At 47.2% G+C, this 120,128-nt stretch overlaps 3 protein-coding genes across 13 annotated transcripts in view; 1 reads left to right on the top strand and 2 right to left on the bottom strand.

Moving 5' to 3' along the window:
• Window positions 1-10,025: 10,025 nt before the first annotated feature.
• PKNOX1 (PBX/knotted 1 homeobox 1) lies at window positions 10,026-70,665 on the bottom strand. Of its 7 annotated transcripts, none has more exons than XM_044750800.2 (12): window positions 70,516-70,665; window positions 42,501-42,567; window positions 41,295-41,399; window positions 38,338-38,465; window positions 35,061-35,232; window positions 32,792-32,962; window positions 28,702-28,801; window positions 27,392-27,489; window positions 21,621-21,749; window positions 18,168-18,244; window positions 15,765-15,937; window positions 10,026-13,356 (listed from the first exon to the last, which is right to left on the bottom strand). In XM_044750800.2, the coding sequence occupies exons 3-12, from the start codon at window positions 41,343-41,345 to the stop codon at window positions 13,145-13,147; spliced, it is 1,311 nt and encodes a 436-aa protein (XP_044606735.1). In that variant the 5' UTR covers window positions 41,346-41,399; window positions 42,501-42,567; window positions 70,516-70,665; the 3' UTR covers window positions 10,026-13,144. The 7 variants fall into 7 exon arrangements, with proteins under 7 accessions (XP_044606735.1, XP_044606737.1, XP_070345044.1 ...); XM_044750802.2 differs by having other exon boundaries at window positions 28,702-28,798; XM_070488943.1 differs by having other exon boundaries at window positions 42,501-42,564; window positions 70,516-70,604.
• A 23,925-nt stretch (window positions 70,666-94,590) lies between these two features.
• Window positions 94,591-105,344, bottom strand: NDUFV3 (NADH:ubiquinone oxidoreductase subunit V3). 2 transcript variants are annotated; one of them, XM_014839238.3, is made up of 4 exons: window positions 105,166-105,324; window positions 103,737-103,857; window positions 97,150-98,235; window positions 94,591-94,830 (listed from the first exon to the last, which is right to left on the bottom strand). In XM_014839238.3, the coding sequence occupies exons 1-4, from the start codon at window positions 105,211-105,213 to the stop codon at window positions 94,667-94,669; spliced, it is 1,419 nt and encodes a 472-aa protein (XP_014694724.3). In that variant the 5' UTR covers window positions 105,214-105,324; the 3' UTR covers window positions 94,591-94,666. The 2 variants fall into 2 exon arrangements, with proteins under 2 accessions (XP_014694724.3, XP_014694727.3); XM_014839241.3 differs by lacking the exon at window positions 97,150-98,235 and having other exon boundaries at window positions 105,166-105,344.
• A 12,951-nt stretch (window positions 105,345-118,295) lies between these two features.
• The window catches only part of WDR4 (WD repeat domain 4), a 22,603-nt gene continuing 20,770 nt past the window's right edge, over window positions 118,296-120,128 (top strand). The window contains exon 1 of one of the 4 annotated variants that reach the window (XM_044750850.2): window positions 118,296-118,471. In XM_044750850.2, the coding sequence (XP_044606785.1) occupies window positions 118,383-118,471 (89 nt within the window). In that variant the 5' untranslated portion in view covers window positions 118,296-118,382. The remainder of the gene's footprint in view (window positions 118,472-120,128) is intronic. The other 3 variants (XM_070488942.1, XM_044750851.2, XM_044750853.2) reach the window with 3 other exon arrangements.

The raw sequence follows: 120,128 nt of genomic DNA, 5'->3' as shown, positions 1-120,128 counted from the left end.
CAGCCAATCACAGCCCCTCTGAAGGCCACGAAGCCCTGTGGGCAGGCCTACGATGGTCTGGAGGCTCACCCTCGGGGCAGTCATGTCATACTCCTTCAGGAGCTTTCTGGCTGGGCAGGGTTGGGCCGTGGGGCTCAGAAGCTGCCTCTGACATGTCCCTGGCCATCTCCCTCCATGTCCTTTAGAGGCTGCTGTTGACACGGCTTCCTCCTCTCTGCCTCCTTCCGGCATTCACGGCATCCCTGTGCCTTCTGGGAATGGCGGGCTCCTTGGTCATGAGCTCCTTAGAAGAGTGAGGCTCCTACCAGCGTCCTATGCCCGGGCAGGTGGGGGCCTTGCCCTTCTGGGTGGTGACACGGAGCCCCTCACAGCCCCATCTCCCGGGTCCCTTGTGAAAGAGCGGGCTTCACCCCAGAGATAACACTCCAAGCAGAGGCCTTCCAAACCAGGGTCCGAGGAGGGATCAGGACCGTGCAAAGCCAACGTAAGATGTGCTGTGTCCTCCTGGGGGATGACCGATTTGGTGATTTGACTGAGGATGGCAAATTTTTTTTTTTAATATTTTTTTAATGAACTGTGGTAGGTAGAATACTGGCCCCCAAAGATATCACATCCTAGCCCCTGGAGCTGTGAATGTTCCCTCATTTGGAAAAAGTCTTTGCAGCTGTGACTAAGTTAAGGCTGACGAGGTGGGGAGGTTACCTGGATTATCAGATGGGCCTAATGCCCTCAGGTGCGTAGGAAAAGGGCCTTTATCAGGGAGGTGCGAGAGGGAGACCTGAGACACACGCAAGAGGAGGAGGAGTGGGACCAGGGAGGCAGGGACCGGAGCGATGCAGCCACAAGCCAAGGGTGCCTGGAGCCACCAGAAGCTGGGAGAGGCAGGATCGATCTCCCCCCGAGATTTCAGAGGGAGCACGGCCCTGCCGACACCTTGAGCTCGGACTTGTGGCCTCCAGAGCTCGGAGGGAGGACATTTCTGTGGCTTAGGCCACCCAGTTTGTGGTCCGCCGTTTCCGCAGCCCCAGGAAACGAGCACAAGTGCACATACAGGGAGTTGTCAGTGTTACACGCTTGTGTTGCCTCCCTCGCTCAGCGTAACACACTGCTGATTTGAAGGGCTGGTTCAGACGCACGGAAAGGTGTAGAGAACGATGACCACCGTATTTAAGAAATAAAACCTTACAAAGGCAGCTGGCGCCCCGTGTGTGACTTGCATCCTGAAAAGCTGCTCGCCGGGATCTGGTGCCAACGCTCCCGCGCCTGTATTATTCTCGCTGCCCGTGACGTGTCCCTAAGCGATATGTGGCATTCTTGAACTAGTGCTGGTCTGTGTCATTTACAACTGTCTTTTCCTGCTTTGAGACTTTCCATGTGCGTAGACAGCTCGCCAGCCCACTCGTCTCTGCTGCTGGGTCCTGTCCCATTAGGCGACCTCACCCCAGCTCTTCGCCCAGCCTCCCATGACCGACAGTTAGGTAGTTTCCAGAGTTTTGCTGACAAACGATGCTGCCATGCATCTTTTTAAACACAGTGGCTGATGCCTACAGATGATTACTATGAGCCAGCCAGCGCCCTAAGCATTTCAGTTATATTTGCTCAGTTTGAATTTCACGAGCGCCCCATGAGGGAGGTCCTGTCATGACACAAACCTCTGGACTTCTATGAGAAAGAAACTCAGTTCCCTGTCATGCCACCGTTCTTTCGGGGCTCTGTTGCTTACGGCTGAGCCCAGCATAACGGGAACGTAACGGGAACGGCTTAGACACAGGAGGGGAGGAGTCACTGGAAGCGGGACTCCAGCTTTCCACGAGGCGGCCACGTGGCTCACACTCATGTCACTCTGCTAGCGCAGCTGCAACAAAGTGCCCCAATGTGGGGCTTAAACAACAGGAATGTGTGCTCTGCTGTGTGGAGGAAAGAGTCCAAGATCAAAGTGTGGGCCGGGCTGGTTCCTTCCAAGGGCTGTGAGGGAGCATCTGTTGCATCCTCTCCCCCAGCTTCTGGCAGCTGCTGGCAGTCTTGGGGTTCCTTGGCTTGTAGACACATCCCCCCATCTCTGCCTCCACCTTCACACGGCCTTCTCCCTCTGCATGTGTCTCTGTATCCAAATCACCCCTCTTTATAAGGCCCCCACGCACTAGGCTGGGCCCACCCTAATGACCTCATCCTAACTAAGTACATTGCTAATAACCCTGTTTCCAAAGAAGACCACATTCTGACGCACGGGATTAAGACTCCAACATATGAATTTTGAGGGGACACAGTTCAGCCCATAACTGCCTCCCCACCCCCTACCCAGCGTGAGAGAGTTTCTATTCCCAGATGAGTGGAGTCCTGGAACCAGTCCCATCAGGATTTGAATCCAGCTTCCGCCACTTATCAGTCTGGGGTTCTCGGGCAAGTTGCCCCAATGTTCACGTCTCTGAAATGGAGTTAACAAGATCCACATCACAGGCATTTAGAATCAAGTCAGACTCGATCGGGACCCGCGCCATGGTACGTCCTGGCACTCGGTAAGATTACCACAATCCTCCCCGTGTTTCTCCTCCTTGCAGGCCCCCTTCATAGAATGCACTCCTGGGCCAGGCACTCACCCCCAGGACCCGAACGCTGTTGGGACTTCCATCAGCCGTCACTGTGCACCGCCCTAGATCCAGACTCTGCAGGGAGCAGCTCCACAGCTGGACTTCCATCAACCCGTCACTGTGCACCACCCTAGATCCAGACTCTGCAGGGAGCAGCTCCACAGCTGGACTTCCATCAACCCGTCACTGTGCACCGCCCTAGATCCAGACTCTGCAGGGAGCAGCTCCACAGCTTGCTATTGGAGGACTTTCAAACCATGATTGAGCCCCAAATCTCACAGTGTCTGTTCCTGAGATGGTTGGCCCTGTTTCCCTCCCCATCCATCACTGAGAAATGGGGTCCCAGGGACGTCTGAAACCCGTCACCTGGATGAAGTTCTGTAGAAAGCATGCTTCGATGCATGATAGTTACCAAAGTCGGAGTTTCCATTTGCGCCAAGTTGTGGCCCGAAGCACTGTTCCTCTGCTGAGGACTGCTGAGGGGTATAGAGCAGCATGGCGGGAAGAGTTCTGCAGCTGACTAGGTCTGGCAGCACTGGGTGAAACTGGGTTGTTTCTGTTTGCAGGACTTCTCAGAGCCTTCAGTATGCTAATGAGCATCCTGACTCTCCCTATCTGTTACAATTTGATTCTGCTGCAAGTGATCAGAAATCCCAGATAAGGATGGCTCCATTCAAGTTAGAGGGTTTATTTCTCTCACTGAATCACGGTTCAGAGGCCAGCAAGCCAAGGCTGATAGGGCAGTTCCATCAGCACAGAAACCCAAGACCTTTCTACCTTGCTGCTCCTCCATCCTCAACACACGGCTTCTACCTCATGATCCCAGATGGCTGCTTGAGTGCCAGCCATTATGTCTATATTCCAGTAAGCAGGGAGAAGGAAGGGATAAAGAGTATACCTCTGCCCTTTGTCGGCACTTCTGAAGTCACACACGCTTGGAACACACTGGCTGATCTGGCTGCCAACACACATGGTACCCTTGGGTGAATTTGAAAAGGCAACCCCTCTGAAGGCCAGCAGTGGCAGGCAAGGTGGTCAGGCACGGTGTTTGCAGGCTCATTTGCAATTTGCACTTGCAAAGCTCAGAATTTTTGAAGTCCTCTAAATTTTTTTAAATTTAAAATTAATTTAGCATTTCTGTATTGTGTAACATACATCAGCTGTTTTAAACTTAATTTAGTGGATAAAACCAAAGATTGCATAATTTTTTTTGCTGAGGAAGATTGTCCCTGAGCTAACATCTGTGCCAATCTTCCTCTATATTTTGTATGTGGGTCACCGCCACAACCTGGCTTGATGAGTGGTGTGCACATCTGCACCTGGGATACAAGCCCATGAACCCTGGGCTGCTGAAGCATGGAGCACGTGAACTTAAATCACTACGCCACCAGGCCAGCCCGAAGGTTGCATTTTTGAACAGGTGTTTACTTACTTAGAGATTCACAACTTTAAGGAGAGGGAGAGATGGAGGAACCACGTGAATGAACACTGAGAAACTATCAGAGGCACGTTCTGAGACTTGAGAGAAGGGACAGACGCTGAGGCTGAAATTAAGCACTGTGGCTAGAAGGCAGAACGGCTGATGGGAAGGACAATCGGAAATGAGAAGAGGAAAACGCTGCAGGGCCATCAAACCCCAGCACTCGTCCTGCAAAGGACCAGCAGGCGTGGGCGTGCCAGTGCCTGCAGTCATCCTTGTGTGCGTGAGTGATGCCACGCTGGACTCCACGCAGAGGCCCGGGCACACGGCTTCTCCTCGTGTCCCTGTTGGGATCACGCCCAGCCGCCGAGGCAGGAAGAGGAAACCCAGGGTGGTGGGTACTGTCGATCTGTGTAACACCCATCCCTTCCTCCTCCCCATCAGCCCAGCCACCCTGCTGGCGCCCAAAAGCGTGACATTTGGGGTGGGGCAGGCGGTGACTCTGTGCTGCCTGGGCAAGGGCCTCAGTTGACCGAAGCCAGTCATCGCATGTGTCCCGACAGGGCACGTGACCTCGGGACTCAGCCAGGAAGCAGCAGCACCCACAGGGGGACTGAACGAGCAGCCTGCAGCCCCAGTTGCTATGGCAGCCGCCCATGGCCACACGGGAGCCCCCCTGGGGAGGAAGCCAGCACTCTGGGCTCAGTGGAGAGTGGTGCTGTTCACATTTGTGCTCAATGTTTAAAGAAGAAAAAAAACGGGTCTGCTGGGCAAATGTCTAGTGAGAACCCCCGTGACCCACTTCAAACAACCAATTGCTTCCAAGACTTAGCTGCGCAAGTAATCCTAAGGACACAGATGCTGCTATTTACAAATAGGCCCATTATTTAGATCAGGCCCCTAAAGACTTCAGTGTAGACACATTGGTTTGCAACTGATTTGTTTCCCAAGCATTTTAGTAACAGAACTAGACCATCACTGTGTGTCATGCTCCGGGCTGCTCATTAACTCAGTCTGGCCTCTGTGAATTAGTCACAACAATCAGGCTCTTCCTTCCCGGTGCCGGGCTGGCCTGCACGCGGGATCTTCCCTTCTGCCTCCTCCGTCAGATCAGGAGCATCTCAGCAAGGAGTGCGGGGCTCTTCCGCATCTTCAGCCCGGCACCTGGCCCGTGGTGGGCTCTCAGTAAGCGGGTTGAATCAGAAATGCATTCCGTCAGGAATTAAGTGAACTGGCACGCAGAGCAGCCTCGCTGCCTATTCAGCTGAGATGGCACCACACGGTCAAATGTAAGCTTCGCACGGGGGACGAAGCAGGTGTCTGGCTGGTGCCGTGAGGTCCCTGCAACGCAGGCCTATGTGCAGCCCACTCCTTTCCAAGTGCCTTTAAATGGCTCTTCTTGGGCCCAACAGCACTGTCGGGGGATGGTTAGTGACTAGATCAGAATGAGCATCAGGATCGACCAGGCCGGCTGGGTGTCTTCTCATGGGTCTGAGCAGGAGCTTCAGAGAGGCGAGCACACGACTGGAACGGCCCACCAAGTGCTCGACGCGGTGCAGTGGAGGAAAGCAGGCCCATGTGGAGGCAGGCCATGGCCTCGCAGAGCCCAGGCAACAGAGAGGCCTGCTCCACTTACCAGGGCTGCTTAATAATGGCATAGCACGTTATGAGCAGCTGTCCCTGCGGCAGCTCGAAGCATCTGCAAGCTCACTCAGTCTTGCAGGTCTGGCAGTTAGTGTTGGCTGTGGCTGGAACCCCATCCATGACCCCCGAGTGCAGCCTGAGCTTCCTTACAAGATGGCGGCTGGGACCCGAGGGCAAGTGTCCCAGGAGAGAAAGGGCTAGGTGGAAGCTATCCACCTTTGGTCTTAACCTCAGTCTCCCAGCGTCACAGCCACTGCATCCCGTTCTGACATCGAGCAGCAATAAAACCTCACCCAGTTTCAGGAGAAGGGGACTCATTCGATGGACACAGTCCTAGAAGGGCCTGTGGGACTGCGAATATGGCTGTGGAAAAACACACCTTGTCACAAGACCCCGACCCCTGCAGAAAATAAACACTGTTGTCCACAGAATCAGGATCCAGATGGCTTCAGAGTGCTCAACAGTAAGGTGGGAGACAACGAAACCACCCTTTAAATTCTGAACAACAGTGACCTCAAGCCTCCTTCTCTGCTTCCTGGCTCCCCTCTGCTGAGCTCTCGGATCCCCCATGCAGAGCGCTCCTGATGCTGTCCACCGGCCTGGACGAGGCCGCACCTCCCTCACTGCACACTGGCTCGGCCTCGGGACCCACTCCTAATGCTGCCCTCCCTCCCTTTTTTCTACATATTTGTACACGTCCTTCAAAAACAGCGTGCCGTGCATGTCTCATTTACCTAAATGTGATGTTGTTACAGATCTCGTTCTGCTTTTTTCTCCATTCTAACTGATCTTAAAATCTTGTTTTTAATAATCATTTTGCAGCTCTGCTTCCATTCCCAATGTAGAAGGCCACAAGAACACTCCTTGCACCCTAACAATGAGAAAAAGTGGATAATCTACAAAATCCTAATTCTTCTGGGGCTCAGAGAGCTGTGGCTGCAAGGCTACCAGGCGACAAGCCCCTGCAGGCTGGGAGGTGACACAGAGCTCAGGGGCCAGCCATGGGGGGTCAGCGCTCACTCACACGGGTGCTGGTGAGGAGGATAGGGAGCAGGGCAGGGACTGGAGAGACCCTCCTTGGGGTGCGCAGGCACAATACCCCACCCACCATCCAGACCCTTCCCTCACGTGAAGCAAAAGCCTTAATCCACCAGGGAAGGAAGCCCCCCCCACCCAATTAAAGACCAGCACTTCCAGGGGAGGCACAGAAGCCCTTTCAGAGCCACCATCCTGCTAAGGCACACTCCCAACCAAGACCCCACCCAGACACAAGGCAGAGTCTGAGGGCAGAGGCAGCACTGGGCGCGACCGCTGGAGAGGCTGACCCCTGAGCTCTAGGACACAGTACCCACCTACGGCAGGGGCTAAACCAGAACAGCCTGCCCCCACCTCGACCCACACTGCATCTTCCCCTGGGGGAGGGGCACGGGCAGAGAGACTCCCTCGGTGGCTCAGGCGTGCAGGGCCTGCTGAAAGCTGGAGGCGAGGTGGGAGCACAGAGGGAAACCCTCTGGCTGGAGAGGCTGAAGGTAACACAAACAATGACAAACCTAAAGCCAGCACATGCGCTCAACAGATGCACTCAACCCCTCAGCGAGGGCCTGTCAGAAAGGCGGCCCATTGGGCGTGAGTGCATCTACTGTTTGGTCCCTACAAAACAATATTCAGCACTCACTCACAAACCATGAGACACACAACAAAGAAAACAGCAACCCACGGTCAAGAGATGAAGCAGCCCTCAGAATCAGCCCCAAGAAGACCCGTCTGCCACAGGTCAGCTGGTTCCTGGCATCCGGCTGCCCCACAGCCCCTACAGCCATGCGCCTACCACATCTGCCAGCCACTCCCCTCGGTCTGGACACCCAGGTGCCTCCATAAGCCGCTGCCACCGCAGACAACGCTGCCGAGACCATCTTGGTGGAGGTCCTTACACCAACCGCTCCAGGGGAGATGGTGGCACCCAGGGCAGAGCGGACAATGTCCCACAGGCCTGGCAGAAGGACCACACAGGCTGTCCCAGTGATGCTCCTGGCAGCAGTTACCGTTCCCACTTCCTCACACCCTTGATGCCACCTTTCCAAGTCCGCCTGGCAGACAGAGGGGAGCCCTCTGTGGTTGAGTTACGCCTCTCTGACAAGGTTGGGGCTCAGCACTTCTTCCTACGCTCACGGGCCGTTTGGGGTTTCCTTTCAGTGAACCACCTGTTGACATCCTCTGTCATTTTTCTCTTGGTTTCCAGGAATTCCCCTTAATCCTAAATATGAACTCCGTGTCTGCTTTAGATGTTAAAAAAGAGAGGAAAAAACTCTTCTCTCAGATTGCTGACTGTTAACAGTCCTTGGTGTCCTTCACAGAACAGAAATCCCGCCTTTGGATTTGGCTAAATCCACCAATGTTTTGTCTTATGACTTATGTATCTGGGGACTTAACAGGTCTTCCTCACCCCAAGGTGACAAGATGAATTCCTGCCTTGTCTTCTCCTGGCTCTGCTGCTTCTCTGACGCTGCTCTGTCACAGCTCCAGCTGCCCCCGGGGCGGGGATGACGGGCAGCCCTCTTCCTCGCTTCCCCGGCGCGATTCCGTGGTGGGTTTCCTGCAGCTCCGCGGGCTCTCCTAACGGGGTTTGAAAACTCAGGTCTACACTAACACACAGAGTGCAGAAACCACTGAGGGCTTCGCAGCTTTTTCTGATGGTGTTAATATCAGAAAAAAAATGAGTTAACATGAAGCAAAATATTTTGAAATATACCTGATGTTTTCTACTGGCCATTTTCTAAAGATGTGCAAGCAACTAAAGCCACCAACGTCAAGACGCTCCTCTCCAAACGCACCGGACGCAAGCCTCCTGATTTCTGTGAAAGCCACGATTGGCGTCTGTGGGCTGAAGGCTTGGGTCTACTTAAATAATGACATAAAGAAACAGGAACATCTGTGCAAGATAAGGCCTTCTAAATACTATTTGTATGTAAAATACTTATCAAATTATTCAGTTAGGCGACACTAACCGGTCCTATGTGGACTAAGCAGGGCAGAGCTGGAAGAGACCTAGTTGAGAGGGGATAGTCCGTCCCCTCCCCTCTGCAGAGGCGGGTCCTGGGTCAGTGTGAGGAGGAGCGGGCTCACGGAGACCCACCGCAGGCCCACGGCCTGCCTCCGGGACAGCAGGAGCTTCACTAAGTCTCATGCGCCGAGATGCTGCAGCGCCGGAGCCCACGGCCTGCCTCCGGGACAGCAGGAGCTTCACTAAGTCTCGTGCGCCGAGATGCTGCAGCGCCGGAGCCCACGGCCTGCCTCCGGGACAGCAGGAGCTTCACTAAGTCTCGTGTGCCGAGATGCTACAGCGCTGTAGGGTCGCAAATTTTGTTTTAAAAATGGAGTGGAGATCTTAGGTCTCAGTGAAGATAAGAGGATCTGATTGCAAAAGGGCAAGGATAATTTGTGCTAAGAATTTCTTCTTGGAGCGTGTATAGCCCAGCATGTGGACTAAACATAGCATCCACGATTTAGGACAGCGGCCTCACATCCCAGTGCAAAACACTCAACAGTTAATCCAAATAGACTGCTTGCTTTCAGCATGTGTAGATTATTACCTGTTCACTCGTCCCTCTCTACACAGATAGAATTTTATTAGTCATAAACATTATTTTTGAGCTGGAATAAACCCTATAAACCAGCTCGTTCCTTTGACAAACGAAGCACTTAAGCCCAGAGGGCTCGAGGGCCGGGCCAAGGTCTCACCTGGTTCAATTTCACACCCACCCTCTGGCCTCCGGCCTAAGGGAGTTGGGGAGACAAGACAGCGACTTCCATTTTCTGTCCCATCAACCAGCATCTCCTGAAACCACGTACTCCATCGCTGGCACTCATCTGCACCAGGATTCACAATTTTAGATGCACTTTTTAAAAGCAGTGAAGCCTGCTGACTTGCTTCAGCCTCTGAGCATAAGCAGTCTGGGGAGTTAAAACACGCGGGACTACAAAGAAAAAAACCCTGTGGAACCGTCTCAATGCGCCTGCTCTGGCTGTTCAGGGCCGGCCCTGGCAGGTGCTTACAACATCAACTGTGAAAGGGAACACCTCCAGACAAACCATTTTCTTCTCATTACTATCAAAGTGACTAGATTTATGATAAACTACAACAAAAAACAAACAAACAAAAACTTTCCCATTTTTTCCTGGAAAACCAATGACTACCTGAAGTAACTGAAGAAAAGACTCTTGAAAAAGTAAATAATCTGAATGTCCCAGCGCGGTGCAATCCTAATCTTTAAAATGTGCTGGGGGCACTACGAACCCCACGTGTCACCAGAAAAACATGTCAACAATCTGCACGTCTTACTGAGGATAGAAAAGCAGCCTGTGGTGACACAAAGTTTAGGAAATGAAACGTCCATGAAGCGTGTTTCTATTTTTAATTTTTTTGCTTTGATAAATCAATTGCTTCACAAAAATCCCTTTGAAAGACAACAATCCAAGAAAACATATGGTTACAGTATTCACACTTTAAAGATTGTCAGTCCATGGACAAACATGACTCAACAGGAAGATCGCTGGGTGATTTCTGTCACCACCTGCCAGAGACGGACCGTCCGCACCCTCTGGGGAGGTTTGAGGGTGTCTAAAGAGAACAGCGCCCCCACGCCCTCTCACACAGGGAAGGATCGGGTCAGCTGACAGGTGACACAGAGATGACCCCTGGGACCCTTTGGGGCACGGTTTTAGCGACATTGCTCTGTGCTCTGTGAGCTGGCTGCTGCCTCTGCTCACTTCACTCTGCACACTGGGCAAATACTTACATTCATTTTACCCTCTGGAACCAAACACTGAAAGCTGAGCTAGTCCGTCAGCTGGAGCTTGTCTGGGCTCCAGCAGAGCCCGTCCGGACCTCTGTACGACAGCTGAGCAGCCGGGATAACAACATGCTTCATCTGGGTCTCAAAGCACATTCAAAAGTATCCTTCATAAGGAAGGATTTCACAGGAGCAAAGTCAGGATCGAATCTGTTCACTGAAAATGAAAGCTCAGCGGGGTTGTCCGAGGGCTGGAAAATGGGGTCTACAGGGGCAAAGTGAGCACAAATATGCTGGGCAGTGGTTTTGTAAATGGAAACGGCTCTCCGTGTCGATGCTGTTCAGAAGCACCTTAGCCAGTCACGGGAAGACGTGAAAGGAGCCTCAGGCTACGTCCACACATGGGCCCTCTCTCTAAGTGACCTTTACCCTGTTCCTCTGGATGTGGTGAGTAAGAACTGAGGGCTCGAGAAAACTGACCTCAGCTGGAGAGAGTGACGCTGTGTCACTGGGCATGGAAGGTGGAACCCAGGCTGGCGTGGCTGGTCGAACCCGACACAGCCCAGTCTCCAAACCGACATGGTTTGCACAGCACTCAGCCAACCACCTCCGCCCCAGCGAAGGTGACTGCTGGTGGGGGCACGAAGCAAGGACCCGAGCACGAGTCCACTCCGAGTGCTTTCACTGAGCCAAGCGCAAGGGCCCCACGGCTGAGATGGGCAGAGGAAGCGGGTGCGGGCGGCAGGGGAGAAGGAGGTGGCCGGCTGGCTTCCACAGGGCCTCGTTTTAACAAGTCCAACAACATCAGAATTTAAGCAAAGTTAAAATGAGTTTGGAAACTTGTGCAGACTTGACTTAAAATATTAAAAACTCTTTATAAATAAGGAAAGCAATACCTGCTTAAAAATGTTATTCTCTCCCCAGAAAGAGTTGACAAGTTTTTCTTTTAAAGCTCACGAAATTTTTTAAAAGAAATTTCTATGTATTTCTTGCTGCCTTCTAAGTTATCTAGGAAGTACTCTCCTATGATTTACTTAAATTAATAAATTTTAGAGAAAAAGTCAGTTCCAGAAAAAAATCTGCCCTAGCTCAAAGTATCCCTCAGTGTAACCCTGGTCCATAAACAATCGCTAGTGCTGGACCTCAAGAGCTGACGATCTTCCCAACCGCAAAACCATCCCTCGGAAACGCCTGAGTTTTGGGCATCCCACTGAAGACTGTGTAAAGACTTTCTCTGTGAAACCAGGGGCCTGTGTTCTGAGAAAAAGCCCACTTGCAAGTAAAACAAACACAAAACAAACCAAGGCAAACAAAACCCAGTCTACTCTTCTGGTTCATCCTGTCCCCAGAAACGGAAGTCCTGAAATTATTCCAACTCTCCTATGACCAAGCCAGAGGGTAGGGCTCTGGAAATTCCAAAGCAACAACGTACAAGGAGAAAACATCGACACCAGGGCCAATAGCAAGCATGCGAGAGCCGATGGCAGGGAAGTCTGCCATCGCGCCGTCATCAGGCCCAGTCCATCTTTGTCACTGCATGGACATCTGTGAATCATGTAACAAAGCTGAGTGTGTGTTATTCACCCGAGCTCTGAGCCAATGGGATGGAGGACATTTTATATTAGTTTATAATAAACATTCTATGCGTAACATATGGCTAACTAAAAATTCTAGAGCAATACACAGCTAACATGGTATAGTAACCATTTAACTGTAGTCAAATTTAAATTAGACTGAAATGTGTATGGTAACAGCTTTCAACTGATTCCTGGCGACCATGTCACTTAACGTCCCTAAGTCCTATGTAGCAAATACCTTTAGATATATGTTCAGATCAAGTGTAAACTACAATCTGAGCATTTACATATAAATTAAAATTTGAAGATAATTTCATTACATAGCTTTTTCTTTTACAGTAGTAAATGTCAATTACAAGCCTAGGATAGCAGAGAACCATGGACTGCTAGCTAACTTTGGGCAGGTTCATTAAATTTGGTCAATTCAGCACACTCCAAATGGAAATGGTAAGCATGTATTGTTTCTTCTCTAGAAATCTCATCCTCAATATAGTCATAATCCAATTCATAACGAATTTATAAAAATAGCTTTTTATCCAATAATTCCAGCAAGGTAAAAATAGGAGATTCTTTTTATATATAGCAAACGAAACAGGCTCACGGAATATGAGAGAACTTAAGCATATTGGAATCCCGTACATTCACCACGAGGTCACACTCAGTTTATTGTCATGTGTTGCCATCCACCTCACACTGGCAGCGTTAAGGTGCAGATGCTTCTTTCAAAGCCATGAGCCACACAGTAAAGCAGCCCACTGAGACCTGCTGTGACCACCGAACTAAATGAAAACCGCATGATTTCTTAGAAAATGGCAGCACTAGTCCTTAATCTAATCAGGGGTTCACAGGGGTGTTTGTCGTTCATCACATTTTTAGCGTTAAACCTTTAAAGAACTTCCTTAAAAACCCACACATACAACGCACACACACACACACACATACATACACACACACTTGAAAGAAGTCGCTGCACCAGCAAAGACGCTCTTGAAGCCGACTATGAAATACAAAAGTGCACTCTTCTATATCTACATATAAAACATATTAGAAATAAAACTGTGTAAAATGTTTGCTGTGCAAACTATAAACAGTCAGGCCGTCCGCCCAGGTCCTGGCGCCCAGCCCCTACTGCAGGGAGTCGCTGTTCTCCAGGACCAGCCCGCCGATGTGGGTGGGTGCCAGCGCAGCCCCGCCATCCCCCGTGCTGTCCACAGACTCATCCTCGCTCTGCTCCGCCATCATGACCTGCTGTACTGCCAGGGTGGCCCCATCCGAGGACAGAGACTGGAGGCTGTCCACATTCATGCTCACAGGTGTGGTGATCGTCACAACAGCTCCTGCGGGGGGCAGGACACGGGTGGTCACTCTTCAGCTTAGCGCTGGCAGGGGAACACATTTATTACTCAGCTGGGTGCTGTCTGCTTGTGTGACCTCATGCCCAGACCCCCGTGTGTTTCTGGGATGCTCAACAGGAAACTGCCTCTAGAATCGGCCTCAGACCTTGCTTGGCTGATAAACTCAGGCTACAGCAGGCCTCTGGGGGTCAGGACTATAAAGAACCCAGACGCCCAGGGCGGACAGTGAGTGCTACAAGGAGAACAAGAGGTCCAAGAGCACAGGAAAAAGGCTGACAAGACGAATCTAAATGGGCAAACAGGAAAAGGAAAATAAGTCAGAGCAAGGACAAGTATGAAAAGGAAAAAGAAAGCAAACCTGTGAGGGCTGATGCCTGCCTGTCTCCCAGTCCAAGAGCAGAGGAGCGGAGACAACCCAGGGGCCTACGGGTGGCAGGGAGGAGGGATGCTGAGCCATGGAGTGCTCTGCTGCTATTAAACACAACCCAGCAGATCTCAGGTGCTCGCCTGCAAGATCTCCAGGTGTACCAACAAGTGATGAAAGCAAGAGGAGACAGTACGATACGCTATATTGGTCCTGGGGGAAAACTTCTAAAGAGATGCGTTCATTCTTGTCTACGCAGAGCATCTGATCCCACATGCACTGGAAGCACACACAGGAAACTGGGAATAAGGACTGTCTCTGGACAACAGTAGACGCCAGAGGGAGGACAGGTTCACTGTTCACTGGCTGGTCCTGTTTGAACTTCTTCCTCGATAGACAAGTATTGCTTTTCCAAGCAGGGAGGGAGGGAGAGAAATAATACCTTTCTAACTAATTCTTGGATTAAAAGAGAAAACAAACCCTGAAAAATAGAAATTAGTTAAATACGAATGTGAGACCACTACATATCAAAACCCAAATGATGGAGCCGCAGCTTTAAATGCACATAACACAACTTAAGAGAGGTGAGATGGAAACAAAAGAAGCGCGACTCACAGCCCACTGTGAGGACCCACCCGACCCCAGACTAGCGCGGCTGCGGCCGCCTTGAGCCCTGTGCAGAGGACAGACAGTGCGGGTGGGCAGGAGACGACGGAGGCCAGGAAGAACCACCGGAAAGATCAGAGCTCACCCTGCCAGACAGGGAACAGCTCGAATGCACGGGGCACCGGGTGGAGCCCCAGCCTAGGGCAGAGCACTGAGGGACCGTGGAACAAGGACAGTCTCAGAAGGAAGGCACACAGGAATGAGACTGTCCCAGGTAACCGAACTGCTGGACAGAGCTCCAACACAAAAGCACCCCCAACAAGGCAAAACCCACAACGTCTGGCCCCCAGGCAGAGCTGACAAGGCCTGCCAACAGCCAGGAAAACAACCCACAGTGAGGAGAAGACACTGGCAACGGAAACCGACCCAGAACTGATGGGGCTTGGAGTCAGCAGAGGAGGACATCAAAACACTCACTGCAACTGTTTTCTATGTTCAAAACCTAAGTAGACCCATGAAAGATGAACGACCACGTGGAACGGCTAGAGATGAAAACTGCACTGTCTAATAGGAAAAATCCACTGGATGGGATTAGTGGGAGGTCCAACATTGCAGAAGAAAAGCTCAGTGAAGCTGAAGGACGGAAATAGAAACTAGCCAAATGAAATAAAGGAAAAGAATCCAGAAAGAAAGATGACAAGGCATCCGTGACCATGTGAGTTTAATGACCCAAGAGGGACAGCTGGAGTCCCTGCAGGGGCGGGTGGGGGTGGGAAATATGTTTGAAGAAATAACGGCCCCAAAGTTTCCCAACCTCATTACAGTACACTGCTGAGTGAAAAAAAGGAAGAAGGAGATGATAATGCCATTTATATACACTTAAAAATACACGTGCACAGAACCCTGCAAGATTTGGAGAACTCACAGAAACAGAAAGATGCTTATTACACACATCAGAAGGATGCTGACAAGGCGAGAGGGGCAGGGCCAACGGGAACCAGCAAAGTGAGGCGAGGGCCGCAGGGTCCACACAGGCTGAGACGGGCACAAGGCCCAGGGGTGAGAACATGACTCAGTGCTGTGCACCAAAGCCCGAGGGAGAAGGAAGACAAAAAGGGAACAAGGCACAGCATACACCGTCCAGTTGCGTCTTGAGACGGAGGTGACATTTCACCCATGTTGTGTGTCTTCTCGGTCCCCAGTGCCACACCGTCAACAGCTCTGCACCCTCCCTTAACGAGCATCCAGAGGGGGCTTCTGCAGACAGGGCCTTCCTCACGTTTCAGTGCATACACTTCGGTTCCCCAGACCCAGAGCTCACGGGGAGCCAGGGTCATCCAGCCCCTTCGCTCTCATGTTCGCCACCACCTGCCCTGTGCCCCTGACCTCGTGGCCCTGGCCCCACGGCCGCTGTCCGTACCTTCCGACATGGTGAGTTCATTCGGTGGCGGCTGTGCAGCACCGGACGCAATGGAGTCGGGCCAAAACCTCTGAACCGGTCTGTTCTGAGCAGTTTTTTTCTTCGTTTTCGGAGTTTCTGAACAACTAGAATCCAACATTGGCTGAAGAATTCGTCTTCTGGCATTGATGAACCTGAGCATTGACGTGGACAAAGGAAAAACTTACACCAAAATGGCCTTTTTAAAGACCTCCTGCAGGGGCGACAAGTCCTTCCAGTAAACAGGCTGCTTCACAAACCACCCCCAAGCAATCAGGATAACTCATATTCTCTATTACAAATATTTAAGAGTAATGACAAGCATATTGTGTGAATATCCAGAAAAACAGGGTAGGCTGCCTTTAAAATGACTCGTCTAAGACCAGCTCGGCTGTGGCCCTTTTCTTCACTTTAACTCATTTACTCCCGGTCTGTGAACGATATGCGGGCCGACACTGATGAGACTGTTGAGGGTGCGAGTTTGACGTCATTTTCTCTAAGGAGGAGAAGGTTAAAGCAGCAGAGCTGTCGGGCCTGCAGGCTCGTCACACCCGAGGCCTTGCAGCCCTGTCTCCATCTCAAAGCCCCGCTCGGCCAGGCCGCAGTGTGGATAGACGGCCCGAGTGTGGGCAGATGCCCCCAGCATGGACAGATGGCCCGAGCATGGACAGACACCCAGGCCTTGAAGCACATGGCTGTGGACTGCTGTCTCGGGCCACCACAAATTAGGGCTCTGAGGTCAGAGTTTCAACTCTTTAAAAGACTATTCCCAACGACGAGCTATGTCTTAGACAGCTGAAGTCACTGGTCATTAAACTGTCCTAGACACGTGGCTAGCACAAGGACAAAATCCCCAGCAGACTTCAGCTGCATTTAGAGACCAGGCACTGACTCGGTGCCCTGGCCCCACGTAGAGAGCACAAAGTACACGGCCACGAGGCGTGCAGGATGCAGCCTCCCATCAATAAAGACAGTAGTAATCTGAAAAGATGTAGAGAGAAAAGCCTGCTTTCCTCAATCTCCACCCTCCCAGAACCCGAGTTTGGCCTGCACATGTGGGACAGCAGGGGAGGGAGAGCCCAGGAGGCAGCCCGGGTCCCGTCTTTTTCCCCTGCAGTCTCTGGAGCACCCAGAAGATGCCTAATGCACATGCTCCCTGTTCCTGTCCATCTACACCCCTCGGCCACACGGCCACCACACACCTGTGATAGAAGTGAAATGACAGCCATTCTGGAAAGCACCCACCACAGCAGAGGCTGTGCAGATGCACACAATGTCCCTGACCAATCCAGAAACAGCTAGACCACCCAGCCCAAGGCGCTTTCTCTGTCTTCTTTTCCCCGGGGTATGAGCGACAAGGTAGTTAATCTCTTGAGAGAATATACTTGAAAGCTTTAAATTTTTGTTAACACTATCTAAAAAGATTTAACAGGAAATAATTCAAATAGTGTGGTGTATTATTCCTACTTAAAAATAATGGCCCAAATGCAAGATAGCAGAAGTATTTAATGCAACACCACGCGTGCCTCCCGCGCGCAGTTGCATAAGCTGGGAGACTTCATCATTTATGCTGGAACTCACCTGACTTTCAAGTTAACACGTTAACAGTTAAACAGACAGACAACAAAGTTTACAAGTGGTAGAACTTGTGCCGTCTTTTCTTTTACGCACGCCAACTTTATCAAGCTGAAATAGTTTCCAACACCTGAACAGTAAGTCAACCAAAATGAGACAAATGACTAACAGACAAGATCTAAGTGTCCCCTAGACCCTAACGCCATGGAGTAAGGTGAACAGCTCTCATTTAAGGGGACGCACAGGGGCCCACCGTAACCTGTGACACCAGAGCGAGAACAGGATGGTTCCTCTATAAAGTAACTGTCACCCCGGGCGTCTCCCTCTTAGGACCCCAAGTCCTGCTGCAGCACAAGACCATATAGAGACGGAAGGCCGAAGGACTGCCTCCCTCAGTTACAGCTGAACAAAGCGACACAGGGGTTCACAAGGTGGCAGAGCTGCAGGGGGCCACCAGAGATCAGGACACCTCAACTGGCCATCCACCAATCAAAGCTCATCCGCGAAAATGTCACATTTTTGAATGAATGTGGGGGTTTGGGGGTAGTAATGCAACAGAGAAAGGCATTTCTAATCGGGAAGCAGGAAGTAGGCAAAATGTCCATAGTGGAAGTATAGATCATTAAAAATACTGAAAGCGTGTGCTGATTTATTTGTAAGTATCCTGCCACCAATTCCAGCGCTATGGTAACAGAGGATTCCTAGTTAAAAGAACTCATATTTTCAAACAAATTGTACTATGTATTCATGTCAGCATTGCCAGGTGCTCCCTTGTGCTGACAGCACAGTCTCAGAAAGGGGCACTCTTACCAGTTGTTGACCTGGAGTAGTGTCAAATTTGTCTGAGCAGCTATCTGCTTTTTCTCATCTTCTGTCGGGTACGGATGCTAAAAATACAAAGAAGGGTTACCATGAACTTCAGTCTTTAAAAAGGAACTCAAGACTACCTAGGGAAAGTAGAAGCACGCAAATCATCATTAGTAAAAAACTGTTAGGTGTCAATAGTGATTTTAGCTAAAACCTAACGTTAGTCTTATAACTTTTTTTAGAAATGCCCCAAACAGAATGAAGCATTTCTCCCAGCCGCCCTGGTCAAAGCACGGGCAGAGGAGTGGCGAGACAGAGACTGAGCGTTCAAGGGTGAGGACCATGGTGACACCGCCACTGAGGCAGCTGCCCACCCAGGGGCTCACTCTATGCTGGGCCAGGTGCTGTTCTAAGCACCTGATGCCATCGACAGTTTCTGTATCAACTTCACTGAGGTATAATTTATGAACCATAAACTGCATCCATTTAAAGTGGATAAATGCTTGAGTTTTCACCCATGAAACCTTTGCCAGCAAGACAGACCACGTGTATCATCCCTGTACATTCTATAGTCATTCACCGATTCCTCACAACCACCTTCTGAGACAGACAGGGTCATCACCTTAGTTTACAGCAGAGGAAACAGGTGGGAGACTTCAGACACACCCCCCATCCCACAGCTGGATCAACAGAGGCGGCAGGAAGGGGCTAGGCAGGCAGCTCCAGGCCCAGCACATTCAGGGGACAGACTTCTACCTTGGTCACTGCGAGGATACACGCACACTGGGATGCACTGAGGTCATCTACGGCTCTCCAAGAACAAACCTCTGCTAGGTTAACATGTGCTGCCAGTAAAGAACTGGACCAAGGGCTGGGGATGGGAGTGTCTGTTATATGACTCTTTCTTCTACATGTGATTAGAACATTTCACTTTAAAAAAAATGGAATTAAACCAGAAGTAAATATCAAAATTCACAGAAGTACCAAAGGAAAATGATTTCTATCTACAGTAATAAACAATTTCTCCAAGACTGATTACCATCCACGTTTGAAACCAATAAGACATTTACTCTAAAATCTATATGCACAGAAGCCCCTTACTTTGGACCGACTGGGACCCCACAGAGTGAATGGCACCAACAGGGTAAGGAAGTGGGAGTTTACTTTGGCTTTTACTTTACGTGAACTCTCAGTATCTGCTGGAAGAGTCACTGTACATCTGGTGATGATGGAACAGCATCGGACTGATCTGAGCAGCAGACTATTAGTTTCCTGAAACTGATACCAATTCAATTTGATTCTACGGACGAGCATACGGCCCTGAGTTGGACGTTATGGAAACATAAATGTTGTTCTTGCCCTTTAAAACCTCATGAAATAAAAAGGGGGCAGGAAACCTAAGTACATAAATGAGAGGAAAAAAGGTAGTAAGTGCTGTCATAGTGTTAGGAAAACCACAAGGAGAGGACAGTGTTTCAAAGAAATAAGGGCAGAGAGATAGAAAGTGGTTCATATGACAAAAAATGGCATTTTAGTTGAACCTATGAGCAGGGGTTATTGTTTTAGAAATTATTAAAACATTCAGAGAAACTTACAAGGAAAATACCCAATCCCACCACTTATTTGTTTGTATTCTAATCATTATATTACAGATAGAGTTATTGGTTGTAATAATCAGTATACACAGAAATACGTATGCTCCACTTTTCACTTACTACCATTTACTGGAAGCTTCCTGGTGCTTACAGCTCTCATTTATCAGGGTAACCAGTTGTATAATATTCCATCAAATTGATATGTCCTAATTCACACACCGACTCATTTCCAATTAGTATGATGACCACCACTGTACCATCTTATCCACAAAACTTTTCATTTTCTAGTGAATCTTTTTAGGATACATGTCTACACATGGTCATACCGCCCAAAGATAGCACCGTTTTTTCTCCCTACATGTCCTGCCGTGTCCTGTGGTGGGAATGGCTCAGCAGAGACCAGAGCCCCAGAGCAACAGAGAAGAGAGGAGCTGAGGGTCCTAGTGCTCAGGGAGGGGGAGCCGGGGCTCCTCGGGGCTTCCCTCTGGGAAAGGGAGAGGGTCCCCCCTCCCTAGAACTGCTCAGCAACATCACGTGCCAGTTCAAAGCCAGGAGCCAGTCGCTCCCTCAGACCCCCGTCCCTCAGCAAAGGAGCCTGACTCCAGTTAGAAGAAAAGGGGGCTGCCCAACAGTGACAAGGGCTAACCTCCCAGTGGGACATGAGACGACCAAGACCAGGTGCTGGTCTCAGGGTTCCCAGTCAGGGCAAGGATGGAGACAGGTGACAAATGCAGGTCTTGGGCCCAGGTGGCAGGCGCCTCCAGAAGGGTGACAGACACCTCTGCTGAGCCACACCGGCACTGGGATGGAGATGGTGAGGAAATGGGTGCAGCCGAAGACACTAGGGTGATGACGGCATGAAGCACAGGGGCAGGTCCAGGCTGACCCCCACAGCTCTTAGGAGCAGCCTGGTGGCCTGGGCCACGCACACTCCAGAGAACCCTGAGCGCAGGATGGAAGTGCCTGGCTGAAAGGCTGGGTCATGAGCCACCAGGCAGCTTTCTGCCAGACCTCCTGAACTCCTGCACTCCCGACTACACGAGTGGCCTCTGCCTCTGCGCCCGAACACCCTGGTGGGCTCTCCTCCCCTGCACGGACACGGCTGTAAGGGCAGGGACGTCCACTTTCCCACCCCGTCCCACCACGAGCTCCTGGTCATTCTGACCCTGGCTGCCAAACCGGGGTGTCGCTCCTGAAAGCTGCTCTGGGTCACTCGTCTCTCCCAAGCTCAGCAGTGTGAGGACAGGGGCCTCAACCAGCTAACGAGTGAGTCCTGCCACGACATCCATTGGCAAGCATGTGCTTCCTACGATAGGACGTCTTCACAGAGAAGACGCGGCCACGAGCCAAGGAGGACAGGTGGTGCACGGACACAATGCGGAGGAGTCGGCACTGCCTGCTGGCCAGCTCTGCTGACCTTGCTGTCGACAGGCTCAACTGTACATCTCCACCTTTGACCTCATCACATCTCCCTGTCAAATCCAATACATAAAACTGCCATTTTCCAGGGTTTTGCCCAAATGCCTCTTTTCTCTGCCCACTTCTCTAACTAACCTCACCTCACCGGTCATCGTGCGTGGGTACCTTCTCTCAGGCGCACATATACAGTCAATAGGAGCTGAACTTATTCCCTTTCCACCAGGGGGACCTCTCGTTTATTTTAAGTTTCTTGAAGCGATGTCCTCCGCTTTTTGGTAACTCTCTCTTCTGTCCCATGCTCAACCCATTATGGACAGTCAACGAAACACTGATACTTAAAACCAGGCCTATTAGCCCATACAAGTAAATGTTTTCTAGGAAATAAGCCAGAAGGAAAGGCTCTCTGAGGGTCTTGCTGACGGCGAGGCCACCCCATTCTTACCCCTATGTGCTGGAAGAGCCACGACCTCATCACATTGGTAGCGTGCTTCGGCAGAACTCCCCTCTTATTCTTAGATGAGCCATCATCTTGATGCAAGATGCTTAGATCTTGGTTTAACTGTAACTGGAGCTTTTAAACAATTGAAAAACAATGTTAGAAAGCATAGAAATTATGACATATCCAAGCAGCTTATGAATGCAGATGGAGAAAATAACCAAGGATGCTATGGATAAAGGACTTATTTCAGTAAAGGCATATGCTCAGTATGGGCTAATTTTTTGAGGATATGGCTCCCTCCACATTATCACTGTCTACACTATGTCTCAACTACACAGAGGCCCCTGGTCTGGTGAGGCAGACAGGATGGCTGCTGAGAAGGCCTTCGAGTCGTTTACTCTGCACACAGGCGAATCCCACTTTCCTCTCGTCCACCACCTGCTCTCATCTGGCACCCTCTACTAATGGACATGATTACACCTGATTTCCTAGCCTAAAAGAGATTTCAAACAACCAGTGAGAACGGACAGGGAAGCTGAAAGTGCCACAGACGAGGAGGTCATGCCCATTGAAGAGAGGGGAAAGAAACAAACACACAATGTGCAGACTAAGGCACCACAAAGCAACAGGGTGACGGCCTCAGCAGCCACTTAAGACAGTGCCTCCCTCACCCCTGAGAAAGCATGAAACACATCCTGTCCATCCATTTCAAGAGGTCAGGACGTGCGGAGCGCTTCTTGGACAAGTGTCTTTCACATGAAGGTGAGAAAAGCGCTGATGTGAACGAGGCCGTGCTTCAGGCCAGGCACGCGTCCCAGGTGCAGCGTCTCGCCCCAGTGGGCCTGCAGAGATGGGGTCACCAGTGTCCACCACTCAGACCAGGGGAGGACACAAGCACAGGCACATGAGGGACATCTCTGCTGTTCTCACGCTTTAACTCAGGGTTCACATATGACTCTATAAATAAATGAACGTCAACTTCTGTAGGTCAATCTCGGTATGGCCTACTCATAGACATAGTTAAAGGATTTTCTGCACTTCCTCTAGATTTACATCATTTTGGATAGATTCTTTTTTCTTTTTTTTTTAAAGATTTTATTTTTTTTTCCTTTTTCTCTCCAAAGCCCCCCCCAGTACATAGTTGTATATTCTTCGTTGTGGGTCCTTCCAGCTGTGGCATGTGGGATGTCGCCTCAGTGTGGTTTGACGAGCAGTGCCATGTCTGCGCCCAGGATTTGAACCAACGAAACACTGCAGCGGAGTGCACGAACTTAACCACTCAGCCACGGGGCCAGTCCCTCTTTTTTCTTTTTTTAAAGACCGGCACCTGAACCAACATCTGCTGCCAATCTTCCTTTTTTTCTTCTCCTTCTTCTCCCCAAAGCCACCCAGTATATAGTTGTATATTCTAGTTGTAGGTCCTTCTGGCTCTGCTATGTGGGATGCCACATCAGCGTGGCTTGATGAGTGGTGTTAGGTCTGTGCCCAGGATCTGAGTAAAACCCTGGGCCACTGAAGTGGAGCATGTGAACTTAACCACTGAGCCATGGGGCTGGCCCCGGACAGATTCTTAAAAGGCCTGAACACCCACCTCTAAACAGACAGGATTTAGGACTTAAAGGAGACAGTAAGACCACTAACTGTATCCATAATTTCTTAAAACTCAAGATTATTACTAAGGGCATAATTGTTTTTTGGAATGTATTTGTTTATTTGTTAAAGGACTGAAAGCAAAAGGTATTAAGCACTGCCTCAGGTTTGTGTGTACAGGAAAAAGAATGGAAAATGAACTTTTAAAACTAGTTTTAAAGCACCAGGCCCAAAATTTAGCTTGCCTGCCTTATCTGTCTCAATTCAATATATGATCTTCCCCATGAAATCTGACATGTGCTTCAGTGTTGCTTTTTTTGTGCAGGGTTAAAGCAGATGTGGGCTCAGAAATAGACAAAGTGACAGCTGGCTGCGTGGCTCGCCTTCACGGATGCCGCCAAGGGGACCTGGGACATGCCAACTAAGCCGCGAGAGGAAAGCAAGCCGAGGGCCGAGAGATGACCCACTGGCACCGGCTGGACTCGAGCCCAGCCTGGCCTGGACAAGGCAGGGGGATTCAGAAGCCTAGGAAACTGGCTGGAAGTCCGTTTAAGAAGCACTGAGCTCTCCAGACAACACCCCTCCCCCATCATTCTCTGCAGATGACCCACCTGCCTCCACCTCTGCAGGAGACTCTGGGTTTCTTTCTCGAAGAAACAGACTAGAGGCTGCAGACTCAGGGCAGACTGAGCACAGCTGGAGGGTGGGAGTGAGGGGCAGGGCCAGAAAGAGGGGTGAAGAGAGCCAGCCCAGCCCACACCTGCTCCTGCCACTGTGCTTATGCCATAGGCAAGAAATCAGAGTCCTTCTCTGGAGAAACTGAAGACAAGACGAAGGGATGGCAGAATATGGAGGTCAGCCAACAGAAAAGGCAGCCTGCCAAGCCCAGCACTGGACAAGCACCAAAGAGCTTTCCAAGTGGCTCATGTTTACATTTAAAAGGACAGCTGAATGGCCCAAAACACTTGAAAGCCCCCATCACAAAAAACAGACACCAAAGTGAACAAACTTTGAGATGCAGAGGAAACAGAGAGAAGGCAAATCCAAAAAAACTGCCACCATCCATGAACCAAAAATAAGATGCTACTTCAAAACAAAGAGAAAAGCACAGAGAGGGAAGAAGGGCTCTTAGAAATTAAAACTACACCGAAAATCTAAAACTCAATAGACGAGTTGGAAGATAAAAGAAAATCTCTCAGAAAGCAGACAAAAAGTAGATAATGGAAATTTAAATACAAAAACCAAGAGACTTGGTTCAGAAGGCACCATGTTCACTTACTACAGCTCCAGAAAGAGAAGGTGCATGTGGGGGAGACTGTCACAGAGCGAGTGCAGGAAAATGTCCTAGACCCAAGGACACAAGCTCCTTCTGCTCAGTACCAAAGACTCAGAGAAAAGAGGAACATCTAAAAGCAGGGAAAACACAAAAGATTGGAAAACAGAGCCACATAGACCTTCTCAAAGCGACCCTGCTGCCAGAACACACCCACAGCAGGCCTCCGGACTCTGGGCAATCCATTTTCCACCCGGAATTGTCCTTGTGAGCAGACTGCATATCAGTATGAGACCAAAATAAAGTCATTTTTAGGTTTGCAAAGTCTCAACAAAATGTACCTCTCATGCACATTTTCTCCAGAAGTTTTCAAAAGGGGAATAAAACCAAGAAAGTAGAAAACATGGGCTCCAGGAGACGGAGTCCTCAAGGGGATGTCCAAGGAAAGTCCAAGAATGCACCCCGTGCCCTGCGCCCGGCCCAGGAGTCTGGGAGGCTGGAGGGCTCCTGGACACACGGCCCCAACGTGCTCCCTCACAGGCCAGGCGCAGGGGAACCAGAGAGGGTGTTGGAGAACATGGGAGGATCTAGCCATCGACACCGTGAACACTTAGCAAAGGGAAAAAACAACAGCTATTAACTCGGGCAGAAACAAACATTTGAACCAGAAAAGCACTGTAATCAGAAACTCGGGTGTCCTTGGTCATGACGATGCTAACACTGAAACAGCTCTGACTGCACTGTGATCTAAAGGAGTTGGGGAGACACGTGACAAGTCATGGCAAGGCATGGGATGGAGAGAACAGGCCCCTTACCAAGCATAACAAAAAGCCAGAATGAGACGTTTAAGGGGTGAGTCAGGAGAGGGGATTTTTATTTAGAAATATGGGGCAAAATGCAAAAGAATGGCTAAAAGATCTGAAATGGTTGCCTGAGGGGAGTGGAGGGTGGCAGGAACTGCGGGAACCTGTCCCGGACCTGTCTGCACCCAGACACGCTGAGCTATGGCACAGCAACCGCATAAAGCAACTAAAAATCATTGTACAGAGAAAAACAGGCAAAAAACCTTATCAGAGGCCAAACCACAGCGAAAACCTAAAATATATAAATAACTTGTACAAATCAGACTCTCCTGGGAACAGGGAAGGGGCGGAGGGAGAGGAAGTCAACAAAATCTCAGCCCCCCAGCTCCTTGTCACTTTCTCCAAACTGTCTTTAAGTGGGTTTGCACTAGAAATGTAACTAAAGACTTTCAGCCGAGATGCCCGAGGAAGAGAGTCACACTCTGGCTGCTTCTGATGGGCTCTGGGCCCCCATGGCGGCCGATCCTCTTCTGGGGCAGGGAGGCTGCGCTAAAATGGCCCCCGTGTGTGCCCACGACCCCCAGCGCCCAGCCAGACACCCTGAGCAGGGATCCACCAGGGGGGATGGGGATGGCACGAGAGCGAGTGCTGCGAGGGCGTGTCCGCGACGGCCACCACTGCTGAGATTCAGTCAGGAATAATGGTGACTGCCATAGCGACAACACAAGTCCTGATAGACAATCACCAATTTTCTTGACAAAACCAACCCTGACAGTTTCTGACACAAAAACAGAAACTGTCACTGGTAAGTTACTCGCCCTGATTATCTGAAGCACAGCAAGAACTCAAATTTTAGCTCAAAGAGAAGGAAGAAAAGAGCCCAAAACAGCCCAAATAGCCAAGCTAGAATTGGACGTCGAATGCATGTTTCCTTCAAAGAACACCCCACCAGGGCTCGGGATTGAAACTCTTCACTCTCCTGTTACAGCCCTGAGCAGCTTCCGAGCCCTCCACCCTGGAAGCCACACACAGCCGGGGACATGATGGGGAGGCGACAAGCTCACGGGGCCTCCCAGGGCCACTGGGACCAGAGCAGAGGCAGCCCACAGGTGGCCAGGACGGGAGCTACGGTCGCAGGTCCCTGAGGGAGCAGGGGGTCAGGTGGCAGGAGAGGGTGACCCCCTGAACTCTCCCAACCGCTGTCTGCACTGGTGGCCCGTCTGCAGGAACACTCAGTCACGTAGAAAACTTCCTTCCGAAACAGCAGGCGGAGGAAGCCCTCCTGGGTAAGCGAGGCCTGACTTTAAGACGCGCTCCTCTGAAAACAGTGCACTTCGACACCGGGAAACGCTCTGCGACCGCCACTGCTTCGTGCTCACAGAGACTGTAATGGATGGAAGATGACGGGGAGAGGGGGTGGGTGGGGTCGAGGGACAGCATGGCAGGCATCCAGCTCTGTCGCTTCTGCCCGGAAGCTGCCTCCTATGCTCTGGGAGCTGGTGTTACTAGGAGGCAGCGGGCTGAGCAGGGTGGAGAGGGGAAGGAGGAGCCCTCCCACAGGTTCCTCAGCAGGGTGTGGGAGGGCGACAACCAAGTGCCCAGACAACCAGAGGAACAGGCCGAAGCCGGGCTCTGTCCAGCTGGTGCACAGCAGAAAGGCCCTGGAGAGCTCTTCAGAGCCCACAGGCCCTGCTGGCAGCTCCCACTGGAAGTGCGAGTGGGCCTTGGCATGGGCTGGAAGACCTGACTGGTGGCTCTGCTGTGACCCACCAGGGGCCGGGAAGAATGTGTCCACACAGCCTCGAATCCCCTGAGGTGAAGACAACCACACACACCAACATCAAACTGGACAACAGTGGTTGCTGGGGGGGATCATGGTGACTTTTCCTGCTTCCTTAGACTTTTCTGAGCTTTGCAACTTTTTCACAACGAGGGAGATGAGGAGTAAGAAAGAAACAAAAGATTGACATTCAGCTTACTGGAGACTGCTACATGAGGCTGAGACAAGGGTCTTCACACACAGGGACCAGCTCAAGCCTGGTTCAACCAGCACCCCGCCCCATACAGCATGCTCCCCCAAAGCTCTTCCATAGGCATGGCACACGCACCTGGGAGTTCTGGATCCTGATCGTCCCGGGCGACAACGCCTGTGTCACTACCTGGCCTTGGGGAGTCACGACTGTGACAGGCTGATAAACTGTGCCACCTGAAAAAGGAAGAAAAAAGTAAACCACTTTTAAGTCTCAACAATTTAAAACCATTCTTCTCAATATTCTTATGGAAGAAATAAAACCTCTAGTTTGACAAGCTTTTTAAATCATTTCAATGATCAGCAATACTTTGCTAGCTGACTTGTTGCTACGAATTATTAAAAGGAATTCACTGGACAAGCCATGCTTGAGTGCCCACGGCAGGCAGGCACAGGGCCACCCAGGCACCCCACGCCCTTTACGACACGCACAAGGCACGGTTGGCTTAGGGGTCTGCAATTCCTCCTTTTGCTAGCCTCTGCTTTCTACTTTTCCCCACAACTGGCACATATGACAGGTCTTGGCCAAAGGTGTTAGATAACAAATATTTTTATTATAGTTATTTTTAATCAATTGTGCTTTCATGCTCCTGTGGGGGTTTCCCTCTGTGCTATTACAGGGGATTTTTAGTATAAATCTCACCCCTCCTTACATGCCCCATTCCACTTTCAAGACGGTTTGGTATTTGCCATGTTCTAGATGTACCAGAGAACTTAGAATCTGTCCCCTTCTTTTTTTTTTTAAAGATTGGCACCTGAGCTAACAACTGTGGCCAATCTTTTTTTTTTTTTTCTGCTTTATCTCCCCAAATCCCCCCTGGTACATAGTTGTATATCTTAGTTGCAGGTCCTTCTAGTTGTGGCATATGGGACGCCGCCTCAACATGGCCTGACAAGCGGTGCCATGTCTGTGCCCAGGGTCCGAACCCTGGGCTGCCACAGCAGAACACGCGAACTTAACCACTCAGCCACGGGGCTGGCCCCTGTCCCCTTCTTGTAATAGTTTTTATTATACAAGTAATACTAAGACTGCATTTCTATTTGCCTGTCATCAATTAATGACACAACTTAGGATTTTCTAGGTGCTGCTAAGAGCACAATTAAAAACTATGCTATTTGAAAATTACAATTGGTTTTCGCTATATATTTTCAACCCCTATATGAAACCTTTTCTCCCGATATTTTTTGGTAGGGAAAGACAATTTGCAGAAAATATTGTTACTGAGAATTAACAAGAAAAAAGCACTCAAAGACCTCTAGATTTTGGCACTCCTACCTCAGGAATTGGCATTAATTAAAAATTATATTTATGCACTTCTTTGTTCTAATATAAAGGACTTTTTTCTGCAAAAGCTCATAGAAAAATCATCCTTTTTCCCGCCGTCATACCTGCCACTGTTGCCATGGTTACGTTCCCCTGTTGCAGTGCGGATGCTGGCACCACGATCCCCTGGGGCCCGAGAGTGCCTGTGATGGCACTTTGAATCTGCTGCCGATCAGAAACACAGAGAGACGGGATTATGAGAAAACAGAAAACAAAATCCATGTTTAAAACTTCAAAACAAGTGGCAAAAAGGTATCGTCAGTAAAGGAAAGCTGCTTGAGAGAAGGAGCATAATCAGATGACAAGCCCTCCATAGAGCATGACTTACATATCTGGAGACCAAGAGGTGTGAAATCGAACATTAAATATGATGATCAGGATTGAGATATCAGTTTCAATTTGGCTTCCAAAAAGCTTATCTTTCAACTCATCACCATATTAAACACACCTTAAACCTGGGAGGTGTGTCTAGGAAGACCAAAACCGCCTCATCTCACCACACACCTTTTCCATTCCATTTGGCTCAGACTCATGATTTTCTAAGAACCAAAGCCCCTGGACAGGATGAGCATATTGAAAAGATGATGCCACAGCAATGGGGCGTTCTGAGCAGTGCTGGGGGTCACCCCTGGTGCTGACACAGTTCTGGACCTGCCCTTCCCACAGCAGAAAGCACATCTGTGCCCCTGGGGTTCATGTCTGTGGAGTGCTGGGCTGGGCCTGGCCTGCAGCAAGCTCCATGAAAATGTCTGTCAACACCACGTTGGAGACCCTCTTCATGTGAAGTTAGATGCAAACGGGCTACTGTGGTGGCTGGATTGGCAGTTGGCGAGGGAGGCCTCTCCTGCACCTGGCATCCAGCACGGGGCCTGAGCAGCACAGGCACCAGGTCTCTGAGCAGGTAAATAGCCTAAGTGGACGTGTCCAAAGATGATCACTCTGTGGGCTACCACATGCATTTGAATGCACCAGCTTTGGAAGGTACACACAACATCTGCCACATTAGTTTGGTCAGAGTAAAAATTAAGCCATCCAAATCAATAATCCAAGCTCCCACATCAAGAACCTACAAAAACAGGAACAAAATGAAACCAAAGCAAGTGGACAGAAGAAAATAATAAAGATCAAAGCAGACATCAATGAAATTGAAAACAGAAAAAGAACAGAGGAAAATCAATGAAAAAAGAGCTGGTTCTTTGAAAAGATCAATACATTGACAAAGTTCCAGTGAGACTGACGGAAAAAGAGGGAAGACAAATTACCGATACCAGGAATGAACAGCAGAGATCACTACAGACCCTGCAGACATCAAGAGATGAAAACGGCAAACTGAACAACTTGACACACCGGACAACTTCAACAAAATCCAGTATGAAATAGATCACTGGAATAGCCCTATAACTAGTAAGGAAACTGAACTCGTAATTTAAAAACTTCCAAAAAAGGAATCTCTGGGTCCAGGTAGTGTCACTGGAGAAATCTATTAAACAGTCAAAGAAGAATTAACACCAATTCTACATAACCTCTTCCAGAAAATAGAAGAGGGGGAATACTCCCCAATTCATTCTATGAAGCTTGTATTATCCTGGCTACAGACCAATATCCCTCGACATAGGCACAAAAGGGTTAACAAAATATTAGCAATCAGAATTCAGGAATCTATATAAAAAGAATTATGTGCCATGACCAAATGGAGTTTATTCCAAGAAGGCAAGGCTTGTTCAATATTCAAAAAATCAAGTAATGTAATCTACCACATTAACATGTGAAAGAAGAAAAATCACATAGACATATCACTCCATGAGGGAAAGCATGTGACAAAATTCAACATAATAAAAACTCTCAGAAAAATAGGAAGAGAGGGGAACTTCCTCAATTTGATAGGGTATCTAGAAAAAACCTACCATTAAAATTATAATTAGTAGTGAAAGGCTTATGAATACTGTCCCCTAAGATTGGGAACAAGGCAAAGATGTCCACTCTCACTGATCCTATTCAAGATAGTACTGGATGTATTGGCCAATGCAATAAGGAAAGAAAAGGAAATAAAAGGCATACAGATCAAAAAGGAGGAATTGGAATTGTCTCTATTTGCAGAAGACACAACTGAATAGGTAGAAAATCCTAAGGAATCTACAAAAAGGACCTGTTAGAACTAGTAAGTGAATTCAGCAAGGTCACAGGATACAAAATAAACATATAAAAATAAACTGTATTTCCACGTACTAGCATGGACACTGAAGTTAAAAATATAATAACATTTACAATTGCTCAAAAACAGGAAATACTTAGGTAGAATTCTAAAAACACATGTGCAGGACTTCTATGGCAAAAACTACAAAGCACTGATGAAAAATGACAGACGAGTACATAAACGGAGAGACATACCATGTTTGCAGACTGGAAGAGTCAACATAGTAAAGATGTCAATTCTCCCCAAAATGGTATACAGATTTAATGCAATTCCTATCAAAATCTCAGTAACATTTTTTGTAGATATAGACAAGATTATTCTAAAATTTATACAGAAAGTCAAGGGAACTAGAATAGCTAAAATAATTTTGAAAAAGAAGAATAAAGCAGAAGGAATCGGTCTACCTAATTTTGAGACATATTATATAGCTACAGTAATCAAGCTATAAGGTATAAACACACAGATCAATGGAAGAGAAACACAGAAATAGCTGCTACAAATAAGCCGAACTGATTGTCAAGAAAGGTGCAAAAGCAATTCAATGGAGGAAAGACAGCCTTTTCAACAGATGGTGCTGGAGCAAACGGACATCCATAGGCAAAAAAATGAACCTCAACCTAAACCTTCACATTTTATACAAGTTAACTCAAAATGGGTCATGGATTTAAATGTAAAATATAAAACTTTTTTTTTGGTGAGGAAGATTGTTGCTAAGCTAATATTGCCAATCTTTCCTCTATTTTGTATGTGGGATGCCCCCACAGCATGTTTTGATGAGCGACGTGTAGGTCTGTGCCCGGGATTGGAACCCAAGAACCTCGGGCTGCTGAAGCGGACCGTGTGAACTTAACCACCATGCCACCGGGCTGGCCCCAAAATATAAAACTTTTGGGAAAAAAATAGGAGAAAATCTTTGGGATCTAGGGTTAGGCAAAGAGTTCTTAGACTTGATACCAAAAGCACGACTCCTAAGAGGAAAAGTTGATAAATGGGACTTTATGAAAATTAAAAATGTTCGCTCTGCAGAAGACCCTGTTAAGAGGATGAAGAGCTAAGCTACAGACTTGGAGAAAATATTTGCAAATCATACACCCAACAAAGGACTAACATGTAGAATACTCTAAAACTTCAACAGATTTTTTAAAAAATCCCCTTAGAAAATGGGCAAAAGACATGAGCAGACATTCTACCAAAGGGGATGTACAGATGGCAAATAAGCACATGAAAAGATAGTCAACATCAGGAGCCATCACAGAAGTGCCAATTACAACCACGAGGAAATGTCACTACACACGATCAGAATGACCAAGACATAACACAGTGCTTTGACACGGAGGGACCCCGAGGACACTGTGCTGAGTGAGACAAGCCAGACATGAAAGGACAAATACTGTGCGACTCCCCTTATACGAGGTCCCTAGAGGAGTCAAATTCATAGAGACAGAAAGTATTACAGTGGGGGCTGGGGGAGGGGAGAATGAGGAGCTGTTTAGTGGGAACACTGTTTCAGTTTGCAGAAGATGGAAAGTTCTGGAGATGGATGGTGGTGATGGTTGCACAACAGTGTGAATGTGCTTAATGCCACTAAACTGTACACTTAAAAATGGTTCAAACGGTAAATTTTATGATACGTGTACTTTATCATAATTTTAAAAAATAATAAAAAACATATTTAAAAAAAGAAAGGAAAGAATGATACTCCATCCTCCAGAACATGGGATCTGGGTCCAGTACCCAGATGGAGGCCTCACTTCCTTCATGCACGAAGCCTGATGGACAGTCTCCCAGCTTGGAGTTCACGTCCAGCCCAGGCGGGTTCAGAGACCTAGAAGCTCCTTTGAGTAGCACAGCCATTACAACAGGCCCACTATTCTGAAAGCATTGATTCTCACGAATCAATGCATTTCACCCTCGCAGAGGGTACAGGAGCTGAGCAGCAGAGCAGGACCCAGACAAAATACCTGGGACTGGACAGGGGAGTACGGGCTTCCGGGCTCTCCACTCAGCAGAGTTTCACTGTTCATCTTCGTTTTTAGACAAGCGATATATCGACTGCAGAAGTCTTTGCAGAGTTCATTAACCTTTTCCAGCTCAAGAAGATGAATGCGCAAAACCTGGATTGCTTTTACCATCTACAAGCAGAGAAAATGAAGACTTTCAGACAAGACAAAGAGAGCATGATGGTAACTTACACTCATCAGCACACGAGTACTCTCAGTTAGTAGTGGGAACACTGCATAGCCAGGGCATCTGTACTGGCAATAACAGAGGGGGAATAACATGAGAAATAAGGCAAAGCAGCAAATCATTCCAGCCTCGTTGACCTGTGGTTTGGGATCTGGGCTCCATGTGGTGTGCGGGGAAAACAGACAATCCCACGACTGGCCTCAGTGAGCCACAGGACCAGGAGACAGCCGGGCCTCAACCAGCTCCATCTCAGACTCATTCCATGACGGGCAAGTTACTCACCCTCACTCTGCTCCTGTTCATCTATAAATGGGGGTGAATCCATACCTACCTCATTGGTGGTTCTTAATTTCGATAAAGTTCAACTTATCAACTCTGCCAGTCTTCATGGATTGTGCTGTTGGTGTCAAGTCTAAAAACTCTTTGCCGAGCCCTAGATCCCAAAGATTTTCTCTTACCGTTTTTCCAAAAGTTTCACAGTTTTATAGAAAGTCACTAAGTTTTGGGGTAATTTGTCCCACAGCAGTAAATAACTGACACAAATAATGAAACCATTAGCATAAGCACCACTTGCCCGTGAAGCCACAACCCAAAGCTCAGCTCCTTCCCCGTGACCTTGGTGGTGGTAATTCACAGGAATTTGGGGAACGAACCGATCAGTCGCTCGGTCAGTAATGAGAATTATCAGTCACTAAGCACTGCGGGGCCTATGCTGTGACACCCTCAGGAGAGACTCGGTTCCTGTGGCCTGGGAGACTCTGCTACAAGTGCCCCAGTCAAGGATGGCCGTAGGACAGAGATTCAGAGGCAGAGAGAGCTTCTGGGCCTCACCCCAAAACGGCAGGCACTGTAGCCCCATCTCAGAGAGGAGGAGACAAAGTCAGACTCTCGCCTACAAAATCTATTAGGCTCTAAGAATATGTAATGAGAAATTTAAAACAAAAAGCAAAAAACTAAGATGCAGGCAATTTATTCTGGAAAAAGATTTCCACCTGCTGCTAAGGGCCTGACTAAGGTTTGGTGAAGAGCTGGCAGGTTCCACAGGAAGTGCAAACTCTTGGTTACGCTGTGGCCGCACGCCAGAAACAGGGGACAGGGCTCCCCCAGCGCGGAAGGCACCACTCCCTCAGGTGCAACAATGTTAACCCCAAGAATTCCCCTTTCCTTCGGAACGCACAGAGAAGCCTGCATGCTGGAGCACTGGCCCTGGGAGCAGGGGGCTCATATGAGACAGACCGGCTTCAGAGGAAAGGCCCCAGGAGGCAGTGAGGGCCTCGGAGCCTTTATTACGCCTGCCCCTGCTCTGTGCTTGTCATGGGACAGACCAGCTTCAGAGGAAAGGCCCCAGGAGGCAGTGAGGGCCTCGGAGCCTTTATTACGCCTGCCCCTGCTCTGTGCTTGTCATGGGACAGACCAGCTTCAGAGGAAAGGCCCGGGGAGGCAGTGAGGGCCTCGGAGCCTTTATTAGGCCTGCCCCTGCTCTGTGCTCATCATGGGACAGACTGACTTCAGAGGAAAGGCCCGGGGAGGCAGTGAGGGCCTCGGAGCCTTTGTTAAGCCAGCCCCTGCTCTGTGCTCATCTTGGGTCTCCGGGAGTCTTCACACAGCTTTGTCACCCACCCAAATTAGCGTCAGCCTCAAGACAGCTGTCCTGGAGAATAAAGTCCTGCATCCATGATCAGGGGACAGCCAAGGACAGAAGCTGGGCAGACGTGCTCCCCGAGAAGCAGGGCAGGTGAGCAGGCCCCCACTCCCCCGCAGGACCTCCTCAGAGACTCAGGAGAGAACTGGGTTCCCCAGTCCCGTCGGGATGCAGGCTCAACCGTCTCACCTGCCCCCTGAAGGAGAGTGAAACCAGAGAAGGCTGGACACTGGAGACGTTCCAGCCACACGCACATCAAACAGGCTATGCCATGAATGGACAAGATCCTCCCCTTTAGCAGAACTACAAACAGTCTGAAGTTCTAATTAGAAGTTTAAAATTCATTCAACAGATTTTACATTTGGAAGAAATAGAAAATACAAATAAAACATTTTACTTACTAAATTGTCAGTTTCTGGATCTTCACAAAAAAAGGGTTTTCCTTCCTTCTCTTGCTTCCTTACAAAATTCTCAATATCCACATCGAAACTGGCAGAAGTCGTGCCCTCTGAGCCTTGTGTAGATTGTTCACATTTTTCAAACAACAAAGCTAACAATGGAAACAGTGGATGCCTGGGGGAAAAAAGAAAAAAATTTTTAAAGTATGTTCTACCTTTTCACAACAATGTTTTAGTAGGTATATATGTGTTATTTTGTGTAAAAGCTTTGAGATATAATTCACATACAATTCATCCATTTGAAGTTTACAATTCAACGGTCTTTAGTATATTCACAGAGTGGTGCAACCATCACTACAGCCAGTTCTAGAACATTTTCATCATCCCCAGAGAAGCCCTGTAGCCATCAGCCGTCACTCTCCACTTCCCCCCAAACTCCAGCCCCAGGCCACCATCATCTCCTTTCCGTCTCTATCGATGTGGTAATTCTGGACGTTGCAGATAAATGGAGTCACGCAATGTGTGACCTTCTGCGTCTGGCTTCTTTCACTGAGCATAACGTTTTCAAGGCTCATCCACGTAGCAACATGTGTCAGTGCTTCACTCCTAGTTATGGACACATAGTATTCCCTTGTAGGGATGCGCCAGTTTCACAGTTTTAAAATTTACAATTAGATCTACACTCCATTATGAGTAAATTTTTGTATAAGATTTGAGATCAGATCAAGGACCTTTTTCTGCATATGGATGTCCAATTGTTCCAACACCAGTTGTTGGAAAGTCAAACTTTTCTCCACTCAATTGCTTCTTCACCTTTGACAAAGAGCAAATGACTCACATTTGCGTACATCTATTTCTGGATTTTCTGGGACACTGGTCTATGTATTTATCCCTTCACCAATATCACAAGATCTTAATTACTATAACATGACAGTAGATCCTAAATCAGGTAGACTGACTCTTTCAACTTTTTTTAAAAATTATTTTATCGAGGGGCGCTGGCTCCATGGCCGAGTGGTTAAGTTTGCGCGCTCCGCTGCAGGCGGCCCAGTGTTTTGCTGGTTCGAATCCTGGAAGCGGACATGGCACTACTCATCAGACCACGCTGAGGCAGCGTCCCACATGCCACAACTAGAAGGATCCACAACGAAGAATATACAACTATGTAGTGGGGGGCTTTGGGGAGAAAAAGGAAAAAATAAAAAAAATCTTTAAAAAAAAAAAATTATTTTACGAGGTCGTATAGGTTTATAACATGGTGTAATTTCAGGTGTACATTATTATATATCAGTTTCCGTATAGACTGAATCGTGTTTGGTACCAATACTCTAGTTTTTATCCATCACCATACATATGTGCCCCTTTTACCCTTTCAGCTCCCCAACTCCTTTCCTCATTGGTAATCACCAACCTATTCTCCTTGTCTATGTGTGTGTTTATCTTCCACATGAGTGAAATCATACTGTTTTTCTATCTCTGTCTGAGATATTTTGCTTAGCATAATATCCTCAGGGTCCATCCATGTTGTCGAGAACAGCACGATTTTGTCTCTTTTGTGGCTGGGTAGTAGTCCATGGTGTATAGACACCACCTCTTCATTTCCATTCATCCGTTGATGGGCACTTGGCTTGCTTCCAAGTCTCAGCTATTGTTCATTCCTCCAACTTTATTCTTTTCCAAAATTGTTTTACCTGGTCTAGTTCTTTTTGACTTCCATATAGAATTTAGAATTATTTTCTCTATATGTACAAAAGTACGTGCTAACACTTTACTCGGAATGGTGTTAAATCTACAGATCCATCTCAGGAGAACCCACATCCTTACTGTGTTGAGTCTCCTACTCCATGAACATGGTATGTCCCACCATTTATTTATGTTTTCCCTTTTTTGCATCAGCATTTTATAGTTTTCAGCATAAAGGATCTGTACGAGTTTGGTTAGATTTATATCTAAATGTTTTGGGAGCTGTTGTGAATGGTATTGTCTTTTTAATTTGTTTCCAACTGTACATGACTGGTGTGGAGAAAGGATTGGTTTCTATGTGTGGCCCTCGCATCCTGTGACCTGATTAAACCCACTCACTTAGTTCTGGAAGTCCTCTGGCAGACTCTCTGGGATTGTCTATGTAGACACTCGTGTTGTTTATGCCTAGAGCCACTGTCACTTCTTCCTTTCCAACCTGGCATGTCTTCTCTTTCTTTTCCTTGCCTAACTGCACTGGATAGGGTTTTCACCACAGGGCTGGACAAGAGGCAGAGTGGACATCCCTGCCTTATTCCCCATCTTAGGGGAAAACATTCAGTCTCTCACCACTAAGCATGAAGTGAGCTGTAGGGTTTTGTATTGGCCCTTCATCAGGTTAAGAAAGTTCCCCTCTATTATCACTTTGCTGACAGGTTTTTTTTTTTTGAGGAAGAGTAGCCCTGAGTTAACTACTGCCAGTCCTCCTCTTTTTGCTGAGGAAGACTGGCCCTGAGCTAACATCTGTGCCCATCTTCCTCTACTTTATGTGTGGGACGCCTACCACAGCATGACCTGCCAAGTGGTGCCATGTCTGCACCTGGGATCCCTACCGACAAACCCTGGGCCGCTGAAAAGCAGAAGGTGTGCCCTTAACTGCTGAACCACCAGGCTGGCCCCTGACAGTTTTTAATGATAATTGGCTGATGACTTTTGTCACATGCTTTTCTGCCTCACTTGTTACGATCACATTGCAAATCACACTGATTGACCTTCGAATACTGAAACAGTCTTGCATTCTTGAGATAAACTCCACTTGGTCAGCAGAGATTATTCTATATTATTCCAATATTACTCTGCTATTATATATGTCTGGATTCAATTTGTTAATATTTCACTGATGATATTCATGTCTGAATTCATGAGGAACATTTGTCTGTACTTGTCTTTTTTCATGTTGTCTTTGGTGTCAGAGTGATGCTCATTCACAGAATGAGTTGGAAGCGTTCCCTCTTCTATTTTCTGGAAGAGATTGTATAGATTGGCTGCTTTGGAATTCTTTATATTTTTGGTAGAATTCTCCACTAACATCATCTGGGCCTGAAGATTTCTTTTTGCAAGGTTGATTAAATGTAGATTTATTCTCTCAAACCCTTTTTATTAAGATATTAGGAGTAGCATCTTAATGTGAGAAACCTTCGGCCCAGCTGTCGTCCCATCCTGCCTTACTGCTCTGCCTGGCTGATGGCTCTGGGCTTCCACTTGGGTTTTCCACTCTCCTTCCTCCTCCTACGACCCACACGCTTCACATCCCTCCTACCTATAAATGGCCTGCTTGTCTGCGTCCATCGGCGTCTGGGCCCCCACGGCAGGAGGGCTCACTCCTTCCACATCAGGTTCAGAGCAGTTGGGGTCTTGCTCCGTTTTTAACTCTGTTACTACTTGCATCTGCAAAATCAGGAGGAGAATTCTTGTTACTAAACACAAAATAAACTGCTACCTAGTACTGTACTCTCAAACAGGAAAGCACCGGGATGGAAAATTGCCAGACAATTACACACCTGGCAATAATGCCAAAGGACACCACCTAGAGAACTCGTCTGACTCTGACAGGCATTTAAAATGGGCAAACCATTTAAAAACGGAGAGAACCAGTATTTGTGAAATGCTTCTGATTTTCAACAGCACAGCAGCCGTGCCCCACTGAAGGGAACGGGTGTGTGCAGTTTAGCTCGGGATCCCCACCCGCTGTGCGTCCAGACCGAAGCACATCACAACGAGAGGAGGAGAAACAAGTGGCCCAAGCTCTTCTTCTCTCGTCACAAAAACAACTCAAACCCGACATGCTAACATTTGCGACAGGCCTACATTCTCCCCTATCTACCTTTAAACTTCAGGAATACACACGCTATAAAAATTTTAAGAAAAGTCACTGTATTCAGAAAGGAAAGACCAGATGTGTTTAAAGAAATAATATGAAACACAAGAGGAACCCTTAAGGATATTATCATTTAAATTACTTTACACTTGCTGTTTAAATGTGTTGTTTGTAACTTAGTTAAAAAGTATTTAAATCCTTAACATAAAGAATTCAGTTTACAGACACCCACAATCGCTGCAGTGGACTTGCAAGTGTCCACGAGCAGAAGACCACCCCTCAGCTTCCTCAGGACCAGAGGGGCGGGATGCACCTGCCCCCCGCTGCTGCCACACCTCTGGCCCTCGAGGAAGCAGCCCCTGGAGCGGCCTCGACCCTGACGTCCAGGGCTGTGGGCTGAGGGGCGGCCTTGCAGCTCCAGGCTCTGGGCCTCATCTCGTCCCTCCTGCCGTCTAGAGTGAGCAAGGACCCTTCCATTCTGCTGCCTTCAGACGGAACGGTGCACTGGGGAGACTGTTTTTCTCTCTCTCATGAAAATACAAAACACTAAAACAGCTAACTAAAGACCAATCCAACAGAAGCTTTCTGGCAGGAAATCAGGCAGTATTATAAAACACCCTAAGAAGATTTATTTAAGGGTTTTTTTTAATGATTGTATTAAAAAGAGAAACCTAAATGTTCAACCTCAGAGGAATGGCTGAGTAAATCTGCATATTTACACTGTTGAATATTCAATGCTTATTTAAAATAATAGTTGCAAAGAGTTGTCCACTTCATGGGGAAGTGCCCAGCTACTAAAGGCGAGGTGCTGTCCCTCGCTGCGCCCAGCATGGCACTGGACACTCGGCAGCCTCGGGGTGCAGACTGGCCAGAGGAAGACGGACACGGGTAGGCAGAGAACACCATCCCGTGAGAGAACGTGTCAGAAGGTGACCAGTGCTACAGAAGAACAGAGCTCCGAGGAAGGGGCTGGAGGCAGGAGAAAATGGGAGGGAGCGGGCTGCAATGGGACCAGGGCAGGCAGGGGTGGGGGGTGGGGGACGGATGATGGAAGCAAAGACCAGCAGGTCAGGAGGGAGTTGGCCAAGCTGCTGCCTGAGGGCAGAGGAGCGAAGGAGAAAGAAGGTGCCAGGTCACAAGGCAGTGAGGCCCAGGAGCAGGGCGGCAGAGGTGAGCGACCTGAGGGGCTGCAGGGTGGCCTGAGGGTCCCAGGGCCAGGCAAGGCAGGGCCTCAGGATCGGCCTCAGCAGGGAGAGAGGAGGGGACATCAGAGATTTGCATTTTAGACACAAAATCACTTGGAAATATCAAAGGACTCCCAGGTGAGAGAGCTGGCTAAAACGGAATTCCCCACCTCAATTCTTTTAAGAAGCGAAAAACACTTAAAAACTTTTTAAAAAGTCAAGAAAAACAAACAAAATATGTGCGACAAAAACCAAACCAGGAACAGTCCCAAACTGGCCACCGAGGATAGACACAAGAGTTGGGAGAGGAGGGGCGCAGCCCCAGGCCATGACTGCCCACGTGGAACCTCACCGCTGTGGGGCTGTGACCACACATGGTGAGCACACCGGGCTTGATCTGTTGATCCAGCTCACCAACGTCCTCAGGCGGGAGAGGACAGAGCCGCTGGGCATTCTGCTACCACCTCCGGACCCTGTGGTCAGCAGAGCAAAGGCAGGGGGGACTGTCTTCAGTGGAATGGAGCTCCAGGGCTCCAGAGTAAGAGGGGGAATGAGCCAAGCCCCTTTGCCCCCAAGAGAGGCTGCGTGTGCCTCCGCTGAGCTGCTCCCACCTCCCTCTGCTCCCCAAGTCCTTCAGGTCACAGAAGACAAAACTCCTGTACAGGCTTTAACTGTCCCTTTGAGGGAAAGCAAGTCTCATGGACGGTGGGAAGGCAGTCAGGAAGCCACCCAGGCAGCCAAGAAAGCTGTGTGGGCACAGCCGTCTGAGCACGAGCAGGTCAGAGATACAGACAGCTCTGCACTGTGCCACCTCTATTCTCGGGGCGGGCCCTGCGCTCTCACCTGGGGAAACGAAACCACGATTCCCGCTCAGACCAGCAACTGGCGGACACGGGAACCTGTGACCGTCAACAACACCCAGTTTTTCTTTAAAAGCAACAATACTGACTGACACTGACATTAAAAAGGTAAATTCCCAAGAAACTGTGGTTCGGAGGAGCCAGAATGACCAGCAGTCTTGGTGTCACTCAGGGAATGATCTGAACAATTCTACAGCTCATCTTTCTGAGCACCAACATTTAGTAAACGCACGACACATTAAATTGAACCCGCGAGCTCACGGAAACCGAATTACAAGTCTACGAAGCACTGTGCGTGTTTGAGAACCAGGTCGACGGACTGTACTTAGAAGGCAGAAGAAGCTCAAGCTCTCACCTGTTGCCCATCTTGATAGCTGTCTATGCTCAGTGTCTGTGTAGCCATCATGGTTAGGAGTTTTACTATAACATCAAATCATCTTGAGTCAAAAGCAAATGGTTTCTGGGAAAACAAAGCAGAAAAGCATCAGTTAATATTTGCACAGCATTTTGTGTCTCCCTTATTCCACAGCACCCATACAATTTTTTAAAATCCATATTTTTACATGAAGAGGAAACACCATCCTTAGCACTGGGTCATCAGGCAAACGCTCCTCAGCATCACCCCATTTACTCAGCGACCACGCATCTGTATGGGCCCCAGGCCCCGACCTGTTATCACATTCCTCAGCCATTAGGATTTGTTCAGTCACTCACCCAACAAATATCTGGTAAATGTCCCCACATGCGGGACACGGCTTTGGGCCCTGGGGCGCAGCTGTGAACAACAGGCGACAAGGCCAGGAGGAGCAGGACCCTGGCAGCACGTGTGCCTGGAGACTTGGCAGGGGCCGCCCAGGGTGAGACAGAGGGTGAGTGAGTGGCTCCCAGGCTGTCTGACGGGCAGGCCTCTCTGAGCAGGTGCCTAACACTGAGAGCTCAGCCCCTGCTGAGGTCAGGGAGCCAGGTCTCAGACAGGACGGATGAAGTGCGCCCAGGGAAGCTGTGCCAGACACTCTTTTCACATCTGCATGTCACACGGCAACAGAAACAAGGGCTCGGGGACCCGTCACACGCACACAGGTCAATGGTGTCAGGAGGTGATGAGCAGAGGGATGTAGGATATCTGGGGGAGGGCCGGTGCTGGCCCCTGGGGGAGACACCAGGCAGGGAAGGAGTGAGCTGCCTGTGACACCTGGAGGCAGGGAGACCAGCAGGGCCAGCCTGTCTGAGGGACAGGTAGTGGGCAGAGCAGAGTGGTCAAGGCAGAGGGGAAGGTAAGGGAGCAGGCGACACGGGGCCAGGTCAGCCAGACTCGGAGGCTGTAGTGAACACTGTGGGCGCTCCTGGGGAGACCAGACACCAGGGGAGGTCTGAGCAGAAGGGTGCCATGGGTTACAGCTCAGGAGGGTCCCTCTGACTGTGTGAAGGACAGACTGCATGACTTGGGGACACAAAGAGGACGGGGGTGCCACCATGGTTGGGCAGGCAGCTGTATGGACAAGAGGAGCAGATGGCCTGGGGTGAGGTGGAGTGGGGTCTGGGAGGGGTCCAGGGTTCCCACCTGAGCAGCTGGCAGAGCAGAGCCACATGTCCCGAAATGGAGCAGACGGTGAGGAGCAGCTTCTCTGCTGGAGGAGAAAGCAAGAGTGGGGACACGTTAGGAGTGAGGTGCTGCTCAGAAGACATTCTGAGCAAATGAGTCTGGGCCAGAAATACAAGCCTGGTCATCCTCAGGGTGGGGTGAGTATGTGCAGAGGGTCGAATGGTGTCCTCCAAGCCCCGCCCAGTCTTAGCCCCCATCCCAGCACGTGGGACCTTAGTGAGCAACAGGCTCCTTACAGACGTTGACTATGTCCGGGATCTTGAGGGGAGATCCTGCTGGATGGAAGTGAGGCCCCGTGTCCCATGACTGGTGTACTGACAGGAGGGGAGAGGAAGCTCTGAGACACACTGAGGGGACGGCTGTGTGACTCCAAGGCAGGAGCTGGAGTGATGCTACTCCAAGCCAAGCACACAAGGAGCCCCCAGGAGCTAGAGGAGCAGGGAGGACCCTCCCCTCGGCCTTCAGAGGGAGTGAGGCCCAGCCGACACTTTGACTGGGGGCTTCTGGCCGCCACAACCGCTGGAGAACACATTTCTGTTGTTTACCTCCACCCAGCATGTGGGACTCATGGCAGCCAGCACACTAAGGCAGGAGGTACAGCCACAGGGCTGGGTGAGACCGCCTGGGTAGAGAGAGGAGGGGAGCCATGCCATGTGAGAAGGCGGGAACATCAGAGGACCTGGCACAGAAGGAGGCAGCAGCCAGTGCAAGAATGGAACCAAGTGATGCCACCGACATGGTGGGGGAGGTGGACCGAGGAGGGGGTGTCAGTCACATCTCTGCAGCTGAGTGTGGCCGCAGGGACCCGCAGCGGTGTCTGAGCGGTGGGGACAGGAAATCCTGCACAGAGTGGGGAGAGAGAGGGGCCCGGGACTCAGCCATCCCCCTGCTGGGACGTGAACTCAGGAGGAGTCAGCACCCAAGCTGCCCCCTCTGACCCCTGGCCCCAGTCTTGAGACAGAGGCGCCATTTGCAAACCTGTCACTCAACCTCTCCTACGGGTCTTTGCCTTGACCCAAACCTGGCCCTCCTCGAGTGTCCTGAGCCCCTGCGCCCCAGGGCACTGACTCCAAGCCAGCACCAGGGAGCACACCTTGATCACAGCTGGTGCCCCACGATCCCCAAGTCTTACCCTCCTCCCCTCCATTCTCCACCCTTCGAAATCACACATCTAGTCAAAACCGCCCCTGCAGATCAAGCCTGGGGTGGCCCTGCCCGACCCTGCCCTCCAGCAGAGCACCCTTGTCCAGCCCACCCCACTCCACTCTACTCCACGTTGTGTCAGTAAAGGGATGGCTATCTTCAGTTCCACAGGCAGGCCGCATTCTCCCCCAGCCTGGCAGCTCTGCCCAGCACTCTGGCCTTCTCCGTGATGGCCAGTCCATGAACACATGTCGTCACCCTCACCCTCTCTCCAGAGTCTTCCCAGCGGCTCAGCCCCACCTGGAGTGTACACCTTCCCCACACCCCCACCTACACCCTGCACTCAGCCCCACGGGATCTCAAAGGCACATTTCCACTGCACGCTCCTTAAAGGCCCAGGGCCCTGTTCTGCTGTGTCCCCAGCAACCAGCAGTCTCTGATGCACAGCAGGCACCACATAGAGACGTGTGTTTACAGACAAATGGCCGGCAGAAAATGTGGGATCCTGAGTTGGGTCCTAGACCCCAAAATGTTATTTCCTTTTTGCTATAAAGCTTTTTAGTGAGACACGGTGGCAAAATTTAAACAAAGTCAGAGTAGACAAGAGTATTGTAAAATGTGACTTTCTGGAGTTCAATCATTGTGCTATGGTTAATTAATTCAGTATCTTTGTTTTGAAATGCATTCTGAAGAATTTAGCCACAGAGGGGCATCATGTCTCCAAGCTACTCTCTCAAATGTGTTGGGGGGGGTGTGTGTATGTATTTACGTGTACACAGACACAGATACACACACACACACGGCAGGGTGAGGAGTTGAAAGAGAGAGATGGAGAGAGTGTGCATGATAAAGAAAGTCTGGCAGAATGTTAACATTTGGGACAAGTTTATGGGAAGTCTCTGTACAATTTTTACAACTTCTCTCTAAGTCTGAAATTCAACGCAAAAAGTTTTTTAAAGTTTAAAACTTTCAGAATTATAAAAAAGGTGAGAGAACTATTTTGGGTTAAAAGAGACTAAATAAACAAAAAACAAATGCAGTACATGGTCCTGGTTTAAAACACAAAATCTGTAAGAGACAACAGGGCACTCTGGGGAGCTGTGACTATGAAGCAACTATGGGCTGACATTGCAGACTGTGTTATAGGCAGTAACGATGCTGCACATTTATGGGAAGCATCTTGTTTTAAGGAACACAGGCTGCAATGTTTAGGGGTGTGGTCACAATATCCACAACTTACTTTAAATGGTCAAGAGCACACACAACTAACCAAACCGTGGCCAGGGTACAACAACTGTTGTAGGGGGTCACCTTTTACTCTTCCAACATTTTTGTGTTTCAAAATGCCCATAATAAACATTGGAGAAAAGTCAGAATTTAATTTAAAAATGTATAGCTTTGGGAAGTAAAAGGATGCCAGCATCATGGTGGAATGAACTTGCCCAGGATTCTCCCCTCCAACATACAATGAAAAGGGACATTCTTACTCCAACAGAGGACACAAAAAAGACAACACAAAAAACGTCGGAGAGACATGCAGTCATATGACAGAGGGTGGAGAGGCTGGAGCCCCCTTCAGGGGAGCTGGAATGGGGTAAGAGAGAACTTCACTCCCTTCCCTACAGACTGTGATCCGCAACCGAGGGGACGTTTGTCCATGGGAACATTAAGGACCCCTAAGGGCCCATGCAACCTAGAGGGAAGACCTCTACCAGGGCGAGAGCTTTCATGGGGAGTGACTTTATCGAGCCAACACCCCAGGAGACCAGACAGTGAGATCAGAGCAAGAAAGCCTGGAGTGCACGCAGGAGAAAGTGCCCCTCTGCCCACCTGCCCTGCACCCACACCACTGTCTGGGATCTCGGCTGAAAGCACAGGGCTCAGAAATGCAGCTCTGGACCCCAACACAGTGGCGACAGGCAGTACTGCAACCAAATAATATCAGGATGCATAAAAACAGAGCCACCCCCTCTGGCAATATCAAACTTTATATCAAATCTCCACACCAGAGAGAAAACGACAAGTACCCAGAATTCAGTACTGAGGACACAGAAATATGTAATCTAAATGACAATGAATTAAAAATAGCTATCATCAAAAAACTCAACAAGGTGAAAGAGAATGTAGAGAAACAATTCAACAAGCTCAGGTGCTACTTCACAAAAGAGATTGAAACTATAAAGAAGAATCAATCACAAATATTACAGATGAAAGATACAATGGAAGAGATAAAACAAAATACAGATTCCGTGAATGCTTGAGTAGACATCACAAAGGAGCATGTCAGCATAATCGAAGATAGACACATTGAAATGCTCCAGACAGAGGAAGAGAAAGAACTAAGACTAAATAGAAATGAAGAAAGTCTCCAAGAAATATCCGACTCAATGAGAAAATGGAACATAAGAATTACAGGTATTCCATAAGAAGAGAATGAGAATGGAGCAGAAAGTGCGTTCAAAGAAATAAAAGCAGAGACCTTCCCAAACCTAGGGAAAGAGACAGAAATCTGTGTGGAAGGGGCTTCCAGATCTCCTGGATTTGTCAATGTAAAAAGACCTACTGCGAGGCATATAGTAGTAAAACTGGTAAAAATTCATGACAAAGAACAAATACTAAGGGCTGCAAGGCAGAAGAAAATAACCTACAGAGGAACCACTATCAGGCTTTCAGCAGATTTCTCTGCAGAAACCTTACAAGATAGGAGAGAATGGAATGACATATTCAAGTCTTTGAAAGACAAAAATTTTCAGCCAAGAATACTCTATCCAGCAAAAAATCCTTTAGATATGATAGAGACATAAAAACTTTCTCAGAAAACAAAAGCTAAGGGATTTCATAGCCACAAGACCACTCCCTACAAGAAATCCTCAAGAAGGCTCTCATACCTAAAAAAAAAAAAAAAAAAAAAGGGAGAAAAGGGTTACAAACCATGGAGTAAGGAGATAAATATGTAGACAGAATCAGAACAGGATAGCAAATACTCAAGTACAGCATTAAAGATAAAGGGACAGGGGCCGGCCCAGTGGCACAGTGGTTAAGTGCACATGTTCCACTTTGGTGGCCCAGGATTCACTGGTTCAGATCCTGGGTGCAGACATGGCACCACTTGGCAAGCCATGCTGTGGCAGGCATCCCACATATAAAGTGGAGGAAGATGGGCACAGATGTTAGCTCCGGGCCAGTCTTCCTCAGCAAAAAGAGGAGGACTGGCAGCAGATGTTAGCTCAGGGCTAATCTTCCTCAAAAAGAAAAAAAGATAAACAGATGGAAAATACAAAAAACAATGATAATCTTGTCATTTTAACCACAGACTCACAACACAAGATGGAATAAGATGTGAGAAAAACAACTTAGGAGGGGAGGAGCAAAGAGACTGAATCAGTTTAGACTAAGGAAGTTAAGAGGCCCTCAGAAAATGAACTACCTTATACGCGAGATTCTGAATACAAATCTCATGGTAACCACTAAACAAAAAAGCAGAACAGAGACACAAATATAAAATAAGGAGAAAACAAAGCAACACATCATAAAAAACTACATAATTCAATGGGTAGATCAAAACACACAGGACGAGAAACAAAGGAAATGCAGGAGAATCGGACAACGAGTGATAAAATCACAGTATTAAGCCTGCAAATATCGATAATCACCCTAAATGTAAGTGGATTGAATTCTCCAATAAAAAGACACAGAGTGGTGAGATGGATTAAAGAACAAGACCCAATAATATGCTGCCTCCAGGAAACACATCTCAGCTCCAATGACAAACACAGGCTCAGAGTGAAAGGATGGAAGACAATACTCCAAGCCAATGGCAAACAAAACAAAGCAGGTGTTGCAATACTTATATCAGACACAGTAGACTTCAAGATAAGACAGGTAAAGAGACAAGAAGGGCTGTATATAATGATCAAAGGGACTCTCCACCAAGAAGAAATAACACTTATAAATATCTATGCACCCAACACAGCAAGAGCACCAAAGTTCATAAAGCAACTATTAACAAACCTAAAAGAAGATATCAAACATAACACAATAATTGTAGGGGACCTGAACACCCCACTCACATCAATAGATAGATCATCCAGACAGAAAATCAACATGGAAATGGTGGAATTAAATGAAAAGCTAAACCAGTTGGACTTAATAGACATATATTGAACACTCCATCCAAAAACAGCAGAATACACATTCCTCTCAAGTGCGCACAGAACATTCTCAAGGATATACCATATGTTAGGAAACAAGGCAAGCCTCAACAAATTTAAGAAAATTAAAACAATAACAAGCATCTTTTCCAATCACAATGCCATAAAGCTAGAAAGTAATTACAAGAAAAAAGCTGAGAAACGGACAAAGATGTGGAGACTAAACAACATGCCACTGAACAAGGATCAGTGAAACAAAGAGCTGGTTCTTTGAGAAGATAAATAAAATTGACAAACTCCTAGCCAGACTTACAAAGAAAAAAAAGAGAGAAAGCTCAGATAAACAAAATTAGAAATGAAAGAGGAGAAATAACAACAGACATCAAAGAAATACAAGGGATTATAAGAGAATACTATGAAAAACTATATGCCAATAAAATGGATAATCTAGAGGAAATGGATAAATTCTTAGACTCTTACAACCTCCCAAAGCTGAATCAAGAAGAAACAGATAATGTGAATAAACCAATCACAAGGAGAGAGATTGAAACAGTAATCAAAAGCATCCCAAAGAATAAAAGCCCAGGCCCAGATGGCTTCCCTGGGGAATTCTACCAAACTTTCAGAGAGGATTTAATACCTATCCTTCTCAAGATATTCCAAAAAATTGGGGAAGATGGAACACTTCCTAACACATTCTATGAGGCCAACATCACTCTGATACCAAAGACTGACAAGGACAACACAAAAAAGGAAAACTACAGGCCAATATCACTGATGAACATAAATGCAAAAATCCTCAACAAAATTTTGGCAACCCGAATTCAGCAATACATCAAAAGGATCATATATCATGATCAAATGGGATTCATACCAGGGACACAGGGATGGTTCAACATCTGCAAATCAATCAACATGATACACCACATCAACAAATTGAGGAATAAAAACCACATGATCATCTCAATAGATGCAGAGAAAGCATCTGACAGATCCAACAGCCATTTATGAGAAAAATTCTTAACAAAACGGGGATAGAAGGAAATTACCTCAACATAATAAAGGCCATATAGGACAAACCCACAGCCAACATCATACTCAATGGTAAAAAACTGAAAGCCATCCCTCTGAGAACAGGAACAAGACAAGGGTGCCCACTCTCACCACTGTTATTCAACATAGTACTGGAGGTTTTGGCCAGAGCAATTAGGCAAGAGAAAGGAATAAAAGGAATCCAAATAGGGAGTGAAGAAGTGAAACTCTTGCTGTTTGCAGATGGTATGATCTTATACATAGAAAACCCCAAAGAATCCATGGGAAAACTATTAGAAATAATTAACAACTACAGTAAAGTTGCAGGGTACAAAATCAACTTACAAAAATCAGTTGCTTCTCTGTACTCTACTAACAAACTTACAGAAAGAGAACTCAAGAATACAATTCCATTTACGATCACAACTAAAAGAATACAGTACCTAGGAATGAATTTAACCAAGGAGGTGAAGGACTTATACAATGAAAACTATAAGACATTAGTGAAAGAAATTGATAATGACATAAAGAGATGGAAAGAGATTCCATGCACATGAACTGGAAGAATAAACACAGTTAAAATGGCCGTACTACCCAAAGCAATCTACAGATTGAATGCAATCCCAATCAGAATCCCAATGACACTCTTCACAGAAATAGAGCAAAGAATCCTAAAATTCATATGGGGCAACCAAAGACCCTGAATTGCTAAAGCAATCCTGAGAAAGAGGAACAAAGCTGGAGGCATCACAACCCCTGACTTCAAAATGTACTACAAAGCCAGAGTGACCAAAACGGCATGGTACTGGTACAAAAACAGGCACACAGATCAATGGAACAGAACTGAAAGCCCAGAAATAAAACCGCACATCTATGGACAGCTAATCTTCGACAAAGGAGCTGAGAACATACAATGGAGAAAAGACAGTCTCTTCAATAAACGGTGTTGGGAAAACTGGACAGCCACATGCAAAAGAATGAAACTAGGCCATTATCTCAGGCCATACACAAAAATAAACTCAAAATGGATCAAAGACTTGAAGATAAGTCCTGAAACCATAAAACTCCTAGAAGACAATAAAGGTGTAATACTCTTTGACATCGAACTTAAAAGGATCTTTTCGAATACCATGTCTTCTCAGTCAAGGGAAACAAAAGAAAAAATAAACAAGTGGGACCTCATCAGACTAAAGAGTTTCTGCAAGGCAAAAGAAACTAGAATCGAAACAAAGAGACAACCCATCAATTGGGAGAAAATATTTGCAAATCATATATCTGACAAGCAGTTAATCTCCATAATATATAAGGAACTCACACAACTGAACTACAAAAAAAACAAACAGTCTGATCAAAAAATGAGCAGAGGATATGAACAGACATTTTCCAAAGAAGATACACAGATGGCCAATAAACACATGAAAAGATGTTCAACATCACTAATTCTCAGGGAAATGCAAATCAAAACTACATTAAGATACTACCTTACGCCTGTCAAAATGGCTGTAATCACTAAGACTAAAAATAACAAATGTTGGAGAGGGTGTGGGGAAAAGGGAACCCTCATACACTGCTGGTGGGAATGCAACTAGGGAAAACAGTATGGAGATTCCTCAAAAAACTAAAAATAGGACTATCATATGACCCAGCTATCCCACTACTGGGTATCTACCCAAATAACTTGAAATCAACAAACCAAAGTAACATATGCACCCCTATGTTCACTGCAGCACCATTCACAATAGCCAAGATGTGGAAGGAACCCAAGTGCCCATCGACCAATGACTGGATAAAGAAGATGTGGTATATGTATATACAATGGAATACTACTCAGCCACAAAAAAAGACAAAATCATCCCATTTGCAACAACATGGATGGACTTGCAGGGAATTATGCTAAGCGAAAAAGCCAGACTGAGAAAGACAAACACTAGGTGATTTCACTCATATGTGGAATATGAACAAACACGTGGACAAAGAAAACAGTTCAGTGGTTACTGGGGGAAGGGGGGTGGGGGTGGGCACAGGGGGTGAAGGGGAGCACTTATGTGTGACAATCAAGAAATAATGTACAACTGAAATATCATTGATGTAAACTATTATGAATTCAATTAAAAAAAAAGAAACAAAAATTTCAGACCACACAGAAAAATCATACCAAAAAGGAAAAAAAGCATAAGTTGTTTATGAAATCCTCCCAAAGGCTAGTGTTCAAATAACACACAAAATTTAAAAACCTTATTACTTGGCCACGAATTTTTTGGATACCTTTTACAACAAAACAAAACCACAGGAAAGAACTTAAAATCCACTTTCCTATATATTTCTTGTATTTATATTAAAAATCTAACCACCCACCCGACAAGAAACATTCTCTTTTGTAAAGCAAGTCCTTTCTTAAAAACATCAGTCTGTCCGATCTGGAGTCATTTTTGGCAATTTATCTGGAAGACAAGCTAAAGTCAAACTAAAAAGTTTATATGATCAGATGACCAAAACGATATTGAGATTTCCAGCAAAATTATCCATTTTCTGCTTAATAGGAAACAAAATATATTCACAATATGAAAGGATACTAGTTTAAAAGAAATGTTTTATCTAAACATATGGCTAAGGAGAACAGATCAGTGGGTACCAGAGGCTAAGGGGGTGGGGGGAAGGATGGAAGGGGTAAAGGGGCACGTACGTAGGTGACAGATAAAACCCAGACTACTGGTGGTGAGTGCGATATAGTCTATACAGAAACTGACATATAATAATGTGCACCTGAAACTACACGATGTTATAAGCCAATATGACCTCAATAAAAGAAAGAAAACCATATGGCTTTGCAGTGCTTCTCTCTCCCAAAACTGGTTAATACTTCAATATCTGATACAACTTGGTCCAACTGTTCTAAAGGAAAAATTTGAAATTTGTGTCAAAAACGTTGAAAATATGTGATCTCTCTGCAGCGGCACACCATGCAAGAAACTGAAAAAAAGAGGGCAACTTGATATGACTAAGACGTACTGTGGTGTAAAAACAGGGGGCAGAGTGCAAGGGGACCAGCATCCCCACGGGACCCCCAGGAGCCGGAGAGAAGCTGCCAGCAGATGGCGCCGTCTGCCCGGAGGCTCACAGGGAGGCAGAGACAGGCAGGGACACCAGCACCCTGGAGGGGCTATCTGCAAACTGGTTACTCATAATCCGAGAGTCCAGATTCCACCCTCCAGCGAAACGATCCAGTATGTTTGGGTCATAACACCGACCGGTACCCGCGAGCAAGCAGGCAAATAGCTCCCAGCAGCATTCACAGGGCTCATCCCAGCATGACTCCTGGGGCTCAGGAGGTGTTCCCTGCCCGTCAAGGCCTCTGTCCATCTGCTCAGGTGCAGGCCCAAGATAATCTGAGTGCCTAAGGGAAATTGAGCAGTAACTGAAAGCATCCGACCCAAGAATGAATGGTCAGCAGGCCCCCCTTGGTTTATCAAAAACTGTTTTATTAGGCACTGTGTAAAAACCAAAGGCTAACGAGATTTAGAAACAATCAGTCCCTATTTTTCCCCTATTACACAGAAAAATGTTTCTATTATGTTCAAACTCAAACAACAGTGTCTTAACTTCTTAGCATCACGTGGGGCTCTAAACCCCAAGTCGAAGAAGTGCTAACCCAATGGACTTAGAATCCTAGGGTATTTAAGGGTTAGGCACAGCTTTTGTCCATTTTATTTCTACAAGTTTCATGCAGTAAAAAAAAGGACACATCATTTACTGAAGTTATCACCTTGGTACCCTTTCAAGAGTTCCAGCCAGGCTAATACAAATGAAGAAAACACAACTTTCCAACCTTCCTGTACAGAAACGTTAAAACTCACTAGTGGCCAGCCCCAGTGGCCTAGTGGTTAAGTTCAGCACGCTCCACTTTGGCAGCCCTGGTTCGGTTCCCAGGTGCAGACCAACACCGCTCTGTCAGAGGCCATGCTGTGCTGGCAGCCCACATGCTAAAAAGTAGAGGAAGATGGGCATGGATGTTAGCTCAGGGAGAATCTTCCTCAGCAAAAACAAAACAAAAACTCACTAGTAATTAAAGAAATACAAATTTTTAAATAATATATTCTTTTTCATCTAGCAATAATCAAACTTAAGACAACAGTACTACACTTTGCTAGCAAAGATGAAGTAAAACCTGGAACTCTGAAGGAATCCTAGAATTCATAAACCATGTAACTGGTTTGGAAAGCAATCTGACCTTATGTACAGTGAGCATAAAAAAACATTATGTTAAAAATCAACCTAAGAATATAGCATTAGTGTTGTGACCTTAAAGTCAGACAAAATAAAAAATATGGGCCAAATCTAATAGGCTGGCATTTTAATATTTTAAAGCATCCTAGTCCAGACTGACTGAAGAATAAGGAAGTTTTCCAGAAAAGAGCCAGCTATAAACTGCCCAGTTGGATCCAGGTGGTGAATCCTTCCTGCTCAGACCAGGTGGATGAAGCTGGGGAGGTCCCCGCTGGCTGGGAAGTCCATAGAAACTGGGAAGAAAGGCACAGCGTGTGGTGGGAGGGCAGAGGAAGGCCCCACGGCAGTGGCCCTCCGCTCCTCTCAGCCCAGCCACAACTCTCCAGCCAATGTGGCCCGAGGGGAACCCCTACGTGTCGAGACGACTTAATTATTGCTTTAGTGGCATCTCTAAGCCCCGGGAAAGATGCAAATTTTAATATTTTTGTATTTAGCTTCAGAATAACCTATGTGTTTGACATTTAAGGTGTTTGTGGTATTTAAGAAAACTTGGCCTTCATCGCAATTTAAAATGTATAATTGAGTTACTGATTTCAGATTTGATTGTTTTAGTGAAAACGTGTAAGAGATTTTGATGAAGACTGTAAACATTTCTTCATTTAGTCGTTGATTGATTGCCAGGCACTATTGTAGGTACCTGGATTACAGCAGTAAACAAAACCGAGATCCTGATCCCATGGAGCTCGCTTCCTGAGACAGGTTTGGAAAGTCTGAGAATTTGAGACTCACTGTACAGTGGTCCCCCCTTACCCGTGGCTTTGCGTTCTGTGGTTTCAGTTACACATGGTCAACTGCAGTCTGAAAACAGTAAATGGAAAATTCCAGAAATAAACAATTCCTAAGTTTTAAACTGCATGCCTTCTGAGCAGCGTGATGAAATCTCACGCCTTCTCGCCCTGTCCCGTGAATCATCCCTTTGTCTAGCAGACCCACACCATACATGCTACCTGCTACTTGCCCGTTAGTCACTGAGTAGCTGTCTAGGTTATCAGGTCAACTGTCATGGTATCACAGCGCTTGTGTTCAAGTCACCCTTATTTTACTTAACAACGGCCCCAAAGTGCAAGAGCAGTCATGCTGGAAATTCGGATATGCCAAAGAGAAGTTGTAAACTGCTTCCTTTAAGAGAAAAGGTGAAATTCTGAACTTAATAAGGAAAGAAAAAAATCATATGCTGAGGTTGCTAAGGTCTGTGGTAGCTTTTATTACAGTATATTGTTATAATTGTTCTATTTTATTATTAGCTATTGTTGTTAATCTCTTACTGTGCCTGATTTATAAAGTAAACTTTATCATAGGTATGTACATGTAGGAAAACACAGTACACATAGAGTTCTGCACTATCCACGGTTTCAGGCATACACTGCGGGTCTTGGAACATATTCCCCATGGAGAAGGGGAGACTGCTGTATGTATAATTTTAAATTATTAGATCTCCTTGAGAAGGTTTTTCTTGTTTGGTCAAATATTTAAGGTGCTTAAAAAGAAAATTAAATCTACCAAACGTAAAACTGTGGCTCAAAATGTGTAAGAGAATTTAGATTGTATACAGGACTGATCATCAAAAATGGTATATTCAGTCTGATCGTCTTGAGTTGATCAAAGGCTGTCTTAAAGATGAAGGTTAAAATTTACTAAATTTAAAGAGAATAATAAAATTTGTAAATTCCACAGAAAACTGTAGAGGAAAAAAACAGGCCTGTAATGTTGTAGCTTTAATGAATGTTGATTTAAAAACAATCTCAAGTAGGGGCCAGCCCAGTGGCACAGTGTGAAGTAGTGGTCGGGTTTGTGTGCTGCACTTCAGTGGCCCAGGGTTCACGGGTTCAGATCCTGGGCGCAGACCCACACACTGCTCATCAGCCATGCTGTGGTGGCGTCCCACATACAAAACAGAGGAAGATTGACACAGATGTCAGCTCAGGGCCAATCTTCTTCATCAAAAAAATAATAATCTCAATCTCTTCTGTGCTCAAAAGCCTCACTTCAAAGGGCATTAAAAATTCATGGCAAGAAAAGCTAGACGCAAACAATGTTTTTATCCACATTAATAAAAAATGGAAACAGACCTACATGTCATCCATAGGGGGACGTGTAATCAATGACAGTCACCCAGCATCAACCATTAATGTGATGGGAAAACCCAGGAGCAGCTCACGTGGCCTGCCGAGTGGACAGGCAGGGCGCACAATCCGCCGGGCATCTGGCTGCACCATTTGTCCAGTCCACAAACATTTACTGCAGGTCTTCTCTGTGCCAGGCTGCTCTAAATGCTAGAGCTGATGCAGAAAAGGAGACAAGGTCCCTGCGTGGAGGAACAACTTTATAACAACGCTGAAAAAGTATTTACGGATGAATTTTTGGAGAAGGGACAACTCTACAGGCCCCAGGCACCCTATCCAAGAGCCTGGGCTCCTCTCCTACATCCTTTATTAAGAGCGATTGTCTTCTCTACAAAGGTCTCCGTATTCACGGTTAGATTAACTCATAAACATTTTCTGGTTTTTCTTGCTGCTGTCAAAAGCATCTCATTGTCATTACACTTGCTGATGGACTGCTGGATGTGTCCCCAGTGTGTGCAGACTACCCTTGTACCCACCAACTTTGCTGGGCCCCCCTTAGGTCTAACGGTTTATGGAGAGTCTACAGGTTTTTCTTGGTATATGTCATTGTCTATAAATCATGCAGATACAACCCCAATCAAGATTCATGTTGTTTTTGATAAACTCAAAAAAGCTGTTCTAAACTGTACATGGAAGAGGGGCCAGCCTGGTGGCACAGTGGTTAGGTTCACATGCTCCACTTCGGTGGCCCAGGGTTCACAGGTTCGGGTCCCGGGTGTGGACCTACATACTGCTCAACAAGCCATGCTGTGGTGGCATCCCACAGACGAAAAAAAGAAACAGAGGAGGATTGGCACAGAGGTTAGCTGAGCAACAATCTTCCTCAAGCAAAAAAAGGAAGATTGGGAACAGATGTTAGCTCAGGGCCAATCTTCCTCACCAAAAAAGAAAGAAAGAAAAAACTACATGGAAGAATAAAGGTCCATGAACAGCTAAAGTACCCTTAGAAGATTTAAGAAATACCAAATTTTAAAATATCCTACAAGGCCACAGTAACAACAAAAAGTGGGTAACAGCACAAGAACAGATCAACAGGCCAATGGAACAGAAGAAATAAGACATTAGACTTGGCAGGGCTTGAAGAAAAAGTGCCAAAAGTGCACAAAGCTGTGGAATTTTGCTGTGTGTACAAAAGCTCTCTGAACTCAACGGACTCCTGTACAGACTGAGAGTGCTGGGGAACCCGGGGCTCCGGCGCCGCTCTCCAAGCATGCTGCACAAGTGTCTGGTCGTGTGCCCCTGTCTAACCCGGGCACACTGACACGGGCGAGCCGGGCTGGGAAAGCAGCAGCACTCGCAGGGTTAAAGCCCTGGGGATTTGGAAGGATACTGTCGCACCGCTCTGTGTCACAGTCCTCTTTACACAGCCCACGCTAATGCAGAGATGCACCGAGGATTTGTTCTAAGGGTTCAGTCTTCATTTCGTACAGTCACCATCCCAACGGGGCTTAGTGAGGGAAGGTAGGCAAGGAAAAATGAGGCAAGACATACCTTCTGAGTGTCTACTACGTACGCTGAGGCCTACATGAGGCACTTTACAACACATCCCTATTCTCTGACACTCCTTCCATTGAGACGTGGGATCTTTGTCCCCTTCCCTTAAATCTGGACTGACCTAGGGACTTACCAGGAACCAAGAAAACGCATCAGAAGTGACGGGGTGAGACTCCAGGGCTGGGTCATAAAGGTGAGACAGCTTCTGCCTTGCTCTCTGGGGCACTCACTGCTGGGGCCCTGAGTCCCCATGTAAGAAGCCTGACTACACCAGGAAGCCCCCTCCATGCTGTGAGGAGGCCCAGGTCACATGGGGAGTCACACGGAGGTGCTCTGGTCAACAGCCCCAGCTCATGTCCCAGCTTCAGCCAGCATCAACCGCTGGATTTGAGAAAATGCCTCCAGAAGCCTCCGGCCCTCAGTCATCAAGCTGCCCTCGCCTCCAGGTCTGCCTGGCTGAGGACCCAATGTCATGGAGCAGAGATGGAGAGACGGGCCATTTCCACCACACCCCTTCCAAATTCCTGGCCCACAGGTCAGTGAGCATAATGAAATGGATGTTTCATACCACCAACGGTGTATCTGGGTTCACAATAGTGGTAACCAGAACACTCCAGCAGATGCTGTGTAACACTGTCCTCAGACTACGATGAGGAAAGAGATGCGAGGAGGTTAAACACCTTCCTGAGGTCAGTCTCTCTGGATGCGAAGCCCTGCCATTTCTTCCACACATTATCTCTAAGAATACAATAACTATGTTTCTAAGATAACTGTAGAACACACAGGGAAATCAGCACAGTATTTGACAATGTGTACAACTTTGGTGCCTACAAATGTTAATTTCACCAGTTCAATCTACGAATTATGGTGTCATTCAAAATGGGAAACATTATTTAAGAGAATCGATGAAGAAGGCAATCCACCTGGTAAACGAGAATGACTTGCAATCACGGCAAGGATGCAACATTCAAAGCCACAGCCACATGTAACTCTGCTCTGCAAACATCAGAGTCTAAAGAAAATGACGGGCTGAGACTTACTGGTAGAAGTGGCATCTGCTGATAACAGCCAAGGTTTGGAAGTTGGGCATCTCCAAAATACTGTAACACAGATTACTGAAGAGGAAAGGGACTCCTCCTTCATGCCCGTTCAACGCGTGTGAGGAACGCACGGCGTAGTAAACGCATACTGACAGTGTAGGAAGGAGACTTGATGCTACCCCTGAGCAGACGAGGGTTAAAACGGTGGGCAACAAACACCCCAGTTGCAACTGCAAAGATTCCTTTCTGGAATTCCACCTTGGAGAAGAGTCAGCCAGCTTTGATTCAATGGCTACGTTTAGAGAAACAATCATCTCGCTGAAGAGGGGGTGAAGTGCCCCCATCTCGTCTCCATCCCAGACCTTTCTCCCTGGCCACTCTTCCCAACGCCCATCCCACCCTAAATCCATTCTCCACCCTGCAGCCCCAATGATGGGTTTTCTCAAGGCTTGCTTCTTCCCTCTGGTTATCAATTTCCAGAAGAAAGTGCTGGTTTCCTAGCATTCTCCAATAGTGACCAGGAGGCTGTTTTTAGTACATTATGATCTCAGGGGTGTGGACATTTTTTAAATAAATAGTTATATATATACATATATATATACATATTTTTTTTTTGATGTTCCAAACTACCCCATCTTTGGCCGATGCAAGCCCCTTCAGTTACCTCCTAGAGCCTTTAACAAACCCTAGTAATTCTTGATAGCTTTCTTGCTTTTGGGTAAAATAAGATACTCCAGGCTCATCTTGCTCATTTTCTGCCCTTCATCCAAGGGGCTCTCCGTAGAGCGGGAAATGATACGTAGATCCCACATGTGTACCCACTGCTACTAGTTGGTCTCTGTTTCTAGGCCTTTTCAATGGACAGAGATAGGAAATAGTTTCTCATTAAAAATGTTTAACAAGTTAACACTGATATCTCCAATTCAAATTTGGGATTAGAGGGTACTTACTTAACTGCTTTGATTTCGTATTTGTATAGCTTTTCTCTTACCCTGAAAATCTAGTTTCAAAATAACAATACAAATACTATTACTAACAATATCAATATAGTCACGTGTTGCTTAACGATAGGGCTATGTTCTGAGAAATGCATTTGTTAGGCAATTTTGTCATTGTGTGAACATCACAGAGTGTACTTATACAAACCTAGATGGTATAGCCTACTATACACCTAGGCTATACGGTAGTAACCTTATGGGACCACGATTGTACACGCAGTCTGTGGTTGACTAAAACATTGTTAATGCAGCACATGACTGTACTAGAAACCATTTATTTTTGGTTTTTGTTTTTTGTGTTTTTTATGGTGAGGAAGACTGGCCCTGAGCTAACATCTGTTGCCAATCCTCTTCTTTTTTCTTGAGGAAGATTGCCACTAAGCTAACATCTGAGTCAATCTTCCTCTACTTTGTTTGTGGGATACCGCCACAGTGTGGCTTGATGAGCAGCGTGTAGGTCCATGCCCAGGATCTGAACCCATGAACCCAGGGCAGCTGAAGCAGAGCCTGTGAAGTCAACCACTCCTCCACCGGGCCAGCCCTTAAGATTTCTTTGCAGCTCCTTTGTCTTTAGGATTGATCCCATGAGGACATACAATCCAATTTGTTTTGAAGTCACTTGAGTATAATTCTTCTCTATGTAGTCAAGCCATCAACTCAATTCCTAATTAGGTTCTTTTGATTCATTTTCCTTTTTAATTTTTAGATCCTATTTTCCCCCATTTTGATTTAATTTTATTTTAAAACTACATAAAACATTCACATGGCTCCAGGAATCAAAGCTATAGATGATATGTTCAGAAACCCAACTTAGATCCCACTCCCTCCCTCCCCAATAAGGAACCTCATTTTAACCAGTCTAGGGTTTAATCTTCCTTTTTTTATCACAAGCAAATATTCTTTCACCTTTCTTGGATAAAACCCCATACTCTACTCACAGTTCCAGCCTCACGTTTTTCACTTCCTGTATCCTAAAGATGCTTCCCAGCAGGTTAGCATCACCTTCACTCCTGTTTAAAGCTGCAGAGTCCTCCACGGCATAGACTCACCAGAGTTTATTAACCAGTCCCCTACTGTGGACGTGGGCATGTCTCCAAGTCTTTAAAGGGGTCTTCTGGAAACCTACATCTGATCATGACAAACTGTTTAAAACCCCTCAGGGGATTCCAGCCGCCTACAAGATACAGATCATAAATCTCAACACAGTCAATGACTGTCCAGCATCACTGGGCTCTCACCTGTCCTCCTCCTACCCTCCCCCCACATCACCCCTGCTCTCTGCACTGCAGTCACACCGGGCCCTTCCAAGTTCTCCGCAGCTCCATGCTCTCCCTCCCACTAAGCCTCGGAACACACAGTCCCCACCCCTATCTGGAATGGTCTTCTCTCCTCGTCCCCTTGCTCACTCCCATTCACATCCATCACCCCATCTTAGGAGAGCTGTCCTGACCTCTGCCCCACATCTCAGAGCAAAACACGCCTTCTTTACATTCCTTACTATGGCTGGGATTTTACACTATTAGGATGGGTCTTTGATTAGCCTGTCATCTCTACTACTTCCTGGCAGGCAGGAACCCTATCTGTTCCTGGTCACCATTATGTCCTCAGCCACTATCACAAGGTTTGGTATACAGCAGGCACTCATTAATTTTTTGTTTAGTGAATGGTTCCTACAATTTATACAACACAGTAACAACCTGTCCCGTGAAAGTCTGGTCTAACTCACTTATCCACACCTGTGCCTTTTTAAAGAGAGAACTCTGACCACCTTCTCAATTCCACCTAAAGTTGCTGCTCTGTACAGCTTTTCTACCTCCAAGTCAGTTTGGGTCATTTATGTCTTCACACCATCTGCAGCTCTTCAAATGTATTACCACCAAATTGTACATGGCGTGTTCTTACTTTAAAATCTTCATATCTGTAGTTAGGTCCCTTTTGTAAATATTGTGTTCTCATTTCTTCTTAATCAGCTTTACAAAATTTGCCTCTATTTTCTTTGTTAATTTTATTTTCCTAGTTTCTTGCTTTGAAAGCCAAATTCATTTATTTTTCTCGTTCTCTAATGCATGAATTTAAAGCTATACACTTTCTCCTGTGAACTGTTTTTGCTCCATTCTGTGGTATAGAGCCCTCTGTCATTCATTTACACAGACTCTGAAAACAGTTTTTGATCTCTTCTTTAACCCAAGAGATTATAAAGAAGGGGTCTTACCATTTTCAGGCAGAAATTTTTAGCTATCCTTTCACTCTTGGTTTCTAACTAGGTTGCACTGTGGTCTGAGAACCTGGTCTATAGGATTTACTTTTTGAAACTTGGGATTTTTCTTTGCAGCCTAGTATATGGCTAGTTTTTGTTAAATGTTCCACGTAACTGAAGAGAATCTATACTTTATGTTTGTTGGGCACAAATTTCTACACATATCCGTTTAGCCATATTATTTAAATCTTTTATATCAGTGGTTCTCAAGTGGAGACATTCAGCAATGTCTGCAAACATTTCTGGTTATCACAATGAGGGAGAAGGGTAGCTACTGGCATCTGGTGGGGAGAGGCCAGGGATGCTGCCAAATATCCCAGAGTGTGTGGATGGTCCCCAGCATAGAATGATCTGGCGCCAGCTGTCCACGGGGCCAGGCTGAGAGCTCCTGCTCCACCTCCTTTCTTCTTTTCAGCCCACGTGGCTTGCGGCTGGCTGAGTCACACTAGGACCTCCCCCTCCAAGTGTAGAACTGGCAACTTCTCCTATTTCAATCAACCTATGTTATATATTTCTACATTTCCTTGTTAGTTTATGATTATTAACCATACCTTTGAGTGGTATGAAGAATTCCTCCAGTGCTTTTCACTGTGAGTTTCGTTTTGTCTGATACCAGTATTGCTCAACCTGCTTTCTTCTTTTAGGACTGATAGAGTTTTCGGTCTCCAGCACCTTCTTGTGTCAGTTTTAGATGTGTCACTTATATACTCCATTTAGTTCAATTTCATTTTTCTACTAAATCTTGAGTTTTTATCACCTGGGAGATTTAACCCCTTCACATTCATTGTGGTTTCGGACATATTTGGGGTTGTTCATGCCATCTCACATTAGTTGCTTGTTTTTTAATACACAAGCAGGCATCTCTGCCTTCTTCTTTCTCCTTAACTCCCTTATGTTGAAATGATACAGTTTCCTTTGCTCCATTTTCCCCTCTGGCCCTCTGGGAGGTACAGATCCCATCTTCAGTCTTCTCCTGGTTACTGTCACATGACCTGAAGTCAACACTGACACCTATGTCCCAATCCATTTCTGTGACAGTCGCCGTTCCGTCCACGAGATGTACACTTACACTCATACACTTCCATACTTGAATCTGTGCTGTTTAGTGGCAGGAACTGTGACTTATTCATCTTTACACGCTCAGTGCTGGTAGTGAGCATACAACAAACTGGGATGGCAAACACATCTAGGACTGTTTTAGAGCATTTTTTCAAACCCTTAAAATGAATTTCCGGGCATTTAAAGGTTCAACTTTGTTATCTGTGGGGGTCACTTAGCTGTAATGCTCATTCACAATTAATGCCATATAACCCATATACTACCATACACACACAAACACACACACACATTTAATACCCCACATACTCGTCAACACAGCACTACACTGCCACCTTTCATAAGGGATCACATCAAACTTGGCACAGCATCTTACAGTCAATACTTTTGAACATCTTTATTTTGATTAGTCTAGACAAGAATTCAGATAATTTTAATGATACCCTATCAGGAATACTAAAAACAGAAAATATTTAAATGTTTTGTTCCCATTATAATCGTGACTTTCAGTATTATTTATTGTACAAGAAAACTACATTAGAAAAACGTTCTTTTAAGCTTTGAAGGCAGATATACTGGGAAGATTCCACAGCATGTATTCCACTCCATGCAAAGTCAATAACTGAGTTCTCCACTTGGAACATGATTCACAGAAGAATTTTTTTAAAACAAGGAAAAATAACATACATAAAAATGGAGAGACCTTTGAAGTTTAAAATAGTTACAGGATATATGCGTAGGATAGACTTGACTGCCATTAAAGGTGAAACAGAAAAACAAACATCTAGATAAACAATAGGTAAAGTACATTCTCAGGCAAGTTAACTAAACATTGTCTTGACAAGTCAAAAGGTCCACAAGAAAATAAATGTCACAGAAGTACGACGATTCAGTCTCCTTTTTAAATTCCCTTTACAGAAGAAATGCTGAGAAAGACTTGAAGACAAAAAAAAAAGGGTGGGAGGGATTCTAGAAAGAAAAAAGAAGCCCTGAGAAGCCAAGGACCAGTGAAGGCGGCCCTTACCAGCCCTATAGGGGCCCTCCCGCCGGCACTGGCCAGCTCGGCCGGCTGAGGCAGGAGGCGCAGGCCACAGGAGAGGCCCCCCAGGAAGGAGCCCTCATGCTTTCCTGGTGGCATCTGGGGTCTCAGAACAACTGCTTCTGGGTGAGGCGGTGACACCCGGAGGAAAGAATTCGACCCTATATCCCGACTTCATCAACAAAGCAGGGTTTCCCAGCCTCAGACGCCAACAAAAGAGAAAAACAACAGCCCCACAAGGGGACGGCAACTAGCCACCAAAGCGGACATTCCAGATTCAGCTTCCAGCCCCTATTCACATGTCTGTCTTTATGATTCTAATTACGAGGTAAGAGCTATTTGCACAGGCTGTTTTTACAGCGACGACATCACATACAGGTTGTAGAAGTCCATACAGTCCACCGAGGGACAATGTCCTACCTTTCCCCTTTATCATTCATATTTCTCCAACAGAGTTCTGCTATTTGATTCTATTTACATCCAGAAGGACTGAGAACTGAGAACTGAGTGGGGGTCAGCACACTTTTTCTCTAAAGGGCCAGATATAAATATTTTAGGCTTTGCAGGCCACAAACTGTCTCTACTGCATATTCTTTTTTTATGATCCTTTAAAATGCAGAATGTATGGCCCTAGGTCAAGCGGGAGTTGGCCCACCGATGGGTACTCTGCCAACCCCTGGCCTAAAGTACAGCTGTTCAAAGAGACACCTTATCCTTTAAAAATACAAACTATATACTCCTTTTAACCCGTCCAAAATTTGCTCTCTCAGTTTGGTGACACCAAGTCTTTTGGATTTTTTTTTTTACTTAATTATTTTATTGAGGTCATATTGGTTTATAATGCTGTATAAATTTCAGGTGTCCATTATTATGTATCAGTTTCTTTATAGGCTGCATTGTGTTCCCCAATAGTCTAGTTTTTGGGGGCTTTTTTTGCTGACATCGCCCTGAGCTAACATCCACTTCCAATCTTCCTCTTTTTGTATGTGAGCCGCCACCACAGCGTGGCCACTGACAGATGAGTGGCATAGGTCTATGCCCGGAACTGAACCCAGGCCACTAAAGCAGCGCGTGCTGAACTTCACCACCAGGCCGCTGCAGCTGCCTTCCCAATAGTCTAGTCTTGATCTCTCACCTACATATGTGCCCCTTCACCCCTTTCACCTCCTCTCCACCCACTTCCCCTCTGGTGACCACTAACCTGCTCTCCTCATCCATGTGTTTATCTTCCACATGTGAATGAAATCATCCAGCATTTGTCTTTCTCTGACTTATTTTGCTTAGCATAATACCCTCAAAGTCTATCCATATTGTTGCAGATGAGCAGATGGCATTTTTTTTTTATGGCTGAGTAGTATTCCATTGTATGTACACACCACATCTTTATCCATTCATCCATTGATGGGCACTTGGGTTCCTTCTACATCTTGGCTATTGCGAATAATGCTGCAACGAACATAGGAGTACATAAATCTCTTTGAATTCTCAATTTCAAGTTCTTTGGATAAATACCCAGCAGTGGAATAGCTGGATCACGTGGTCTTTCTATTTTTAGCTTTCTGAGGAATCTCCATGCTGTTTTCCATAGTTGCTGCACCAGTCTGTACTCCCACCAGAAGTGTGTGAGAGTGCCCTTTTCCCCACATCCTCTCCAACACTTGTTATTGCATTTTTCATTTAGTCTGCAAACAGGCCTGCTGCCATCCCAGCAAAGGGTTTACTTTCCCAGCAGGTCAGCCTCCCAGCTGCTCTCAAAGCTGCTTTAACTAATGAACATGACCAATTCCACTAACAGAAAAACACAGGAAATTCTAGGGTAATTTCAGTGTTAGTGTCTGTAAGAGAGGTGGTTATAAAGCCAGAAACAAGATGGAAATAACAGCAAGAGTCAAGAGACACTTCCAAACTCTATCTGCAGATTTTTTTGGTTACTAATCTTTCCCAAAAACATTTAACTGATGATCCTTTGCCACACTAAACCTGTTCATTAATAAAGCTAGAAAAGCTGTCGAGGAATCCAAGGCAACTGTCAAAATTTTATATTCAGAAAAAGGAGATCTTTTCCAAGACGTCTTTCAGGACACTACCTGTGCGTCACCACAGCTCAGTGAGGTCTCACTCGGTGTGCAGGACGTTTTAGGTGACTACCGCTCAGACACGTGAGCTGCCTGCCCACCGGCTTCGGTCCTGGCTTCACAGCCCCCGGCCCAGGCAGAAGTTCCAGCAATAACTCGTTCTGAGGAAAACATCTCTCAAGAAGTCACTTTAGTTTTCAAACAGGGTTTGGAGAGGTACAACTTGAAGTTAATATTCAAAAAAAATCATAGGTATTAAATCCTGTTAAAACAAAATCTGTCCAAATAAAGTTCTTCTAAGCCAAAAGTCCGCATACGTCCACTAAAGACACAGCAAAGTTCTAATAACAAAGGTGTTTTAATGGTTTTAGAATCTGTTTTAGTAAATGCTGAGCTGGATGGTCTATTACAGCTGGTAGATTTTAAATTCACAGCGCAGCTTTGTTAAGATCGTGACTATCATTAGCATCATTAAAAACTGGCACTCAAAACTTGATGTATTTGTTATTAAGTGTCAATGAATGCTTTTTGGAGAATAGAAATGCCACCTCTTGGGATGAGGGCCCTTTCACGCAGACAATCTTTCTCCCAGGGCACTGTCGGTGTGCTCAGGGACAGAGCACCACAGACACGGGCCCAGCGGCGCCACCCCTCCTACCCACGTCCCCCGTCATCTGACTAGCACCAAGCTTGGTAGCCAGAGGATAATAAACGTAGAAAATATCAAAATCTAAATGCCCAAAAGGCTCTGAAACATCAGGCATGACCATAAAATAATATAGAAAAAAAATACAATCCCAGAATTGTGACAGGATCTTAGATAAATTTTTAAAATGAGAAATGTGTGGATTATGTAAATACATGAAAACACACATGATAATGCTGACTAAAAATGCAACACAAAATAGCTTAACTGATTGATATGTAAAAATGTATGCGCGTCCCATTAAACTCGGGTTCCACACGATACATTCTGGGAAATGTTATACTAGGATCAGTCGTTCTCAACCAGGGCTGATTTCTGTCCCCTAGGGGACGTGTGGCACTATCTGAAGACATTTTTGCTTGTCACAACTGGGGGTGGGGGTCCCACTGGCATCTAGTGGGTAGGGACCAGGAATGTTGCTACAGTCCTACAATGCACAGGACAGCCTCCACAACACGGAAGTGTCTGGCCCCAAATGTCAACAGTGCCACAGTTGAGAACCCATGCCCTACAGGATCACAGGGGTATTTGCTGCTGAAATAAATGTCAAAAAAAGTACGTACAAACACACAACTGAATTCAGAAGAATGCAGAGTTAAATTCCTAATTTTTTTAATGCAAAAAAATACAAACCTTGATGAAATGTATCAGACAACATATGACAACATATATTGAGAGCTTACTAAGCTCTTGTTAAGGCATCATTTCTGCAAAAGTCTGATCAGACTGTTCTGGAAACTGCACTCACAGTCCCTACCAATCCACAGTCCCCTCTGAGTGAGCCAACCCCACTGCAGACCTTGCGGAAAGGGGACGGGGGTGCAGATGGGAGGAGCCCACCCCTCCCTGGGGACAGCTTGGGGACCAGGCAGCCCCTGACCAGCACCTGGGAAGTGGGGTGTGGGCAAGAGCTCCGTCACTCTCTCTGGGGTCTGCGCTGGGAAAGAGGAAGAGGACGAGGTGGGCAGAGCAGGGCCCAAGCCGTGGGGAGGAGACGCCACCAACAGTGTGAGAACGAGCAGACCCTGGAGAGCAGCAGTGGAGCTGAGCGCCAGGGCCCAGCACTCCGGCAGATCCCGGGATCCCAGCAGATTCCTATTTTCCTTATTCCTGTGCGACCGTACACACCCGGACTTGAAGTCAGCCTGCTCCCTGCCACCCTGAGACCCGACTAAAACAGACAATTGTCCCGTAAGCGTCAGTCACAGAGGGCAAATGACAAAAGCAGCATTTCCAACAATCGTGCCCTGCAGCAGTACCCGCACATGGCTTTACTCAGCCAGAGGCTGCGCCAAATGACACATGCCTTTCGGGTGATGGGATCACCCTGAGCAGAAATCATCTCCCCCAGACAGGAGCACCATCAACCCACGCTGAGCGGCTTACCCCAGGGGAAGAAGGCAGGGCCTGGTGGCTGGACCTGTTGGGATGATCACATTCTATCATTTAAAGAAAGACCCGAGACAATAAAATGAACCCCAAGTTTTTACTAACTCACAGACTTTCAGTCTCTCAACCTGGTAGATCAGTAGTTTTCAAGATTCTGAAATTGTAAAACCTTTTCCCCAAAGAATCCCAGATAGACTTAAGAAGCTACTCTGTCCCCTCCCCAGGACCCCTGAGGCACGTCCTCAGAACCACAGCACTTCCGAGCAACTGCAGTTCAAACCTCGTCAGACAGGACACTGCTGCGACAGCATGCGGCGCTGTGAGCCAGCTCCCCAGAAACACTGACCAGACTGGGGAGGCGCCGACACACTGAAACGGGCGGCTGTTGGCCAAGAGTGGGCTGCAGGCGAGCTACTCCATGCACACCCTGGTGGGCAGGCCAGTGTGGCAGGTGAGGCCTCATCTGACAGCCTTTGCAGCCAGGCCTTTCCACCAAATGACCACGCCCCGTGGCCCCTGAACGTTTATTCCTCCGGGACTCCAACTGCTCAGCTTCGAGTTCCCTCAGCTGCACTGCTCCTATTTCCCCATCACCTCTGCCATCACGACCATCATTTGAGGAACGAGACAAAGGGCACCTACATATTCCTACTAATGGACCTGCTGAGAGTAAACCGACTTCCAGTGCAGAGGTTCTTAACTTGCTCTCTGTGAACCTGAGTCAGAAACACCCACATCTTCATTTGCAATAACCTCTGGCTGAAATTTAGCACTCATCCAATTAGGAAGAGAGACATTAAATCCTGGAGCCTTAGTAGTACCTGGGACTTTTTCACCAACAGAAACCACAGATATTTTCACAAAGCGTTAAAGCTGCTACAGAAGTCTCACAGGCAGGCAGGCTCGTCGCTGCCCCAGAGGGAATTAGCAGAGCAGGTGCTCCATGTGTTACTGAGTGAGCTAAGAAAGGGCACGGAGGGCACTTTATCACCAGTTTGTCAGTATTCTGCTAACTATTTCAATAGAATGGCTTCCCTTCCTGATCCTAGTCATTTCATCTAAACCCTTTCCATAGGAGGCCGGGCAGAGCACAGGAAAGGCCCCCTGGGTCACAGGCTCTGCATCACTGTGTCAGGGTTCTCCTCGACAGTTTCAAACACAGTTTCAAACAGTTTAACAACTCGCAACAAAAGTGAAAGTTGCAGCTGGAATGTGACCAGGCACCCGCAGTACCTTTCCATTTCTGCTACTCACATGCAGCGCTCTTCTAAAGCTTTGCTACGTTGACACGGAAATGTAAGTACAGTAAACAGGGACAGGAGTCCCACGAAACGTTTGCGTCCAGGATCATTAGCCATGCAACTTGCTGACACCTCCATCACAAGCCTAGAGTGTCACTCTTTCAAGTCCTATGTCCCCCACCACGTTTACTAACTCCCATTTTTAAACCTCTCAGGTAGGAAGGGTCCTTCCACTGCTGGTGGGAAAGCACGGTGTCAGTCAATATGACACGCTGGGGCACGGCAGAGGCAATCATACTGTAACCAGACTATGCACACATCATTCTCCGCGCTCAGTAAATCAAGGAAAAAGTGATGAAAGGCTGATGCGAGTCAGTCTGCCGGCTTCCACGTCATCGTTCCTCCACGCGGACTTGAGTGCCTCCCCAATAACTGCACAGCAGACACTTTTACATTTCGCCTCCATTCTCCCTTACAATATTTAGATTATAGAAAACATAATGCAACTTATTAAAATATCATGTATTACACAAACATATAAAATATTTTCTTGTTCAATACGTCAGGAAAAATCGTAAAGTTACACCCAACTAAAGCTGAGGGCTTCCTTCACCCTGAAGTGGCAAGTCCTCATTTCCTCAGGACAAAACAGTGGCTTTCGTAGAAATCGAATTCCTGCAATCTCAATTAAGTTACAACCCCCTTACACAAGTCAAGCACATCCCGGGCGGCTGCACGGCTCGATCCATTTACCCAGTGCCCATGTGCTCAGGCCGGGGGCCGCCCCCCGAAGCATCTGACTTGCGCCCTCCCCTCCACGGACGCGACTCCAGCAACACAACCCAAGACGTATTTGGGAGCCAAACACTGCGCGAGAGAGCCTAGCGGCGCCACGAACCAAACAGGGCATTTCAGCAGCCTCCAGGATGAGATACAGCGGACCCGACGTTTCCGAATTGTTCGGAAGTGACTCACGACTTCTGTCTACAGGAACGTGAAACGCGGCGAGCGGCCGCCCGAGCCCACACCCACGCGCCCACCCCACGGCCGCCGTTTATTACAGCGATCCGGTCCTAACGCCCTCCGGGAAGACGACCCCGGCCCGCGCAGGAGGGCAGCACAGCCCGTCTGCACGCACCTCGGGCCCCCAGGACGCCCCGCCCCACCCGCAGCGGGACCGGCCGGGGCCCACGCAGCCCGAGGGGCGCGGGGCATCGGCCAGGCGCGCCCCCTCCTGCAGGCCGCCCGCCCACCATCTCCCCGCCCGCCGCCCCAGGACCCGCCGAGCGCCCCGGGCAGCCGCCGCTCCAACCACCGGGCCCGCTCGCCCCCGGCCCCGCGACCGCGTGCCCCTGACGCCGACCCCGCCTCCGTGCGCCCCCACCCGCCCCGCGTCCGCCTGACCCCGCCCCCTGCCCCTGACGCCAGCTCAGGCCCCGCCCCCTGCCCTGGACGCCGGCCCCGCCCCCGCCCGCGCGCCCCCGCGGCCCTCAGCCCGGCCCCGCCCCCGCCGCGCGCCCCCGCGCCCCAACCCCCGCCCCGCCCCCGCCCGCGCAAGGGGCGCGCGCCGCGCTCCGAAAGGGACGGTTAGGAGCGCGCGCCTCAGCAGCGGGCCCCGCGCGGCGGCGGCGGCGGCGGCGGCCGCGCCTTCCAGAAATTTCCGCGTCCCTCAACCCACACGGAAAAACAAGCGGGGCGCGCCCCCGCGCCGGCCCGGCGGACAGTGCCCCTCCCCGCGGCCTCGGCTCCCCTCCCCCACCCGCGCCCCCTCCCCGCCCCCTGCCTCGGGCGGCGGGTCCGGCGCGGCCCTCCCGGGCGGCGGCGGCCCGCGGAGACCCAGGCGGCGGTGGCGGGGCGGCGGCCGCGGCGCCTGCGGGCCGGCGTGATTGATAGGGACGGGGCGGCGGAGCGGCGGCGGCGGCGGAGCGGTTGAGTGACAGCTTACCTGGGTGCCAATCTTCATCACACTGACAAGCGGCTGCAGCAATCGGGACCCGCAGTGCCGCGCCCGCGTCCAACCGTCACGCCGACGCTGGGCCACGCGACACAGCCTCGCTCAATGGGAGGAGGGCGACGCCGACGCGCGCCGCATCAATATTCACATAGGGGGCGGGGCCTGCCGGGCCCGGGCCCCGCCCCGTCTCTGCGCCGCGGCGGCGTGGGGCGGGGCCCGCGAACCGGGGGCGGAGAGCGAGGCGGGGGCGGGCGGCGGCCGGCCCCGCCCCCGCCTCGCGCCCGAGCCAGACCCCGCCCCCCGCAGGCAGGGCTCCCTCCTCATGACTATGCAGATGAGGGCGTGGCCTGGGCGCGCGCCACGCCCCCTCGCTCAGCTCCGCTGCCCGGCGAGCCTGGAGCGGCTCGGGTGGGCCGAACCACGCGCTGCGCTGCGGCGGAGCGGGTGGGCGGTACTATCGCGGAGGAGGCGCCGGCCGCTCTCCGCGCCCCCGGCTGCAGGTGGCACCCGGCGGACCCCGGCGCCTTCGGAGGCCCTCGGAGGCCGGGCCGCACGGGCGTCCGGCGCCGAATCTCCCTCTCCTGCGCGGCGCCCCCTGTGTGTGCAGCCCCGCGGCAGCCCTGGCTTGTCCCGGTGGGCGCGGCCCGGGCGGCTCGGCGGGTGGGCATTTGGGCCCCAAACCGCGGCGGTGGGGTGCTCGGCGCCCGCGGTCTGCCCACGACCGGCCAGACCCCTGGCGTCATGTGTCCCCGGGGTGCGGGCTCCGGCCACTGCTGCAGGCTCGCCACTGGTCCGCGCTCTGCCTTCAATACACCTGTCCCCCGGGTGACCCACGCAGGCCCTCTCTGCAGGTGAAGCGGCCTCCCTAGGGGTACGCGGCAAGTGTCGTCTGCATTCCAAGGTGAACGATCAACGACTGTTGCACTGCGCCCCCAGGTCCCGCCGGTGGCCTTGCCCTCCGAACGTCAAGGGTCGTCCTACTGGCCATTCATTGTTGCAGGAACATTCGCTCCGCCGTCTGGAGTCCATACATAGCTTGGAGAAGGGCCCCCCTGGCGGCTCCCACGCTGCCCCGGGAAGAGGCAGACCCAGGACAGGAACGTGTGGCTGGAGGAGCCTGGGTAGGTCCAGTCGTGAACAGCCCGGAATGACATTCCTCATAAGTCTTCAGGGCTGCACGAACGCGGTGATGCCACAGCAGTATCTGCAGGGCCCTGCAGAACGGCGCTCTCCAGAGAGAAGGTTGCAGCAGGGCCTGGCCGAGGGGAGACCAGTGAGCACGGACTGGGACCCAAAGTTAGAGGGGGCGCCACAAACTCCGTGATCGGCCGCTACCCAATGTGCGGGGTCCAGTGTTACCAAGAATTTTAAGACAGGGAGAGCAGAACAGTAAAGCAAGTGGGGGCCCTCCTGAGCCGCGGCCCTGTGGGACTGCTGGTCCAGGGGGGCCATGAAGCAGCCCTGGTCTCCCTCGCCTCACCCTAGCCCCCACCCTGGTCTGAAGCTTTCATCTGGTTCCCATCAAGGAGGGGAGGCAGCAGGGGTTTTGGAACCGGGAGGACCTGGGTGTGTGCTGTCCGTGTGGTACAAGCCACAAGGCACGTGAGGCCCATCTGGTCTTCTCTGCCTGCACCCCATGATCTGCACCCTTCCTTTTCCTCTTTTCCTGGCTATCTCCAGAAAAAAGAGGAAGGGCTGGAAGCACCATCAGCAGTCACCTCCAGGTCTTCTGGCCCTGGGGCTCACACATTTGGGGGCCCTCTTCAGGGAAAATCACTCCAGATTAAGTAGGTGTGGGGCCTTGGAAGGGCAATGCTTCCTTAGCTTCCCTTTGCTTCCCCCAGGCCGCCTCCCTCATGCTGAGCCCCAGGTGGTTCCAAACCAAAAGAGCATTTGTAGCAACCAGCCATTCTGGCTCTTCTCTTTCCAATTTCTTTTCTAAAGATTTGTTACTGTTTTCCCAAGGACCACGTTTAGCTGTGTGAAGCAAAGTCCACATATAATTGTTCAGAGAAACGGGATGACGCGGTGGGGGACAGTCCAGGAGGCAGAGGAGTGCTTGAGAGAAGCCACTGGGAAGGCAGAAGGAACTCTGCCTGGGTTCCAGCCGTGTCTCAGGCTGCAGAGGGGTGGGCGGGTGGGGGAGTATAAAAGAAAGGTAAGACTTGGACCCTGCCTGGCAGAACTTACGATCCAGCACACAAAGCACGTGGCTGCCTGGCTGGGCACGAGGAGAGGTGCTGTGCTGTGCGGGGCTGAGCTGGGGGAGGTGGGCAGGCCGGGCTTGGGCTGTCTTTATAGGATGGCTGGGATCTGGAGGCTTCCATAAGAAAAACGAGCGAGGGGCCGACCCGGTGGTGCAGCGGTTAAGTTCGCACATTCTGCTTCTCGGAGGCCCGGGGTTCACCGGTTTGGATCCTGGGTGCAGACATGGCACCTCTTAGCACACCATGCTGTGGTAGGCGTCCCACATATAAAGTAGAGGAAGATGGGCACGATGTTAGCTCAGGGCCAGTCTTCCTCAGCAAAAAGAGGAGGACTGGCAGTAGTTAGCTCAGGGCTAATCTTCCTCAAAAAAAAAAAGAAAAAAGAAAAATGAGCGAGAAAACCACTTACAAATAAGGGCAAGTCTCTCGGCTTAAGGCGGCCAGTGTGGCTGATGCATAAGTTGCTTTGGTTTGCATGGGTGGCTAGGGCGAGAAGTCACCAGCAATGAGTAGGGGATGATCCTTTTCAAAATACAGGTCAGACCACATCACTGCTTGACTCAACCCCTCCAAGAGCTCCCCATCTCATTCAGAGAAAAAAGTCCTTATAGTGGCCCTCAAGGGTCTACATGATCTTCTTTCTCCCCCTGCACCTTTGACCTCAGCTCCCACCACCCTCCCCCTCACCCACTCTGTTCCAGTCTGCCTCCTTGCTGCTCTTCACTCACTCCTGGTGTGATTCAGCCCCAGGGCCTTTGCACTAGCTATTCCCTCTGCCTGAAGGACTCTTCCCAAAGATAACTGCATGGCTGTCTCTCTCACCTCCCCAAAGTCTTTCTCAACATCACTTTCTCCAAAGAGGCTTAAAGTTGAAAACTCCTAACCCACTCCCTGTCCCCCTCCTTCCTTCTCCGTGGTACTTGTGTAGATACATGTAACATATGAGGTAACGGCGTAACCAGAGAACTTCTATCTATTGTCCAACACCTCTCCCACACACACATAAACAGTAGGATTTATGTTCCATAGGAGTAAGAATTTTACTCAGTTTTGTTCACTGATGTATGCTGAGCACGTGTACTAGTGCCTGGCAAATAAATATTTGTTGAATGCATGAATGAATGTTTCTAAGACATGGGGTATTGGTTATGTATTGCTTCATGACAGATTATCAGAAACTTAGTGGCTGAAAACAACACACATTTATATCCCACCATTTCTGTGGGTCAGGAATCCTGGCATGGCTTGCCCAGGTCCTCCGCTTCAGGCCCTCACAAAGGTGTCAGCCGGGGCTGGGGTCTCACTTGAAGCCTTGACTGGGGAGGGATGCATTTCCAGGCTCACATGGTTGTTGGCAAGGCTCAGTTTCATGCCACTTGGGCCTCTCCAGAGAGGAACTCAGGACATGGCAGCTTGCTTCATGGAAGCTAGCAGGGAAGGGAGTCTGCCAGGAAGACAGAAGCTGCCTCTTATATAAAGTAATCCCAGAACGACATGCCATCACCTTTGCCTGTTCTTTTGGTTAGAAGCAAGTCGCAGGTTCTGCCCACACTCTAGAGCAGGGGATCACACGAGGACATGACCACCAGGATTTGAGGAGCATAGGGTGAGGGTTGTCCCTCCACCACACAATTCATTTTCACATCCATAGACTAAAGTCATTCGCATCATCACCCGTTCTCTATGTAGACTGTGAAATAGCTCAAAGGCAATGAAAAGCCAGAATCAGATAACCCAGAGGGTGATCTCTAAGGAATGGACATTTCCCACTGGAGGTACCCAGTAATCCTTTTTGCTTATTCCAAGCCTCCTTACTTTGCTGGGCCTGCTGTAACAAAGTACCACGAACTCGGTGGCTTGAACAATAGAAGTCCAAGATCAATGTATCAGCAGGGCCATGTGTCTCTCAGTCAGTAACCTAACACCTGCTCGGCAGTAAAATGTTTATTGAGGATGCACTCAGGAGAGGCGGCCCTTTGTCCCTTTGTCTTCAGTGCTTACCTGCCGGCAAGGCAAGACGTGTTCACCTGAAATGACAGCCATCAAGATGAAACGCCACAGTGGAGGAACCTCGACTCCTGGCTTTACTCTGACTGCACAGGCTTTGGCCAACCTTCCCCATGAAAAAGCCTTTGTCCCAGCCACCTGCCCCAGGACAGCTGTGTTGATGGCAAGAAGCTTCTCTCTGTGTCTCCTATTTCACAGCATCTTCCTGGTCTCAGTCAGGCCAGAACTTCTCAGTCAGAAGTCGCATCATGACGGCTGCCCGAACCTTGGGTAGATGACAGGCCCCCTGAATCTAGCCTGCAACATTTGTGCCCCTCTTGAGGAAAGCAGGGGGTTTTATTTTTTTGAGGCAGACTAGAGCAGGCCTGCCCAGGCCACAGTGGCTGCAGGTGGCAGAATGACCTGGCTGTTTCCTTGCAAACAGCAACTTTCTGAGATGAGCTGCTGCTTCAGTTTTCTTTAAGATTGAGCTAGTTTCTAAATTAGGTTCACAGTCAAGAATGGTTGAGATGTCATTTTTGTAAAAATCTGTTCTCGTTGCAGTTACAAAAGTAACAACAAAAGCCTTTGTGGGGCCGAGCTGACTCTGTTCTACTTGTTGCGGCCAGGCATAGGGGGCCAGGGAGGTAGACAGACAAAGCCCGCCTCTGCCTGAAGCTTCCAGCCAGGGTGCACACCCACTTACTGGTCCAAGAAACGGAGCCAATAAGCAGAATCAGACTCCTCTTTATTGTTTGCTGTCGGGCGATCCAATGTAAACATTACTCGGAGGCCCCTGGCTTATTTCACTCAGCATAACGTCCTCCACGTTTATCCATGTTGTAACATGTGTCAGCATTTCCTTCCTTTAAGGCTGAATAAAATCCATTATCTGGATAGACCACATTTGGTTTATCCATTCATCAGTCGATGGACAAGGGGTTCCACCCCTTGGTTATTGGGGATAATGCTGCTATGAACATGGGTATGCAAAGTCTGTTTGAGTCCCAGCTTTCAGTTCTTTTGGATAAATACCCAGAAGTGAGATTGCTGGATCATAGGGTAACTCTGTGTTTAGCTTTCTGAGGAAGCTCCATGCTGTTTTCCACCATGGCTACACCACTTCACGTTCCCACCAGCAGTGAACAAGGATTTCAATTTCTCCACGTCCTCACCAACACTTGTTATTTTCTGGTTTTGATAGTGGCATCCTAGTGGGTGTGAGGTGGTACCAATGATTTTTAAGACCTCTTTGGTCCCAAATTTCTTTAGCGCTCTCTCCCCTCATACCTTATAAAACGCTCAAGAGGTTAAATTTATAACATAAGGAATCTCCTAAATATGAGGAATGGGGAAGTTTAGACTTAAATTCCCCAGAGCATTTAGAATGAGTCTTTACACCCCCCTGAAGTCTCTTGGCCAGGGACTCATGTCACCCTTCATAGCTGGCTTTGGGTTCATGAAAGCATCTGGTCTTAGAAATTAAAACCGAGAAATTGTTTTAAAAGATTTTTATTTATTTAAAATTACAATAAGAAATATCTATGTTATTCTATGATAACAATTAACATTTTATATAAGAAAAAATTATTTTCCTAAACAAAAGATGATTAGTGAGAAGAGTGGAATTGTTTCACATTTTTGCAAATCTCTTTCATGTCTAGCTTAATAGAAGTCAACTGGATTCTCAGATCTGCTTCTGTGGTCAGTCTGTTGTGATATATTGTTTCCGTTGACGTGTGTGAAGAAAATTCGGCCTTGCAGAGATGTGTGTTGGAAAATGGAGCAATATTTAGATAGCTACTCCACCAGGACTGACATGTGGCTGTTTCTTAAAGGTTTGTTGCAGTGTGGACCACACCACATCAACGAACTTGTCAGGCTGTTAGACTAAAAACCATTGGTCTCTCTGGCACTTCAAATGGATCTATTACCCACAAGTGACTTTGTAACATGGCTATAGGGTCATTTGGAAAATATTAATCCATCGCATTATGCAGACATTCCAACTTGACACATTTCACTAAACAATATTTAGAAATCACAGTTGTTAATATAACCCCCTACCTCATCAGAAGAGTCTTCAAGTATTGGAAAGTGATCAAGATTGCAGTGACAGGGACAGCTTTTCCAGAATTCTAACTTTCACTTGAAAGTTAGAATTTTATGGTAGCAAATACTGTCCATTGGTTTCTTTGAAGTGACAAACTCGCTTTGTTCATGTTTAAGAAAATATCTGCCAATACCCAAGTCTGAATAACCAAACGTTTCCTTGGCAGCTGTCCTTTCAAGTAAAAACGGTGTTCCATGAAAAGGACAGCAGCCACGTCGGCTTGCCCAACCTCACAGGTGCAGTGCCTCCAGGCAGCCGCCATGCTTGCAGCCACCACAGCAGAACGTTATGTGTACTTCCCACTTCCTCGCACAGAAGGGTAGGAAGTCTTGAATCCAACAGTCAGGATTTAATAAAATTAATACATTAATGAATTCTGCTTCGTCAAGGACGTTCTTAGTGAAACTGCCCCTTTTTTTACAGTGAGTGCATGGCAATAAGAGCATCGCGATGAGCAGGAGAATTTGGGGCCACTGCCTTGATCTGTGCAGAGCATTCCCATTTGACCCGCCATTGATTTTGTGCCATCCTTGCAAATGTCACCGTGAAAAAGGCAAGGAAGGTCTTAGGATTATTACAAAAATAGTTTTGACCATGCAGACTCCTGACCGGGTCTTGGGGGTCCTGGGGGCCCATGGCCCACACTTTGAGAGTAGTTGGTTAGCCTTTAATGTTACACAGAGGGATGAGTTCTTTGAATTGATTTCTAATTAGTTATTCAACAGAATCTCTTTTTAGAGTTTTCTCTTCCTCCTTTACATGGCTCACTTGCTTATTAATTCGTAATCGAGAGCTAACAGGGTGCGAGGTCGCGCGTCGGGTGTTACATGTTACACGCAGGCTCCCCTGCTTTTTATTCTGCTTGGAGTTCAGTTTTTACACACTCCTCCAGGAACCCACACACCACACGCCAGGAACTGTTCAAATACTGTAACACAGCATATGCTCCAAAGATTCTCCGTTACTCCATCCTATAATCCCGCAACAGCCAGCGCTTCTGAGACGGTTTGTTGACGAGGTCAGTGAACATGGAAATGCGGGCACCAACAGCGGGACGGAGCCAGCAAGCGCACTCAGGCGGCAAGTGATTCAGGTCATACAAATCATGTTCTCCCAGCACAAGGGAACTGAACCACAAATGAATAACAGAAAGATAACCGGAAAACCACCCAATGTCTGGAAACTATATAGCACACCTGCGGTAAAATACACATAACATTTGCCGCTTTGGCCATTGGTGAGCGCACAGTTCAGTGACCCTGAGTGCACTCACGTTGTGCCACCATCACTGCCACCCGGCCGCAGAGCTCTTTCATCCTGCGAGCTGCCACTCTGGCCGCTGGTCAGGAGCTCCCCACCCGCTCCCCCAGCCCCTGGCCCTCACAGTTCTACTTTCTGTCTCTCTGGCTCCCCCAGAGCCTCATGTGAGTGGAATCATGCGGCGTTTGTCCTTTTGTGACTGGCTTATTTCACTTGGCCTGGTGTCCTTGGGGTTCATCCATGTGTGCATGGATCAGAATTTCTGTCCTTTTAAGGCTGAATGATATTCTGTTGTATGTAAAAAAAAAAAAGAAAGAGAGAGAGAGAGAAGGAGAGAATTTCTAGACGAGCTCAATGAAGAGCTGAAACACGATAACCAACAGCAGGGCAGGGCAAGCCGGCAATGCAGGAGGCCCAGCTACGAACAAAAGGCTCGGGATTCAGGACAGAGAGTGGACTGGGCCTGAGCCAGATGTGTGGGCATCCCATTTGAAGGGAGGGCACCGGCATGCTCAGACAGGGTAAAGGACGCACAATAAGAACTGTGAAATGACACAGTGTGTGCGGCTGGCACTGGCCATGGACTTAGCTGCACTGGGGCAAATGGTACTTCCTGAGCTTTGGAACCGATGGTGATGAGTGTTATGTGTCAACTTGGCTGGGCTAGGGTGCCAAGCTGTGTGATCAAACATGGGTCTAGATGTTTCTGTAGAGGTATTTTTTAGATGTGATTAACATTTAAATCAGCAGACTTTGAGTAAAGCAGATTGCCCTCCATAATGTGGGTGGGCCTCACCCAATCAGTTGAAGCCCTTAAGAGAAAAGACTGAAGTCCCCCGAAGAGGAAGGAATTCCACCAGCAGACCACCTTTGGACTCAGATTTGAGTGTCAACAGCAACTTTTACCAGAATTTCCAACCCAGCCGGCTCTCCAAATTTCGCTCTTGTCAGCCCCCACAATGGCATGAGCCAAATCCTTAAAATAAATCTGTCTGTCTATCTATTTCTGTTTCTCTGGAGAACCCTAAGACAGTCCTCCCCCTTCTGTCTCTATCTAGGCCCTTATGATGGCATCTTGAGGCCATCGGGAGAGCCAGCATATGTCATTCATTTACCACACCATTTCCTCATTCTCAACTGCAGACGGCCAAGGCTACTGTGGGATGACCTTGGAAGGCCAGCATCCAGGTCAGCCACTCTCCCATGGTTCTTGCTAGAGGGATTATGCAGTTGAGGATCAGTCTCAGAAAATATGCTTTCAAATCCTGTTGTCCTGCTTCCCTTCTGCCTGGCAGTCAGCGTTCTTGGGAAGGTTGTCCTCCTGCCCTCAAGGCCCCCAGGGCTCAGACACTCCCACCTGGAGGGGCTCTGGCTGCCTGCCTGGCTGAGGAGGCGGTGGGGGATGGAGAGAAGAGAGAGGGACTGAGAGGCAGTGGTCTGGCTGTGGACCCCTATCCCGCCTCCCTGCCCGCCAGCTGGCCATGTCAGCCTTTGCAGGGACTCACTTCACTGTGGCACGTCTGTGGAGGCTGAAGAAGGATGCCCAAGGGAAGAGGGAGGCAGAGCTGCCACACTGCCCTCCTGTACTCGGGACAGCATGAAGTCAGCAAAACAAAGAACGTCAAGCTGAAAAAAATTTTCTTCTTCTTGTCCCCTCATTCTTGGCTGTCTTTCTAATCTTGCTGAAATGGATGTTGACCATTTCTCAAGACATCAGAGAACAGAGCTGCTGTTTCCGCAACATATTTTGTTTTTTTAAGATTGGCCCTGAGCTAACATCTGTTGCCAATCTTTCCTCTTTTTTTTTTCTTCTCCTCAAAGCCCCCTAGTACATAGTTGTATATTCTAGTTGTATGTCTTTCTGGTTGTGCTGTGTGGGACACTGCCTCAGCGTGGTGCGATGAGTGGCACTAGGTCCGCACCCAGGATCCAAACTGGTGAAACCCTGGGCTGCTGAAGTGGAGTGCCCAAACTCAACCACTCAGCCACAGGGCTGTCCCCTGCAACATATTTTCAATGAGAAAAAGAGAGAGAGAGAACAAAGCCTGGGCTGGACTGGTGGGCTTGGTCCCACAGCTCCCCTTCCTCGGCCCCCGAGTTAGGGGGGCTGTGTCACTGTCTCTTTCGCTGCCCATCGGACTGGACAGGTCTCTTATTTTGCTGCATCCACATATATTACATGCCTACAAATAAATGCACTTTTGTTATGTACAAATATTAGTCAGGATTGGTGGAAAGATGAAAGAATAGACTCTTGCCAGAAAACAGAAAGTGCTCACAAAATTCTAGAGCTGGAAGGAACCTCTCCAGGTCCTTTTATGGGGAGGAAACCGCCTGGACAGGTCAAGACTCGCAGCAGCCCCACGGCGCCGTGAGGACGAGGGCCGGGTCCTCATCCTGGCTAGTGCTCTTCACTTCACTTCACTTACCTGGGTGTCCTCTTTTCCTACTTTCAGTGCGAACAAGGACCCCAAACTCTTGCCTAATAAGGATCTTTAGAAGGCTTGTTAAACAACAGGGTGGAATCATGTATCATTAGCTTAGGTTTTGGTAATTATATATAAAAGTGTTCAAAGTCTTTTAAAAGTATTTCTTGCTTATTCACAGATTCCCCTGTGTCCTTATTTACACCATCTTATCCTCTGACCCAAGGGGTGCTAACAAAGATAAGCTTCAACTCCTGTCTTGTTTCGATCATCAGCAATCCCAAATTAGCAAAGACTTGCGTACACTCATGTCTGTTCTATGTCTTAGGAACACTGGGGAGGCCCAGAGCTACAGAATAATTTGGGGCACATTTTTTTCACTTTGGCAGGATCCGTATTGCCTTTCATCATGATTAGCATTTCTCGAAACAGTTGTGGATCCCTTCCACCGAGCCACGGAGGAATGCAACTGTGCTGCTCCGTGCCCCCGCCAATTCCATGGTTTACGCAGACTAACACGCACTCAGATCTTTGAGGCGAGCTGCTGACATAATGATGAGGCCTTCTTTTCCTTTCTGAGTTTTCATACCAGATGATTTCTAGTCTTTAGCTAATTCCTCTTATGCTCTTATAGAAAGCTCAGGGGTTTGTAAGAAGCCAGTGGTGTCTTCTTGAATATACATCTTCCCAAGTCGGGATGCCTTGGTTGGTCTTCAAGAACATGCGCGCATCTTTACAGCACAACTTTCAATGCTCTGTCATTCCACACACCTCAGCCTGCACTTTTTACAATACAGACTTTGTGCTGTGATCGGCACAGTTTCCTAAATATCCTGGCTTCTCTCATTGGCTCACTCATTCTCCAAACTCACAAAACCACCACATGTTAACGTGAGCCAGGTTGGAGGAAATTAACCAGCAGCTTATTTTTATTCACTGTGCTCATCTGCCTCTGGGAACCTGTGATTTATAAATAAAAATTTATTATTTATCATTTACGAGGCTGGAAATGTTACACATATGGGACTCTAGAAATAAATTGTCAGCTACTGGGCAACATATTTTTGATATATTGCATATCTATTTCCTCCATCACCAATTTGCCCAGATGGGTTTCCAGTTTGTCGGACGAAGATTGAATCCTCCGTGGAGCCTCCGTGCTTTGAAAGTTTTATCTTCCTCTTTCACAGCCGTTCTTCCCATGGGCTCTCACCTGCCTTCTGTCTCCTTGTCAACAGTACCTCAAGGTGAGATGCAATAATTTGAGGGCCACAGAGTATTAACCCAGTCTTGTATTCATGTGGCATTCTTCCCCAAGGAGCGACAGGTGCTCTAAGGACAGTGACTCAGGGTACGGCGCTGCTGTGCAGAAGACAGCGGCTGGTATTCTTATTATTTTTTAACTTTATTTTGGAAATTTTCACATACACAAAAGTAGAGAGAAGAGTATAATGAACCTGTGTGTTCCCATCATCTAGCTGTAAAATCACTTACATTTTGCCAATCTTATTTAATCTATTTCCCATCCTCTTCCCCCATTAAGTAGTTTAAAACAAATCCCAGACATCATGTTATTTTTCTGCAGTAGGATGCAAGTGTTGATAATTCCATTTTATAGGAAAATAGAGGCACTAAAAAGTTAAGAATCTCATCCTAAATGATACAGTGAGTCCGTGGGGAAGGTAGGTGCCAGAAGTTGACTTCCCCCATCCTGACACTGCGCCCACAAATGACTGGCTTAGTTACACATGGGGCATGACAATCTCAGCTGGGGCAAAGATATTCAAACAGATTAACCACATAGACAGATTGATCTCAGTCCAAAGAGTAACTCAATAAATTTAAAGAGTTTACTTTCTGAAACTAAATATCACAGTCCTTTTAAAGAATAACTAGGAAACTAAATCCCCAAGGTGACATTTGCTCGGAAGAATGTTATTTAAAATCCAAACCTATGGAGTCAGAAAGAATAGATGTGTGACCTTTTGGTCGACTGCAACTCTAAAAATACTTGTTTTTGTTGTTGCATTGGCAATGCCAACATTCCTGCGAGGAGAGAGAATTTATAGCAAACACCATCTCCCCTAAGACATCTTAATGTCCGGGGTTTTCTCCTGACCAGTGTTGGAGCTCTGGGTACCTGGGGCCATCAGGGGGACCTTGCCAGACGCATCTCCATCCTTGGGTCTCCCCGGGGGGGTGTGGCTTTCAGGGCGGCTCCCAGAGGCGAGAGGGCTGATTTGGGAGCTTCATTTGGTCCCTTGTGGTGGCCCTGGGAAGCTGTATCTTAACAAAGAATTTGATGGGTCTGTCCCCGGTTCCTGGGAGAGGGCCTCTAACCCCTCAGACCACACCTGAGTTTATCTAACAAGGTGACTAGTTAGGATGGGAGCCCATCCTGCCAGAAAGACCACCCGTGGGCTTAGGGCTTGGGACTTTGAGCCAAGTGATATCAGACTGGCCTCTTGACCTCCAGGCAGAGGAGGGGGCTGGAGAGTGAGATCAGTCACATGGTGCCTGTGTAATAACCCCTAAGAAGAACTCCAGGTGCTGGAAACTCAGGTGAGCTTCACACACACTGATGTGCAGGAGGGTGTCACCCCTGAGGACACAGAAGCTCCGCACCCGAGGCCCTCCCAGACTTCACCCCGTGGGTCTCTTTAGGCTGGTCCTGATTCGTCTCCTCTGTGGTAAAGCTATCCTCATCAGTATACTGCTTTCCTGAGTTCTGTAGAGTCACTGTAGCAAATGATTGAACTGGTGGGGGGGACCCCTAAATTTGTAGCTAGCGGGTCAGAAGCATGAGTGATCTGGAACCCCAAAAGTGCGGCTGGCATCTGGAGTGAGGGCAGTCTTGTGGGGGACTGTGCCCTCAACCTGTGGGGCCTGTACTGCCCCCGGGAGATGGTGCCAGAATCGCACTGCTCATCCCGACACACTAGCCTTGGGCCTCTAGGGAGCTGGTCATGCTCCGTCTTGCAGCCACCCCCAGATCTCAGCACGGCACCTCAGGGAACTGGCGTCCTCTCTCCTTGGCAATGCAGACAATGCAGGGTCCCAGGCCACCCTTGGAGGAGAGGCCAGAGTCAGCATTTTCGCTAGCACCCTTGGGTGATTCCTACAGTGTCAAGCTTGAGCAGCTCGGGCCTGGAGGCCAGTGTGATCAGGAAACACCATGAGGGCTGCTCGGTGGAACCTCAGACAGACGCTCTCTGCATTAGCAGGTGAGGGCACTGCGGGCGCCCAGGCTTGGGAATCAGCCTCCGAATTGCAGTTCTGTCCACTAGCTTGCGTTCACAGGTCACTCTAACTTTCCCAGGGGGGAGAAAAGCAGACTTTGTAGATAGAAAAAGATTTAAGTAAACCAACAGTAAGAATTTTGAGGTCAATACATTTCTTTTTGAGAGCAGCTCAAAAACAGTCTTCTTAACATGCCCAGCTCAAAAACAGTCTTCTTTCTTCACCAGCCCCCTCCCTGTTCAGCCTTTCATGGGTTTATCATCGTCACCCCCGCTGACAGTGAACGATTTCCTCTCTGGGAATATCACAAGAGCTGTAGCCGCTGCCAGAATTCTCTGGCACGAAATTCCTCTCTGAGTCAGAGCCTAAGGCCATTAGCGAGGGAGGAACAGCTGCCGGGACTGCACATCTGTGAGTCATTTGAAAATTTTATGATGAATACAACTATCCACTACAGAGACTCATACATTATATATTAACCTAATACCTCTACCATCCCACTACCAACAGACTCCTATTGTTGTATGTATTTTTTTCTAATGACATTCTAACTCCAATAATAAATTCAAATATCTAAAATGTTGACTATCCAGTAACACGACATAAAATTTCCTAATCTCCGTGTTGCCAAATCCTTAATAACAATCATAATAAACATAGTCTTCACTGAAAGGAAAAGAGAGAAGTGGGAAGCCTCAGAATGCTAAAAGCGTGGAAGGAAAATTATCATTTTAGATTAAATAGCCAAAAGATTGAATCAGAAAAATACAGAGAACATCAAAAGATGCTGAAAAATAAACCTTAAAAGTGGTTCAAGCACCATAAGCTGTCCCCTGCGTGGAGGTGGCCTTAGTTTGCAACTGTATATGTGGTGGTGCCATCAGGATGCTTTCAAGGACTCAGTGGCACAATGAAAAGGGAGGAAGGGTGGAAACCAAGAGCCACGAGGAAGTAACCGCTTTCAGTACCCTTTGGGCCAAGGCAAGGGCTCACCGAGAGCAGCGCAAAGATGCTCAAGGACATCCTGAATACGCTGCAGTTGCCCTCCTGCCCTTCCCGCGTCGGCATCTCAGACAGGACCCAGGTCCCTGGAGCCTACGTCAGTTTTCAGAAATGCCTTCGCCCCCCCCCGTCTTCTCCCCATAAACTCTATAGTTCAAAAATGCTCTCTCTGAAAACAGCTTTTGGTGGCATGAAGCTTTGCCTGTTTCCACACGATAAACCTACAATTTTATTTTGTGCCAGAACATCCTTTCCTTTCTGATTTCTCCCTTATTCCGGCAGCTGTGACTTGCCATATGTTCTGAAGAAGATAGTGTTTGACTTCGGCTTCCCCTGGCTGGCTTGGGGCTGAGGATGATGTATTTTAAGTCCCCCACTTAAAAATAAAAATCTTGGCAAGGCTTCTGATCATCTAAAAACATCAAGACAGGCTTGTAACCTGGGCTCCAATTAGTTTGGTTTCATAAGATTTCAAAGCCAGTGCTTAAAATAAAGAAAGAAAAAATGGCTAGAAGGCACCAAAGAGAAGTTGGACCCCACGCCTCGAGTGTTGGTCCACTCCAGGGGCAGGGCTGGCATCCTAGGGCAGAGCGAGGCTGGCCCAGGAAGCCACTCTGTGGCCCTCTGGAGCTTCCGGGCGGCTCTTGCCAAGGGCATCCAGGTGGTCATCAACTACCTAGGAAAGTGCCAAGAAGCTTCCCCCGTCCTCCCAGGTTTGCCCTTTATCGCATTTGCAAGACGCTGGTTGCTGTTTTAGTCCTTAGAGTGGCATGGCTCTCCCCGCCTGTGCTCTGTCCCTGATTTATCCCACTGGCTGCATCCCTCCTAGGCTGAGGATTCCCTAGACAGGGACAACAGCAGAGACATTTTCAACCTCTTTTGGCAAGAAGAGTTGCCTTTTTTTTTGCTGAGGAAGATTAGCACTGAGCTAATGTCTGTTCCAATCTTCCTCCACTTTATACGTGGAGCATGGCTGAGGAGTGGTATGGGTCTGCACCCCGGATGTGAACCTGTGGACCTGGGCCCCTGAAGTGGAGTGTGCTGAACTTAACCACTACACCATGTGGCCATTCCCGAGTTGCTTCTTAATTGGAGCCAAACAGCCAACTTTCTGGGACACCCATTTCACTGTCTTCCCCCTCCACCCGGCCACTGTCCACCTCTCCACCCGCAGTGGCCAGGGGGGCAATTCAGTTTTACCATCTCATCCCAGCATTACTCAGGTAATATTTGATTTGTAAGTGTCAAGCCCTGTATAAAGGAAAGGTAGTTTTAATATGCTGTAGGGCAGCAGAGAGCACCGGTAGTGTGGAGGGAATGAGTTTGTACCTCTTGTCTCCCACTGTGTTCTTCCTGCACAACTGATGTTCTGGAGCAGCCCGAGGTCAGTGGCTGGCCTGGCCGGTTCCTCTCTCACCAGCAGCCTACCCCCCTTGGCAGAAGAAAGGCTGACTTCTCACCCATCAGGAAGCCTGTTAGGGGGCATCATCCCAGGGATGTAACAAATCTCCGGGGCATCCCACGAAGAAACAACTCACGATGTTGGAGGAAGCCCCTGCCCAGCGGGGCACCGTGACCCACGGTGGGGCTCCCATCTTCTCTGGTCTTGGATCGCCATTTCTGTTAAGAACGAAATGCGGTGTTAGATGCAGGTGATTTGGCCTGTGTCGGGACGTTGTGTATTTGAGAGCGGGGCCCCCAGACAACAGAGCAGAGACAAAGTAAGACCCCACCACCACCGAGGGTGTGGCACCCTCTTTCATCCAGGCGACAGCTTTTGGCAAGTCTCCTACCTCACCCAGCTGTCCATCTATTGTAGAACTTGAAGACTCAGTATTTGCAAAAAGCACTTTTTGTCATGAGGACACATGGCTAGTGCCCTCACTACCAGGTCTTGGCTGCATGTTTTACATGATTTCAAGGAGACAGGGGAGAAGTCCACACTTACTCCCAACAGATCAAGGTGACATCCTCAAGTAAAAGAAACAGATATCAGAGATAACGGAATGTTTTATGTATTCTCCAGATTTGTGGGGAAAACATAGTCATTGATTTTTGCACAGAAAAATTGGATACTATAATCCACACTCATTGTTTTACGTGGGGCAGTCTTGTCTGCTGTCAATTGTCAACCATGTCACTCCTTCCTTCCTAACTCTAAAAGCTTGGATTTAGATTCACTTCACGGGGAAGTGCTGTAGTTTTTAGTGTAAAGACACACTTGGCCATCACTAAGGCACGTGTGCAAGCCCCATACTTACCACTGTCCCAGAAGTGGGTTTCCCATGGAACCAAGGAGAAAAGCTTCAGGCCCCTCCCCCAGGGGGCTGGGTAAGGGCCCAGCCAAGGCTTCACATGGTCACGTGGCATCAAATTTGCAAGAGTAAGATTTTGACCACAATCACTTATGACCACAGCCTCTTTCCACCCCAGCTCCCTCTGTCACATTTCCATCCTGTTCGCTGTTGGAGGGGCTGGGGACATGCTAGGACCTGGCTCAGGTGTAGGATACACTTAGTTTGGGCTTAATGGGCTGTGCTGGGTTTGCACTGTCTTCCTTGTGTGGCTAAGCTGCTGATAGCTGTCTCGTGTGGGAATGGTTTACGGGCGTATTGCTGCTTCCCATTGAGCTGACCCCCCAGGTACGCTGCTGTGAAGGTGTTGACCAGAGGGGATATTGTGGTATGAACATGTGACATGACCAGGAACATGTGGCATGACTATGAACATGTGACATAGCCATAAACCTGTGATATGATTGTGAACATGTGACATGACCACAAACATCTGGTATGAACATGAGCTATGAATGTGTGAGATGGCTGCAAACATATGATGTGACCATGAACATGAGGTATGACCATGTTCCGCGATGCTTGGCACCAGAAGGAGGTGGAGGAGGAGGAGAAGCAAGTTTTGAAACGCGTGGAGCCAGACGCTAGTCGGTGGGAAATTCAATCACGAAAAATTATATCAGGAGATTTGGTTCCCATTTGTACCCAGACAAACAGAATTTCTCTCCTGTGAGGAATGTACTCTTTCATGCAGAATATGCAATTAAACATAGCTATTACTTTTCTTTTTTGATGGAATCATGTGAAATAAAATCGACCAGAATTCCTGTGTTTGAAGCAGTACCACAAACAGCAAGGACATCTGTGTGTGAGGTCACATTTTTTTATGCATCCAAACTATCAAAAAATAACTTTTAATCTACCATGCAAGAGGAAAGACTGAATTATCTTTATATTTTAGCAAAATATATGAGATTGTCATGTGAAGAAGCAATCAAAAAGTATGTAGCCAGAGGCCGGCCCCATGGCTGAGTGGTTAAGTTTGCATGCTCCGCTTCGGCAGCCCAGGGTTTCGCCAGTTCGGATCCTGGGCACAGACATGGCACTGCTTATCAAGCCATGCTGAGGGGGCATCCCACATGCCACAACTAGAAGGACCCACAACTAAAAATATACAACTATGTACCGGGGGGCTTTGGGGAGAAAAAGGAAAAATAAAATCTTTAAAAAAGTATGCAGCCAAAATTTATTTTTTGTTAACTGCCTGACACATATAGAAGTATGGCAAGTGGTTAATAAAAATACGTTATTTTTCTGGATTGTGATGTTTACAGTATCTGCCAGCTTTTAAAATTTGTAAGCTATTTTTCTCATTCTAAATATTCACTTTCATATCTAATTTTGAACTCATAATTCTGCATTATTTTTATCAAAAAGAGTTCTCCAAGGGCCAGCCCAGGGGCATAGTGGTTAAGTTCACATGCTGTGCTTCAGCGGCCTGGGGTTCGCTGGTTCAGGTCCTGGGCGCAGACCTACACGCTGCTCATCAAGCCATGCTGTGGCAGCATCTCACACAGACGAACCAGAAGGACCTACGCCTAGGATATACAACTACGTACTGGGGCTTGGGGGGGAGAAAAAAAGAGGAAGATTGGCAACAGATGTTAGCTCAGGGCCAGTCTCCTCATAAAGAAAAAAAGGTCTCCAAATTCTGTAAGCTTCAGGCCCCACAAAACCTGAATCCATCCCTGACAGTGGTCTATCTTCTCTTTTTTTATTGCTGTTAATTTTCATTGAACTCATTCTAGCCTTAGGTAATATTCATTCATGGACATAGGAACTAATTGAAAAAAATAGTTCCAATACATCTCACTAAAAAATGTATGTCTGATAAAATTTTACTTTTTAAGTTAAGAAGTGTTTGTTAAAATTGGACTTTATTTATTTTTTTTTAAGATTTTATTTTTTTCCTTTTTCTCCCCAATGACCCCCCCCCCCCCCGGTACATGGTTGTATATTCTTCGTTGTGGATCTTTCTAGTTGTGGCATGTGGGACGCTGCCTCAGCGTGGTTTGATGAGCAGTGCCATGTCCGCGCCCAGGATTCGAACCAACGAAACACTGGGCGGCCTGCAGCGGAGCGTGCGAACTGAACCACTCGGCCACAGGGCCAGCCCCTGGACTGTATTTAAAAACAGATTAAAAAATCTATAAATAAAAGTTTCAAGAAAAATTTGGTTTTTAATAAGATCGAATTTTTTTTAAATCTTTAATTTAAAAAAAATTTGTTTAAATTTTAAAATCAAGTGAAAAATTTTTTAATATTAATTTTTAAAAGTCTTTTCTGTCCACAAATCTGTCAGACAGAAAAGAACTCATGTGACACTTTAAAAACTAAAAACCATGAAATTTAATACTAAATTATTAAATTTAACCAATAGATAGAAATTGAAGTAAAAAGGAAGGGATTGCTAAACTTCAGATAAATGTTTTTTTCAAGAGATACTGGTTCTTAAAAATCCCACTAAAATCAGGAAATGGAGTGTGAGAAGCAGGAAGCGCTCGGAGAAACTGAGCCCCAGTTTCTATTTTAGATGCACTGACCGGCTCTGAAAGCTGAGCTGAGCTGCTCTCAGGCAGCCTCCCAGCTCCCTTCTCCCGCCCTGCCGATTCTCCGGTTTGTGTGAGTTTTACTTTGTCGGGGTTTGTAAGAGTCCCGTCTGTCTCGCAGCCATCCCCTGCTTCTATGTGCAAAGGGTTCTGTGGTCAAGCCCTCCTCCTACCACAGCTCCTCGGTTCTGGAGCTTTCATGCTGATTCATCTCTTCATCTCTTAGGGGGCTGGAGTTCACTGTCTAGTTCCCTCCTGGGAAGGGCCCCTAGGTGGTAAATTTTCTGAAGAAAACAGTTAGAAGACGGTACCAGCGGAGGGCAGGCAAAAATGATCTCTCTGAAGGTTAGCTGCCCAACAAATGGAACAGAAACAGAAAGTGTATTTAGATACACACAGGAAAATTTGCTCAAAATGAAGGATTGTTTCAAATAATAGAATGAGAAACAGAGACAATGGTTATTATCAAAGCAACTTGCTTTTTATGCCTCTAAGCATGGAAAACATATTTTCACCCACACTCTGTGGGATAAAAGTTATCAGATTAGCAAATATCAGAGGCCAATGACAGCTACTGCTGGGCAGGGTGTGAGGGGATAGGTGCGTTCGTAAACTGGTGGAAAGATTATAAACCGGACTGACTTTTCAGGACGGCCGTCTGGCTGTGTCCGTCAGAATCCCCACGTCCCCTGGCCACCAGCAGGGGCACCACACTCCAGTGCAGCACAGCACCGCTCTGCCTGGGGGAACGCACTGACCCGGTTCCTCTCTCTGCCTCGCTTCTTCCTTTCCAATTTTATTCTCCACCTTACTAGCAGGATTTTAAAAACTCTTTTTATTATGAAAGTTCCCATGCACCCAAAAGTTAGTGAGAACCGAACCATGAACTTCAGTGTGCCCATCACTCAGACTCAAAATTACCATTTGCCCTCTTTTATCCTCAGCGCCACCAGCCCCTTCCCTCATTTTTCTGTCAGAGTATTTCAAACAAATTACCATGGTGGGGTTTTTTAATAAAACAGGACAGCTAAATTCCTCTCCTACAGGTAGAGCCTGCTGTGAACTGGATGTTTGTGTTCCCCCAAATTCATATAGTGAGGCCCCAGCCCCCAGTGCGATGGTATTGGGAGAAGGCGGCGTCTGCAAGCCAGGAAGACAGCTCTGGCCAAGAACCAAATCGGCTGGCACTCTGATCTTGGACTTCCAGCCTCCAGAACTGGGAGATGGCACATTTCTGTTGCCTAAGCCATGCAGCCTGTGCTATTTTGTGATGGCAGCCGGAGGTGACTAACACAGAGCCCCAGCTTCTCAGCTCAGCCGCCACCACTTACTCAGCCTAAGTGTCTCCTCTCTCAAGCTGCAGCCCCTGGCAATGCCCAACGACTGACTGTTTCTTGAAAACCAGCTTCTGTTTCAGCGTCCAGGCCTTTGCATGTACCCATCCTGGTGCCTTGAAGACCACGCTCCCGGGCTCCCTCCGCCAATTCCGCCTGCACCTGGTGAATTCCTAGGCCCCTCCCAACATTCAGGCTGGGCTTCATGTCCCACAGAGCCTCCCCTGATGCACACTCACCTTCATCTCTTCCCAAACAGTTCACCTCTCTCGCCTTCCACTCCTGTCATCAGACTCAGCACCTTGTCTGGCAATGCTCTGCCCGTGCCTCCTGTCCCAGGCTAGCAACTCAGGAGAGACCCACCATCTTTACTGTGTTTGAACCCCTGGCCCTGGCCTAGGCCTAACATAGAGTAAGCATTTAGAATGTCTATTCCAGGCCTGTAAGAGTGGAAGTACTCTAGAAGGAGCACTACTGTAGCTGTTAATTTTTTATATCCTAGTGTTCGTTTCGGATCCCTTCTAGAATAAAGTCTCTAAGAGGAGGGAAAAGAGGAGGCTCAGGGAGAGAAGGCAGTAGACACGGGGTGCTGAGCACCTAAAACACACCACTTGGCCAGTCTTATCTCTGGCCAGTCCTTTTATTAAATTAAACAATCTATGTCGACCCTTTTAATACTGGGGTTGACAAACTGTGGCCCCTCAGACAAACCTTGCTCTCTGCCTCTTTGTGGAAGGCCCACACACTGAGAATGGTTATAGCATTTTATTTATTTATTCATTCATTCATTCATTTGCTGAGGAAGATTGGCCCTGAGCTAACATCTGTTGCCAATCTTCCCCTATTTTGTATGTGGGATGCTGCCACAGCATGGCTTCATGAGCAGTGTGTATCTAAGTCCACGCTTGGGATCCGAACCTGTGAACGCTGGGCTGCTGCAGCAGAGCACGCAAACGTAACCACTATGCCACCAGGCCAGCCCTGGTTTTAACACTTCTAAAGCATTGTTAAAAAACAAAAAAAAGTGTGCAACATTGACTGTATGTAGCAAAGCCTAAATATTTACTCTCTGGCCCTTTACAGACAACATGTGCCACTCTCTGCTTTAACAGAATGAATCAATTTTGTATAGTTTATTTCTCACACACCATCCCTGTGGGGTGTGGTAAATGCTGTAGTGTTGGTGGACTCCTTTTATAAGCCTTTGATTGCTTCCCACCTGCAAGGCTGCTGTCAGATGGCGTCAGGGGCCAGGAGTGAGCTGATGAGCAGTTCCTTGGGTTTTGAACGCTAGTTGAGTGACAGGCAGGAGAACACAAACTATTAAAACACAAAGCACGTGCTTGGAAGCCACAAGATAATCTGCTGATGTTGAGTTGTTAACCAGCTGCCAGTAAACATTAGGGCAAGAACCACAATAAGCAAGGACTGGACTTAGGATTTACATACAATCGCCTCCAGTCCAAGGGCACTTATTTGTAACAGGTGTAAGAGAACAAATGTCTAGAAAGATGCCAGAGTTCAGGTGACAGGAAAAGTATAAAAGAAGATAGAGTAATTACCTGATTTAAAGCAAACCTAGTAAACTGGTTTAGAAATCTCGTGGAAAAGCAAGCAACAGAAATGTTAACGCATCCCATGTGATTCATCAGCTCAGTTTCTGGAAATCCACCTTAAGGACACAAGACAAAATACAAATGAGTTTATTCCCACAGATGTCGCTGGCAGCACTGTTTAAAGAGAACATGGGAAATAACACAGATCCAAACGGCTGTGCTTGGTGCGGAACCATCATGTTGCCACCAGACGGAATAGTAAGGAGTCATTAGCAACGACGGGTCTAAATGCAGACCCACGCCTCCGCGGCTGACTGCTGCCTTTCAAGCCTTTTCAGTGGGCAGAGGAGAGGGAACTGAACGCCCAGGGAGACTGAAAGTCGGCCCAGCAGGACCAGTGCCAAGGGAAAAACATGCAAATTAAAATATATTCATACTCCTTTTTTTTTTTTAGGAAGATTAGCCCTGAGCTAACATCTGCCACCAATCCTTCTCTTTTTGCTGAGGAAGACTGGCCCTGAGCTAACATCTGTGCCCATCTTCCCCTACTTTATATGTGGGATGCCTACCACAGCACGGCTTGCCAAGCAGTGCTATGTCCACACCCAGGATCCAAACCGGTGAACCCCGGGCCGCTGAGAAGTGGAACGTGCGCACTTAACCAGTGCGCCACCGGGCTGGCTCCCATACTCCTTTTCATAGAGAAAGAATTTCAACTCTCTGTGGCATTAACAGTCCAGGGAAATGTGGTCTGCGGCGTCATATTCTATTCCCCTACACATCACAGGCGTTCTGTGGGCGGGTTTGAGAAACGGGCTATAAAATGAAAACAGCAGGATAGAAAGCTGTGTGTACACTACATGACTCCATCTAACCAAAACCACCACCACTGGGGAAATGTAAAATGATCATAATGGCTGGGTTAGCATAGTGGATTTTAGGTAATCTTACTATTTTCCATTTTTTCTTTTTGGCAATGTGGTTTCAGTACTTTAATTAAAAAATGTGGCTAGAAGAATCTTGCTGAGTTGCTAAGCCTCTTGGGTGGTAACAAAATCTGAGGCAGATGATCACGACACTAGTTTTCAATTTTGGTATTCTTCCTTGGATTAACTTGAAGAAATGTAGGATTATAGAAATGAATCATCACTTCTGTACTGTCTGAACTGTAAGCTGAATGGAGGCCAAGGACCAGAACTCAGACAGGATGAAGCAAAGCCCTGGAGTCTGGGCGCTGGACAAGAAGGGAACCGTGAGAAGGAAGCAAAGGCGAGCACGGCATGTCTGTGCACACAGATGGACACCACCTCAGGCTGGGACACGCCGCCCTCGCGAATGGATGTGGTCTTTCACCTCAGCTCTCGGAGTCGGCAATAATCTCATCCAGTTTTGTTCCTTTCTCAGAGCAGATCATTGATTTCATCCCATCAGGATGCCTGATGCGTGGACTCAGATGGAGCCTGCCTGTGCGGCTCACACCCTCAGCCGTGTAAGTAAGGTCCTCAGAGGTGAGCGAAGGTTACTGGCCAACCCAGAAGCCATCGGAGCTAAATCAGCGTTCAGCCACGTGAGCAAAGCTGCTACCGGACCCGACACCACGCCCACCTCTCCCTGATGCCCCACTGCAAACTCCCCCGAGGCTCCATCAAATACCCAGTGCAAGTGGGCAAAGACTCTGTTCCTTCTCTCATGACAAAATGCTAGAATATCCTAATCTCTGCAGTGCAGTAGTCAAAATTCGTAAAACTCCTACTTCTGCTTTACCAAGACCGAGATGCATGAAATGAGAAGGCACCATCACATTCATCAACCCTGGCTGGGAAGGCAGGTTAGCGCTGGACTGACCAGGGGCTCACAGAGCCACGCTGCAGGGAGCCAGTCCTCAAAGTGGACGGCCGTGTCCTGGGAGCCCTGACTTTATAATCGGGGGAAAGTCCTTGCACAGAGGGGTTTCCAAATACCCCTGAATAAGTACTAAGCAGCAGTGGTGCTAATCCCCTGTAGGTGTAAGAGGTGTAATGACGCACACCAGGCCCCAGGACTGTTGAGCGGACTTTATTCTTGCAGGCAAGAATGCAGCAGAGACAACGGCAGGTCCATCTTTCAACCGGGCTCTCAGTGTCGAGGTGACTCCCGTCCTGAAGAGGGCTGAGGCATCCTGAACTTTGAGAGTTCCAGGTTCAGGTCTAAGAAGGTGAACGTGTTGTAGTCATGATGCTGGAGGTTCTTGTAGGTGGTATTGTCGAATGGCTCGGTGGGCACGGCAGCCTGCGCAGGCTCTGAGGGGAAACAACACAGCTCGTGAGAATGTCCGCGGAAGGCGCTTTACAACGAGCCGGCTCACACACAGACTCTTACACACCAAGCATGCCTCATCAACCTACTTGTATGACTAAATGTCTAATTAGAAAAGAAAAGCCCAGGAAAGCAACAGGATTTTCATAAGCAAAAGAAAGGAATTAGCCGAAAATTTATTCTAACACATGTAGCCTTAAAGATGTAAGAAATAGAATAGTTATTACAATGCGTCTTAACATCTTACTTTGTATACTTCTAGGCCCTGGACATCTCAAAATTTTGCAAATGCCTAGAACAATTACGGAGGGACTTCCAGGTCACTTAAAGCTGCAGGAAAAAAGTTAGATCTACTAGAAATCTGTCTATAATAGAAATAAGCTATTTAAAGAAAATTTTCTAAAGGAGAAACTAAGTGAGCTTTCTAAGTCTCTAAATACAAGAAAATTCGATAACTCCAACTGTTTTAATAATAACACAGTTAAGGGGAACTGGAAATGAGATGTGTAGTTTTTGTTGTTTTAACTTTTTTTGGAAAAAGTTGTTGGTATACTTTAGACTTATAAACTAAAAAATACTAACTTAGATTTAAGTGGAAAAAAGAATTAAAATCCATACATCTACACATTGGGTAATCTTGAAACTAAAAGTGTGTGTTTGAAGCAACACGACGCGCAACATAGAATGACGGCAAAATGAAGCTTGCGTGGGATGAAGGCCAAGGTTTGGGTGAAGTCCTTACTGACCCCAAACTTGTGTCACGGGGCTCTCTCAGCTTCTACTCAGGCTGCACATAAATACCTTAAATACATTTTTCCCACTATTTGAATTCATACCAAAAGCTTTGTTTTTCAACTTTTTAGTTGTATTAACAAAAATGATGTCTCATTTAAAGAGCTGACATCTTTCCAATCCTGGTGAGTACCCTCAATGTGGTGTAGGGACATCTTCAAAGCGGAACGCATTAATATAGCCCACACAGGGAAGGCGGTCACTGAGGGGAAAGTGGGCTTAGCAAACCTTATTGAAACCACCCCACCTGGAAGGCACGGCGCCGGGCAGCTGCGGTGAGGCCTACGCAGTGGCACCCGTCCACCCTGCACAGACACAGCCCCTGCAACGGGGGCTGCACTCCTGGGCAGCGTCTTTAGCCTCCAAAGGGCAGAGAGAATATTGGAAAAATAATACATCCATGAAAAATTAGAAGCAAATTTTTCTCAAAAAGGCTTGACATCTGAAAACCCCAAATTCTCTGTGTTTTTATCCTGAAGGTTCTGGCATTCCTCTCCAATTTACAGCAGAATAACTAAAACAGTAGCATCAGGAAATGCAATTCTTGACGTCTTGAGAAGTCTGGCAAGCGCTGGCACATTGCATATTAATGAAAGAGGGAGAAAATGGAGACAGAAGAAAACACATAAATTCTGTCAACATAACGCAACCGATGACAATAATCACCAGGTAATGTAAATTAGGCAAGGAGGTTTTGAAAGGAAGAAAGAGCAAACAGGAAGGAGCTGGGCTGGTTAGCAATGCATTTTAAAGATGTCCCAAAGAGCCACAGATTCTAAAACTGGAGACCTCCTGTACCGTTTTGCCATGACCCACCTAAAGCACATTATATTTTATAAAGGTCGATGCACGAGAAAACAGTAACAGGAAGAACAAGTTCCCTTTAAAAATGTATGGTAGCAAAAAAACCCTTCATATAAATTCAATATAGAAAAATAAAGCAGCTCATTGTGTTTTTCAGGTAAATCAGAGAAGGAAGCACTGTCCAGCGAGAAGACAACTTATGCCGTCCATGGCTGCCTTCGTGTCACTTACCGCTTTAATTCCTAACATGCGGGGTTCTCCCTTAGGCCTGAGGATGCTAGATGCAACAAGCTGTTTCGCCCACCCAAAGACCATAATACTGAGTGTCACTATCGCTCTTCAGTATGGGAGTCAACTAGGACGCCGTTTACTCAGTGAAATGCTCTGTAAGTTCATGAACACTTGGACACTCTCAAAAGTTAAGGGTGATGATGTTAAACTGCCAGTTTTCAAAATTATATTGGTTAAAGAGCAGGCAAGAGTGCCAAGGGCATACTCTTTCACTTCGAAATAAATCTGAAATGTTTTAGGGGTTCTGTACATAAGGTGTGTATGATTCACACTTCAGACACCCTCCTCTGCTCATCTGAGACAGTGTTTAGGCCCTATTTCTACTAGAGAATCTGACTGTGAGACTTCTTTCTATCACACAGTTCTTCAGACTCTAACCGCCCCCAAAGGACAAGGAGTTCTCAACCACAGTATACCCTGTGTGTCGTCCTGGTCTCCCAGTTGGGTTGCCGAGTCTTCGATGATTTCGCCCTTTTCCTCAAGCTTCAGTACTGCTGTCTTTTCATCGAAAACGTCTTTATTATGAATAGGAACTGGCTTCAAATTTTTTATTGGTACCTGATCTTCCAAAATCTCTTCTTTGGCCTTCACTGTTCCTATTACCTGCTTCCCCAGATCTTCTTTTTTGAACAAGGGAAAAGCCCTCTCCCCATCAGGGTCTGGTACTTGTTTTTCCAAACCTCCTTCTCTGGCCTCAGGCGCGGTTGCTCGCAGCTGTCTTCCTGCTGTGGTTTCTTCTGTCAGTTGAGTGGGCGCTGGGCCACCATTCGGTTGTGTGGATAATCCTGATTTTGTATGGTCAGATAAGATTTTTTTAACTTCAAATGGCTTTTGCCTTTCTTTTTCTATTTCATTTGATCTGAATACTTTCTGCAGTTGTTTCTCCTTCACGTTTTGCTTCATAAACTCTCCAGCTACTTGTGACTTGGGCACTGCTGGTTTTGGTCCATTTCTGTCCTCTAACAGCTTTGCAGTGGTCCCTTTCTTCTTTGCCTGATGGGGCCTCTCTGGAGAGGTGAGGTCGGGAGGTGGCTGCTGTGACCGGGCCTTCTCTTTTGTTGACATTGCAGTTTTGGGGGCTCTGCTGTCAAAGGAATGGGAGCCCTCTGGTTTTGGGAACCTGCCTTTGCCTTTGCTCGTCACCTGAGGATCAGCTCCTGAGCTGTCACCCTCCTCGTCTGACTCTGAATCAGAGGAGCTGGACGAGGATGAAGATGAGTCATCCGTCCCTCTCCTGCTCTGCTGAAGAGCTTCTGGATCGGAACCCTGTTTTCTGAATGGAGATGGAACTTTCTGAGGAAACTCTACCAAAGTCTTTCTTGACAAACGCTTGGGAACCCCTTCATCTGTGAATAGCCTGTGGTCATCGGGCTTAGGGCTAGCTACCATCCCACCTTCACTCGCAACTGACGGGTAAGAACGGGGTGAAGACAGGCTGTGAGACAGTTCAGCTGCTGCTGGGGTGGCTAGTAGCCTGCCCCTCTCCTTTGGTTCCACTACATCTAGGAAACGGCATAAAGAGGAATATTTAAGATTTTAATATTTAGTTACAATCTAAATTCATCAAAGTCACAAACATTTCATGACACATCAATCTGTTATTTATAATATCTTCAAGACAATTATCCTAAGAAACACTCCATGGACGCCCACTTCAGTGAAGGCCAAGCCACAGGGGAGAGAGAGCAGCAAGAAACGTAGACGTTTCCCTTTGTAGCTGAAAATTTAAAAAATGGGGATTTTTACCAACAGAAGTAACAAACGCCTCCGTTTTTCACAATGAGAGCTTCTTTGATGATAATTATTGAAGTTTTACAAATGTATAATTTCTTAAGGCTCTAAAAGCCTGATGCTTTTCAAATATTAAAAAAGTTATCCATACTGTATGAACTTGAACTTTCTGTACAAAGTAGTGATGAGCCTGGTTTGGGTTTGGGTATGCACATACGTGTGTTTAAGAGTAGGGGGTCGGAGGAGGGGGTCATGTCTCACGTCGTTCAAATGAAGCTGCCCCTAAGAGAGAGAAAGTCCTTCAAAACCACAAGTCATCTGGGGATTTCTTCAGCCAAGGAAAATGAAAGTATTACAAGACTAAAGAAGTCTAAAGTAATTTGATATCATATATGTCACTGGAAACAACAGGTTTTAAACTGTAAAAAATAAGTGCTAATATAAAAGTCTTACATTTTATAGAATCAATTATGAGAAAAATGAAATCACATATAATACACTGATTAGAGCTGATTTCATTCCATTTTTTCAGGTGGTAAATCTTTTCTAACCATACAGATCAGAAGGAAAATATACGACAAGTTTTATAAATTACAATTACTTTTCAAATGTAAAGCAAAATGTTTTAAAAAATCACAGATGGGCATACTCTAAATCTAGTCTTTATTTTCAAGTCTAGGAGTCTATTTTCTACTAAAAATACCTCAATCCTACTTCTCTAAAGTGGAAAAAATATATTCCTAACTTTCCTAGCTTACCAGTATCCAAAGAGGTTTTTGTCTGTTTTTTGTTTTGTTTTGTTTTTGAGGAAGATTAGCCCTGAGCTAACATCTGCTGCCAATCATCCTCTTTTTGCTGAGGAAGACTGGTCCCGAGCTAACATCCATGGCAATCTTCCTCTACTTTATATGTGCGACACCTGCCATGGAATGGCTTGACAAGCCGTACGAGGGTCCGCACACAGGATCCGAACTGGCGAACCCTGTGCCACTGAAGCAGAACGTGAGAACTTAACTGCTGCACCACCTGGCCAGCCCCAAAGAGGTTTTTAATTGCTTTCTGAGTTCAGGAACCCATATATAACAGAATAATAGAAAATGATCAAAAAAAACTGAGGAACAACTAAAAATCAGAAATGGGGCAAAGAGAGGTTAACGGTCAGTGTAAAAGAAAATGACTGAACATCTAAAGCAGTGGGTGACTGTTTGAAACCAGCACCTGCACCTCCATCATCACTACCTCCTCCACGGCATGTGTGACTCCGTGGCAACACGCCGGCCCAGAATCTACATTCTGACTGTCCAGAGCAGGTGCTGAGGCAGGGAACTCTCGGGACTCACAAAGAGCTCCAAGATTGTGTCAAACACAAAAGTAAGGCAAAGGCATGCACACGCAGTTGAACTCTCCCTTTTTCTCTCTCTCTGTCTCTCTACATGGTACAGCTCAGACATTCCTAATGGCAATGTATAAGAGATGCCGGCCTCCAAACCCTGCTAGCCTGCTCACCTGTATCATTAATCCACCTGTATGCTGAGCATTAATTTTCTAAGTATGAAAAATTAACTTAAAATAAGCCCTATCTTAGATAGGCTGCTTTGAATAGAAAAACTGTAATGCCTAAATCTCCCAAAGTATGTGATGGAGATTTTCTAAGTTGTAAGTTATTAAAACTACATTATAGGTTGATTTATCACCTACTGAAAATGGAAAGAAAATTTCAAATGGGATTAACAATGATATAATTTAGACATTTTGTTTGAAAAGGAAACTTCTATTATACAAGATGAGAATGCTTTAAGTTTCTTTTCTTCATGCTAAGTCATGGGAGAACTCCATGGAAAAGCCAACGGACTACACTATAGGAATGCTTTTTGCTTGTTATCAAGAGCCCATTTCTGGCCTGCTGCAGCACCGGCCCAGCGTCTTCCTCATGACTCAGAAGGAAGCTGGCCACGATGATCTGCAGTCACCCCCAGTCGCTGCTGTACCAAGGTGCCACTCTGCACACCAATCTGCCTTCAGTAGTGCAGACCGCTGCCTGTCACCTGGAAGACAGCACCACAATGCAGAGGAGCAACGGCCCTCACTCTGAACACAAGTATGACTTCACCTGTGTGTTCATGAATCTCTTACGTTTGTCTAGAGGCAGGACGCCCCCATACTCTGACAACGTTTTAGTTTGGCAGTGACTTTCCTTGAAAGATAAAAACAATAAAACACAAAGCTACCTAAATAAGGCTGGCCGTGGAATGCAACTCAGCACAATGCAGGGACTTTTAGGGACTGTTGCCAATGTCTTGGAGACTGTACCGGCCTCTGCACTAACACCAGTGACAGCACAGAGAGTTCTCCTTATGGCTTCTCTAGCTCCTCTCAAAATGGAACTTACATTTCCTGAATCTCTTTTCTGCTTGGTTGAAAAGTGAGGGCATGACCCTCAAGTTTTTGGTGGTCCTCCTATAAAAAACAAAAATGACTAGGGTGTTTGAAATGGATTAGCCACCTTAAAATACTTCCATATCTTGTCAATGGGTTAGAAAAGTAATTTCAGAAACAAAGATGCACTTCAACACGACATGAAAGAACAGTTATTCACATTTTATATGGTAATTAAAACTTTTTTTTACATGAGTTTGACTAGAAAAAGTTGGTTTCTCTTTTTTAAATGAATACACAAGAACTGAGATTTTTCAGAGGTGAGACAGCACAGTGATTAAAAATAGCCAGTGGGGACTGCTTGCCTGGGTTCAAATCCAGGCTCCACCACCGACAACTGTGTGACCCGCCTCAGCTCACGTCTCTTTTCACCTCCTCTTCTCGTCTATAACATGGGGTCCTGATAGTATCTACTCATGGGGTTATGAGGACCAGCTGAGATAATACGTGGAGTGCTCAGAACAGTGCCTGGCATGCTGGTTACAATTAAATACACCAAATCCCTATTTCCAGAGATTCTTCACTTTTCAAACTGAATTAAGGATTTGAAATGGATAATTTTGGCTTCCTGACATTCTTTAAAAAGTGACACAGGAGTTATTCAGTCAATGATTTATTACTGACTGTTGCAAAATTCAGCCTAGTGACTGGACTCAAAGGAACACGAGAGCTGGAGAGCCAAGGGGTCTGCAGGAGGGGTCAGCTACAAGGAGACCCCGGATTCTGACAGCTGTGCGGACGGCTCTCCTCAGGAAGGACGCGTGTGCTACGAAAAGCTGGAGCCCCAGACAGAATAAGGCAAAACGTGTTCTGTGACCCCGGGGGCCTGCCTCGGGGGCAGACTTTGACTAGAGATGAGACCCCAAGCGTGAGTGCTTAGGGGCCCCCGTCTGCATGCAGGAAACTTCCGTTAGAGCTTCCAAAGCCACCCACAACTGACAGGGGCTTCACCTGGCACGTGCCACTGGCGGGCAGAGAACATTTCTGAATCTTACACCCACCAAGCACTGACACTGCGGGGGAAACAAGAGGCCTGCACACGTGGATTTAGAAACATCACTTCTTTTTCTTCATACGGGGATTATCAATTTTTAAATCACGAGATACAAACAGAATGTGCATTAAAGACGGTGTAGTCCTGAAAGCCACCCTCCCACCTGAAAGCACTCTTGATTCACCCAGCACAGACATCTACCACCCTGATCATCATGTCTCACATCGACCCAATGAGGCTGGCACGCTGATCCCACTCAGGCACCCAGGAATTGAGGATGATGCATGCGGCATCCACCACGTCCAGAGGCAGAAGCTGTACGAGCCCAAGGCCAGCTCCCAGCTCAGTGCTCTAGTCTCATGACTGCACCCAACACGGTCACGAGATGAAGCACCCGTTTCCACTCACACACAGAAGCATGTTTCTAAAGGGTGGGGGGGATCTTTGGCTTTGCCATGATATTTTAAAATCCATTAATCCAATTTCATAAACCCACGAAATAATATTGCAGATATAAGAGTACAATTCACCAAGGGCAAAGATAATATTAAGTAATGAAATTCAACTAATCATTCATCGATAAACATTAAAAGAATGTAAAAAACATGCCAAGCACAATACAGAATTTAACTGACATTCTTTTTAACACATTTTCGGTGTGACAATGGTATTGTGGTTATGTTAAAAAAAAAAAAGTCTTCAAGTTTAGGATAACTATTCAAAAATTTATGGATTAGGAAAAAAAAGAACACTGGACTTAAAAATGAGGAGGTATAGGACAGAATTAAATAATCCTCCTGCTGAATTCAGGCCTCCTGTTGATGGGGCTGCAGACGCCACCAGGAAGGTGTTTCCTCAGCCGAGACCACGAGAGTGTGAAAGGCCGTGGCAGACTGGCACTCTCAACAAAATGCCAATATTTATAACCTACCGATGTTTGTGTGTGGACCACAGAGGGGAAAAACAAAACAATCTAAACACTTTCAAACATCCAAACTGAGGAAATGGTGTTTTGGTGAAAATAAGACAAACTCAAATTATCATATGAAGATTAGAGATTTGCAAAGAGACTGTACTTATTTTTTTTTAGAGTTAACTAAGGTTTCATCAAGTAAGACTAAAGGCAAGGGGCCTGTATTAAAATAAATTATTAATAATGAGCTGGGAGTAGCACATAAAATTCCCAGAAGTATTTAAAATATACTTGCATTGTCTATTTTCCTTCCATGAGGATATACTAACTGGTATTCAGAGGGAAAAATAAAGTAAAAACTGGTGATAAAAGTCAAAATGACTGTGGAAAGAGCTGAAAAGGCATCAGACATCATGCTTCATCAAAGTGAGTCATAATGGAAAACACTGCCTGCTCTTACTCCCTCTCCACAGTCATAAAACGACGCCCGAAACCCTGGACCGGAGCCCAGCGGAGCCTGGGAAACCACAGATGAGAAAGAACCAAAGACACTTAAAAAAGTCACAGTCGGGGCAGAAAAGCAAGGTGGGGCTCCTGACTCCCTCCCAGGAGTATGGGACCGTATTAGGGCCACCTAACTGCCACGGAGTCTTCATACTCTGCACCACGGCGCTACACGCTAGAGCTTGGCATTTAGAAAGACAGACAGAACCAGTTCAGAGCCAAACGCTGAGCCAAGGACTGCTATGTTACTGACGTGTGTGGTCTGGAATCTGTGACAGATCTTATGTTTGATTACAATCGGGACACTGCTGGAAAGGAAGAACCATAAATTAGGTAGGTAGTAAGACTTCTTTTCATCCTTGGAAAGCTGCCTGCCTTATTTGTTTTGTGTTCTCGTTCCCTTATGACTACCACTAAAATCTTACTTTTTGGTGGACTTTGCTTCTTGAGATTTGGTGGCTGTCCTTTTTCACTCTTTCCTGATTCTGCAGAGAGAGAAACGGTAGAAGCAAGTCCTCGAAACACTCGTGCCTCTAGGAATATAGTCTGACAAAAGAATGAACAAACACGGATATTTTAGAGCAAAGCCATTTATAATAGCTATTACTTCATATGAATACTATGTATTATTACTAAAAATGAATGCTTTGCTGTGCATTCATTTGGCATATTTCTGGAGCTTACTACAATTTTCATAATATACGCGTATTATGGAAATTTTGGAAAATACAAAAAAGCTGCAAGAAGAAAAACCTCTCGAATTCAAGGAGAATCACTATTAACATTTGATACTTCTCCAACCAGACTTCCTCCTGTGTATGTTTTGTAGTCTCCAATTACCTATTAACCTAAAAAATACTATGATTCTTTTTGTAAAATGTTCTCCTAGACTTAGAAAGTAAAGCAAAATAAATACTAACTGTCCATTAAAAATGATGTAGATGAATAATAATTGCTTCAACAGTGTTTACATTGGATCACAAACGGCAAACATTTTATAAAGTCTTAACTCACTCAGCATCTATTTACTATGGCCTACTAGCGCTGGGCCCTGCTCTAGATGTGTTCATTTACTCAGCATATATTTACTACCGCCTACTATGTGCTGGGCCCTGCTCTAGATGTGCTCATTTACTCAGCATACATTTACTACGGCCTACTATGTGCTGGGCCCTGTTCTAGATGCTGGACATAGAATGGAGGCGCCTACAGTACACATATGAAGGCGAAAATTTATTTTTCACGTTTATGACTGTAAGTAGGTGCATAGATGTACACAGGAAAGCTGAGAAAGTCGTTTGGAACTAGACAGTTCAAGGAGTAAACAATGGGCTCTAACAATAGATTTTCCCCCAGGCGTTCTTAACTGCTTTGCAATGAATAGTTAGTGCTTTTGTAATAAGGGCCATTTTTAATTTTAAATACAGTGAAGCCTTAGTTTTTACACACGGAGAAAGAAAGCCCTTCTGTCTCTCTTTTCATAGACGAGGTACTGTAAGCTGCCTTTTCAGCGCTGCGAAATAAGGCACCGGGGTCAAACAGGAACCTGGACGCCGCCTCACATCCTCTCCTGGTTAAGGAGGAAGGAAAGACGCTGTCCGCAACGGCACGGACGGCGCACGGCGGCACCGCACACCGGAGGCTCCCCAGGAGGTCCGGGACCAGCTGGGACCCGACCGGGGTCCGCTCGCCGCCCCCCGCCCCCCGCCCCCGGGACCCTGGGCTCGCCCGGCCAGCCTGTCCCGGCCCTACGCAGGGTCAGCACCCACCAGAACGGCCGGAGGTGGCCGTCAGGGCCGCGCCCCTCGCCCCAGCCCTACACGGGCTCCCGGCCGCCGGCCCGGCCCCCTTTACCTTCAGCACCCGGGCTCGTCCTTGCCGCAGCAGAAGGGAGGCGGCCATGACGGTGACTCGGGGGCGCGCCGGGCGACGGGCCGGGCGCGGCGGAGGTCGCGCCCGGACTGACGTGACCACTGCGCGCGCACCGCCCCCTGAGGTCCTGCCCCCTGGGACGAGGGCACCAATCACAGGCAGGGATAGAGGCGGGGCGGGGAAGCGGCAGCGCGTCACCACCACGGCACGCCCCCGTCCCCGCCCCCTTGGCCAAATGCACCAATCACAGGCAGGACAGGGGCGGGCAGAGCCCTGGGCCTGCGCGCGCACCCCGGCCGCGCCGGCTCCACGCCCACTTCGAGACCACGCCCCCTGGTGGCGCGGCCAATCACAGGCGGGTTGGTCTATGCGGACCCTGCGGCGGACAGGCAGTGTGGCGGCAGGGACGTCAAAGTGGTCATTGGGCTGCGTGTCTCCAGGCATTGTCTGCCGGTGTCCCCTACCCGCGTGGGCAGACTTCAGATTCGAGCGCAGAGTTCTCTGTTCGGCGGGCTTGAAGCCCCTCGGCACATTGTGTCCGGTCCGCGCACGTGCCCACCTTCCGCCATGGCCACCGTGCGGCGTCAGGTCAAGCCCCAGCCTGCGATCCGCGGGGTCACCACTGTTCACTGCCCGTCCTGCAGTGCGACCTCAGGCGGGACCGTGGACGCGCTTTTGGCCTATGACAACACTAGTACCAGAGCTAGGCGGGTCAGAAATCCAACCTTTGTTTTACCTGTTTACAGCTGGCAGTGCAAAGATTCCCCCCAAACTTAGACGTAATCGCGGAGCAGGTGTACTTAGTTATCAGTCAGCTGGGAAACCATATACTAGACTTTGCTGACAGCAGTTGTTCCTCCGATCGTTCCTTCTCTGCCCGGGTCTTCTTCAGGCACCCATCACCTCTGCCCGGAGCTCTAGCAAGTACTGACCCAGCATTTTTAGACAAAGCCTCAAAAACTTATGTTTGTCTATATACCTTTATTAATCACATAAAATTCTATCTAAACTACTAGAAACTCCCTGTTATGTCTCGTAGGGATGAATTAGATTTCTTTTTAAGATAACAAGATAACTGGAGCATCCCTTGGACCCAAACCCTGAACTCAAAAGTGTTTGGGCCAAAGAGGAAAATTAAAATACTCAAATATCACACCCTCTGCACCCATGCCCTAGCTCTGCATTCTTGTCTAATGCATGCATTCTTTTTAAGCCCCAGAGGAAATGTGTTATGCCATTATCCCATGTAAATTAATAAAAGTGAATTATGTGGGTTGTTTTGTTTTGTTTTGTTTTGAGAGAGGTTAGCCCTGAGCTAACTACTGCCAGTCCTCCTCTTTTTGCTGAGGAAGACTGGCCCTGAGCTAACATCCATACGCATCTTCCTCTACTTTATACGTGGGATGTCCACCACAGTATGGCTTAGCCGAGTGGTGCCATGTCCACACCCGGGATCCGAACCGGTGAACCCAGAGCCACTGAGAATGAGAACGTGCGAACTTAACCGCTGCGCCACCGGCTGGCCCCGAATTATGTGTTTTAAATTAAGATTTTTTTTTTTAAAGCTTTCAGTAATACTGTGGTTTAAAAATATTTTTTAGGGTGATCATACAGAGTTTGCCTTAGTAAGTTAGTAAGATAATTTTCTTTTTAGTAAAAGAGAATAAAAGCAGGTAGCTCAGCAGACAGGAAAAGTAAATTTAAAAGGTTTTTTTGTTAAAAGAAAATAAGGAAATAAGGAAAGTTAAAGTGAAGTTAGATGTACCTAAAACTGTGTTTTAAAACGCATGTAGTCACCTCTTTCTGGCAATATTTGGCCACTAGATATCATGGAAAACCCTTGGGTTACTCAACATGTGGCAGTGCTGGGTAGAATACTGCACGCATCATTTCAAGTGACCAGTTCTGTGCACAGGTCCAGTTCTGTTTTCTGTTGTCACCGCTGACTCTGGTCCATGATTGCTTCTCTCGTGTGTGCTGTGTAGTGTTGTACTTGAAGCTCACTTATTCTGGGCTCTTATCTCTGGGAATTCCTAAGGCTTGGGCTGAGGGTGCATTCCTCATGTGTGGATTTGGTTTTGGGTCTGCCAGGCACTGCTGAGTGCTGCCTGCCTTGGTCTAGTGTGGTCATTTGTTTCATAGTTTGGAATGTCCTGGACCACAGGAAGTGCGTGTCCCTGGGGACCAAAAACAGAGAAGCAAAAAACCACAAGAAGCCACGTCTGCCCTGGGAGCACTTGCTGATCTCAGTGAGCCAAAGCCTTGGTTGAACTGACGTCAGGAGAATGGGAGACAAAACTTCGGACCATGAGCACTGGCAAGGGAGCTGGAGAGCACCAGAGGATGCCCTAGCAGAGCTGCCCTTCAGTGACGAGGGGACCTGGGCAAAGCCACTTGCTGGCAAAGGAAGGCCACAGGAAATGTGTCTACCTCAGCCTGCACACTGGGTGTCGAAAAAATGTCTCAAGGCCTATTCTCTCTTGAGTTTGGGGGTAAAACACACACTTCCTGTGGCCTGGGACATTCCAAGCTATTTAACTACATAGAAATTAAAATTTCTGTTTAGCAAAAGGCACTATAAAAAGCCACAAACTGGCAAATCATTTAACCCATAAAGCTTTAGTCTCCAGAACACATAGTCTCCTGCTCATTAACAAGAAGGACAAGCCACTCAAAAAAGCAGGACAGTGGCTCCCTCTGGAGGGGGTGGGGGACTTGGGTGAGGGCCATGAGGAAGGGAGCCTTGGGCTTCAGCTCTGTCGTTAATGGTTATTTCTTCAGGTGTGTTGTGGGTATGCAAGTGGTTGCTGTCTTACTTGTGTATTTTTTAATATATATTATAAAATAGTTCATAATACATTTTGATGAGTAAAAAACACCACAAATGTTTTGTTTCATTTGGTGCCTGAAAGCTACATGATAGTTTTAGAGGCCCACTTTTTTTTTTTTGGTGAGGAAGATTCATGCTGAGCTAACATCCATAGCCAATCCTCCTCTTTTTTTTTTTTTTTTTTTTGCTTGAGGAAGATTAGCCCTGAGCTAACGTCTGTGCCAATCTTCCTCTGTTTTGTACGTGGGATGCCCCCACAGCATGGCTGATGAGTGAAGTAGGTCCATCCCCGGGATCTGAACTCACAAACCCCAGGCTGCTGAAGCGGAGCACACAGAACTTTAACCACTTGGCCGTGGGGCCAGCCCCTGGGTAGTTGCCCCCTTTTTGATGGAAAAGATGTAGATTCCAATAATACTACTAGAAATTCTATTTTTCTCCACACTGAAATGACCAATTGGTTTGTCCAGCAAGATCTCACATACATGAATCTTGCAAATATAACCTTGCTCTAAGTCGTTCTGGATGGACCAACTTCCTAGCTTCTGGTGGTGGCCAGCAATCCTTGGCGTTCGTTGGTTTGTAGCTGAGTCAGTCCAATCTCTGCCTGTCTTTATAAGGCATTCTCCCTGTGTGTCTTCACGTTGTCTTCCTTCTGTGTGTGTCTGTCTCTGTGTCTACATTTCCCCTTTTTATAAGGACTCCTGTCATATGGGATTACAGCCCACTCTAATGACATCATCTTAACTCAATTACCTCTGTAAAGACCCTGTCTCCAAATAAGGTCACATTCTGAGGTACTGCGGTTTAGGATTTCAACTTATCTTTTTTGGGGCGAAACACAATTCAACTGATAACGTATGTCAAAACCACATCAAACGGGAGATTACAAGAGATTTTATTTATTTTTTAAGGAAACTTTTCCCTCCAGTTTTATTAAGATATAATTGATGTATAACATTGTGTAAGTGTAAGGTGTATGACATAATGATTTGATATATGTATATATTGTGAAACGGTTACCACAATAAGGTTAGTTAACACGTCTATCACCTCACGTAGGTACAATTTGTGTGTGTGTGTGGTGAGAACTTTTAAGCTCCATTCTCTTAGCAACTTTCAAATATACAATAAAGTGTTGTTAACTATGGTCACCATGTTGGACATTACACCAGAACTTATTCATCTTACAACTGGAAGTTGGTACCCTTTGACCAGTTTCACTCATCTCCACCAGCCCTGCCTTCCACCCCCTGTCCCAGGCAACCAGCGATCTACTCTGTTTCCACTAACGCCATCTTATTGTTTTCTGTCTGTCTTGTAGTTCCCTTGTTTCTTTCTCTCTTGCTCCCCTCCTTTGTGAACTGGCGGTTCTCCTTACTGCTATCTTCTGATTCCTTTCTCTTTCTCTTTTGTGGATCTGCTGTAGGTTTTGCTTTGTGGTTACCGTGAGGCTTACGTAACACTTCATATAGATGTAAGAGTCTGTTTTATGCTGATTACAACTTAACTTCTATTGCATACAAAAACTGTGCTCTTTTACTCCCTCCCCTTTATGTTTTTGATGTCACAATTTACCTCTTTTTATATTGTATATTTATTAACAAATTGCTATAGCTACAGATATTTTTAGTACTCTTGTCCTTTAACCTTTATGCTAGAGTTAAGTGATTAACCCCCCACCATATCACAGCATTAGAGTATTCCGAATCTGACTGTAATCTTACCTTTTCCCTTGTGTTCTATATTTTCATATGTTTTCATGTTACTAGTCAGTGTCCTTTCATTTCAGCTGGAAGAACTCCTTTTGGCATTTCTTGCAAGGCTGGTCTAGTGGGGATATACTCCCTTAGTTTTTCTTCGTTTGGGAAAGTCTTTATTTCTCCTTCGTGTCTGAAAGACAACTTTGTTGGAAGGGCATTCTTGGTTGGCATTTTTTTTCTTTCATCACTTTGAATATTTTGTCCCACTCTGTCCTGACCCGTAAGATATCTGCTGAGAAATCTGCTGATTGCATATTAGGGATAGCTTATAAGTCACAAGCTTCTTTTCTCTTGCTGTTTTTAAGATTCTCTCATTGTCTTTGATTTTTGATAGTTTGATTTTAATGTGTCTTGGAGAGGATCTCTTTAAGTTGAGTTTGTTTGGTGACCTATGAACTCCATGCACTTGGATGCCTGAATTTCTCCGGTGATTGGGGAAGTTCTCAGCTATTATTTCTTTAAATAAGCTTTCTGCCTCCTTCTCCCTCTCTTCTCCTTCTGGACCTCCAATAATTCACAAATTTTTTCTTCTCCTGGTATTCCATAGACCACATAGGCTTTCTTCACTCTTTTTCATTCTTCTCTCTTTGTTCTCTGACTGCAATATTTCAAACTTCCCGTCTTCTAACTCACAGATTCTTTCTCCTGCTGGGTCCATTCTGTTGTTGATGCTCTCTATTGCAATTTTCATTTCATTCACTGTAGTCTTCACCCCCAGAATTTTTGTTTGCTTCTTTTTTTATGATCTCTCTTTGTTAAATTGATTTTGTTCATGTATTGTTTTCCTAATTTGATTGAACTGTCTTTCTTTGTTTTCTTGTAGCTCTTTGAGTTTCCTTAAAACAGCTATTTTGAATTCTTTGTCAGGCAAGTCACAGATCTCCATGTCTTGGGGATTCATTACTAAAAGATTATTGTGATCCTTTGGTGGTGATCCTTGATTTTTTTCATGTTCCTTGAAGTCTTGTGTTGCTGTCTTTGCAGGTGAAGTAGCAGTCACCTCCTTCATCTTTACTAACTGCCTTCAGGAGAGAAATAACTTCCATCAACCCTGCTAGGGATTCTGAGGCTATCCCAGACCTTCTATGGATAAACCTGCTCCACTCTCCTTTCTCCTTCTTATGGTAGAAGTCTTAAACTTGTACGCCTTCTCTTGATCCTGCAATGCACCACGCTGGGTGCTGACAGCCTCTCTTTTGTTCTCCCAAATGTGGTGCTAAAGCTCAAGTTTTTTGTCTCTCCCTGGCTTGCAGATTTGGGCCAGCTTTCTGTGCCTGCTAAGTAGCTGTCAGCCAAAGCTTGCTTTCACCACCATTGGGAATGTGCACAAGAAGACAGCCACAGGGTGGGTGTGTGTGTGGGTGAGGCATGTGGAGCACAGGGGGTGCCTGTGGGCCAGTTGAGATCCACAGGCAGGGCATCCCCAGTGGCTCATTGGCAGACTTCTTGATGGAATCTGTGATGCAGTTATAAGGATCTCCATCTCTTTAATGCCTTCCAAGAGTTCTTCCAAGACTCCACTGCTCTCCCAGTCTCTTCCCGCCCCCCATTCATGCAGCTCACTATTCAGTACTGTGGTTGGGGTGAGAAAAATGAGCCTCTTTGGCAATGCCCCACACAGCTGGGTAAGCTTGGCACTCACACACATGCTCTCATTTTCCCTGTGGGAGAAATCGTGGGCTGAGAATGTCTCTCTTGGCTCTGAGCTGTGCCTCCTTGAGGAAAGAGTGATGCAGGTAAAGTCAAACTGTTCCTCTTACCCTCTCCAATGCATCCAAACTTGCAATTTTGGGGTCCAATGATGTGCTGGAACTTCTCCGCTGGAATCCTAAACTTCCACAAAAGCTGTGTGTCCATGGGTGATTGTCTAAGACAGTGTTTTCTAGGGGTTTCTGGACCATGGCCAAGAGGGGCTGGAGCTGGTTCACAAGCCACTTGCAGGGTCCACAGCTGGGACCTGTTACCAGACACATGGGTAGGTGAGACTCCTCCTGGGTGTCTTGGCATACGGTGCTGGATGCCACAGCTCTCACAGAGGCACTTTTGTCCGTGGACGGATGCTGAATTGTTGTTGTTGGGTGGATGAGTAGGGGGATGTGATGATGATAACTTATTCAGCCATGATGCTGACATCCCCTCAAAGTTTTTATGGGAGTTGTATTGCATGAAGCACAGCCTGCTGACCTAAGGGGACTGGACAGCTTAAAGTGCAGAAAGGCCTCTGGTCCCCTAACTTGCTCTAAGCAGGAAGTAGGTTAAGAGAGTTGCTCAAAGGGAACATTTTCAAAATGACCAAGAAGGTGCTGGAAGAGGAAGGATATCCCAGATGGCAGAGGCAAGAGTCATGCTGGAATATGGCCTGGGGAGACGCTCCCAGCAAATGGAACTCACCTAATCAAAGAACACTTCCTACTCCTGTGAGCCCTGAAAACATTTTCCCAGTGGGTTTCAAAATTGCTATGGGCTAGCGATTGCCGTGCGCCTCCCATTCTTCCCCTTGTCAAATGGGAGCATTTCCCGTGGCTCTCCTTGCCTCCTTCACCAGTTGTATGTTGTGTGGGGGGGGGCAGACAACTCCTCGTTTTGGTTTGTAGGTCTCTGGGTCAAGAGGAGCTGCACCTGAGGAGCCACATGCAATCTAGTGTAGCTCATGAGACCCTGGCCTTGAGCCTGATGCTGAGATTGGATGAGACTTTTGGGATGATTGGATGAGATCTTGGGAGCAGTGGTGTTTATCTGGTGGAGAGACATGAATACTTGGGGCCAAAGGATGGACTGTGGTAGATTTGACTGCAAAAGTGGCCCCACTTCTCCACCCCTCCCTTTATTCGGGCTCTTTGTAATGTGGCGTTGCAGCTCCTCTCCTCAGGAAGGGGTTTACTGCCCCGCACCCCTTGGATCTTCTTGCTCTCACGATTTGCTTTGGCAAATAGAACGTATGTGAAGTAACGATGCATTAGTTCCACACCTGGACCTCAAGAGGTCTTGTGGGCTTTTTCTTGGTCATGTCTGTCACGTAGATAAGCCCTAGCAGCCTCTTGCAAGATGAGAGGCCAGATGGAGTAGAGAGGAGCCAGCCCAGACCATCCAAACCAGCTAGTTCTCTTCCAACCAGGCGGCAGACCACAGACATGGGAGCAAAGGCCAGCCAGCACCAGAAGAACCACCCAACCGAGAGCAGCCCAAATGGTCAACCCACAGAATCGTGAGCTAAGTAAATGCTTATTATTTTAGGCCACAAAATTTTGTGTTTGTTATGCATTACTATGGCAATGGATAACGGATACAGTTACTAATAACACAGCTAACTCCTTTGAGGGAATTAACAAGAGAGATGTTACAAAGCCAAATGGCTCTCCATTTTATCTAAGCTGTAAAGGATTAATATGCCCTCATTGTTTTCTAAATTTCAGAGAAGTGAAACCCTGGTTGTAATTTAACTTGCCACATTAAGAAATTAAAAAAAAAAAAAAAACAGCCAAATTATACAGAACTGAAATTTGAGTTCTGGGTTTTGGGTAATATGCTAAAAAAATTAGTAAAATATCAGGCATCAGATTAATGCTGAAATTTACAGTTTACTTATATGTAACAGTAATGATGATAAAAGTGGCTTAGACAATATCTTTGTAGACATGCATTAACAGCTCTTGTAATATAATGCATGATTCCTCTTAAGTCGTTATTAGTCTGTACAGAGTTTTTAAAAAAATGTAATTATTTTTCAGGGTTGTCACCTATAACATAAAGGCAATGAAACTTCAAGGTCAGTTTAAATATGCATATTATATTTAATTGTGTCTGTTAGAATGTGTGTTATATAACATTTTATAGGCTGTAAACAACAATCGTAAAGGAAGTTGAATCTGCTCATGAGCCTGGTGATGACTGGCCACTCTCTGGAATCTCTGTGGGCTTGGTATGGCTCTCCTGCCCAGAATAAAAACTGGGTAAATCCACTGGCATGTCGGAAAAACATCCCAGACCATGAGTATGGACTTTCACTGTGCCAGCTAGGTTAATTGAATAGAAATGATGTTTATAGCAGACTCGTTTTCAGAAACACTGAAGTCTCCCGCTTCCGCTGTGGTTACTGCCCAGCGTCAACCCCTCCATTGATACTCCCCTGCAATGCTTCTGCCCCTTCTTCCACTCTTCTCTCCCAACTCTCTGGGTCCTTTGCTCTGTGATACACAAACTCTCTTCCATGTTCTGCCTCCACGAAAGCCCCTTTACCTCACTGCCTTTAAGGAATGCTTGCCTTTCCCTCAAGCATTCTGCTTTGCCAGCAGCAGCCTCTTTTAAGTTTGAGTGTAAATTCATCCTTAATGCATAGAGGAGGTGGGGTTTGGGTCAGCATTCTCCTAGTTTCCTATGCTGCTGCCTGTCATTATTCCTTCACTCTCGTGTAGAAATAGCGGCTCCTTTAAGACAGTCAATTCTTTGTTCCATCTGTTTACTCAGAAAATATTGATTGAGCACTGACTTCATCCAGGAATTGTGCTGCAGGCTAGGGTAATAGTGACCTGCAAAATTAGGTGTCAGTCCTTGCCCTCCTAGCATTTGTGGTCTGGAGGCAGACATTAAACAAATAACCATGGTGCTATGAATGCAAAGAATGGACAGGCAGGGAAGGCTTCCCTGATTAAGTGATGACTCCACTGGGATGCATTGGGTGATTGGAATTAACTGCGTACAGTAAAGAGATGGGGTGGTGGGGAGAAAATTTCAGCTAGAAAGAATAGCATGTGCTAAGGCCCTGTGGTTAGTAAGAGCATTGTGCCAATGAAGGGGAAGGGCAGTCATGGCTAGACAGAGGATGAAGCAGGCCTGGTAGGGAATGAGGCTTCAGAGTATGTGGGAGGCAGACCACATGCAGCTTCGTAGTGCACCATTGGGATTTGGTCTTTGTCATGAGAGCAATGAGAAGCCCCCTGTTGGTTTTAAGCAGGGGGATGAAATGATTGGATTTGTGTTCTGAAAAGATCTCCCTGGCTTTAGTGTGTAAAGTGGATCTTCAGGGAACAAGGGCAGATGTGGAGATCAGCAAGCAGTGGGATTGTTGTGGTTTGGATTGAGCCAGAGGCCATAGAGACTGCGAGGGGGAGCATCCAGAAGAGGAGTTAAGTAATTAGATGAATAGTGTGCAATATGGGGACGCAAGTCCTAAGAAATCATCTTGTGCAGCTGGTGATCGGTGATGCCACTCCTGGAGCAAAAGAACATTGAAAAGGAGCCTTATCTTGGGTTAAAAAATAGCCCTTCAGGCGCTTTTAGCTTATCTAAGTGTAGAGTTTACGTAGGCTCACTTCTAGTGACCTCAGCTTTGAGCCCACCTCAGGCACGCACCCCGACACACATCCTGGACCTTGAGGTCAACTCAGACCCACCTACTTCTTTTTTTAAAAAACATTATTTTATTGAGGTCATATTGATTTCTAACATTATGTAAATCTCAGGCGTACATGATTATATTTCAGTTTCTGTATAGACTGCACCGTGCGCACCACCAATGGTCTAGTTTTTATTCCTCACCATACGCATGTGCCCCTTTACCCCTTCCCCCCCCCCCACTGGTAAATACTAATCTGTTCTCTTTATGTGTTTATCTTCCACGTACGAGTGAAATCATATGGTATTTGTCTTTGTCTGGCTTATTTTGCTTAGCATAATATCCTCAAGGTCCATCCATGTTGTCACAAATGGCACGACTTTGTCTTCTTTTTTATGGCTGAGTAGTATTCCATTGTATATATACACCACATCTTCTTTAACCAACCATCAGTCAGGCACTTGGGTTGCTTCCACATCTTGGCTATTGTGAATAAAGCTACAATGGACATAGGGGTGCATAAATCTCTTTGAATTGTTGATTTCATGTTCTTTGGATAAATACCCAGTAGTGGGATAGCTGGATCATATGGTAGTTCTATTTTTAATGTTTTAAAAAAATCTCCATACTGTTTTCTATAGTGGTTGCACCAGTATGCATTCCCACCAGCAGAGTACGAGGGTTCCTTTTTCTCCATATCCTCGCCAACACTTATTATTTCCCATCTTGCTAATTATAACTATTATGACAGGTGTAAGGTGGTATCTTAGTGTACTTTTGATTTGCATTTCTCTGAGGATTAGTGATGTTGAACATCTTTTCATGTGCCTGTTGTCCATCTGTATGTCTTCTTTGGAAGAATGTCTGTTTATATCCTCTGCCTATTTTTGGATCAGGTTGTTCATTTTTTTGTTGTTGAGTTGTATGAGTTCTTTATATATTTTGGAAATTAACCCCTTGTCTGATACGTGATTTGCAAATATTTTCTCTCAGTTGGTGGTGATGCGGGGTCGGTGAGCCGAGGAGTCGAAAGAAAGATTTCTTAGACTCTCAAGATCTGGCAGTAGTGCTCTTTTATTTAGAGAATAGTGTAGCATGGGGACAGGACCCATGGGCAGTCAGAGCTTCTGCTGCTGCCGCTTCTGCTGCCCCCGCTGGCATGGGGACAGGACCCATGGGCAGTCAGAGCTCCTGCTGCTGCCCCGAGTTGAGGGTTAGGGCTAAATTTAAGGCATAGGTATATGATTCATCTCTTTACAAGACAAAGGAAAGAACATGAAAAAAAGTTAAAATGGTATCAGTGCAGGTGGGGTCTGGTCATTGGGTGATCCCATGACTTTTAGACAAGAATCAAATCGGATTAAGTAAAGGTTAGAAAGGTTAGACGCCACCACCCTAAACCAGTTACATGAGATTGCCAGACAGCAACCAACTTAAGTTCTTGCCTTCCCCATTAAGAGTTTCTAGGGACAAGGTCATCTCTCCTCTTCTTCCTGGTACAGAGAGGGAAGCACGTTTTACAGGTAGAGATTTACCTTACAAATGTAAATGTGTCCCAACAAGGGCAAGTTCCATTCCCCAGAGCTTCCTTCCCTGTCCCAGCCCATCAAAAGCAATCAGCCCAAAACAATCCTGATGCCAAAGAGACATATCCTGGGGTGGCCAATTTCAGGTCCCTACAAGGTCATCCCCCCTTCCTTCACAAACGCAAATGTCTCAAAAGGGCAAGCAAAATTCCAGTCCTCGGAGCCTGCTTCTCATCTGCAGTTTTAAAAGTAACCAGCCTAAAAATCCTCATCATAAACCATTTTAAAATTAAGCAGCCTAAAAATCCTCATCAGGTGAGGTGTCTTTTTGTTTCGTTCCTGGTTTCCTTTGCCTTGCAGAAGCTCTTTAGTCTGATGAAGTGCTGTTTGTTTATTTTTTCTTTTGTTTTCCTTGCCTGAGTAGACATGGTATTGGAAAAGATCCTGCTAAGACTAATATCAAAGAGTGTATTACCTATATTTTCCTCTATGAGTTTTATAGTTTCAGGTCTTAGATTCAAGTCTTTGATCCATTTTGAGTTAATTTTTGTGTGTGGTGTAAGATAGCGGTCTACTTTCATTCTTTTGCACGTGGCTGTCCAGTTTTCCCAACACCATTTATTGAACAGACTTTCTTGTCTCCAAAACTCACCCATTTCTTCAAGGGATATTTGCTAAGGACCTCATAGGTACCATACTGTGGGGGACTGGAATTGGCCACCCCAAGATATGTCTCTTTGGCATCAGGATTATTTGAGGCTGATTGCTTTTGATAAACTGGGAAAGGGAAGGAGGCTCTGAGGAATGGAACTTGCCCTTTGTTAGGACACATTTACATTTGTAAGGTAAATCTCTATCTGTAAAAGGTGTCTCCCTCTCGTACCAGGAAGAAGAAAGGAGATGACCTTCTCTCTAGAAACTCTTAATCAATGCCAAAGGCAAGGACTTAAATTTGCATTTTATTGTGCTTGTCTGGTAACCTCCTGTAACTGACTTCCCTCCCCCTCCCAACATTGGCATTTCTTTAAGGATTAAGCATCTTTCCTTAGGCTAGGAACTGATTGCTGCGCTCACCTGTGACCACCCAGCTCCAGACGATAGACTTGCCTCCTGCTGCGCCCTCTGAGACAGCAGACCACTACCTGCTGTGTCCATCAAGCGCTGTGCTGACAGGGCAATCTTGTGACTATTGTGGGAGGGACATTTCCATCATATGTGAAACACCCTGTTTGGGGGTTTATAACCACTCTGTACACCCCACTTCTTCGGTGTCCTTTCTTCCTTCGGGAAGAAAGACCCCGGGCCATGGTTCCTCATAAAGCTTTGTTTAATTTTCTCTTGCTATTCTGTCTCATGTGAATTTAATTCGTTCTCCGGCCAGATGAACCCACATTTGGGAAGAGGAAATGTCTTCCTCCCCTACAATACCAAGCTACAGCGGACAAAGATCCAGAACTGGCCCTACCCAGTTGGAAGGAAAAGAACACTAAGCAAACAAGTGTTATCACGTATGGCATGTATATCAACCAGACGAACTTAGTCAGGGATCACCATGAACCACCCATAGGCACAGAAGTCTGAAGGTGGAAAGCAGAGAGCACCTTCTGCGCATGCCCAGGGACCCGCTTGGACGGCTACGGGCAGGTGCTACGTCACCTCGCAGCGCCCGCGCGTGACGTCACTGTCTGGTGCCTGCAGGAAGAGGCGCCTGGCGGGCGCACGTGGGTGGCAGCTCAGCAGGAAGGCATATGGCGAGTTCCGTGGGGCTGTCGCTCTGCGGACAGGTGGTGGTGGTCCGGGGCGGCAGTCGGTTCCTGGCCACCTCCACTGCGAGCAGGTGAGGGGTCTGGGCTTAGAGCGAGAACCCAGGCAGCGGGCGCGCGTCAGGGCCTGGAGACCTCGATTCGCCGCGCCACCGGGGCTGCGCCCGCCCTGGGGTGACCTCAGGGGAGCCCCGCTACTGCCTCCAGGCCCTCTGCCGCCGCCCCGGCCGGACGGCGTGTCGCGCCGTGAAATGTTGCGCTCCGCTCCCTTCTCCCAAGACCTGTCCCCGACGCGCCCCTCGCTGCCTGCCCAGTGCCCCGCTCCTTCGGTGGCCGGTCTGCGGCGATCTGGCCGGGCAGCACCGGACACTTAGGGACTCTGCGGGGGCCAGACGGGGCCGGGTCACGTGGGGCGACGCAGGCCAGGCCTGGGTCAGTGCGAGGTCCCCGGGACGCCGGCCAGACTCGCTCTGGGGCGTAAGGAGGAAGGTGGCCCCGGCTTCCCTGGTGAGAGGGGTTTACTCTCGGGGAACGCGTTCGGACAGACTGAGCCGTGGGACACTCCCTCTCCTTGCAGTGGTGCCTGCTTCCTCATCCTCACCCCCATCCGTCGACCCCGCCCTGCTTAAGCTTCAGGATTCGGGGGTCTTATTCCACACCTCCTTACTCAAGGCCGCACCCAAGAGGCCGCAGTGCACACCTTCATAGTGGCCCTTTGCACGGTTCTGCTTTTGCTTTCCCTAATTTCACGCTCCTTCCTTATCGTTCCACAGTGCTTACACAACGCCCGGGATTTTTAAATCAGTAAATGTTTGTTGATCGAATAGTCTTGACCCAGGACCCTCATGGATAGTAGTAGTGGTCAGTTTCAGCCCCTTGGTTCCTTTCCTAGGGTAGTTTTGGTTCTCTCGTACTTGAAACAGATGATGTGGCTATCAAATGTCAATGCACTCTGCTCTTTGTTCACCCTTTGGTTTCAGAAATCCAATTCGATGTTAAATTTAGATTTCACAGAAAATTTGCTCACAAACCTGTTGTGTTGCTCAGATTATTTTGTTTCAGAGACTCATAGTATCTAACATGCCACAAGGTGACATGGGTATATTACACTTGATCTGCTTATTCAGTCTTTGCCTTTTGAGGAAATCCAGTGGCCGGCAATGTTTCTGACTTGGAGGACTACTACTGTTTCTACACTACAGTGTTCCATGTGAGGAGAGTTTGGGGGCAGTCACTTTAAAGTCTGTATATTTGTACAAGATGCATTGCCTGTGCCAGGCGCTGGAGGCGGGGCGGGATAAACCGAGGAGAGCTTAGGGTCTGGTAGGGAAGATGGGTGGCTTCTATTATTGCTAAGTGCTTGGCAGCGATGGGAACTCTTTTGGGGAGGTGAGACATTTTTCTAAAGAAATAGTTTTAAATTCGGGTGCAAAAAACTCCCTGAAAACTCAACAATATCAGAGCACAATTTCTTCTAACATAACCATCTTGCATTGATTTTCTAGTGCCTGAAAGAATAGTGTATTACTTCCTGTTCAGTTTTTGTCCTCATTTATTTTACTTAACTGATTTTTTTGGGCAGAACCATGCCAGTCGTGTATGGCAAATCTAAATAGGAGATTAGGCAAATAAAGCTGCTTGACTGTTCCCTGAAATAGCGTACCTAGACAATTTCCTGTTGTGGCTAAGACCCTTAATTTAATGAATATGTGAATATTTTTTGTTCCAGGA

This window comes from Equus asinus, chromosome 18, assembly GCF_041296235.1.
Source record: "Equus asinus isolate D_3611 breed Donkey chromosome 18, EquAss-T2T_v2, whole genome shotgun sequence".
Classification (NCBI taxonomy): domain Eukaryota; kingdom Metazoa; phylum Chordata; class Mammalia; order Perissodactyla; family Equidae; genus Equus; species Equus asinus.
Note: the sequence above shows the minus strand (reverse complement) of the source record. Positions and strands in the feature narration are given on the sequence as shown.

Coding starts and splice junctions, on each gene's coding strand:
- NDUFV3 (XM_014839238.3), bottom strand. CDS start 105,213: ATGGCCGCCTCCCTTCTGCTGCGGCAAGGACGAGCCCGGGTGCTGAAG. Junction 103,858..105,165: donor GACGAGCCCGGGTGCTGAAG/GTAAAGGGGGCC, acceptor TTCTTTTGTCAG/ACTATATTCCTAGAGGCACG. Junction 98,236..103,736: donor GAAGCAAAGTCCACCAAAAA/GTAAGATTTTAG, acceptor GCCGTTTCCTAG/ATGTAGTGGAACCAAAGGAG.
- PKNOX1 (XM_044750800.2), bottom strand. CDS start 41,345: ATGATGGCTACACAGACACTGAGCATAGACAGCTATCAAGATGGGCAA. Junction 38,466..41,294: donor GCTATCAAGATGGGCAACAG/GTGAGAGCTTGA, acceptor CTGATTTTGCAG/ATGCAAGTAGTAACAGAGTT. Junction 13,357..15,764: donor TGAACTCACCATGTCGGAAG/GTACGGACAGCG, acceptor TGCCCCCCGCAG/GAGCTGTTGTGACGATCACC.